This window comes from Callorhinchus milii, unplaced genomic scaffold, assembly GCF_018977255.1.
Source record: "Callorhinchus milii isolate IMCB2004 unplaced genomic scaffold, IMCB_Cmil_1.0 Scaffold1, whole genome shotgun sequence".
Taxonomy (NCBI): domain Eukaryota; kingdom Metazoa; phylum Chordata; class Chondrichthyes; order Chimaeriformes; family Callorhinchidae; genus Callorhinchus; species Callorhinchus milii.
The window spans coordinates 128930601-129074779 of NW_024704742.1; the positions used below are offsets into that span (position 1 = coordinate 128930601).

A 144179-nucleotide genomic window follows, 5' to 3' on the forward strand; every position below is an offset into this window, starting at 1 on the left:
CTCTCTCTCTCTCTCTCTCTCTGTCTGTCTCCAGTTTCACGTGTAACGAACTACTCCCAATGTAATGCAATGAATTGCTGTGGTTGCAGAGCGGATACATCGCCAGGTCTCTGCTGGGATATCTCTGACCAGAGCAAGGGAGGGGGGGGGGGGTGATTGGGGAAAAGGGGGTAGAATTGATGTGTTTCCCCCCCCCCCCACCCCCCCTCTTCCAGGAGGTTTATTAAACCAGATGTTGCCTATAAAGTTGTGCCACCCACACGTGTTGGGGACAGCACAGAGGTATCTGTGGCTCAAGCCAATGCAGAGAGGTTGTTGTTGTTGTTAGTGGGTCTATTTGCAAAAGTCCCTTCTAACAACTGAAGGATTTCCCCCCCACCCCCCACCCCCCCCCCAACCCCCCCACTCTTTTGTTAAAAAAATCTATTTTATAAAGGAGTGTTGAAAACCCATATGCAAAAGCAAAATAAAAAGTTTCTCCCTCCATCCCCCCACGCGTTTACTTCTTGTTGTGGCTGAAAACAATGATAAATTGGTCATTTTCAATCCACGACTGTTTGTGGGACATTGCTGTGCGCAATTGGCTGCCGCGTTCGCCCACAAATATACAGTCAATTCACTTTACAGTGTGTTCTGTGAAGCGCTTTGGGACGTCCTCCCGACGTGAAAAGCGCTATATCAAATGCAAGAATTATTATTATTATCTGTGTGTGTGTGTTCACAGAGGGATAGGGAGAGTGTTAGATTTTAGTGGTTTACTGTAACAAGCCATATAACCTGTGTTACTGGCTGCAACACACGTGGTCGACTTTTGTGATAAATAGGATGCAGAGAGGTTTAGTCTTGTCAATGTATAATGGACACTATGTCCTTTTAGGTTCACTAGAAAACTAACACATCTGGCCAAAACTGTGTCTTAAAAGAGAAAAAGCAACAAAAATCACTTTAGACCAATAAACCGATTGCAGGTTCAAGTGTTTTTGTGTTTTACTTCAAGGGTTATTTTAAGACTTCTACATTTCTTACTGAGTCGGGCAAGCGTGTGAGGGGTTTAGTACAATATCGGTATTTTTTTTAGACCCAGTGTTATTAAAGGTTGGTTTCTGAAATTGGCACTTTAGCTACTCTGAACAGAGAGCAATACTACTTTGGTGCAATTTGAAATAATAATAATCCTTGTCTTTGATATAACGCCTTATTACGTCGCTGAGATGTCTCAAAGCACTTCACAGACTACACTGTAAAGTGAATTGACTATATATTTTGTGGGTGAAATAGCTACTGAAATTGTGTGTGTGTGTGGTTGGGGAGGTGGGGAGGGGGGGTGCAGGGAAGAGAGAAATATTACTGTATTTCTTGAAATATTCCACTCCAATAAGTGGTCAAATGGTCAAATAACCAACAGAATCGTCAACAACACCACCACCAACAACTTAAAAAAATGCAATGCCAAGCTCGTGAGGGAACTTTTTTAATATATATCGGGTGACCAAAATGTCGTGATAATTACCCTATTATCTGAAAAGAATCATCATTTCTTTAAGATTTATTGGACATTGTAATGGTATCACGACTTTTTGGTCACCCTGTATAACGATCCAAAGCTTATTCTGTGTGTATGCGTGTGCCATTCAGCTTACACCCAAAAATGAAGGTGGATTCCAGTTTTGTGACTCACTTTGTCAACAATACAAATCCTCACTCTTCACAAAAGGAGCACGAGAAGCTCGATCCAGTGGCAGGTGAAATGGAAAATCATTTCTTTGCACATGTCCTCACTGCCCTCTAGGGGACAAAAAACCTCATCCGAGAATCAGAAGGAATATTTCTCGGAGTTCTCTGTGTCCCTCTTATTCACACCTGCTAGGTGCACGCTGGTGTTCTTTACATTGTGTTAGTGTATGTGTGTGTGTGTGGGAGGGTGGGGGCAGGTAATAATCCCACCCAGCTCCTATTAACTCTGCAAGCCAAAGTCCTAATGGATAGCTGGACAAGCTGTGGGAAAGCTTGCCGGACAACAGTATCAATGGCAAGCTATGTGGTTTTAGCTGGTTGTACTCAAACCTATACCCTGGGGACCCCAAGCCTTGGCTCTTGCCAACCGGTTCCTAATACTTTCCGGAATTAGGTAAGCAGGATGTGTCCCTCCAGGGAGAGAGTGCGCAATCCATTCCAACAATCTATTTCTGGGATTTCCTTATGTAGGAGGGGTACATGGAATTCTCAGCTTGGTTTGGAAACTCTTAAGTATGGTGATGGGATTCCGCATGTGTTAGACACCCGGCTGACCAAAAACAAAAGTGGGGAAAGAGATTACTATTGTATATAATTTAATCTGTGCTGTATTTGTGAATGCACAGTTTAGAAAGCACAGTATATACACTAAACTCCTGATAGCTCGTCACTCCAAGGGAAAATTGTGAGTTATACAGAGTGGTGAGTTAGGCATATGTATAGATACATAAATAAATGCGCTGGGATACTGACAGCGTGATGAGTTAAGTGGTAGTTAAGGCAGGGTTTAGTTATCAGGAGTTTATTGTAAATAATATGTCTTACATTTGATATAGCACCTTTCATGCTAGAAGGATGTCTCAGAGTGCCTCACAAGAATTACTGTAAACTTGCAGTAACTGTGTAATTTGTAAGGGATGATACAGTATTTTTATTATGTATATATATTATAATATATAGTATTTTATTATATATAGAATTTTAGCCCCAGTTGTTGATCCGTATTTGGTATTTGACACCTGTCAATTTCATGGCAACATTCCCATTCACGGTTCAAGTTAATTTCTACAGTTTTATTTTTGTGGCTGAATAAACCAGAGGAGAACATAAAACTGCATCTGTTAGAGATTACCTTCAGAGTGGTCACAGATGTTTCTGCTGGCAAAGACATTCATTTCAGTGGCTCACCCACCGTATGTTGCCACGGACATTTTCTCTCGCCCCCAATAATAATCTTTTTATTTTTATATTTGGTATATATAAAGAAAACTTTCCATGTTGTTTGTGGATTGTTTATTATCTTTGCAATTGTAATGCAAAACTTCAGCACCTTGCTCTGGTGAATAAGCCACCGTTTGCCTTAAACCATTCCATTTAAGTTAGAAATATTTTATGTGAATTTGAAATTTGCCAGATAAAAGTCCATGTATGGTTCAGGAAGATGATTCCAGTGGGAACAGTTTTAGTTAAACAACTAAAGCAACAATTTACATTTATATTGTGCCTTTTACATCTAGGATATCTCAAACCATTGACACAGAGGACTAAGAGCCTGAACTGGTGTGTGTGTGTTGGGGTAGAGGGGAAAGGGGGGTTAGATGTTGGCCACAATCGCATTCGAAAAGATAGATGTGTTAAGGCTTAAGAAGATTTATGAAAATTAGGACTGAGTGGGGGGCGGGGACTCTGAGATGGAGTTCCATAGAGAAATGGATAGAATGGATGAATTTTCATTGACCGATGGTGGGAGCATCAGGTCAAAACTGAATTCAGATTTGACTCTGTGGTTCTTAAAAGAAACTTACAAAAAAAACAGTTTTCAAATTACAGGCTGTATTTAAGAATTCGCCAAATTCTGGACACCCTGTTATTCTATGTTAAAAGAGCAAATCCAAACTCAGGTAGAAATCTACCCCAATCAGTTTCTCTTTTTATAAACTTTACGTTAACGTTTTCTTAAAATTAACAACATGTAATACCGAGCAAGGGAAATGCAAATGTATTGCTACTGGTTTTCATGTGCACGAGATACATTTTGTGACCAGTATTTGGTAAAAATACTGAAATACATTACTGATGCAACATTAAATATAGACTCCTTGCCAGCAAGCCGAAGGAGAACAGTCACTCTGTGTTAACATTAGGAGAGCCAGAAGCCTAAGCATCCGTTAATACTGGTGTCAGTCCAGCTCAGTTGGTAGCATTCTCACCTCTGAATCAGAAATTTGTGGATTCAAGTCTCATATAAGGACTTTAGCATCATAGTCTAGGCTGAACTCCATTATGGTGGTGGTGAAAAGTGCCATTCTTTGGATGATACATTAAACTGGGAACCCATCTTCCTTTTCAGATGGATTTTAAAGATCCTATACACTATTTGAAAAATGAAGAAAATTTCTCCTGGTGTCTTGGTCAACAATCCCCCAAGACAAAAGTGGCCGTTTACTTCATAGTTGTTTGCAAGACAATTGCCTGTTACGTCTGCATAAGAACAAATAGTCACTACATTTCACAGTAAAAACCTGTGAAGTGATTTGAAATGTTTTGACAACATAATAATAATCCTTGCATTTGATATAGCGCCTTATCAATTTTTGAGACGTCTCAAAGAGCTTTACAGGATATCCTGTAAAGTGGATTGATTTTTGATGCCGCTCCTCTTAAGACCTAATCTGCTTTTCATTAAATTCCTGACTGGCTAAAGAGTTAAAGAAACATCTCAGAGTGGCTTGTGTTCTTCCAAAGTATTTTCCTTCAATTTGTTAATAAAAATATCACCATTATAATTTAGTCCCATAAAATCATTAAATTAAATGGCGTAATAAATATCACATGTCAAACAAAAAAAACTATCAGACTTTTCCTCATTTAATACACTTAATGCCTATTAAGTAAATTGAACTGTCTAGCTGCAGGCCTACAATTCCAAGATATTCAATCACAAAATTACTTAATTCCGTCGGTATGTTAATTACGTAGGCATGTTTTTATTAATAAAACAAAATAGTGCATTTTAGGAAGCAAAGAGTCTGTTCTACATTTAGCGTCTGGTTTCCTTTAGGAAGTCTTGTTGGTTCAATAAACTGTGGATTAAGCTGCCTGATCAATCAGGGCTAAGGTTACAACCTCCGCTTCCAGATTTGTGGCAAGAAATATTTTTCATGTCTGTAAATATGTGGAAGAAAGGGCTTTTTTCCAAGAAGTTGTCTTTACACGGTATAAACAATGTATATCTGGCAAAATATCTGTTTTGGACATGGCCCGAAGTGACCTAAGATGTTAACGATAACCTTTGCATTTGATATAGCACTTTATCATGTCGAAGAGATGTCCCAAAGTACTTCACATTACTGTGAAGTGGAGTGATTGTGTATTTTGTGAGAGAACGTGGTAGCCAATTTGTGAACAGCAAGTTGAACAAACAGCCATTGAGTGAGTGACCGATTTTTGTTTGGGGGATTGTTGACCAGGGCAGTGGGAGAAACTGCTTCTCTTTTCGAACAGTGCCATGGGATTTTTGACTTCCACCTGAACAGGCAGACAGGACCTCAGTTCAATGTCTGAAGATGGCAACGGAAGATGTCAAACTGATTATGAACAAAATTAATTTGTTTTTGAGCCGTAACACCTTTGAATTTAAATTAAATTGTTCATTCCACACTTTACTAAATGACAAAGCATTATGAAATACTCACTTTCTCATACTTTTTTATTGGCATTAGTGTGATCCAATGTGAAATGGTCTCCCAAGGCAAGCAGTGGAAGTCACATTTTCAATAGAATAGAAGTAAATTATTTTCTGACTTAAAATTATAGATTCAAGATCTGGTCTTTGTTTTGGGCTCCTCTGTCTCTTTTCTATCTCCCCTCAAATTTCACTCATATTAAAGATTATTTTCTCCAATAGATAAATTATTACACAAAAAATAACTTATTCTATTGCCACAAATTTGCATGTTTGCTTCTGATTCTTCCAACCCTCCCTTATCAGTTCAGGCGCTGACAGTATGAATCTACATGGAGGCACACTCCACCTCAGAGCCAGTGCAGAACCTCAGTGTCTTGTTTGACTCTCAATTGTCCATTAAACCCCATATCCATGCCCAGAACCCTTCAGCTGTTCCCCCCACCTCTGCAATATTGCTCATTCCACCACTGCCTCGCCCCTCGTACTGCCAAAACCCTATCCACACTTTTGTCACATCCAGGCTAGACTACGCTAACTCTGCTCACAGGACAACCCAACTCTTCCCTCCACAGACCATCCCGAACTCTGCAGCTCATTTCCTTTCCCACACCAGGCTCTGCCAACTTATTACCCCCATCCTTGCCCAGCACTAATGGTTCCCGAGCCCCCCAGCAGATTGAGTTAAAAATCCTTGTCTTCGCTTTTAAATCTCTCCAGTATCTTGCCGCATTGCACCTTTGTGGCCTTCTTAAACCCTACAACCCGCCTGCTCCATCCATTCGGCAGTCATGCATTCAGCCTTTCTGTTCTCACTCTCTGGAGCTTGATCCAGGAGACCTTTTGCCTCGCCCCTTCCCTTCATCCTTCATGGTCCATCTCAACATCTTCCTGTTTCACCATCCATCTATCATCTTCCACTCCCACAGCCCTTTTGCTCACATTCCTCTCGAATTCAACCCCCACCTTGGGTACAAACCCTAAACTGTCCAGTGCCTTTGGATGTCCACACGACATGAAAGGTGCTATATAAATCTCATTTGTTGTTGTTGTTATTGATTCACTTTTCTTACTTCCCATCCTGCCCTGTTTTCTTTTTAACACACTCAAGGAGCCATTGGATCGATTGTTAAAGAGAAAGATGATGCTCTTGGCTCACTTTTCCCCTCTAACTTGTATCTTGATGAAACCAGCAAGGAATCTTACTCCTTCCTCCCAATCAGTTCTACCACTAACTTGAATTATGTTGAATTGTTTCAACATCTGTCAGCTCATGTTGATATTCTTCCTATTACCCTCAAGAAATATGTCAAGAAATACGCCATCATTCAAGGCACTAATGGTTGACCAGCTTGTCTTGATTGAATGAGTTAAGAAAATCAATTGGTCTGGTTAGGGCTGATGAAAGACTATAAAAGGACAGTGGTAAATGAGCACAGAATGAATTGTTACAGAGTAGTTTGGAGTAGTATTGATTTTGGTAAAGGCTTGAATAAACTCAATACCACACCTGTACTGAATGAGTACATATTACATTAAAAGTGGGTGAAAGACCGAATCGACAAGGCAAGATGTAAACTCTGAATTGTCTTGTCACAGATCTCTTCTTGAACTACCTGAGGTAGCCATGGTGTTCCAGGGTTGAAGGGGGCATGTCTCCTTGGAGTTGAACTGGCTCCAAGGAGAAGTAGTTGCTAAAGCAAAATACATCAATTAAAAGCATTGATGGTTAACCAGTCTATCAGGTTCATCAGTGAGACTTGGAAGCGTAGACTAGTCCTCAACCCTGCAAATGCAAAGGCATAACAGTTAATGTGGTAATAATTAGCTGGAAAATTAACATAATAATAATCCTTGCATTTCAGTATAGCGCCTTTCACATTGGGAGGTGCACAAGATCTATAGTAAAGTGTAGCGATAATTTATTCTTGTAGGTGAACACCAACAGCCAAATTTTACACAAATATCCCGCATGAAGTGAATGGTCAATTTTATCTGGGGGATTGTTGAGTGAGAGAAACTCCTTTTTCTTTTTAACTAGTGTCATGGGATCTTTTACTTCCACCTAAAGAGGCAGAATGAGATCTCCGGTTTAAAGTCTCACTGAAACGATGGTACTTCCAATAACACAGCAACCCCCAGCACTGAGTCAGACTGATAGCAAACATAGGTAGATTGTTTGGAATTTCAAAGACCGAGACCCTGTTAATGGATCTCGAGATATCTGGGATGATGATAAATGAGTCCTACCAAAGTCTCAAAGAGCAGAGGTGCGTATCCAAAAAAAAAACACGGACACCCCATGGATTAGGCTTCAACCTTCAAGATAATTTTAGAAATGTTGCAGTCTCCATGAGTTTAGAAAGTGTGCAAGTAAGAGCAATAAGGCAGTAGCTTAAAGGGTAGAAAGAGTGGGATGGTGCCGAGGAAAATTCCAAGAAAGTAAAGCTGTATTTTGGGCAGGAATGGAGGAAGGCAGTGAAGGACAAAGTCAAGTTCAGAGACATATTTCTTGAGGGTAATAGGAAGAATACCAACATGAGCTGACAGATGTTGAAACAATTCAACATAATTCAAGTTAGTGGTAGAACTGATTGGGAGGAAGGAGTAAGATTCCTTGCTGGTTTCATCAAGATGCGAGTTAGAGGGGAACAGTGAGCCAAGAGCATCATCTTTCTCTTTAGCAATCGATCCAATGGCTCGAAATCCATCTGGTCTTAGCCTTAAGACTGTTGTCTTAAAATAGATTGTGCAGAATTTTTGGAAAAGTCATAAATTCCGTCAAAATTTTGGAAAATGGTTTTATGCAGGTCTTATTAAGGAGTGGAAAACACGCTGCTTCCAAATTTAGACTGAATTTAAACGTTTTACAAAATTATGCACAACCTTATTTATGTTGGAATTGCAAATGGACATTTGTGGGTTTGCAGATGGAATACCGTGTTCAGTTTAGCCCCCTCCCCCCTCTCCCATTACATAAAGTATGTCATGGAGCTGAATGGGGAATGTGCAGCACATATTCACGAGGATGATAACGGGAAGGGAGACAATATACATTTGAAGCGAGCCTGGTTCAATTGATGTTTTATCCTTGCATTCCTTTGATATATTTATATATTTGATGTAGAGCCTTATCACATCATTGAGATGTCTCAAAGGGCTTCACATGATACACTGTAAAGTGGATTGACTGTCTATTTTGTGGGCTAAATGTGGAAACCAGTTGCACACAGCAATGTTCCACAAACAGCCATGGAGTGAGTGACCAATTTTATTTGGGGGGATTGTTAGCCAGGTCGACAAGAGGAATAGTGCCATGGGATCTTTAACATCCACCTGAACTAACAGATGGGATCTCGGTTTAACATATCATCTGAAGAATAGCACCTCTGACATTGCAACACATCCCAGCACTGCATTGGCATGTCAGTTTACACTGTGGTTCTAAGTCCTGGGATAGGGCTTGAACCCACAACCTTCTGACTAAGAAGTGAAGCAGCCTGTTGCAGTGGTAGCACTCTCAGCTTTGAGTCAGATACAGCCCGACACACATATCATAATGTTAATATTAGTGAATCTCTCCATCCCGATATAGTTTGCCTTGCGAAGGATAAAGCAATGCCTCAGTTATTTTGAAGTACTCTTGTTTTGCACCATTGAAGCTCCTGTCATGACTCACCGACACGCATGATTGTTTTCCACCCTTATGTGCTACAAGATATCTTGCACCGTTGAGTAATGTTCCATGGAGAACAGTCAGTAAAACAACTATGGTAAGATCTGCGGACATTGCAACTACTGTAGCCTCTTCATCAGCCTCTTGCAGTAGAAACGGTTCATTGTAACAATGCTACCAATATTTGAGGAATCCTTAAAAGAGAGAAGGAATTTTAGAAAAAGTCACTTTGTGGCCTCGCCAACAACTGCATGAAAACCAAAGAATAGTGGATAAATGATAGAGAAACATATGTGCAGATTTGAAAGCAGCCTGGAATTTGCACTTTAAATAGCATCAGAGTTTACATGCTCTTTGATGATTTATAATACCAACAACTAAGTCTACAAGAAAGAAAAAAACAATCTTGCATTTCTATAGGCTTATCACAATTTTTAGAGTCTGGATTTAGTTTACTACGGTGTATAAATTCCACTGGGCTCTAGATTGGCTACTGATTTAGCATTATGTAGAGCCTACAGATATTTGCAAATTATTAAAATGTTATCTTCATTTTAAAGCTGGGTTTCTGTAAGTTCTTTTAAGAGCTACACAAAGCCAACCTCAACGTCAAGACTGGATTCAACAATTTGCCAAATTCTAGGTATTCTGAAACGCTAAGTCAATGAAGGTTAATCTCAAGTGGAATTTTTACGTCCTGCACCCCTCTCCATATGCACTTCTACCTGCTCCAGCTGTGTTCTGAAACAGCTACCTGTACAATAAGCGCTGACTTCCAATTGATACTTTTTGTATACAATTGAAAACAACAACTTGCATTTATATAATGCCTTCACACAGGATAGCGTCTCGGTGCATTGTATTGTGGCATGGCTTGATGCCGAGCAAGGGAGATAGGGGAGATGATCATAGACACAGTCAAAGAAATGAGTCTTCAAGAAGGATTTAAAGGTAGATAAAAAAGGTGAGTTGGAGGGATCGAAGCAGAGAGTTCAAGAGATTAAGAATGTCGTGGCTGAAGGCACAGCCGTCAATTGGGGTGTGGAGGGGTTGGGATCAGATGAAATCGAACTCTCCAAATTGAATAATAGAAAATCGAGATAGCTGGCCCGCAATAGTTTTCATGTGAAGACAAAATATTAATAATCTATCAGGAGGTAATTTTTCAACCAAATTATGGTTCTTTAATTCTACAGTGGAGTCCTGTAGCTCAGTGGTTAGAGCACTCGCTTTGCAAGCGAGAGACCTGAGTTCAATTCCAGGCAGAGGGCGAAACCTTGGGCAAGTTTCCTTACTCCACACGCCTAATAATAATCCCTCCAAAAAACCAAAAACAATAATAAAAATTGGTCATTTTCAATCTACGACTGTTTGTGGGACATTGCTGTGCGCAATTGGCTGCTGAGTTCGCCCACAAATATACAGTCAATTCACTTTACAGTGTATTCTGTGAAGCGCTTTGGGGCATCCTCCCAACGTGAAAAGCGCTATATCAAATGCAAGGATTATTATTATTATTACAGAATAAATTGCAAGATTACTATACTATATACACTACCATCAAGAGTGTAAAGTATTAAAATAAAAGATAGTAATGTTATCAAAGGAATCAGACACAAGAGTTTATGAGGTATCTCGGAATACAGTTTCAGAATATCGCCATTTTAAAGTCTTCCGATTGACCGTCTCGCTTTCACTCCAGTAAGTAGATCACTCTCTCTTCAATGCAAACTTGCTTTCTCTCCAGCTATCATCTTATGTTATTCTTTTGACCTGATCTTTTTTCAACTAAAGCTTTGTACCGGATGTTTTTCACACAATACAATACGTATCAAGCATGATTCGCTGAAGCCCATTCAATTTGAAACGTGGGAACAGGAATTTTGATACATCCAAGGGAAATGGTTTGTTTACAGCAAATAGCTTAAACAGGAGTACCTCATCTGAATTTGGCCATGAATGAAACTTTGAGACCTCCCAAAGTCACACACGCGTTGAATGGTTTGCTGAATAGTCCCTCTTTTACTTTTAAGAAAATTGATAAATGAAAATGCTAAAATGGTCAAAAGTTGTCAAAACAACTCTCTGTACTTCATAAGCAAATGTTGTTAAGTGAAGTAACTATTTTACTTGTAGGCAGATGTACCAGCTATTTTGAGCACTGCAAAGCCCCCAAAACAGCGAATTAATTAGTTGACCAGGAAACTGTGACAGACGGCCTTTTATTTAGATCATATCAAAGGCTCCTCACGATGAGAGAAAATCTAATGCAAACACAGTGAGTAAGTCATCAAAATTTGGGGCAAGACTCCATAAAGTCTATCATTGTCAGAGTCAGTGCTGAAAAGTGTAGTGACTGTATTTGTAAGGAAATGTGGCAGCTAATTTTCACAAAGTAATGTTCCACAAACAGCCTCACAATAATAATAATAATCCTTGCATTTGATATAGCGCTTTATCACATCTTTGAGACGTCTCAAAGGGCTTCACAGAATATACTGTAAAGTGAATTGACTGTATATTTTGTGGGTGAAATGTGGCAGCCAATTGCACACAGTCATGGATTGAAGTGACCAATTTTTTTTTGAAGGAATTATTACCCTCGGGAAAAGTGATCTGCCAATTAACTAACAGGGTTCCTACTTACTGCTAGGAAAACAGAGGTGTGTGGAGTAAGGAAACCTGCCCAACATTTCACGCTGCCGCAGATCAAACCCAGGTCTCTCGCTTGTGAGGCGAGTGCTGTAACCAACGAGCTACAGGACTCCATGATGACAGTATCATAACAACTTGTGAGGCATTTCTTTGTTAAAGTTCGCTGCCGTATTGATATACAAATACATAATTATTTCAATTACAGCAATTACCTGTGAAGCATTTTGAAATGTTTGGACATTATGGGGCTATTATTAATAATGGATGGTTCATTCACGATATGTTTACATTCTCATTTTGCTTCCAAACCCTACAATAAACAGTGCAACATATAATAATTGCTGAGTGTTTGCCGAGAAAACAGTCGCTAGCCTTGAAAACAATGTAAAACACATTGATATGTCTCTATGTTAGACAGGGGTTATAAAAATGTGTCTTCAGATGTGGCATTAAATTGAGGTCCAGGCTGCCTGTTCAGGTTAAGGATGAAAGATCCCATGGCACTGTTCAAAAAAAGAAGGAACTTCTCTTTGTTGTTCGGGTCAACAATCCTCCATATAAAATTGGTCATTTGCAATCGGGACATTGCTGTGTTCACCTTCAGGTATAAATACAAAGTAACTACACTTTATGGTATATTCTGTGAAGCACTTTAAGATGGTGCGACAGCGTGATAAATCTTTATAGCAAATGCAAAGATTATTATTTTATTATGATCTATCACAAGATGTACAGTTAAAGGTAATTCCTCAGTCTGTACACTAGATGGTGCCATTCTGGGACATTGCCTAACAACAGTAATAATAACTATAATTTTAATAATCCTTGCCTTTGATATAGCTCTTTTTCACCTCTTCTCGACGTCTCAAAGCGCTTCACAAAATATGCTGTAAAGTGAATTGACTGTATATTTGTGGGCGAAACGCGACAGCCAATTGCGCACAGCAGTGTCCCACAAACAGTCATGGATTGAAAATGACCAATTTATTATTGTTTTGTTTTTTGGAGGGATTATTATTAGGCGTGTGGAGTAAGGAAACTTGCCCAAGGTTTCACCCTGCCTGGAATTGAACCCAGGTGTCTCGCTTGCAAAGCGAGTGCTCTAAGCACTGAGCTACAGGACTCCACTCTACTATACTAATCTATACTAATAAAGACGAATAATGATAATTATAATCTTTGCATTTGATATAGCAAATGAGACATCTCAAGACATCTCAAAGACATCTTGAGACATCTCAAAGCGCTTCACAGAATAGACTGTAAAGTGAATTGACCATATATTTGTAGGCAGAACACAGCAGCCAATTGTGCACAGCAGTGTCCCACAAACTGTCGTGGATTGAAAATGACTAATTTATTATTGTTTTATTTTGGAGGGATTATTATTAGGCATGTGGAGTAAGGAAACTTACCCAAGGTTTCGCCCTGCCTGGAATTGAACCCAGGTGTCTCGCTTGCAAGGTGAAGTGTCTGTGTGTGTGTCTGTGTTTCTGCCAATAACCAATTGACGTAAAGACATGATTTATACGTCATGGGAAAGGTATTGCATATGGGAGTTTCATGGGCATTTTTTTGGGGAGGTGGGGGGATCATTGATTTTAAAAAATGCTTTAATTGTGCTCCAAAATATGAGGTATGCATGGCATTCTGCAACAAGGTAGCAACAGAGGAAAGTATGCACCCTTCTAAAGTGATACATCTATACTAATATATTCTGCAAGAAATGAAGATGCAACAAACGTATGGCAGTTTTTTCGGGTTGTCATGGGAGCTAATGTCCTCCCAACAGAAGTCCTCCCAACCAGGAGTCCTCCCACTGAGTCCTACCAACAGGAGTCCTCCCAATGAGTCAAGCGCTCTGAGATGCTACCCTGCATGGAGGGTGCTGTTTAAGTACAAGTTGTTGTTGTTGTACCCACTCAGTCCTCCCAACAGAAATCCTCCCACAGGAGTCCTCCCAATAGCACATTTTCTTAATATTAAGGGAAGATGCCTAGGAAGCGAAGATCAAGCCTTTCGCAAGACAAAAGAGAGAAGGCCGATTAAATTAAACTGAAAGAACAAAGAACAGCACAGCTGGACTTCAAGCCGAAAGGACTGCAAGAGCAAGGCAAAATGAATTACCTGCTCAAAGAGCAGCATTGGCTGGACTTCGACGCAGAAAGAACATGGTAAAATGAATTGCACGCTCAAAGAACAGCACAGCTGGAATTGAATACTGCAACAACTACAACAACATGGCAAAATAAATTGCCCACTCAAAGAACAGCACAGCTGGACTTCAACACCGAAAGACATGCAAGAACACGGCAAAGTGAATTGCCCGCTCAAAGAACAGCCCAACAGGACGTGGACCCACAAAGGCATGCAAGAACACAACAGGAGTCCTCCCAGCCAAGTATAGATAAAGACGAAATGTGTCTGTCTGTGTGTCAATCTACATTCCATATTGGATTCTTTGGTTGCAAGCAAAGCTGTAATGGGTACAGCTAGTTAGGAAATAAAAACAGACTTGTTGGAAATCCACAGCAAGTCAATCATTATCTGTGAAATTCAGGTTGGTGTTTTGGCTATAATCCTTTACTAGAACTAATATCAGGGACTGAGAAACCCTGATATAGAATTGAGAAGGACACGTTGCATGGATTACAAAAGGACAATTCATTTGGTGGTCCTGTATAACCAAGTTTCTTCACCATTTATATGGGCAAATATCAATTTAATGGGAATTTAGTGTGCTAGCTCACCTTCAAAGTCATGTTTGCTCAAGACTGTTAACGGGACACTTCTGTGCGCAATTGGCTGCTGCATTTCACTCACAAAATACACAGTCACTCCACTTTACAGTATACTGTGTGAAGTGCTTTGAGATGTCCTGATGACATGATAAGGTGCAATATCAAATGCAAGGATTATTAGTAGTAAGACTGGCCAATTGACAAAAGCCACTATATTGTGAGCTGCATAATCCCACTGCCTGTGTTTTTTATTGCATCTTGTAATTCACCAACATGTGTCCATCTTCATCTGTCTGCAAATGTCAAGAGTCTTTTCATAGCTAGTATTTCATGATATTCTTCTTTCAAAGATATGTGAGTCTTTCTCCTGGCTTTTCCTTAGTAATATTCCCTTCCTAATCCAAATTTAGGTGTCAGCCTGGCTCATTTTATAGTTCCCTTATCTCCGAGTCAGAAGGTTGTGGGTTCAAGCACTACATCTAATACTGGGTCTATGAGATCATAGTCAGGGTGTTTCATCTGGTTCCCCTTCTTCCCTCCATTTCAGCTGGCCCACCCATTCTCTCCATACCCCACCAATGTTATGTTGTGTTTCTGGAAGTAAAACACAAAAATATTGCTAATGTGGCCCATGGACGTTTCTTAAGTAGGGCAACCACAGCAGCCAAAAGGTTGAATTTCCCAGGTCTCAGCTGACAATCCAATGGAGTGGTGAGGGATCGCGGCATTGTTGGAGTTGCTGTCCTTTGGATAAAGTGTCAAACTGAAGTGTGTGTCTGTTCAGGTGGATGGTAAAGATCCCATAGCACTGTTTGGAAAAAAAAGGCAGGTTTTCCCAATGTTCTGGCCAGCAATCACCAGATTGTGCATTCCCACCCCACCTTGTTCATTCTCCCTATTTGTGTGCCATTGCCTTGCACAGATGGCTGCTGTAATCTCTTCACAGGATCTACTGAAACTATAGTATACTTTGTAGGTGAATTTTGTAGATTGGAAAGAATTGTCCAAAAATTCTTTTATCCAGCCTTAGTTTGGAAGCTGCATTCCTGCCAAGTTTAAAAGCAACTGGCTTCCAAATTAAGAGTGGATTTAAGAATTTTCTTCAATTCTGCCCAATCTTATATTTTAAGACAAATGGTCTTAACAGTCTAAGACTGGGTGGGACTTCAAGCCATCAATCAGTACAATTTTTGCAACCCCAACATCTAACATGCCTGGTTTCCAGCATTTGTTTTATTCAAGCAACAATGCTACTTACTGTAAGTTTAAAACGTGTTTGGGGATACATAATTGTGAAGAAACACTGAAGGAAGTGAACCACAAGCCCAAACCACATAAACCCATAACCCCAAACCACCCTAATAGTGACTCATTTCTTTCCTATTCACACGGTTCGCAGTCTGCTATTAAATTGTTCATGATTTGAACTGATGTAATTTTCCAGGGCGAGCAACAGCAGTCCATCTCTATGGAAAACAGACTGAAAACTAATCGCCTTTTCCATTCTCTGCTGAAAAAGAATGCTTTGCACGAGAAAGGTAGAGAGATTTGATCCGAGTTAGAGAAGTCTGAAATAGAAATAACTGTAATCCAGGGTCTTATGTGGCATATTATAGGATTTATGAACATCACACAATTTTGAAAACATTTTGGATTTCATGCTTAGATGCTATTTCTTGATAATATTCTACTGAAATTCCTCCAGTGTTATTGCCAAGATCAGCAATCTTGACGTTTAGTAAATCCTCTGATTTGGCATCTATTTTTAACAAGTGCCTTGTATCATTAGGATGATACCATGGATGATTTTTGTTTCCGTCAGCTGGGTGTCTGACACATTCAGAAACCCATTGCCATGGTTAAAGAGTATTAAAACCAAACAATGAGTTCCACATGTGTATCCCACCTACGTATGGAAATTTCCCTGCGTTTGGAATGGAATGCACACTCACTCCTTGGAACAATAGATCCTGCTTACCTAATTTGTTGAGTTCAATCTAACTCAATGGATAGCACTCTCATCTCTGAGTCCGAAGGTTGTGGGTTCAAGCCCACGTTAGCCTGACTTGATACTCTAATGAAGTTCTGGGGTGAGTTGCATTGTTGGAAGTGCAAACAATGCAACAGATGAGGACTTAAACTGTGGTGCTGTCTGCCTGTTCAGGTGGACCTTACAAATCCCATAACACAATTCAAAAACAGAAGGCAGTTTCTCCCGATATCCCGGCCAGCAGTCCCTCAAAAATGGTCATTCACTTCATGGTTATTTGTGGGACAAAGCTGTGCACAAATAGACTTTAACATTCGCTTACAAATACACAGCCACAAGATGAAAGGTGCTACACCAAATGCAAGGATTATTATTATTTGCTATTAATTCTGAAGAACATTAGGTTAGCAAGAGCCAAGAGTAGGGACTCCAGAGGGTGCCTTAGTGTTTTACCAGGAACAGAAGTTAAAGCAGCTGGGGAAACAGCACATCCATGCTGGTCTGAATTACCTTCTACTGTGATTTGAAGCATTCTGGCTTAGTTGGTAGCAATTTTACCTTTGAACAGATGGTTGTAAGCCCAAGGCCCACACCAGGACTTTTATCTCAGTTTGATGCTTCAACAACAATAAAAACTTGCATTTATGTTATGTTCTTCGTGTGGTGTGGCTTAAGGGAGGCATGGCTCAATGTCAAGCTGGAAAGGAAGGAGAGGTGAAAGAAGACACAACAATAACTTCATAGCGCCCTTCATGCCAGGTAGTGTCTCAGAGTGCTTGGACGAAGAGGAATGTCTTCATGTATGATTTGAAAAGAGGCAAAGAGAGAACAAGACAGAGGGATAGAGACAAGGAGTGCCAGAGATTGTGGCTGAAAATACGGCCGCCAGTGATGGAGCAGAGGGGGCGAGGGACATGCAGCAAATCCAAGACAGCTGATCGTAGGTAGTAGATAGAGAAGTGGATATGGGAAGTAGAATTTTGAATCATTTGGTCCTTGTTAATAGTGGAGCTGGGGAAATGGGCTAACCGGCTAAAAGTAGGACATAACCTGACAGTGAATGTAGCCATTTAACCAAACAGATACAGCGACAGCTGGAGGTTAGACAGCGTAAATAGTAAAAGATTATTCCCACTGGTCAGTGAGTTATTAAACAAGAGAGCATGAATTTAAAATAATCACAAAAGCAATTAAGGGGATGGTTAAAAAATGTTCCTTGCACAACGGGTGGTTGGAACGTAAAATTCTCTGCCACAAACCATAACTGAGGTGGCAACCATAAATTTGTTGAAAAGTCCATGAAATGTTATGGGAAGAAATCGTGAGAATGGTATTAAATTAAGTGGTTTGCATGAAGAACCTGGATTTCCTAAGGCTTGATTCTACACTATAATATTCCATGACTACATGATTATTCTTCAAATAAGGACCTAACTAACGGGTCTGGCCTGAATCCAATTGTTAGGTAGAGGAAAACTAATTATTTCACAAATGCACTCCTGAGAATATAAAGTACAGTACAATATATACCACTAGCAAAGAAATGCATCACAGGTAAAATGGAAACAGTATTTATGATTTTTACATTTGATGTAGCACCTTATCACGTTGTTGAAACATCTCAAAATGCTTCAAGGGATTTTATTGTAAAGCATCATGACTATATAGTCAGCTATTTACAAATAGCAATGTCCCATAAATAGCTATAAGCATTTGTTGGCTGGGACACCTAAAGGAACGCCCTTCACTTTCTAAATAGTGTTATGGGATCTTTAATGTCCATTTAAACAGGCAGACGTCCTGAGATCTCAGTTTAATGCCTAATCTAAAGGACGACAATTCAGGTCTCTGATGCAATGCATTGGAGCGTCAAACTAGACTATGAGCTATGTGAAGCTGCCTAGCTCAGTGGTGGCACTTTTGTCACTGAGTCAGAAGGTTGTGGATTTAAGTCCCATGTCGGGATTTGGAATCACATAGTCTTAGCTGACAGTCCAATGCAGTGTTGGTGGTGTGTTGCCTTGTCAGAGGTGCGTTCCTTTGAATGAGACATTAAACAGGTCTGTCTGATGTTGAAAATCCGATGGCACTATTTGAAAAGAGAAAGGAGTTTCTCCCAGTGTCCTGGCCAACAAATCTCCCAAATAAATAAAATTGGTCATTCAATCCGTGGCTGTTTGTGTGGCATTGCTGTGCACAAACTGACTCTGCATTTTGTCAACAAAACATCAGGTTGCACCTGAAGACCTTCCTATTTGACCGTGCCTACGTTCCCACCACTCGGCATCATGCTTCGCCATTGTGGAGCACTATGGGTTGCTATGTAAATGAAAGTTTTGTTGTTGAATTAAGTAGACAGAGATGAAAAAGTAGACAATAAGGGAAGTAAATGGATAAATATAATAACAACAACAAAATTACATTTGTATAGCACCTTTCACGTCAGGAGGATGTCCCTGGGCACTGGACAGTCAGAGTTTCGGACCCGAACTGGAGGTTGGGATTGGGGAAGGTGGAGGGCGGGGTGGGGGGAAGCAGGGTGCTCAAAAGCACGGTTGAAGAGGAAGGCCTTGAGATCGGTTTTGAAGGAGGCAAGGAAGGGGCTGAGGTGGAAGGATTGCGGATGTAGTTCCAGAGGGTGGGGGCAGAGTGGCAGAAGGCTTGCCCTCCAATGGTGGGTTGGGCAAGGCAGAGGACGTGAAGCAGGCTGGAGCCCGCTGAATGGAGGGAGCGGGCAGGATGGTAAGGATTAAAGAGGTCGCAGAGGAGGGGGGAGCAAGACCATAGAGGGCTTTGAAGGTGAGGACCAGGATCTTGAACTGTATCCTCTGTGTGATGGGAAGTCAATGGAGTCGGGCGAAGATGGGCGTGATAGCATCACAGAGCCTGGTGCGGGAGAGGACACAGGCTGCAGAGTTCTGGATGATGTGCAGTCTATGGAGGGAGGAGTTGGGGAGGCCGACAAGCAAGGAGTTTGCATAGTCGAGCCTCGATGCAGTGAACGCGTGTATGAGGGTTTCGTCAGCCTGCAGTGTGAGACAGTGGAGGAGCCGGGTGATGTTGCAGAAGTGGGGGAAGGCAGAGTGGGTCATGGTACGGATGTGGGCTAGAAAGGATAGTTGAGGGTCAAACAAGATGCAAAGGCTCTGGACTGGCTTAGTTAGGTGGAGTGTGCATCCATGGATGGTGATGCTGTTAGCGCCTGAGGTGTGGAGGGCACTAGGCTCTGGAACTGCCTTCCTCACTCCCTTCACCTCGCTCCCTCCCTTCCTATTTTCAGGTCTCTGCTGAAGACCTTTCTTTTCGACCACGGCTTTGGTCACCTTCCTCCCGCTCCCTCTGGCTCAGTCCCAGGATCCGTTACTGTGAAGCGCTCTGAGACGCCGTCCAGCATGGAGGGCGCTATATCAATCCAAGTTGTTGTTGTTTATATATAGACTGTTGTCAGGAAAATATTAAAGGCAGACTGAAGTGGGAATAATAAAACACCTAGAAATGTATAGAATTATAAGAGATGCACATGACTTTAGGAAATGAAACATGTGACTATGTTTTAATCTATTAAAATTCTTTGACAAGATAATGGAAATTGTGGTTAAGGGGAAGTCAGTAGTCCTATATATTTAGATTTAGACAGAGTGCCATCCAGGAGATTGGTTCACAAGATTGGAAAAAATGGAATGGGATAGATTGGAAATTGGCTAGATCATAGGAAACAACGGGGAGTTAGACATGGAGCTATATTGGTACAGGAGGAGGTAATCAATGGATTCCTCAGGGATGGGTGCAATGATTGACAAATGATTTGGAAGTGAAGGCATAAACCAGGATATCTAAGTTCAATATGAACTGAGGCAGTTAGGAATAACAGGGATCTGATTGGCCAAACACAGTGAGATCTGGATAGATTAGTGATTTGGGCTAACAAGTGGAAAATGTTATTTAATATGGATAAAAGCATATTTGGGATTGGGGGATGAGAATAAACAGTAGGAATAGTAGCTGAATGATATTAATCTAGAAAACAACACAGGAAAAGGATTGGGGAGATGGGGATTGATATATTGACTGCTGAAATCATTGCCATTCTATGGCAAAGGTAAAGAGAGAAAACATTTGAGGAGAAGTTACACCTAGGTCTAGATTTATTCTATTTACGTTGCTTTTCAGAGCATAACTCCTAAAACAACTCACTGAAAAATGGTTAAAAAATAAGCCTTATTTAAAAATCGATACACTTTTGTGTCTTGCTTCCTTAAACGCAACACATTCTTGAAAGTTAAATAGAATTCCAAGAAAGAATGAACAGAAATGACAAACAACGTACTTGTTTCAGAAAGGACACTTGCCTGTTTGTATGATGTGTAATACATTAAAAGTTGTTAGTCGATCGGCAGATCGCTTTTCTGGAGGTAATAGTTCCTTCAATTTTTTTTAAAAAATTGGTCACTCAATCCACGACTGTTTGTGGGACACTGCTGTGTGCAATTGGCTACCGTGTTTCGCCCACAAAGTATACAGTCAATACACTTTACAGTATATCCTGTGAAGTTCTTTGAGATGTCTTGAAGACATGAAAAGGCGCTATATCAAATGCAAGGATTATTAGTATTCTTCTTCTTAAAGATTGCATTTAAGAGTTTTGAGCTTTGCTTTTGTTGGTGAGGAGGATTTGTTTAAAGTATACACACTTAACTCTGAACCTGATAAAGGTGCAGTGCAGTGTGGCAGAACATGGCCAGGATGGGAAGCATATGCTTTATTTTGTGAAATAGACAAAAGTTCAGGTTAATTGTGATGATCTCATTTGTCAAAATAGAAGTGTCCTTGCTTTTGCTGGAGCTTGTTGCTAAGCAACGATGCATTGAAAGAAAACAGTCAGAGCTCTGAAACGGGAAGTAATAATGCATAAAAGCGAGGAAGGACCCAGGCTCCATCCCTGGTCTGTGTTGAGTTAAGTGATCTCAGCCAGAGAATCAAAAGATGTGCGTTCCTCAGTGATCTGAACAAGCCAATATTGTACTTCCACTTGAGTTTGCTATCCAGTGACAACTAGTGCATAACTTGTGTGTTTTGCCCTCTCCCTTCAAGGCCTGTCCCAAGACCCTCCTCTTCGACCATGCCTTTGGTCACCCTTCTTCCGTCTTGCCCTCCACCCCTACTGATCCCAACCACCAGCTCAGCTGTCCATCGCCTTGGGACGTCCTCTTGAAGTGAAAGGCCCTATACAAATGTAATTTGTTGTTGCTGTTATGTGTGGGACTCTCAGAGGGCTCAATGTTTGTCTTTTTGTTGTATTTTTATAAATGTAATGTGTCCATTTATTTTTTCCAATTATTTCCCCACTGTTGTTTGCCTCTCTGCTCCTGGTCTGGTCTCCTCTTGCTACAGTGAGGTTCCATGACACTGGTTGCCCCCATGTATCCTGCCCAAGTTCATGTGTGAGCCTTGGCAGTGAGTAAAAGCAAGTCTCTCAACCCACCTGGGTGATACACACATGCACATCCAGTAGAGGGTGCTGTAGGGAGACCAGGAGCAGTCATTCCAGCTGGTTTTCTTCTCCCTATCCCAGTAAAGGGGCCAATTTAACCTCTCCACCCAGTTCTGACCAACACCAGCAAACTCAGCACAGACAAGCATTTGAACCAGCCCGCTTAGATATCTTGGTAATAATTGAGGAGAGAATAACAATGTTGGTGGTGGAAGAACAGATAACATTCCTGCCAGAAATGTGGAACATTCCTTGAAATGCACAGGACTTCTTCCAACTACTGAGATGCCTGCATGTAGATTAAGCCCTATAATTGTATTCCACATGTATAGAATATCAAAGTTTTACTCAATAGCCTACTGAAGACTACACAAACAACCTAGAAATAACCTCGCTGTTTCTCTGGAGATAAATTAGGAATGCTGAATTTTATCTGGTTCTTATTTCTCACATGTTTCTCATTTCATCTATGAGACACACAAGTGCCACGTAACTGTGATTTACAAGTTCTCTTAAGATGTTTTTTCATGGATTGTTGCTGGAGCCGGCTTTGCCATATTCTTGTGGCTTAACCACAACTATTCTCACATTTTGACTTCTGTAGAAATCAGAGGGTTTAGGTTAATTCAGGGTCATTCAGATCAGTGGCACCTCAAATCCAACAAGAATAATTCAGTTTGCTTGACATGGATTGAAAGACGCATTTGTGACTTTTCTTTTTGAACTTGTGATAAATTGGCCCCCAGACAGATTGGTTTGCCTGAAGCTTACCCAGCCTCTGTGGAAACCCTTCAAAGGGTCCCTCATGAAAATGTTTCACATTCTTTTTCTATGAACGACTCATAATTGTGGTGCTTGTGCTTTCTTACTGTTTTGGTCAGATCTTGTGCGTACGTGCTCCACATTTTAATTCCTTGCGCACTGAAGCTGAAAGAAATGCTTTGCTCTAAGCTTACACTATTGCCAACATTGACAAGGTGATGCAAATGATGTAATTGAAAAATGTTTCACTCCTGATGTAAAATATACCTATTTCTGAGTTGTTTTCAGAACTAGGCAGGCTCTAACAAAGCAAAAGTTAACTTCCACATCTGTCTGTCTGTTGTTACTATTCTGATTGGGTCTTCTTGTAGACAACTATACCAAATCGCTCTGACCTTCTTTCTAAGCTTTGATGTAGAATCATAGAATTTTTACAGCACAGAAAGAAGTAATTTGGCCCATCATACCTCTCCCAGCTCTCTGAAAAGCTATTAATTTATAATAATAACACTGTTTACATTTGGTTTAGCATTTTCACATCAATATGACCTCTCAAAGTGCTTCACAGGATATACTGTAAAGTGTAAGTGACTGTGTTTTGTGGGTGAATGCAGCAGACAATTTGTTTCTAGCAATGTCCCTCAAACAGCCATGAGGTCAATGACAAATTTTATTTGGGGGACGTTGAGAGAAACCATAGCCTCACTACCTGCCCTTTTGAATATATTTTTGAATATTTGCCTATTTCTCTTTTACTGTCTATTAAGGATTCTGGTTCAACTATTGTTTTCCATAAGCATTTCCCCAGATCCTTATAAAGCTCTGTGTGAAACAAAATCCCACTATCTCTAAGTTTATTTTTAATATGATGATCTCCATCCTTCAGATAAACCAAGGTCCAGTTTGCCTGTTCAGTTTGCACATTTCGATCTCATGACACTGTTTCAAAAAGAGAAGGAAGTTTACTCCAGTGCCTTGGCAAATAATCCTCCAACTAAAATTGTTCATTCACTTCATGGCTGTTTATGGTACATTCCATAAATTATCTGCCAGTGTCCAACTACACATACACAGTTACTGCAATTCATAATAAATCCTGTGAAGTTCTTTGAGATTTTTGATGACTTGACATATATATATCAAAAGGAAGGATTTTATTGTTTTTTAAGATGTTTATTCAATTCTCCTCATGATGCTTTAGAACCAGGAATGAGAAAGTGACAGGAGGCTGAGTGTAATGTTCCTTCCAGATGTTTTCCCTTGTTGGACTTGACACACTGTGCTGTAGGCTGTTACCCTGAGCTTGCAGCTTGTTGCTCCTACCAGCCACCCAAAAGCTTTGTGACCGATCTCAATGCAATTATTGCAGACAATCTGTTTCCTGACAATCTTGCCCTGCACTTCAGTTCTAAACTTCACCTGAGTGGTTTCCTCAGGTCTCAGAGGCCTTGGTCTAGATGACCCACTGGCCCCATCCCTGCAAGCCTATCAACCTCTGGTTGACATTCAGTGTGGTGCTCAGCTAAGTCACATCATTTGAGAGAGAGAATGCCTGCTTGTCATCCAACCAAATCCTCACAACCTCTAGTACAAGCACTTAATAATTGCTCTTGAATAATTATTCCATTAAGCTTCTTCTGTGAGTACCTGAAGACCATTGATCCAAAGGAAATACTATTATTTGCTTCCACATTTTTCTCTCGGAAAATTCTTCCCAGAGAATTTCTTAAGGCAGTGAGTATTCCCCAATGTGACTTTGGAATCAACAACAACTTGGATTTATATAGCGCCCTCCATGCCGGACAGCGTCTCAGAGCGCTTTACAGTTTCGGATCCCGGGGCTGAGCCAGGGGGAAGGGGGGGAAGGTGACCAAAGGCGCGGTCGAAAAGAAAGGTCTTCAGCAGAGACCTGAACATGGGAAGGGAGGGAGCGAGACGAAGGGAGTGAGGAAGGCTGTTCCAGAGCCTCGGGACATAGTGGCTGAAGGCACGGCCGCCGAGGGTGGAGCGGAGGACTCAGGGGTCAAGGAGGAGGCCAGACCCGGAGGAACGAAGGCAACAGGTGCAGTTTTGAGTAGAGAGGAGGTCAGAGAGGTAGGGGGGTGCAGAGGAGTGCAGGGACTTGAATACGAGGATGAGGATCTTGAAGTCGATCCTCTCTGGGATAGGCAGCCAGTGCAATCTAGCAAGGAGTGGGGTGATCTGGGAATCAAACTGAAACAGCATTCTCAACCAGCCCAAACTGTCCATCTCATCCTTGTTAATTAACAGGTATGACTAGAGAATGTAAATATACTATAGCTAGGGGTAAAACTAATAGGATGTGTTGGAGGAACTTATTCATACAGAGAATGGTGGATATCCATCTGTAGGTGGGATGAACGGAACTCTCAATCTGGTTTGAATACTCTTAAGTATGGTGATGGGTCCCTCATATATCAGACACCTTGCTGAACAAAAGAAAATGGTGAGATTGTGGAATTCACTGCACAAACTGTGGTTGAAACAAATAGCATCAATGTATTTAGGAGAAAACTTGATGTAACCATGAAGGAGTAGGAAGTGAAGTGGTATTTTCTTCGCCGTATCAATCTATGTAACCTTATGTAATACTATCAACGACCTTCCCATAGCTATTGGTACTCATCTTCGTGCCCATACTCCTCAAGCCCAGCCATTTCATTCCGTAAATCTTTTTGAGATACATGTCTATGCTATCCCTTTCATTATAATTTCGGATCATGCGCATATTCACAATCACATCTCGAGCAGTACCCGGAGTCGAAGCTGAGGCAAAATTTACCAAACCTGCAACATGCAATTGGACAATTCAAAATCACGTTGCTGTTCTTTCCATCTTTCCTCCACTGTCCATTGTCTTTCTTTGTCATCTTTGTCATCTTTCTTCTGCTGGACGTTTTCAATTTAAAGAACTCATTAAACCAGGTTTTGTCTGCCTGTTCAGATGGACATTAAAGATCCTGTGGCACTATTCAAAAAGACAAGTGAGTTTTCTCCCTGTGGCTTGGCCAACAATCCCCCAGATAAAATTGGTCATTCACTTGTGGCTGTTTGTAGGACATTGCTGTGCGCAAATTGGTTGCCACAGTGTTCAACCACAAATATACAGTCACTACACTCCACAGTAATTGCTGTGAAGTGCTTTGAGATGCCTTGATACAGTGATAAAATGCTATATCAAATGCAAGGATTATTATTATTAAACCAACCCAGAATTTCACCGAATACTGCATTCGACTTTCCATAGGGGAAAGTAAACATTGATTAACTTGAAAATGGCCAGCAGATGGCAGACTGTGTCTGAGAAAAAAAAGGACCCCGTGCCTCAAAGAAGAAAATAACAAGTTTAAGATTTTTCAAAATAACCTTCAATCGGGAATTCTCATGATTAGTTGTAAAATAAGCAGAGCATTTGAATACATTTGGGTATTATATAAAAAACACATCAAAATAGCTTGAAAGGGTTTGAAATAGTGAACTAATTTATCTTGCTTATATAATTCTAAATCATAGAATCATAGAATTATACAGCCCGTCGTGTCTGTGCCGGCTCTTTGAAAAGAGCTATTCCAATTCAATCCCACTCCCCCGCTATCTCCCCATAGCACTGCAAACTTGTCCTGCCCAAATAATTATCTACTCTCTTAAAAGTTGTTATTGAATCGGCTTCCACCACCCTTTCAGGCAATAATAATAATAATAATAATAATAATCCTTGCATTTGATATAGCGCTTTTCACGTCGGAAGGACGTCCCAAAGCGCTTCACAGAATACACTGTAAAGTGAATTGACTGTAAATTTGTGGGCGAACGCGGCAGCCAATTGCGCACAGCAATGTCCCACAAACAGTCGTAGATTGAAAATGCCAATTTTATTATTGTTTTTGGTTTTGGAGGGATTATTATTAGGCTCTGTGTGGAGTAAGGAAACTTGCCCAAGGTTTCGCCCTCTGCCTGGAATTGAACTCAGGTCTCTCGCTTGCAAAGCGAGTGCTCTAACCACTGAGCTACAGGACTCCACAATGCATTCCAGATTCGAATTAAGATGTTTCTTAAATAATCTTTCAAATGTGATGTTAAATCAGGGTCCCTTCTGCCTGTTCAGATGGATGTTAAGGATCCCCCAGCCCTATTCAAAAAGAGAACAGAGTTTCTCCCAATGGTCTGGCTACTAAAAAAGTGGTCATTGACTTTTTGGGTACATGTGCAAATTGACGGCTGCATTCCCCCACAAAATAAACAGTCATTACACTTCATATTAAATCCTGTGAAGAACTTTGAGAGGTTCTCCTGATGTGAAAACCCAAACGCTATGTCAAATGAAAACATTTAATTCAGAGATACAGGAACCAGACCTAATTATTTCTTACACTATGATACTGGAGTTTGATGCTACTAAATTGCAATATAATGATGGGGTTTGGCTGTTCAAATTGGAACTTTGACATATAATATACGCTCACTCTTCCTGGCAAGAAGCAGAACTTACATTGCATTACACTATACAGTTAATCCTATTGTTTTATTTAATATGGAAGCGATATTACATTAGTTAATTGGAAATCGTGGCCTGAGTTGGACATGTTCCCTGATGTTGCAAATTAATAACCAAATCATTGCTAATGTCTGTGCAAAATCGGTCACTGTTTTAACACATAAATGCAAATAAAGTATTATAAATGATCTACGGGCACAGATCTTCGCAAAGCAGTGCTGTAAAGATAACTACTATATCAACCCTTACCTGATACAGTTACTGTATGTATAATTCCATGCCTTTAATTCACACTTGTTTAAAGAGTGTAACAAACTGTTTTGCGATAAGCGATTTGATTCACTGCTTCAACAAGTGTGGCAGCTTTTTGATCAGGTTTGATTGATCGCAGTTGTAGCTGACATATTTTCTGCAGTCTCAAACCATCACAGATTTTTCTGTCTCTCTTTCTCTCTCTCCTGTTGTTCGCATTCAAGCACTTTCATAGCTTACTGCCATCAGTCACCAGAGAACCGAGTGAGATACAGTGTGTGACCCATGCAATTCTTTTATAACACATTTCAGGACTGTTTCAAGCTGAACGTTTCTATATATTTTATTTTAAAAATTCGCCGACTCTGTACTTATAATTTTTTTTATCTTAAAAAAATTGTTTCACACGAATTGAAAACTCTAGTAATTATGCCTTTTTTTTCCATATGGAGGGGTTGGTTTGGGTTGTGTGTGTGTAAGAGTGAGGGAGGAAAATGAATGCTGCAAGGAAATGAAAAACAATTGTGTGGGGCAGAGATTATACTGAATGTTTTATTATATAAATAATAAATTATATATTTTTCCTTTTTTATTCTTCTTTGATTTCACTCACTGAAATAATTCGTATTTATTAAATAAAATCTTTAGTATTTATTAAAGAAAAAGTTTAATAAAAATAGTTTAATTCTAAGCCAGTTTATTTAAATACATTTGTCACATCAGTTAAGGTCACAGAGAAGGAAGTAATGAATCTATTACAGATTGAGATTACCCATAGTGACTGTATCTAATCTTTGTTGTCCTGTTCCAGATGTTTGGGTTTTACGATGATCATGCTATTCATTTTTTCCATTCCTGTTGGACAGGTGGACTGTTCCTGTCCATTGCTTTTAAAGGGATCAAAGCAGAATCATGCTGATCTTTAAAGAATGTAAACAGGTGCCATTCTGCAAGCCCCAAGTTTCCAATCCATTAACAGTAATAGGCAGGCTTTTGTCCATCTTAAATCTATATATAAGTTTGCTAAAAGGGCAGGGTAGGAGCCTTCAGAAATTCAGTCTACTAACTGACCATCTGGTGTCCTGCCAAAAATAGTCTGTTGAGGCATTTTTGTCTCCTAAGGTTAGTGCATCGATATTGGGGAGGGGGAGGGGTAAAGTTCTATGCCTTTGAAATGATAATAAAATAATGATTTTTGCATTTGATACAGCGCCTTTCACGTCTAAAGGACATCTCAAAGCGCTACACACCTTTCACCTTGAAATGGAGTGACTGTGTAGTTTTTTTAGGCGGAAATGCCAACTGAGCTGGTTTGTTTGATGCTGTGTGACTGTTGTGCTTTTTTCCTCTTCTTTGATTTCACTCACTGGAAACACCAAAGGCTTAAAACAAGGCTGAACTTATTAAGGTGATCATTAAACACAGCCTCTAATCTGTAGAAAGGCTGCATTCTGTATATAAAACACACAGGGGATTGGTCTGCCAGTATCGGGGAGAGGGGAAGATCGATCTTAAATCCCACTTCCAGGTGGTTAGGAAATCCTTAACATTGTTACACAAGTATATTTTATGCTAATTACATTTATTATGCATTTTATTGTGAGTTCTCCCCTCCCTTCCAAAAAAAAAGTTATTTTTTTAAAAATACAGTTGGAATGGATTCCAGAAACATCAGACCTTCAATCTACCTGCATTTACCCAACTATACAAAGATAGACCCCCGAACTAACAAAGTGAGTCAATCAAATCAGCTAAACATTTCAAAAGTGTTTTTTGGGCGGAGTGTATCCAAGATTTCTGCTCACAGAATACACAATTTACTGTGCGGTATGTTCTGTGAAGCGCTTTGAGACGTCTCAACGACATAATAATACGAAAGGAAAGAAAAAAAGAAAGAAAGAAACACAATGCCACGATTAGGAGGCATCGTGGGTGGGTGGGTGGGTGGGTGGGGGGGGCAGAGGGGGAAAAAAAAGCACACACGATGCCTCCTAATATTGTTGGGAATATTTGTATTTGGTGAACGCCATGGGGTGCAGAGGCTGAACACAGTGAGTGTGAGAGCTGTGTCTGGTAGATGGCGCTTTAAGCCCTGGGTTTGGTGGGTGGTGGGAGGGTGGAGGGGGGGGTGTAAAAACACACACACACACACACACACGAGCGGCTGCCCTGACGCTGACGTGCTGCACTGGAGCAGAGGGAGGGGAGGACTATGGTAATAGTCAGTCAGGTGGGGTGGGTTTTTTTTTCGAGAGGATCGATGTGGTTTGGAGAGAGGGAGAGACAGACACAGGGGAAAGATGAATAGTCCGAGAGTCTGTCCACATCTCCTCCAGACAGAGACTCGCCGACCATAGGACAGACAGACAGACAGACAGACAGACAGACAGACACAGGATGAAGTGCGACTGAACCTCCAACCACTCCAATATTATGGAGGGAAAGACACGAGGGGGTCGTGTGTGCTGAGGGACAGCAATCCCGTAAGGCTGGTGGGTGGGGGGTGGTGACTGGTGGGTGGGGGGTGAGGGAAGAGGAAAAAAAAAGCAAAACAACAAAAAAACAGGGTTTTTTTTTATTGGGGGGGAGAGGGGTCGGAAAGAAGAAGAAGAAGGAGAAGAAGAAGAAGAAGAAGAAGGAGGAGGAGAAGAAGAAGGAGGAGGAGGAGGAGAAGAAGAAGAAGAAGAAAGTAAAAGAAGAGACACACACAGAGAGAGAGAGAGAGAGAGAGAGGAAAGAGAAAAAAAGAAAGAAAAAAACAGCCGAAAGGAGAGAGAGAAAGAAAAAAAAGAAAGAAAAAAAGAAAAGAAGGGGAAAAAAGAAAAGAAAAAAAAACAGAACATCATTTCCTTCAACTCAATTCCTCACTACTTTTGAGAGGGGGTCAATAGATAAGAAGCTCTTATATATCATTATAGTTTTTTTTTCCCCTTAGTTTGCAACCTTGATATCTTTCCTCTCTTTTTTCCCCCTTTTTTCCCCCCTCTCTCTCTTTATCACTGCCCCCCCCCCCCCCCCCCCCCTCTCTCTCTCTCTCTCTCACTTTACCACTCTCTCCCTCTCAGTCTCTCACTTTACCACTCTCTCCCCCTCTCCCTCTCTCCCTCTCCTATCCCTCTGGTCCTGGGGTTTTCCATGCAACCATGAAGCTGACCTGCCCCCGGAGTTCCTTCCCCTCCCTCCTCCTCCTCCTGCTCCTGCTCCTGCGCTCCTCTCTGGGCAGCCCGGGGGGGCGATGGCGGGGGTCGGGGTCCGGGAACACCAGCGTCAACATCGCCATCGTCCTGCCTCACAACAACACCGAGTACGCCTGGGCTTGGCCGAGGGTCGGACCGGCCATCCGACTGGCCATCGAGAAGATCAACGGCGACCGGAGCCTCCTGAGGGACCACCACCTGACCTACAAGTTCATGAGCAGCGAGCAGGACGGCAAGTGCGCCGATTTCCTGGCGCCCATCCACGCCGTGGACCTGAAGCTGGAGTACGACCCCGACGTGTTCGTGGGTCCCGGCTGCATCTACACCACCGCCCCCGTGGCCCGTCTCGCCACCCACTGGAAGGTGCCCCTGGTCACGGCCGGGGCTTCGGCTTACGGCTTCTCCAACAAGACGGGAGAGTTCAACACCACCATTAGGACCGGACCCGCTTATCCCAAACTGGGCGAGTTCATCAGCCACCTCCACTGGACCTTCAACTGGACTTCCAGGGCCGCCCTGATCTACCTGGACATCAAGAGGGACGACCGCCCTTTCTTCTTCATGACCGAGGGCATCTACACGTCCCTGGAGTACGAGTTCCCCAACATCACGGTGTTCAGCAACACCGAGGAGCAGTTGGACCACACCGAGATCCTGGCCATCGTGCACTTCATCAAACAGCACAGCCGGAGTGAGTGTGTGTGGGAGAGAGAGCGCCCATCGGCGCCTCTCCGGGAATAAAGGGCCTTGGAGGGAGGGAGAGAGAGTGATGGGGGGGGGGTTGGGGGAGAGAGAGAGACAAAAAAGGGTTTCTTATCTTTTTTTTTAGGAGGCAACTCGTTGAGAAATTATTTTGCTACATACGCACCTTATTCGCTGCAGATCAGAGCTGGGGAGGGGGTGGGGTGGTGGGGGGAGTGGGGGGTTGTGTATGTGTTGGGGTTGGTGAGGGGGGGGGTTGTGTATGTGTTGGGGTTGGTGGGGGGGGGGGGGGGTGGGGGGCTGTTAGTTAAATTATCTCACGTTTTGCTTTCTTTTTCTGTGTGTGGTTTTCAAGTCGTTGATTGTTTTATTCAGTTCCCGTTCAAAATGTACTTTTAAACCCAGCGGAAAAAAACCATCTCTTTCGTTACAACTATCTGTTGAACTGTGGCCCATATATACATCATTCAGACCCAAAGAGAGAGGGAGGAGAGAGAGAGAGAGAGAGAGAGAGAGAGAGCAATGACTGATATAAATTTTAGGTCGAAGTCTTGGAGATTGATTGGGGGGGAAATTACTGAAACCTTTGCACTTTTGATTCTGAACCCGTTTTTTTTTGGTGTGTGGTAAAAAAAAAAGATAAAACCAGGCACTGCGCTACACGCACCAAATACGAAACCCAGAACTACAACGCACGGTTTGGAAAAGTCGTGTGTAACTTATTCTCTTAAGTCTTAACACTCTGGCATTGCAAACTGGCGAGGAAGTTAGTTAATGAGTGTCGTCTTGAAAATTCCCTGTCGGATCTTGACACCACGTTTAACTGCTTTGGCGGTGTCAGCGCTAAATGAAGCTCCAATGAGAGAAATTAACAAAGAAATCGGAGCTCAATGCGCATGGGTTAAGACCCAGACTTTGCGTATATTATATCGCAAGAGATACGCCTGGTTGCAGAGTACATTAATTCCCCTTAACTTCTACACAATGACTTATCATTTCCTTGAGCTGATTTTGCAACTTGACATTTATTTCCAAGTCGTTGAACCAAAACGTTTTACTACTACTGGTTTTATTCCTTTTTTTATATATATTTTTTATTTTTAAAAAGGGGGGAAAAACAAGGGGACTTCCTGACTTCACGACGCTTTAGGAAACTTGTAGCACTTTCCTGGGGCAAACCGGGAAAAAAAAGAGCAAATGAACAGTCACTGCACTTTGACACCAATTGTTCGAGAAGCCCTTTGAGACCTTTCGATGTTTCAGGCGCTGATTTAATTAAACGCAAGAATTAATATAGTTCATGTAATAAGCAATGCATCACCTGAATCTGGGTAACAAAGTGACAGTCAGTCAGCCCCTAAATGACTATTCGATGCGCAATAATAATAATAATAATCCTTGCATTTGTTATAGTGCCTTATCTCGTTTTGAGACTTCTCAAAGCGTTTCACATAATTTACTGTAAAGTATTAGTGACTGTATATTTTGTGGGCGAATATATCCTTGCATTTGACATGGTACTTTTATTGTATACCTGTTTGGCACAAACGGTTTAATATTTGTAGTTAAAAGGGTTTGATTTTATTTGTTTTAAAAATAATAATTCAAAATTCAACCCTTTTATCTAAAGAGTGGATTTGCTCTATGTTTGAGAGAAAGAAATAGTCACCTTTTGGGTAAGAGTCAAGTGGGGAAGTGTGTGTGTTTGTGTGTGGGGGGGGTGGGGGGGTGGAGACGGGACGTAGAAAAGCATATTAATCTGAATTAAAGGTGTTGATTTCTGTACGAAGTGGCTTTTAATTTATCAAAATGTCTCTCCCTTCCCTCCTCTCCTCCCCCACCACCCCCAGTTGTGTATATATGTCTTCCCTTCGAAGGTTTACGCCAGATCATGTTGTACGCCCATAAAGAGGGACTGACGGGTGGGGACTATGTCTTTTTCTACGTGGATGTGTTTGGGGAAAGTCTCAGAGGGAATTCGCAATCGCCCGGAGGGTCCTACAGACTCTGGCAAACCAACGACAGCCATGAGGAGATCCTCAAGAAAGCTTTCGAAGTATGCACGTTTCTTTTTTTAACCCATCATTTTGTATGAATCCTCGCATCCCAACCAACAACCCTGGTGTTTTCTTGGCTTCGACGCATTGTGTGTTTGGTTGGAAACGCGTGTAAACAACTGGTGCAAATGCGCCTTGATCCAGAGTGAATATTATATCTCCCTTGTTTTATTTTTTGCCTTCAGTGTTATGTATTTTTCCTGCCAGGTGGAGGAGAGGGTGGGGTGGGGTGGGGGGGGGGGGTTGTGGGCGGTGAAATGTAATACAAAACGGTGGAACTTTGAGGTGAGATGGAAATTGAAATCCAAATGGTTGAAACCGACAAGCCATTCACTCTCATGTAGGTTTACAGTTGCCAACACACTCACAATTCCGTTGTAATCACAGGAAAAGGAATGAATGGGGGCACTTATCGCAAAGATAAGAGCGCATTGGGCACCTCACACAAATAAATACTGTCTCCACATTGATAGTCACTTGCAGGATCTTAACCCTCCAGTTTTGTTATTTTTGTGACGGTTTTTTTTTCGCCTTGCAATGGAATGAATGGCTTTTAAACGACATTTGTTGCAAAAGTACAAGCTGAGTGTGCGAACAGTGTTCAAAATCCACAACCCTGTCCCCTCCCCTCAAACTCCCCAGACCACCACTGCCATCGCCGAGACCTGGCGCTTTGCTCGGTTACTGATGTTAATGTTAATGATGATCTTGCTCAGTTGCTCTTTGTCCCCTCTTCCCCAACCCCGACCAGCAGCGAAGTGAGTTGCTCAGTGAATCACACATGCACACGCTCTAACTGAGATCATCTATGTTTTTTTTTGTCTCTCTCCCCCCCCTCCACCTTGCTCAGTCTGTTATGATCATTACCTATCGGCAGCCAGAGGACCCGACATATTTGACGTTTCAGGAAGATTTAAGGAGCAAAGCTAGACGTGAGACGGGCATAATTTTGAACAACACTCTGGTAAGGGTCCATGAAATACTGTACCAGCAAATTAAATGGCTTTAACCAACGCAAGTCACATGTGCTGTAATAATCCAGGTAGATGGATACTGTAGTTAGTTCATTTGCTTTGCATCCAAAGCAGTGAGTGAGCAAGTTTAAGTGTTTTTGGGAACTGGAAAATAGTTGACCAGGTTTTTTTTATTTTCTCTCTCTCTCTCTGTCACCTTTGTCGCAAAACTGGCGACTGAATTCTGCTGAGATATACAACAACAACAATTTGAACTTATATAGGGCCCTCCATGCAGGGTAGTGTCTCAGAATGCTTAACAGTGATGGACCCTGACTCCGAACTGGGAGGGAACGGGGGAGGTGGCCGTTAGAACAGTCGAAGTGGAAAGTTTTCAGGCGGGACCTGAAAGAGGCGAGAGAGAGATGGCAACGTGGAGGGATTGAGGGAAAATGGGCCATAGTTTTGTGGCGTAGTCGCTGAAAGCATGACCTCCGATGGTGGGGCGGAGGATGCGAGGGGGTAGAGAAGGGGGAGTTGAGTGAGCAGCAGCTGGGTGGGGAGGGGTTCGAGATAACAAGTGGTGAACTACATCCGGGTGGTTGTGGTTGAGAGGGAGTAGTCAGAAATGGGGACAAAGGAGTGTAAGGAGGGAGGAGTGGCAGGAGCCATGGTGGAGGGAGATGGCGGTGTGGATGGTCTGGGTGGGGTTGAAGGGTTCATGGAGGGAGGGTGATGCAGCCAAGCAGATGTTTTCAATGCAAATGTACTCAGTGGAAAGGTCCATTTCACATAAATACTGCACAGACCTCTTGTATTTCCACATACAGTACATTACTTGAGTTTTCTGTGACTCGTGTGACAAGCAGGAGTGGTGTTGCTTTTCAGTCATGATTTTGAATAACAGGGAAGCTTCCTTTAAGGTTAAAAATGTGCGTGTTAACTGTTTGATTGCAAATCATGCTAAAGGTGGTTTGGTCATTTTATTTCCCAATATTTATTTTTCATTTAAATGGAATGAATTGGAATACCACATGTATTATGCAATGTGCCATCTTGTGACCAAATGCATGCTAACAAATCCCAAAACATGCTTTGGTTATTTTGAACCTTAGCATTTGTGAGTCATGTGTAAAGGGTTCAACAGTGGTTTGAAACAGATGGAGAAGCATCTGACATTTTGTTTTAATGAGCACAGATCTCTGGACCTTTCTGAAATGGAGGATGTTGACTTCACTCCAGTCTCATGTATCACATATGGGTGTGAATAATAGTTTTCATGACATTTTTCATCTGTAAAGCACAGAATCTGTTCTGAAACATTATGCGTTTTACCCCAATAAGAGCTAAGGTGCTGTATTTTCTTTTATTCTCTTAATATTAAAACATTGTAGTCCTGTAAAACTATTCATTTGAAAAATGGCTCCTTATCCAAATAAGGCACTGGGCAGTAGCAGATATGACTATAAAGGTGACATTGTTAAAATAAAGGGTTGGTCAAACCGCATCAGGAGTACTGTGTGCAGTTCTGGTAATCTATTCATGGAAGTATATTCTCCCTAAGAAGCTATAGAGACAAGCAACCAAGATGATCCTGGGGATCAGGCAGGATATTAAATTAGGAGGAAAATCTCAAGAAGCTGGATCTGTTCTCGTTTGGTCTGCCATTTTCCATATTAAGAAGGAAATTTAACAATGTTGAGTCATGCAAGTTTTCCACTGTAGCAAAGGCTTCAAATACCATGGCACGGAGGTTACAAATGACAGGGTGAATTCTTAGGCATGTTTTCTTAATCGAGACGCCTCTGCTTACCTAGCAGTAAGTAGGAACCTGGTTCTTAGTAGATTGCGTGATCGCTTTCCAGGGGTAATCATCCCTTCAAAAAAAAATTGGTTGTTCAATCCACGACTGTTTGTGGGATACTGCTGTACACAATTGACTGTTGCATTTCGCCCACAAAATACACAGTCGATGCACTTTAAAATATATTCTGTGAAGCACTTTGAGACGTCCCAAAGACATGTTAAGGCCCTATATCAAATGCAAGGTTTATTTTTATTATTATCGTTATTATATTATAAAGTTAGGAGCGAGAATGGAAATCAAGCAAAACATACTCAGACACATGGTAATACATTTGTGGAATAAATTACTGCAGAAGACCATTGAAGCGGAAAGTAAAAATGGGCTCAGAGGCAAACTTGTCTAGAGACGAAGGATTCAGAACTAAAGTAGATCGGTAGGTTGAGATTTTTTAGTAACAGTTGGTAATAAGCTTGATTATAGACTTTTCGATTCTCAAACGTTGTTCTGTTATTATCTTTTATGTAATCTATGCTTCTACCTTTATCGTGTGGAGCATTGTCCATGGTGCAGTAGCAAATACAATAAGTAGTAAGAAGCACTTTGTGTAAATGTATCTGATAAATTAAAGGCAACAATTGAATCTCCAGCTTCTGACAATGTTGTTATCTGCTCAGCCTTCATGTTCGTGGTTTGCAATGTCTTCAGAACTCATCATTCTAACTGCTTTCTTGTATCCACTGCCAACCATCTGTTATGCTCCATTGAGCAGTATATAAAATGGTGAAGAGCTACTCAGTTGTAGTACCTCTGATGTGATGCTGTTATTTTCCAGACCAAACATTCCAATCAGCAAAGCCCATTTTTATGCCTAAAATGTCAATTTGTTTGCCCAAAAACATGAAATAATACCATTCATTTGGTAAAATAGGAACACTAGGAGTGAGATGAAACCTATAATTGAATCCAAGGGTTATAAATTACGCAATCATTCATCTCTCTGTTTGCTATGTTATTAGAGCCACTCAAATAGATTTCAGCCTTTGGACTCGCTCAGATATTCGTATTATTCTGCACCTCTTGTCACTGTCTAATTGAATCTTACACAAGCTCTAACAACTGCAGTCCCATGTTTGCCGCTGCGTATTGGCATAAACTGTAGCCAATGAGGTCATAGCATTAGTCATTGTGCAAATCCATGGTCCCTAGAGTTTAGCAGGTAAAACATGTGCTGTGAGCGCATGCATCACTCAATATCCAGCTGATGTCTATAGTTTGGTGTGTCCAGTGAAAGAATGTTCATTGTATCACACATTGATGGAATACACCAATTAGTGTTCCTACATTTTTAACCAGGAAGTGAGCAATATATGTAATTAAATATTGTGCTCTTTGTCTATTAATCTTTTGAATTGTTAGTCGTACCATTGTGAGCCTTGATAAAATACTAATTCAATTATATCTGGATAACACTACTCTTTTCCAACCTTCCTTCTTTTCCTCCTTCAATTTCACTGTTGTTACCTCTGGAATACAGTAATGTAATTGTTACATGTACCATTCTGCATAAGAGATTTAGATGTTACATGTACCATTCTCCATAAGAGATTTAGATGAGTCAATACTGGTGGCAGGGATTCTTCCCACTTAGCTCCTGTTAATCCTGCAAGCCAAAGTCCGAATGCGTAGGGTGGTGCTAGCTGGACAAGCAGTAGGAAGCTTGCCATTCAATGCTTTCGGTGGTAAGCTATGCGGTTTTAGTTAGTTAAACTCCAGCAGCACCCAAAGTACATTCCAAGCCCTATGGTCCAATACTCTGCAGAATTAGGTAAGCAGGGTGTGTCCCACCGGGGGGAGAGTGCTCATTCCATTCCAATACATGGGAATTTCTATATGTAGGTGGCATGGTTTGGATACTCTTAAGCATGGTGATGGATTTCTGCATGTTCAGACATCTGGATGATCAAAAACAATGAGTCCAGTCAGGACTACAAACATTTGAGGTCAAGCAGCATATATCTTTCTGTGGAGGGAAGAGTCTCTTTGAGGGTCAACTAGCTCTAAGCAGACATATCTTAGTGAAGCAAGGGACAACTGCAATAACTGCAACAACTGAATGTATTATTGATGGTTGCCCAGATTTTCCTTCTCATCAATGAAGCTTAGAGAAGTAGACATTTCTTCAGTCTTGCAGTGCTCGCAAATAGGCTGCAGAATTTGTGTACAGTCTACCCAGTAATTTTACTTTACAGTAAATCCCGTAAAGTGATTTGAAATGTTCTCCTAACATAGAACTACAGAGCCACAGAAAGTTATAGCACAGAAGATGACCATTCAACCTGTCATGTCTGTGGCCAGCTCCCTCAAAAGCAATGCTTTCAGTCCCATTTATAATAATAATATAATAATAATTATATCAGCCTTTATCAGCCCTTTCCCCATGCCCCTGTAGCTGACTCTTTTTAAGTTAGTTCCCTCTTGAAGGATTATTACTTTTTCAGTACTCTTGAGACGCTACTCCGTGTGAAGGGTGCTGTGTAAATGCAAGTGGTGTTATCAAGCTCCTACAACAACAACAATTTACATTTGTATAGTGACTTTCACATTGGGAGGAAGTCTCAAGGTGCTGGACAGTCAGGGATTTGGACTCGAGCAGGGTCCAAATCCTTATTTTGTACACGCATTTTCTACACACCAGAAAATACTATTAGCAACAAATTAAACATCAAACATACAAAAATAAAAGAGAGCGACTAGGGCAGCGTTGTTCAATATATTAGCCACATGTCACTAAATGGGAATCCATATATGGCTAAATTGCATTTTTGCAATGTTGCAATTTTACACAAAGATTTATCTTGAGAAATACCCAAAAGTTATAAACCCTGTTTGTGGAAAAGAACAAAATGTTTAAATCAGTGACAAAAATATAGTAATAAACTCATGGCCTTATGTGTAAAATCATAACATTGTTTTACGATGAATAATAGTTATTTTTTGTGGAGCTAAAAGCTTGCAACTCATCTGCTAATTATGTGCGCAGTCATGTCAGTTTGCCAAATGCAACTGAATGTGGTTGGTCTGGCAAAGGATTGTTGGACCGAGTGTTTATGTCAAATGCCACAAAATGTCACAATTAACTTGTTATTTTTAGTAATCCAGCAAAATCCAGTCCATGAGTGGTTAATGGGTAAACAGTGGTCAGTCACCACTGAAGCAAAATGCATTCATCAATGTACAGATTATTTATCTTCCATTTGATTTATTATTTGCTTATAAAAATAATCCTTGAATTTGATGTAGCACCTTATCGCGTCTTTGAGACGTCTCAAAGAGCTTCACAGAATATATTATAAAGTGAATTAAAATTATATTTTGTGGGTAAAATTTTGTGTTAAATAGAACAATATATGGAGCTTGCAATCTATCCTTGAGATACTTCAGTAACATTTGTTACTCTAAAATATGACAGCTGCATTCAGGGATTAGACGAAATGCAGGAAAGAATAGAAAAATAAAGAATAATAATCCTTGCATTTGATATAGTACTTACCAAGTTAAAACATCTCTAAGTGCTTCACAGGATTTTCTGTAAAGTATAATGTTGCAGTAACTGTAGGAGGCTAATGTGAACACAGCGATATACCACAAACAGTATTGAAGTAAATGAAAAATTCTTTATCTGGGGGATTATGAGACACCTGATAAAACTCTCTTCTCATTCCAAATAGTGTTATAGAATCTGTAACGTCCACCTGAAAAAATAGACTTGACTTTGGTTTAACATTTCATGCAAAGGATGGAAAATCTGAGAATGCAGCACTCCAGTCAGACTGCTTTCGTGTGTCAGCCCAGACTGATTTCCAAGTCCTGAAATGGGACTTGGACCCATAACCTTTGTGATTGAGAGGCAAGAGTGCTAGTAACTGAACCAGGCTGATATCAAGTATGGATATATCAATGAAAGCAGAGAAAGCCTTGCTACAACAACAACAACAAGATTTCATTTACAGAACGCCTTTCACGTCCGGAGGACATCCCAAGGCGCTGGACAGTTGGGTCAGGACCCGAGCAGGGGGGAAATGGTCAGGGTGAGCGGAAGGAAGGGAGGGAGCGAGGAGGGGGTAGAGAGTCGAGAGGGGAGCTGAAGGCACCCCTCTTGACTGCAACATTTTTGCTGATAAAAATAATAATATTATTAATAATAATAATGCCTTATCTCGTTGTTGATACATCTCAAAGCCCTTCAGAATATATGGTGAAGTGAATTGACTGTAAATTTTGGGGGTGAAAAAAAAAGGTTTATACTTGCATTTGATACACATATGTCAGATTGTATTTGAAATTGTAAGCACACACCACTTATCCTTCATATCTATGCCTTGAAATCCTGATTGACCCCTATCGTGGCGGGGGCTGTTCGTTTTCACAGAATCTATTTCTCCCCTGAGCTCACAATGCCACTAAGGGATTTTTCCACATTGTTTTACAGTAGACTTCTCCACACTTTTTAATACTATATTCATCAGGTGACTAACCTTCTGGAAAATTATGAATTCAGTGGAATTGAACATACTCCTCGAAAAACGTACTCCCTAATTATCGGGAGTGAATAGCATTGTGCTCGAAAGCAATTTGAGTTCTTACTTTTATGTCATTTTCTGTCTGCTGAGAGGGTAATTGTGTGGTAGTTTCCTACTCCCTGTTGACGTTACTTTTTAGATGTCCATTACAGTATGTGAGTGGCCCAAATGACATCCAGTTTTCTCCTGCTTTCTGTGGAGAATTGTCAGATGTTGCTGGTGCAACTTAAGTTTATTGGCTATCTACGCAATTCACTTCACTTCCAATTAATTTGATTCTGTCAAGCATTTTCTTGGAAACATTTCATTGATGTGAGACACTACACAAATGTAAGTCGTTGGTTTGAAGAGCCATTTGGTATTTCTCTGACTGGCATCTGGTGTTAAGAACATGGAGGAGGAAACTCCAAATGCAGATTCATTGCAACAATGAATTTTTAGTATAAAGAAAGCCAGTAATGTATGTCATAAGTCCTGTCTTTTTGATAGCTTAGTCGTTAGAGCACTCCCCTCAAAAGCGAGAGGACCTGGGTTTGATTCCTGGCAGAGCGAAATGTTGGTCAAGTTTCCTTACTCCACACGCCTATGTTTACCTAGCATTAAGTAGGAACCTGTTTGTCAGTTGATAGGTGGACCGCTTTTCCAGGAGTAATAATTCCTTCAAAATAAATAAAAATAATTTGGTTACTCAATCCACGACTGTGACACTGCTGTGCACAATTGGCTGCTGCGTTTCACCCTCAAAATATACAGTCAATTCACTTTACAGTATATTCTGTGAAGCACTTTGAGACGTCTTGAAGATATGATAAGGCGCTGTATCAACTGCAAGGATTATTATTATAATCATAGTTCTGAACCTTTATTACCAGATTTCTCACTACAACCCTCAATATCGTCTCTTTCCAGATACTCATTAGTTGCCATGTTAATCCATTTGTGCTACCTATTTCAATGGCCTGGCCTGGTCACTTGTTCCGATTGCCATTTGCACACTGTTCTGTGGTCCAGAGCATCAGTAATATGGCCAGACTCCGCTGACTCCCCATCACCGAACGGGTTGACTTCAAGATCCTCACACGTGTTCAAATTCCTTCATTCTCTGGCATCTCCCAACCTCTTCAACGTCCTCACTACCCAATCCACCATCTGGCGCCTCCGCTCGACTGGCACTGACCTCCTGCTCATCCCTCACACCCTCTGCTCCACCATTGGGGGTCGCGCATTCAGCTACTATGCGCCGAAAGTCTGGAACGCTCTCCCTCAGTCCCTTCGTCTTGCCCCCTCTCTCCCCTTTTTCAGGTCCTGCCATAAAACCTTCCTCTTCGACCGTGCTTACTCCCACCCGCCGGTTCAAAGTCAGGCTCCATCACTGTTAAGCACTCTGAGACGCTACCCTACGTGGAGCATGCTATATAAGTGCAAGTTGTTGGGGTTGTTGTAATATATTTTGTGTTACTGGGCTAGGTAAGTCACGCAGCTTGATTTTATCTTCATGTTTTGCACCAAATGAATGGAATCAAAGAGGCTTTGAAAAAAGTGTGATACAAAATGACTTACCACATTTTAATGTACCACATTAGAATTCAAAACTTTGACAACAAAAAACAATTGATTTATACAGCACATTTCACATCGGGAAGACATCCCAAGGTGCTAGGCAGTCAAGGGTTTGCCCCTGAGCTGCGGACTGGAATCAAGCGGGGTGGAGGACAAAGGTGGTAGTTGCGGGAAGATGACCAAAGACGCGGTCAAAAAGGAAGGTCTTGAGACAGATCAAAAGGAGGCAACGGAGGGGCTCAAGGTGGAGGGACTCCAGAATGGAACTCCAGAGGGTGGGAGCAGAAAGGCTAAAGGTCCGACCTCTGATAGTGGAGCGAGCAGGGCGGAGGCCGTGGAGCAGGCCAGTATTCACCGAGTAGAGGGAGAGGACATGTCGGTAGGGTGTTAGGAGGTCACAGAGATAGGGCAGAACAAGACCATGGAGGGCTTTAAAGGCAAGGACAAGGATTTTAAACTCAAATTTAGACTTGACTGCTCTTGCCTGTATTTATTTGCTTTTAAATCTCTGTAAAAGGACAGCCGACACGTTGATTTCATTGTAGACGAATTTGCAGAAGCAGGTTGTGAGTGAGTGGAGCTCGGAATGAAACCAACGCCCCCAAAATCCCATTGATTTAACAATAACTGTGTTAATATAGAATATGGCATTTATTTCAACACAATGAGGAAGGATGCAATAAATTTACATTATATAGCACATTAGATGGATGGATCGCCTGGTAGAAAGAAGAGAGGAAACTTAATTGCTGAGAATTACCAATGCTTTATGTGAAGAACTCAAATATTAGTTCAAATTATTTGAAGTTGTACAAGGTAAGGCCTGGGGAGCTGAATAAGAATTAATGCCATAATATTGTGCTTGGTGTTATTTAATGAGCACTAATTTGGTTGTGGAGTCCTGTAGCTCAGTGGTTAGAGCACTCGCTTTGCAAGTGAGAGACCTGAGTTCAATTCCAGGCAGAGGGCGAAACCTTGGGCAAGTTTCCTTACTCCACACGCCTAATAATAATCCCTCCAAAACCAAAAACAATAATTAAATTGGTCATTTTCAATCTACGACTGTTTGTGGGACATTGCTGTGCGCAATTGGCTGCCGCGTTCGCCCACAAATATACAGTCAATTCACTTTACAGTGTATTCTGTGAAGCGCTTTGGGACGTCCTCCTGACGTGAAAAGCGCTATATCAAATGCAAGGATTATTATTATTATTATTATTATTATTATCACCCTTTATGCTTATTATATGTGACAAATTGCAAATTTGAGGGTAGCTAAATGTGTTGATCACGGGTTAGCCCGTGGGCTATTGGCCCAACATGCAATTCACATTCTCCAATTGTAGTTATACGTATTGACTGCTTACCTGCACTGTTCTTTTGCAGATTAATTTTATTGCTGGCTGTTTCTATGATGGTATCACGCTGTATGCCATGGCTCTGAATGAGACACTCGCAGCAGGAGGAACCAAGAAAGATGGGCTGATTATCACCAGGAACATGCTGGACAGACAATTCCAAGGTAAATTTTGAGATTTAAATTTGTTTGTGCTGTTTGAGATTACTAGGCACAAAACTGATTTGTTTTACAATCTAAGGTACAATGAGGCACAAATGTACAAAATTGTTCAATGCACAACTGATTAGGAAGCTGGATTTCTGCAGGTCTTAAAAATAAATGGCTTCAAATTAAGTCTGAATTTAAGAATTTTCCACAATTCTGTGGGATCTAAATTTTGAGATTTAAAGCGTCTTTAACAATTTCAAACAAAATATTCTTCAACAATTTCAAAATTTGATGCTTGAAATTTAAGCAGGATAAAGAAAATATTGTCACCATTGGCAATTATCATCCAGAGATAAATTGCAGTCGAGAGTCTATAGTAACTGATTGCTTTGGATTACAAAAGGTCAGACTGGTATCTTGTGAAGCAGCTAATTAAATGTTTTCCGTGAAAAAATCTGAGAAAGTGGTAGAGAATGTGCAGCATTAAATATCTGACATCTGTATTTTTACTTGCTTAAAATAACCGGACAAATTAATGGTGTAAAGTGCAAACATCAGCACGGACCGAGGTGGAGGAAGGGAAGGTGGTCATAAGTGGGATGAAAAACACAAGTCAAGATGTGCCTTGGAGGCATAAAGAAAGGGAAAGACTGGAGGGATTCTGGGATGGAGTTCCAGAAAGTGAATTCAGAATGGCTGAACTCGCTGGCTTATGTGGAGAAAAAGCCTAGATATAATAGTAATCCTGGCATTCGATATAGCGCCTTGTCACATCTTCTAGACGCCTCAAAATGCTTCACAGAATACACTGTAAAGTGAAACAAAAACAGAAGTCGCTGGGCACACTTAGCAGGTCAGGCAGCATCTATGGAGAAAGGAAAGTGAGTCAACTTTTTGGGTCCGTGACCCTTCATCAGAACTGGGGCATGATGGGGGAGAGAGGGTTTTAAGGGCTAACAGAGAGGGCCCTGGGAGGCACGGCAAGGAAGACAAAGGAGAAAATTTTCAGGTGAGTTTTCAAGTGAGACAGCGATTTAGGTCCAAAACCACCAATGTAGTTTACTGCATTCACTGCTCACGATGTGGTCTCCTCTACATTGGGGATACCAAACTCAGATTGGGCGACCGATTTACCGAACACCTCCATTCTTGTTGGGATCTTGTTTGACCCTCAGCTATCCTTTCTACCCCACATCTGCGCCATGACCCGCTCTGCCTTCCCCCACCTCCGCAACGTCACCCGGTTCCGCCGCTGTCTCACACCGCAGGCCGCCGAAACCCTCATACATACCTTCATTACATCAAGGCTCAACTATGCAAACTCATTGCTTGTCGGCCTCCCCAACTCCTTCCTCCAAAGGCTGCAGATCATCCAGAACTCTCCAACCTGTGTCCTCTCCCGCACTAGGCTCCGTGACACTATCACTCCCATCCTTGCCCAACTCCACTGGCATCACACAAAGGATACAGTTCAAGATCCTGGTCCTCACTTTCAAAGCCCTCCACGGTCTTGCTCCCCCGTACCTCTCCAACCTCCTAACCCCCTACCACCCTGTTCGCTGCCTCCGTTCACCAGGCTCCGGCCAGCTTCACGTCCCCAACCTTGCTCGCCCCACTATTGGCGGGCGGGCCTTCCGCCACTCTGCCCCCACCCTCTGGAACTCCATCCCACAGTCCCTCCATCTCGCCCCCTCCCTCGCCACCTTCAAGACCCACCTCAAGACCCTCCTCTTCAACCATGCTTTCAATCTCCCTGCTTCCCGCCCCCTGCCCTCCACCCTCCCCCTCCCCGACCCTCAGCTCAGGTCCGTAACTCTCCTGTCCAGCGCCTTGGGATGTCCTCCTGACATGAAAGGTGCTATACAAATGTAAGCGCAACTCTGAACTTCTGATTTCTTGCCATTCAACTGTCCCGCCCACTCACACTCTGACCTCTCCATCCATGGTCTCCTACACTGAACCACAGCGCAAGCTCAAGGAACAGCACCTCATTTATCTGCTAGGGACCTTACAGCCCTCTGGCCTCAATATTGATTTCAACAATTGCAGGCCATAACAGCTCATCTTCCCCACCACCTTCTGAGATCAATACCACATCATCTGGGTCCCACATCTCTCTCTCTCAGGTCAACCTGTTTTGTTGCAATTTTCACCCCCCATTTATTTTTCATCATTAACACCTCTTTAACCCATCATCCCATGTCCTCTACCCCATTTTCTCCTTTGTTTTCGTTACCCTGCCTCCCACTTCTCTGTTAGGCCTTAAAAGCCTCTCCTTCCCAACATGCCCTGGTTCTGACGAAGGGTCGTGGACCCGAAACGTTGACTCACTTTCCTTTCTCCATAGATGCTGCCTGACCTGCTGAGTGTTCCCAGTGAATTCTGTTTTTGTTTCAGATTTCCAGCATCTGCATAATTTTGCGTTTTGTTTATACTGTAAAGTGAATTGACTGCGTGTTTTGTGGGCTAATGGTCTGTTTCTGTGTTGTAATATTTTGTGATTCTTTGAAAAGTGGGAAGTAGCAGAAAAGATAATGCACTTTCTTAAGGCCATTAACTGAAAAGCAATGATCTCCACTGTCTTCTTCCTCGCTAAGTACTTGTAGCAGGATTGTATGAAATGGAAGTAATTTATTTTTAAAAAATAGGTGAGGTCAGGCTGAAAACCGTTAAATATTACTTAAACATCTTAATTGGTTTTAATTAGCATGGAATAGGATACGGTTGCAGCCTATAAAATGTTAATGTGCCATCAGCCATGTATATCTTGCTCTATTTCTTAATGGGCTGAAGTAATGGCAGAGGGTAAATGCATTTTAAAATTCAGCTCCATAAATATTTAAAACTGTGATTCATTTGGTCATCTGCAGCAGAAAATGTGTGCCATACATATCTACCTCTCAGAAGGCTTGTTGCATTTATTGTGACAGCTGTACTCATTTCCTGTTTATGCACAGTGCCGCACCTATCCATAAGTCTGTCTTAGCCCTGGGGAGCTTAGAGACTGGGCTGAAAAAGTAATCTCAGATCACTACTTCAGGATGCATCAAGACAGTAGAACAAGAGGACATAGGTTTAGAGTTGTAAAGGGCAATTTCGGGACAGATTGCACAAAGTTTTTCTTTACTCAGAGGGTAATCAACGACTGGACCAAGTTGCCAGCAAGGATGGTAGAGGCAAGGACACTGGACTCATTAAAAAAAAAGCTTGATACTCTAATAGAAGTAGAGTAGGGTGGATCTTCTGGAAGGATGAGATCAGATGAGCCAAAGGAAGTTTCTTCATCCAAACCCCCAATCTTGTGTTGGGCTCCTCCAGATTTTCAGGGTTTTCTTTCTTTCACTCGACTTCCATAATCTGCAGACAAGCAATGACAAGTGATATGCATTAGTGTTATGGAGGGGTGGGGGTAAGAAAGTTAAAATAGCTTTGTTTGTTGATAATTATTGGATTGTTGATAGAATGTGGCCAACATGCCCAGTCGATAGCAAAGCTGATCTTGCAGTGTGACCCTTCCCCTCCTCTCCCCATCTGATGGGCAAAAAATACAGCATGAAATATGCACATGCTAACCCTTAGCCATTGGAATGTCAGTTAGCAGGATTGCGACTACTCAACAAAAAATAATCAGAGTTAAGATGTTATACGAACATAGGAACAGGAGTAGACCTCAGCCAGTCGATCCTGCTCCTCCATTTTATTAGATCACGGCCGATCTGGAACAACACTATTTCTTTGAACCTTCACATTATCTCTTAATACACCTGGTAATCACTTACTTCCCTTGTGTATACTCTTTGGCTCTCGTCAACAAATCAAATCCCACAGCTCTCACCTCCTCCACCTACCCAACCTCCGCCTAAAACTCTCCGAACCCGTACGCAACCTTGGCATCAGGTTCGACCCCCAATTGTCCTTCCTCCCCCATATCCGGTCCCTCACCAGCACCGCTTTCTTCCACCTCTGACGCATCGCCCGTCTCCGTAAATAACTCTCTCTGAAGGCCGCTGAAACCCTAGTCCATGCCTTTGTCACCCCTAGGCTGAACTACTCTAATGCCCTCCTCACCGGTCTCCCATCCACCACCATCCATAAAATCCAAATCATCCAAAACTCTGTTGCCCGCATTCTCACCCGCACCAAACTACATTCCCCGATTACCCCAGTCCTTGCCAGACTGCACCGGCTGCCTATCCCAGAGAGGATCGATTTCAAGATCCTCACCTTTGCATTCAAATCCCTTCACTCCTAACCACCCCCCTACCTCTCTGACCTCCTCTCTCCTCAAAATAGTACTCATTGCCTTTGTTCCTCCGGGTCTGGCTTCCTCCTCGTTCCCTGAGTTCACCGCTCCACTCTTGGTGCCGTGCCTTCAGCCACTATGCCCCAAGGCTCTGGAATTCCCTTAATCACTCCCTTCGCCTGTGGAGTCCTGTAGCTCAGTGGTTAGAGCACTCGCTTTGCAAGCGAGAGACCTGAGTTCAATTCCAGGCAGGGCGAAACCTTGGGCAAGTTTCCTTACTCCACACGCCTAATAATAATCCCTCCAAAAACAATAATTAAATTGGTCATTTTCAATCTATGACTGTTTGTGGGACATTGCTGTGCGCAATTGGCTGCCGCGTTCGCCCACAAATATACAGTCAACTCACTTTACAGTATATTCTGTGAAGCGCTTTGGGACGTCCTCCCGACGTGAAAAGCGCTATATCAAATGCAAGGATTATTATTATTATTATTATTCGCCTCGCCCCCTCTCTTTCTACTTTCAGGTCCCTACTGAAGACCTTTTTTTCGACCATGCCTTTGGTAATCTTTCTTCCCCTCCCCCTGGCTCGGCCCCGGGATTCGTTACTTTGAAGCGCTCTGGGACGCCGTCCGTAGTAGAGGGCGTTATATAAATCTAAGTTGTTGTTGTTGTTGTATTGCAAATCAGCTCACCAGATCTGCGATGTGGCAGATTCAGTGGCTGCTCAGGCCAGCTTTGGGACCGACCTTTGTGATAGTCCATGGAGGGTTGTCACACCCCTTCACCAATCTTGCTGTCACCTTGGTCTCATTGATCTTATTTATGAATACTTTGATAATTGTTTTCAATGTTAGTTTACATCACATGACACAATATTTCCCTGCGGAAATGAGCAGAAACGCTCCTTTCTTTGAAATGATTTGTTGCTTGAATTGTAACCCAGCCACTTGTTCCCAGGATCTTTGTGCATTTCTGAAGCTGGCCACTGGGAGTTGCAGGAGAGCAGCCCAAGGAGTTTATCTAATTTCTTTCACCCTGTGCGCAAGCTCCTCTCCTTCAATCAATATTAGCGATCAGCAATTTGACTTGAGACTGAGAATAATTGGAGTGGGGGCGTTAGGATGAAATCGTGGAGTCCTATAGCGTATTGGTTAGAGCGCTTGCCTCGCAAGTTTGATTTGATTCGTGGGTTGGGTGAAAACTTTCCTTTGTTTACCTGACAGTAAGCAGGAACCTGGTTGTAAGTCGATTGGCGGATCGCTGTCAGGGGATAATAATGCCCCCCCCAATAAAAATGTGGTCACTCAAACCACGACTGTTTGTGGGACACTGCTGTGCGCAATTTGCTGTCGCATTTTGCCTACAAAAATATACAATCAATTAATTTTACAGTATATTCTGTGAAGCACTTTGACATGTCTCACTTTGAGATGTGATAAGATGCCATGTCAAATGCAAGGATTATTATTATTATTATCATCACTCCAGTGTATACAGTGCAGCACAAAGAATGTTTAATTCATGGCATTCTGTGATGGAGCCAAACACTGTTAACTTTTACTGCAGTCATGAAAGTAAAAATGGGTCAGTGCTAGGAAATGAAACATTGTCAACATCACAGATTTCCAGGGCAGGTATTGAATCAGATAGACAAAGAATAAGATTTTCTGTGCACTGCTTGAACAATAGGTCTGAGCTATGACACTCACAACAGTGCTTGCTTCTGCTCTGCACCATCTTGCTTCCTTGTGGCCTCTCTTAGTAAAACTGTTCACTCAGCACTAAACGATGGCAGTGCTTTGCAGTAGAACATGCGCCTACCAAGGGATTGATGGACATTTCCCAAAGCCATTTAATTTAAGATGGTTGACAGTGATCAGAGAGGAGATTTTCATGCCATCTGTTTGAACTGGATTTGACCCTCATCCTGGACATGAAAGGAGATTGCTCTAAATCACTGTACCACCCAGTCCTTTAGGATCTTGTTAGATATTGATGCTGGCATGCTGCTGCACTGTTGTGTATTTTAGGGAACGTCATTTAGCTCTGAAATGTTATTGATTGCTCAAAAAGTAAACGGCAGTGTAAACAAACGGATGTTTATGCTGACTTGGAAATGTCTTAATATAGATTAAACACAAAATTTGAAAGAGTGTCTTTCGTGACGTGTTGCTGGCTTAAGCTGAATTTCATAGTTTTTGACTTTGCCAAATACTTCTGCAATTAAGAAGCATGAGGCAAATTCATACTGATTTATTCTGTATCCCACCATGCAGCGTACATCACAACCATCGTGCGGAGTCCGTAATCATAAATCGTTCCTCCAAGCTCTATTTAAGTGGATCAGTCAATTCCCCGCAGCCTGAGCGAGTTTTCATTTATCATAATAATAATAATTGACTGTTTGTGGGACACTGCTGTGCGCAATTGGCTGCCGCATTTCGCCCACAAATATAAGGTCAATTCACTTTACAGTCTATTCTGTGAAGCGCTTTGAGACGTTGATAAGACGTGCAAAGTGCTATATCAAATGCAAGGATTATTATTTTTATTATTATAATCCTTGCATTCAATATCCAATAACAACAACAAATTACATTTGTATATCGCCTTTTAAGGTCAGGAGAATGTCTCACAGCACTTCACAGGATTTAACCTAACTCGTATGGCTGTGTATTTCATAGGCGAACACTTTGATTGAGCAAAATAATAATAATGCTTACATTTGATGTAACACCTTCCCACTTCATACTTTTACTGTGAAGTTTAGGCGAAAATGGAAGCTAATTTGCTCACAACAATGCCTCCACAAACTGTCATTAAGTGAATAAGTAGTAAACTTTAATAAAAGATTAGCAATCTTTCACATATCAAAGATATAAGTTTTATCAAATCAAATTAATGCTTACGACGGATTAGTGATCAAATTAATGTTTACGACAGGTTAGTTAGGTTCACTACAATGAGCTGATTGGATCAATACAGTGGCTTTGATGGAGGAATCGACTTGTTAACGTGTGTTGATCCATGTTGATTGTAGTATATCTCTCTTTCCTCGAGATTGGTTATGGTTAGCTGCTCCATTCCCAAAACTCAGTCCTTTCTCTCACCCCAAAATCTTTGGTTCTTTGTACCTTTTTGGTCATGTATGTCAGTCTGTTCAGTTGTTGTTAAAAACACCAGATGCAAAACCAAGGACAAATTTTATCTTCCATTTGACCTTGCATCCATATATTTGCATCATATAGTTTTGCCCACAAAATATACAGTCAATTCACTTTGCAGATTATACTGTGAAGCGCTTTGAAACGTCTCAAAGTCGTGATAAAGTGCTATTTCAAATGTAAGGATGATTATTATAGTCAGCTTTTATGATGTAAACAAATCCATGAGTCTTTGCGATTTTCTTTGGTGAACTTAAGACACCCCAGAATTCCGGGATTGCTTACAGAATGGAACAGAGTAAAAAAAAATTAATTAAGGGAGTTATTTGTTGAAACCTAATAAATTGACTGACTGTGAAGTTTAACATTGGCTCATTCTCTCCAGCTGGTCAATAAATGTACGAGTTTAGCGTTGTGAGCTTAGAATGAGAAAACCCTATTGTAATGTCCCAGGACCAAGGTCAATAATGTACTAACCAGCAGAGAATGCAACACGTCACCCTCTTAAGTTCCCGAAAATTAGTTTCCGATTATTAATGCATTACTTTCTTTCTTGGGAGAATAAATTATTTTGTGACTCAGCTTTCCTGTGTGATTGTACTTTACAGCACAGCTCCATTGCATAAAAAACAGTGCATAAATCTAAAAAACATTGCATAAATGCCACTGGCATTTACAGCATTTCAGACACTGTATTAACAGTACCCCTGTCACTTCCTTATTCATGCGATGCAAATTAAATATGGAGCATAAATTGCAGAGGATTTGGATGTGACCCAATATTTGTGCTGTGTCAAAATGCCTTTGTTTCATGATATGCAGAGCAAGAACATTTCTGTTACAAAAGTAACATGAACAACATTTCAACTCTTCGGGTTCTGATCTACGTGCAAACAAGCATTTGAGATAGCAAAGCAGATCTGCAATAACTGATTATCGGTGTCTGCAGAGCATCTCTTCAGGCATTAAGCATCTCAGTTGTTCTAAATGTTGGGGGTCATAAAAGAGATTTAACTATTGAAGACTGACAATTGGTGGATATTATACATACATTGTTAAATGGAAATCATGCATCCAATTCTGCCTTGTTTCAAAACTGATGGTCAACCGACTGCAATCTATCCTCAATAGAAATAAATATTGTGTTCTGCATTCCGTACAGCAGGAATCGAAAGGCAACAATCATGATCACGAAAGTAAAGCACAAAACTTTCCACTGGCATCACGCTACTCTGTTGCACCAAGGGTGTGTGTAGGCGAGTTAATCTGTGTACTCCTGATCCAATCAGAAACTAGTGTCAGCCTGGCTCACTTAATTGTATTCTCGCTTCTGAGTCATAAAGTTGTGGGTTCAAGCCGCATATCAGGTTTTCCAGCCGATAGACTAGGTCAGGATGGTCCAACCTTTTGGCTGCTGAAGGCTGGATGCTCTTATTTGAGAAACTTCTGCTGGCAGCATGAGCAATATTTATGTGTTTCCCTTCCAGAAACCTAACAATTATGGGTTATGGAGGAAGCAGTTGGGCCAGGTGAAATGGAGGGAAGGGGAAGGGGGAATAAAATTGTTGGATCACCCTGGTAGGCAGACACTCCAGTGCAGTGCTGAGATTGTGCTGCTTTATGGCTGTTTGTAAGACATTACTGAATTCAAATTGGCTGTTGTGCTTGCCTACAAATCCACAATTACAATAACCTTACAATAATATCCAATGAAGCACTTCGGACATCTCAATGATGTGATAAGGCAAAATCTGTGTAGAAAGCAATTCCTTCAGGTGTTTTGTGACAGCAAGTTCTACAAACTTTTGAATGCTGTGAGGGACAATAAATGCTCAAAAAGATGAAGAATTTTAAAAAATGACATGACTGCAAACACATTGTCAAGTTGTGCATGGCGTTCCAATAAAAAAATATCGTGACCATTTAATTTTGTAGGGGCTAACTTTATTGCATTTGAAAAGCTTAATGTGTTGACTACGATGATAATGATCTCCAGACATTGGAACCATTGCCCATGAGCTTGCCTCTCATTCAGTAGCCCACTGACTTCAATAGCTTTACTGAAATGTCTGGACCTCATGAACATCTCAAAGTGCTTCACAGCATATTCTGTAAAATGAATTGACTATACATTTTGTGGATGAGTGGGTAAGTGCTCATTCTAGGTTTCCATAATCTGAAAATTAGAGATTGCTGCTGTTCTGGCTAAGTTGTCTATCGGACATTAAATCCTGTATGTGTCTTGACTTCCTTCATCTGAAAGTTAATAAAACTGAAACCATGGACAGTGCCTTTTCACCTCTGCTTCCATCAACCTTCTTGACCCTTCAATTCTCTCTTCCTCCTCCTTGCTTGGTCCTCCCAATTATAGTTGTCCAGTTCTTCAAGATGTTTATACTTTAGGATATCAATCCTACCATCTTCCTATTACAGCATCAAGCTATTTCTTGAATGAGTCCAGTGTTCTGGCTTCAACTATCCTTTCTTATTTGTCCATTCCAGATGTTGATTGCTCTCTACACAAAGAAATACTTCCTGGCATTCAAAATCCTGAGCCTGTGTCCCATTGTCCTGCTAGCTTGACATATTGTTCAAAAGTGGCTTTACTTTCTCTCTGTCCTGTTAATTGGTAGACTTGATGCTCAGCTTTGTCCCCAGGCTTTGTTTTGTGTACCAAGACAGTCATGTGTACCTCTGTGACTATCACAATCTCATATTTGTCTGTCAGGAGCTACTGCTTCAGAGAAATGGTTCCTGAACTTTGATTATTCGCACACATTTTTCTTCCTATTGGCTATGTTGTCCTGAGCAGAAAATTATGAACCACATGAATAGTGGGAATTCTAAACCGTAGTTAAGACAACCTTACTCATAAAAGTGACAGCATCAGTCAAGATCTGTGCCAATGGCGGCTTTAAGAGTTTATCAGATAATATTACTGGCAAGTCATTCTGGCGTGCAAAACTAAGCAGCAGGCCACAATTGCTTTGGTGGAAAAGAATACAGATGTTTTCTTGAAGTCCTGAATACAGATGTTTTTTCTGGCAGAAAAGAGGAAATAACACTTTTTGAAGGTAGCTCCAGCAGTATAGCAATAAAGGAAATTCCATTTGAGATCAGAAAATCATAGAAAAGGTGAGATCATTGATATAAGATTTTAGGTTTTCACAAGCCTAAACAGCATGTCTTTGGGGAATTGAAAGAAATAAGATTGTAATTGTCCCATTGAGCTTATGGATAAGAACAGGCAGATGGGATCTTGATTCAGTATCTTACCTGTAATAGGAAGTTATGTGTACTCAATGCAGGTATTCTGGACAATGCTGATGAATGTAGAACAGAATTATCAGCAAACGAATGAAAAGACTCCTGCCCATTAATATGATGATCAATACAATGTGTTCAGAAAACACATCTAAATTGAGATTTCAAACAAGTTTCTTTTTGATCTCATGTAAAATGTTTTCCAAAATCTTAACCAAATTAATTCAATTCAATTACACTTTTAATTTATTATTAGGCAAGTTTAATAGCACATCCTTATGATGTGTAATTTATTGGGAGTGTTCCCTGAATTTTTATTTGTATAAGGTTTAGCCGAATTTAAAGGGTTTTTATTTTCTTGCAGGTGTAACTGGGCTAGTGAGCATCGATGAAAATGGTGATCGAGACATTGACTTTAGTCTCTGGGACATGGTCAACACAGAAACGGGGGAATACGAGGTCAGTATTTTTCTATGTTCCATGTGAATACTGGTTTGTAAAGAGATTAGATGACCACAGAGCATGAATTGAGTCTTAGACTGCCGACAGCTATTGATTAAACTAAGAGCTTAAAACAAAACATGTAGATGATAATTAGCACTTTTATCACATTACCAGCCATGTTTTCACCTTAAATTAAATTAAAAATGAAATTAAAAATTTAAAATACTTATGTCAGTGACTCGAGAAGAAATAGAAGTCCAGTGGAATCCGTTTTAGGCGGACGCCAGGTAAATCAAACAAAAAGCCCAATTCATTTGTATTCTTACTTGTTTAGAATTTGCCTGTTAATTCAGACAAAAATCTGGTTAGTCCGGGTAAAATGCTGAATATATTTGCTCGGGCCTTCTGTGTCTCCAGGATGTAGATGAGAGGAGTCTATGATTAACTGACAGTGGACTCCAGCCATTTACAAGTTTCTGGAGTTGGGCTGTCAATCAGTGGGGGGGGGGGGGGGGGGGGTGTGCGGAGGAACGGGGAAGAACAAGGGAGGGAATATTGAAATCAATTGACAGCTGAGCCACTTGTGATTGGGTGGAGTTCCCATCCATTCACAGGGGGCCGAAAGTTGTCAAATCACCTCAGCGCCGCTGCTAACTGAACCCCTTCTCATCCAATGGGATTGGCAATGGGAGGGAGGAAGCAGCACAATGGTTATTTGTGATTGTATAAGAAGCAAATGATTCCAGAAATACAGAAAGATTTGGAATCGCAGTTGAATAACAATAGGATTTGAGGTATTTTACTGATGAACATGCCATGTTGGTTAAGGTGAAAACTTTACTGATTTAATGGGTTTAATTCTTGTTGTGCAGGTTGTTGCTCACTACCTTGGAATAAAGAAACAGATCTTCTGGATTCCCAACCTAGAGATTCATTGGCCATTGGGTTTTCCTCCCGTAGACAATCCTCCTTGTGTGTTTGATACTGAAAACCCTTCCTGCAAGCAAGGTATTCCTGTTAAGTTATATTACAAAAGATTCTGATTTCCTTTTGCCATTTTATAAAATATGCATTGAAGTTAAAAGATAAATTGCAGGATTATGAGAGATTTGAATGAAGAAGGCTCTTTGGCTGAATTGATCTCATGCTTCTAGAATAACCCTACCAACTTCCCTTTAATGATATTAAATCAGAACCATTGCACTTAGCAGGTCAAATAATTATATTATGGGACATTCTACTTCTAAGATGTACCAGTTAATAATTACTGATTTATCTCAATTTTAAAGTTGGAGGCCCCTGGGATAATTATCACAACACATATCACATTTTAACCTCTATGTTGGTAGATTTTAAACGGAAAATACCACAAATATAGTCACCTTGCCCAAATACTTTGATCTGTATTAATCTTTTTGCTGAACACCTCCATGGATATATTAGGGAATGACTCTGAATAAATTGTATTACATAACAATTTTAGAAAATAATTTTATAAAAGTATCTGATCATCAATTTCTACAAATGTTTGGAAAACATTCAGTATGGGAGTGTTCCCAGGTCTTTGATACCTCTGACACAGCTAACAAAACCAAAGAATATATAGATGATTAATCTGTAATTTTTAAGATTTAGATAAATTAATTTTCTTTGCCAATTCCCACTCCCCCTTTTGTTTTCTCCTTTCTTGGAAGACCTTTGTGGCTTGAAATTACACCTAGTTTCAAGCCTGCAAGACGATTTTAAGATCACACAAATTTGGGAAAATTCTTAGATTCTGTTAATTCGAAAGCCAGTTTATTTTAAGGCCTGTGGATATCAGGTCAATTCACACTGAATTGACTTTTCCACCTTTCTGCTCAATCTTAAATGTTAAAATAGCTTGATATTGACAAGCAAAAACTAGGTGGAGTCAAAATCGTTTTTCTTCAATAATTGCACACAAAGTCCAGTTGTCCTCTTTAATACCTCAACCAAATGGCCATGATTGATATGCGACCACAACATTCCCCAAATACAACTGGTCATCCACTCTATGGCTGTTTGTGGGACATTGCTGTGCAGAAATTGGCTACTGGATTTGCTCCTAAAACATACAGTCACTTCATTATCACATCCTGTGAAATGCTTTGGGACGTTCTCCTGACTTGAAAGGTCAAATGTACGAATTACTGTTATTGTTCCAATGGATTTCTGAATATTAATTGAGGGTGGATGGCAGAATTCCCAAGCACTCTCAGCTGTCTTTGCAAAAACACACCCATTGAAATGGAAAAGGAAAACATGTTTATGTCATCACACTGTTTGTTTGAATAATCTACTGCCATAATGTATAACCTTGCCCGAGCACATTTCTGCCCGATCTTAGATTTCCCTGCACTAAGCTCTGTAAACCAATCACCTTCATCCTTGCCTGGCTTCACTGGTGCCACATCGCCTACAGGATCAAGTTTAAAATCCTTGACCTCACCATTAAAGTCCTCCACGGTCTTGCTCTGCCCTACCTCTGAGACCTCCTAAAATGCTACCAAGCTGTCCTCTCCCTCCACTCGGCAGGTACTGGTCTGCTCCATGTCTCCCGCCTTGCCCACTACACTATCAGAGGTCGGGCCTTTAGCATTTCTGCACCACCCTCTGCAACTCCATCCCAGAGCCCTTCAGCCTTGCCCCTCCCTTGCCTCCTTCAAGGCCCATCACAACACCTTTCTTTTTGACCACTCCTTCGATCATCTTCCCACCGTCATCCTTCTTGTACCCCACCCCTCTCGACTCCAAGCAGCAGCTTGGATGCAATCCCTTGACTGTCCAGTGCCTTGGGACATCCTCCCTAACTGAAAGGCGCTATATGAATACAATTTGTTGTTTTTGTTAAATAACGTGGCTGTGGAAAGGTTCCACATTAGGGCAGTACATTATTCAAGCAAATAGTATGGTGATGATATAAGCATGTTTTCCCTTTCCATTTGAATGGGTGTGTTTTTACAGATACAGCTGAGTGGTTGGCAATTCTGCCGCCCACCCTCAATTAATATGTTCTACTCTCAGGACTGTAAAGAACGTACCATGAGCTTGTGCACATATTGCACAAACGGCCTTGCCCAGTGGAGGGCAAAACACACCACGGAAAATTGGGAAGTAACGTTAACCGAGCGGATAGCGAAAGATCTGGCCCCGTACAGCAAATGTTTATTGCGCTGAAGGCAAAATGTGATTTATGCTTCATTATGTGGAAATCTTGAGTGCACTGATATAACGGAAGAAGAGGAAGAGCAATTCATCTCAACTTAATGTCAGTGTATTTGTACGAGAAGCATGTGCTGCTTGTTGTGTGGAATATCCAAAGTGTTTTCCAGGCAAAGTGCCAGATGCTGTTCATAGTCAGAGTCATAAAGGGGAAGTTTGAAAACACCAGGGTTTTGAGTCTTCTGACATAAACCTTCTCTGTTTTTGTTTCCCAAGTTACCTTGCCACTTCTCGGAATCGTTGCCCTGGGAGCGGGTCTTACGCTGGCTATTTTTGGAATATCCAGCTTTCTTGTTTACAGGTACTTGCAGAATGTGACCATTTAATCTGCGTTCACCAGGACGGTTTTTGGCATGCTTGGAATGCTTGATTGTGTGATTCAATATTATTTAGTTTTTAGCAACGCTTATGTTTTTCTCATGTGGAAGGCAGATGAAAATTTGTTCAAATCTCCCTGTATATTCAGTGATGGTTATGCTTGTCAATCCCACTGCACTAAAGCACTTAATCCTCCATGGCTCCATCCTACATCCGCAACCTCTTTCAAATCTACCGACCTGTCTGCTCCCCTCGCTCAGTGAACACTAGCTGGTAATGTCCCTCATCCTATACAGCCCACCATCGTTGGGTGGGCTTTTGAGCATTCTGCCCCCACTCTCTGGAACTCCATCTGGGAATCCCTCTGACTCCTCCTTCCCTCACCACATTCAAGGGAAGTCTCAAGGCATAACTCTATGATTGTGTTTTTTGGTCACCTTTCCCCTCCGCACCTCATCAGCTCCCATCCCCAGCTGGATGCCCAGCCAGCAGCTAATGGGACGTTGAAAAAGGATGCTGATATTGCAGTGAAGGATTTTAAAGTCACTGTTTAACATGATCTTTGAATAGGAAACTAAAGCTGGAGAAGGAGCTAGCCAGGATGATGTGGAGAATCCGCTGGGAAGAACTTCAATTGGGAAACTGTGACAAATACCGGAAGGGTGCTGGCAGCAGACTCACCTTGTCATTGGTAAGTGACGTAATAATAATAGGCTTCTTCGATCACCCTACTACCTTTACGCTCCCTGCACTCCACCCCTCCCGATTCCAATCCGCAGGCTTGGGTCCAAATGCCTGACTATCTAGTGCCTTGGGGCATTCTCCCAACGTGAAAGACACTATACAAATGTAATTTGTTGTTGTTGTGACCACTTGAACTTTTCTTGGGGAAAATATTTTAAGCCAAGTGCCTTGGTTTTCACAGACTTGGCAATACGAAGAAACTTTTTTTTTTTTAGCTTTATATGAGTTGATGGTTTATTTCTCTGTGGCCGGTTAGGTTTTGGAAATCTGGGCTTGCTGTAGGCCACATTTTTTCCCTTTTGCCAGCTTCCAGAGTTGGCACCAGTCAGACAATACCCAGTACACAGTAGAGCCCAGTGACAGGAAAGCTCTCTCTTTACAGTGTGCTGTCAACACACTTGACAGTATTCTGTGTGAAATGCTTTGCAATATTTCAACATTTTAGGCACAATATTAAACGTAAGGATTATTGTTCTTATTTTATTATGTGTGTATGTCAGTCGCACAGTCAAGTAAAAACCCATGTGAACTATTCTTCCTTTGCAGAAAACCCATCCTTATAGTCATATTGCCATATCTGTAAGAACATGAGAAAAAGCCATTTGGCTCATCAAGCTCACTCTTTACAGAGCCACCCAAACCTCCCCCATTGCAGAACCTAGCCCACCACACCATCTCCAGGGGGAAAGTACTCCCTAGAAATTTTTAGAACCCAAAGGTAATGTAGCAACAACAACAACAAAATTACATTTATAGAGCGCCTTTCACGTCGGGAGGACGTCCCAAAGCACTGAATTGAATATTCATCCAATAGAGCAAAAGCTCTATTGAATATGCATCCAAACTATGTTGCCACATCTCAACAGTTTGGCATCCTCCACCCTTCTCATATCCCCTCCACTAGACATTCCCACAGAAATTATTACACAAATGAAGTAGAAAACAAATACTACCAATTTGACATGTTGTTTGCAATAGATGACTGGAAACTTGCAGCATATATTTGCCTACAAAATACAATGTCATTACATTTTATAGTGTGAAGCGACATGACATGCTGACATGTCCTCCTGATGTGAAAAGCCCTATATTAAATGTAAGGATTATTAAAATTATTATGCAGTAATAATGCTGTTTGTGCATTGAACCATCAACTCCGGATTGCAAAGTGAAATTTCACACTTGCATAAAACTGAGGTGATTGGTTCATTTTTAGCACTAGTAAAGAGACGAGAGTCTGCCCATTATTTACTAATTCTAAGAACCTCACAACTCGTTTATTTGATATATTGTAACTTGCCCTTCCCAGGTCAATAAATAGGTATCACATTGTCTCCTAAACATGATCTTCTTGGGATTGAATTGGCTCCAGTGATAAGACACACCTGACAGCTCTGCGCTAAAACAAGGCATCGTTGCCCAACATTGAAGTGACATGTACCTAATCTTGTAGGTGAATGTGGAGTGGTCCTAGATGGGGCAGATTGCAAACCAGTGCTTTGTACTGGGAAGCTGCATTGTTATAAATTCTAAGTCTGGAATGTGTTTAATCATAAACATTCATAATGGGATTGTTAATCGGTGGCAAAGGCTGCTGATGAACAGACTCTCATAGTAGTTTCCATCGTTCCGCTGATAAAACATTCTCCCTTGGATTAGTGAAAAGTCTTGCACATGTCTCCAGATTAATTATTGATTGTTGCTGCTTCCTTCCTGCCTTAATCTCTGTAAACATATGAAACAGCGTTGCATTTCTGCTCAATGTGAAGGACCCATTTTACATGTCAACTGGGTATCACAAAGACCTAATAATGGTATCTCCTGTAATTATCAGGATAACATTCTTTCCCTGACCACAGTAGAGTCTGGAAAGTGTTTAAACATTATTTATTTGTTTGTTTGTTTATTTATTTTTGATAATTTCAGTCAGAGAAAAGTGACACACTGTTTTGATTCTTTCCCCACCAAGAAAAGCAGCACCCACCCCCGAAACCCAAGATAGACACACAAAAGCTGTCTGACAGTCACGGCAATATGACTTCCACAGGCTTCTGGCAGCTATGTCTGCGCAGAATAACATAGTTATTGTTCCACAGGCTCTGTGCCAAGGAGCAGCACAATGTGAACTTGTGCCTGTGATTCAGCGCAGGAGCGTAGCCTCTAACTTCAATCCGTTGGGACATTTACCAAGTGGTTGGAAAGGCAGTCCAATATGCCTCTTCCCCAAGGCAGGGAACAAGCGAATATTGGAGGATCAACTATCCTCATATGGATCCCACCACTGACAATATCAGATGGCCTGGCAGCCCTACCAGGCTGGACAATCGGGTACAGCACAAGGAATAAATAAATGGGGCTAAAAGAAAACAGCATCAATGGTGTGCAATGGCTAGATTTACAGAATTCATAACCAGGATCTGTTCAGGGAAATAAACACAATAAATAATACTTTATCAAGGTACCTGAGCTTCTATCAGGATCGTTGGAACAAAACTCTTGGGAGTTCTATGAAGTTGGTGCTACAGATTTGCATAAGTGAAGGAATCATAAGTAAGAGGAATGGTATTATAATAATAATTCTTGCATTTGATATAATAATAGTAATAATCCTTGAATTTGATATAGCGCCTTACCATGTTTTTAAGACATCTCAGGGTACTTCACAGAATATATTGTAAGTGAATTGATTGTATATTTTGTGGGTGAAATGCAGCAGCCAATTGCGCACAGCAGGCTCCCACAAACAGTTGTGGATTAAGTGACCAAATTATTATTATTATTAATTTGAAGGGATTATTACCCCGGAAAAGTAATCTGCCAATCAACTAACAAGTGGGTTCCTACTTACTACTAGGTAAACAAAGGCGTGTGGAGTAAGGAAACTTGCCCAGCGTTTTGCACTGTGTGGGAATCAAACCCAGGTCCTTATTGTGCTTATAATATCAAAATATCTCAAAGTGCTTCACAAGTAACTTCTGTAAAGAGTAGGGACATTGTGTTTTGTGGACAAAAGTGGCATAGAGTTTGCGCAAAGAAATATTCTACAAACAGCCATGAAGTGGATTAACAATTTATGTGGGGGACTGTTGGCCAGGATACAGAGAGATGTGATTCATACATGGAGAACGCTTTGAGACATTCATCACACTTACTAAAAACAAAGCTTTTCCGCTGGTACCACCATCGTAATAGTGGATATAAAAAAAATTAATTGCATATAATCTGCTTTCCCACAGTAGACAAAATAGATTGTTGGGCACCAAACCGATGGTTTGTGAAAAATGAGCTAACTACACAAATCATAATCTAAAAGTAGATTGCAGCCAAAAGACCTTGATGTTGCAACATGGTCTTTCAACATAGCTTGAGTAGAAAATAGGGAGCAGGAGTTGAAAGCCTGCTATTGATTTCTATCATTGCTTTGGTTCAAATGAGGCACTTTGCCTTCTTTGTTAGTCAGTGCTAGGTACCTGCAAAAAAGCAGCGTGGTGTAGCAGTGGTCCACCCACCTTCATGTACATTTTTGTATGGTCTCAGAATAATTTCAGTATTATCAACCTGCTGGAAACTACCTATCAGTGAGCGTCCTCCTACTACAGTATAAACAAGGTGATGCTTCACAAAGCGTACCATGTCATTTGGAGCGGTTTACTAGCACACTAAATGCAGAGGAGCAACTGACTCTTAGAGTATTTCTGTTCAACAATGTAAACAATACTTACAGAGACAACAAATTAAAATAGTGTATTTCACTTTCTTGTTCTTTACTGGTTATTTTTCCTGTCTTTCACAACAACAACAAGGTTACATTTGTTTAGCGCCTTTTATGTCAGGAGGACATCCCAAGGCGCTGGACAGACAGAGTTATGGACCTGAGCTGGGGGTCGGGGTGGAGGGCAGGGGGGAAGCAGGGAGATCAAAAGCACGTTCGAAGAGGAGGGTTTTGAGGTGGTTCTTGACGGTGGTGAGGGAGGGGGCGAGACAGAGGGACTGCGGGATGGAGTTCCAGAAGATGGGTGCAGAGAGGTGGAAGGCCCACCCACCAATAATGGGGCAAGCAAGATGGGTGACATGAAGCAGGCCGGAGCCCACTGAGCGGAGGGAGCGAACAGGATGGTAGGGGTTAGGAGGCCGGAGAGGTAAGGGGGAGCAAGACCGTGGAGGTCTTTGAAGGTGCATCTTGAACTGTATCCTCTGTGTGATGGGAAGCTAGTGGAGTTGGGCGAGGATGGGGATGATAGGGTCGTGGAGCCTAGTACGTCCCTCTTCACATCCCACACTCATTCCTTCTCCCATCCCCATATTACAAGCTCTTAATCTCTCCCCTCTCGTGCTAAGCAATATTCCCAACTGAGATTCAGGCAGCCAACAAGGTTCCAATTCCTGCCAATAATCTTTGGTATCCAATGCAGGAGGTGTAAACAGGAGCAGCCAGGGTAACAGTCCTTAGATCTTCTCCAGCATTTCCCCCATGGGTGAAGAGGCCTATATCAGAAATCTTTGGTCTGAGTAATCAAGTCACCAATGTCTGTTGTATAATTAAGAGCCAAGGGAAATATTGTCCAGTGGGCAACAGGCCAAGGGTTTAAAAGTGGAGATATAGTGACGGTTGAATGTTCTGGAGTAGTTTGCATGTTTGTTTTATTCATTATTTTAGGGTGTCATAGGAGATAGAAGACTTAGAGAGGAGTCTGATGAGTGAGTTTTGCCTGTTCCAGTTGATAGGCCAAATTATCTTTTCTCAATTAACTCTTTCTTCTACACAACCCAATTAGCTCACTGTAATTTCTGCAACTGTGCTTTGGGGATGATGGGGAGAGTGGGAGGAGAGAGCAGAAGAATTAAGCGTATGAATTTACTGAAAGCATTACTTTTGAGTTGCATCGCATTGCTGCTCAACTTGCCTTTCTTGTCTATTTCACCTACAGCGAGGATCCAGTTATTGTTCCTTAATGACCACCCAAGGAAAATATCAGCTCTTTGCAAAGACTGGCTACTTTAAGGTAATGACCGCAGGACTATCAGCAGTGGTTCTGCTTGCTCATTGGCTGGTGATGTTTAAACTATCAAGGGAACAAGCACAGAGCAAAATACAGCAGAAATGTCGATAATATACCAGGCAGATGTCATGACTATACCTGCCGACTCTATACCTCATTCACTGAAGTGCAAATTGAGGATTTATATTGTTGGCATTGGCTTCATAACTCCCTCCTAACCAGCAAAGCCCACGAAGAGGCAGTGGGATAGATGATCTGAGGGGGAGGAAGGTGATGGTAAAAGATTTTCAAGATAGCCATTGAACTCCCCAGTCTTTCCACTGTAGTTAACAGTGGATTGGGGGTAAAAAAAGATCAATTTCAGCTGTAATTCTGTCTATGGTTTAATGATAATAATATTTCTTACATTTGATATATTGCATTTCAAATTTGGAGTGGGGGGGTTATAGGGCTTCACACAATTTTACTGTAAAGCATAGTGTCTGTGAACTTGGTAGGCAAACAGGTTAGCCAATCTGCATACAACAAACAGCGATAGAGTGAATGCTACCTCCCACTCCCTCTTCCCCTTATACTCCCTCTCCCTCTCCCCCTGGCTCCTGCCCCCTACCTCTCCCCCTGGCTTGGGGTCAGACTCAGCCACTATCAAGTGCTCCAGGATGCTACCCCACGTGAAGGGCACTATATAAATGCAAATTCATGTTGTTGAATGATCAAATTTATTGTGAGGGATTGTTGACCAGGACATCAGGAGAAACTGCCTTGTCTTTTCAAACCATGCAATGGGATTTTTAAAGTTTACCTGAACTGCAGACGCCACTCTGTTTAACATCTCATCCGAAGGGTGACACCTCCAGCAATGCAGCATATCCTCAGTGCTGTATTGGATTCTGAATTCAAAGTCCTGATGTGAGGCTTGAACCCACAACTTTCTGGCTCAGAGCCGAGAGTACCACCAAGTGAGCCAGGCTGACAATATTCAGTGTGTTGGATGAGGTATGACAGAGTGTGAGGCCAGGAAGAAGGAAAATTTGGGGTGAATATTATGAAATATGATTTTGATAATTATCACTGATAATGATTATCACATTGTTGTAAATTATTAATAATTATTGACTTGTCTGGTTCTCAGCACACATTTTAATACTTTTCAGAGAATATTTATTCCACAACAACTTGCATTTATATAGCGTCCTTCACACAGGGTAGCGTCCTAGAGCCTTTATTCTTACGTCCTTGATTTTTTTTGTGTTAAACTGACGCATTTATCTTTTTGTTTAGGGTAATTTAATCGCAATCAAACATGTAAATAAGAAGCGGATTGAGCTTACCAGACAAGTACTATTCGAACTGAAGCACGTAAGTGAGCGATTTCCTGTTCTCTCTTCACATGAGAGCGTTTCTTCATTTATGTCCAAGTACCCAGACAGAGACTTGACCTCTCTTTCTGCCTCTGTCTTCCAGATGAGAGATGTGCAGTTCAACCATTTAACAAGGTTCATTGGAGCGTGCATTGATGCGCCAAATATCTGTATTGTAACAGAATATTGCCCTAGAGGAAGTCTTCAGGTAAAGATGTGCAAAATGTACAAGGAATAAAAACTAAGTGCACAAGATATCTGGTTTTCTTTCTGGAATAGAGTCATACAGGGACTGATCAGCTCCAACCCCGCTTCAAGTAAACCACATTTGTCCCAACGCACCCATTTTTCCTATACATTCATCATCTCCATCATTCAGTTTAGCACCTAACCCGCTGAATAAAGGTTGTGTGAAGCTTTTTTCTAAGGTAAATCAAGACAACCCTTGCAGCAATCTCACTCTAGAATTAAACTTGGTGGAAATAAATTTAGATTGCATCAGATGATACCAACGATACTTTTTTCATTTTTTTTAATCAATTCCACATCTCCCCCACCCCAACAACAATTTTTGGACACAAAACAGAGGTAAGAATAAGTCAAAGAGACCCAGGCCTCCTCTGTTGCCACAGTAAAAGGGAATGTTTTAGAGAGTGACTTGGTGAGTCACTCTCACTACAGGCATGTGATTGATTGCAGGCATCGCCTCCTAGTCCCTTGCTCACCTTTGCCCTCCACCTACATCCATCCCACTGCACATCATTTCTAGGGCTCCAATCTTGTTTTAATTTCATTTTTTTTCTCCTCAATTCTTCACCTTCTGGAATTGTAAAAAAAGTTATTGCTGAAGAGTTATTTATGTTCGATTGCTGAAGAACAGCAAATACTGATGTTCAGTGTTTTATATCGAATTCAGGCAAGTTGACTGATATCCCACACTGGGATTTGCCATACTCATAAAATGGCAGATTAATTCCGTGCCGTAATGCCACCTCACAGAAACATAAGCTTATGTGAAATCCAATTTATATTATCTTTTCAGGATATCCTGGAAAATGAAAGCATTAACCTTGACTGGGTATTCCGCTATTCACTGATCAACGACATTGTGAAGGTAAGAGCAATGAGGGCAGGAGTGGGGAATACAGAAGAGAATATAACTTTAACTTGCTCAGAATATAAATACCTTGATTTCTGTGAAATGTATTCTGTGATCTTTTAGTTTTTGAAAGCGACTGGAAGATTCAGTTCAATACAACCAATTATTTTTCTCTCCCCTTCCTCTCTCTCTTGAAAATATTGACTTCATATTCCTTCTATTTGAGTCCGGCTTCAAACGAGCTGGTTACCCTTCACTATCAGGAAAGATATATTGGCCCTGGAGGGGTTGCAGCGTAAGTTCACCAGAATGTTACCAGGCCTAAAAGGGTTAAGTTACTAGGAAAGGCTGCATAAACTTGGATTGTACTCCCTTGAGTTTAGAAGGTTGAGGGGTGATTTGAATGAGGTTCTTAAGATGATAAAAGCATTTGTTCGGGTAGATACAGAGCTATTTCCTCTGGTTGGGGAATTGAAAACAAGGGGGCATAGAACCAGTTAAAGTTAGAGCCAGGCCATTTAACCCAGGCTTTTGTTCTCTACCACATCCCGACTCCTCCGTCCCCCCCGCCACCCTGTGCAGGTCATCTCCTCCAACCTTCACTGCGAGGAGATGCTGGATTTCCTTGAATCCAAAATTAAGGGAATCCGCTCCACGGTCACTCACCCTCCAACTTCCACCCACCCGCCATCCCTTCCCTCTCACACTCCGACCCCTACCCATCCTCCCCTACACACCTTCGAACCTGTTTCCCCACCCTCTGTCACCAACCTCATCCTGTCCCTGAAACCCACCACCTGCTCCTTTGACCCCATCCCCACTCCACTCCTTATCTCCCAGCTCCACCTCCTTGCCCCACTTCTCACAGACATCATCAACCTGTCCCTCTCCTCTAGCTGTTCCCATTCCCCTAAAAACTGCCTCCATCACTCCCACTTTGAAAAAACCCTCCCTTGATGCGTCGCAGCTATCAAGCTCCCGGCCCATCTCCAACCTCCCCTTCCTGTCCAAGGTCCTTGAAAGAGTTGTCGCCTCCCAGCTGCGCTCTTTCCTCTCCACCCATTCATTATTCGAACCCCTTCAGTCGGGTTTCCGTGCTGCCCATAGCACAGAAACCGCCCTGGTCAAGGTCACCAATGACATCTTGACCATCTGTGACCAGGGCTCCCTCTGCCTCCTCGTCCTATCGGCCGCATTCGATATGGTCGACCACGCTATCCTCCTCCACCGCTTGTCCTCCCACCTCAACCTTCAAGGCCCTGTCCTTGAGTGGTTTAGGTCGTACCTCTCCCACCGTCTTCATTTTGTTTCCACAAACGGCTTTTCCTCCGGCCCCCGCACTGTCTCGTGCGGTGTCCTTCAAGGCTCTGTCCTCGGTCCCCTCCTCTTCACCCTCTATATGCTCCCCCTCGGTGACATCATCCGCAGACATGGGGTTAACTTCCACATGTGTGCAGACGACACCCAACTCTACCTTTCCTCCTCTACCCTCAACTCCACGACCCCCGATGTCCTGACAGCCTGCCTGTCCGACATCGAGTCCTGGCCGAGAAACAACTTTCTTCAGCTCAACGTGCGCAAAACTGAGGCCCTCCTGATTCGCTCACGTCAGAGTGTCCGCACCTCAGGTGGTGACAGTATCAGCATCCAAGGCTGCACTCTCCACCTCTCAAAGCCAATCAGGAACCTCGGTGTTCTGTTCGACCCTGAGCTGTCCTTTCTTCCTCATATTCGCGCCACAACTGGCACCGCCTTCCATCACCTCCGGAATATCGCCAGACTACGGCACTACCTCACCCGTCACGCTGCTGAAACACTGGTCCACGCCTTTATCACCTCAAGGCTGGACTATGGGAACTCTCTCTTCGCCGGCCTTCCCGCCACCTCCCTCCACAAGCTGCAGGTCATTCAGAACTCTGCAGCTCGTGTACTGTCCCGCACCAGGCTTCGGGACCACATCACTCCCACCTTCGTTCGCCTCCACTGGCTCCCCATCCCCCAGAGGATCGAATTCATGATCCTCATCCCCACCTACAAGGCCATTCACGGCCTTGCTCCCTCCTAACTCTCCAACCTACTATCCCTCTAACTTACCTGCCCGTACCCTCCGTTCCTCTGGCTCCGGTCTGCTCCACATCCCCCGCCCCAACCGCCCTACCATCGGTGGCCGGGCCTTCAGCTCTGGAACTCCATCCTCCAGTGCCTTCGCCGCTTTCTCCCTTTCCTCCTTCAAGGCCGGTCTCAAGACCTTTCTCTTCGACCGTGCCTTCAGTTCCCCTCTCGACTCTCTACCCCCTCCTCGCTCCCTCCCTTCCCTCCCCTCACCCTGACCATTTCCCCCCTACTCGGGTCCCGACCCAACTGTCCAGCGCCTTGGAACGTCCTCCCGACGTGAAAGGTGCTCTATAAATGAAATCTTGTTGTTGTTGTTAAGAGTGAAACCAGGAAGCATCTCCAAATTCCTTAAACAGAATTCTCACTCTGTTCCACCTCACTCAGTTTCCCCCTCACGCTTCTGGGCTCTCTGCTTAAGTGAGGCTCTCGCAAGTCTTCTCCTTTTACAGGAGTTCTACATTGTGTGAGATGCCATCGTTTGGATGAGATGTTAAATCAAAGTCCTGCCTTTGCCTATTCACGTACACTTTATAGATCCCATGTCAATACTTGAAATGAGATGGGAGTTTCTCCCAGTGTCTTAGCCAACAATCCCTCAAATAAATGTGGGAGGTTGCCCTGCCCCAGTGACTGGTCTGCCCTTCCAGTTCCTGATGATGAGCCAGGCTGGCTGTGCTGTGGCTCAGACTACTGAGCCCGCCAATGGTCATTCTTTTCATGGCTTTATGTGGGAACTGCTCTGCAAATTTGCTGCTGTGTTTGCTTACAAATGCACAGTCACTAAACTTCACAATAAAAATCCTGTGAACGCGCTTTGATGGTGGGATTAATTTTAGAATCTCAGAGGACCATTGAATTTTTATTTTAATGCAAATCCTGACATTGATTTCCGGGAAGGTAGTTCTCCATCTATTAGAATATAGCTGATACAATAGTATTACCATTACCACCATTTGAATTGGAGTGCTCTAGACTTTGATTAGCCATTCATTGATGAGCCGGACAGGCTGGATAGAATCAGTGATGGCTTGAATTACTGTCGACATGTCTGGGATGGTTTATTAACTATCCCTTGTGGATGTTGTGGGGGGTGGGGGAGAGAGAGTAAATGGGATGCTAAGATAGTTAGCAAATAAGCAAATGGGGAGGTTAGCAGAATTTTTTNCACATACAGAATAGTTAGAATTTGGAATGCCCTGTTGGGAATGATGGTTGAGGCAGAATTCATATTGGTCTTCAAAAGGGAGTTAGGTACATATCTGAAAAGGAGTAAACTGCAGAGGTATGGGGAAAGGGCAGGGAAATGGGACTGAAAGGATTGCTCTTAAGAGTCAGCACAGACACGATGGGCTGAATGGCTTTCTTCCATGCTGTAAATTCCCACGGTTCTTTAGGGCTGAGCTGGCTCCAAGGTGACCTGCCTGGCAATGGAAAACCAGAATGGAGTTGATGCTCTATAGCCGGTGGTTTCAGTTGTCTAGTTCCTGAGCCAGTTGGGGTCTGCAGTACCTCGGTCTATGGCAGACCAACCAGCCTGGCTCATGGGCAGGGATTAAAAATACTTCCTGGAATTAGGTAAGCAGAGCAGTGCGTCTCTCCAGGGAACGAGTTTGCACTCCAGAGTTCCAGAGGTATGTAGAGGCTGAAAGCACTGCCACCAATGGTAGCATGGAGGGTTCAGGGGACATGCAACAGGGAAGTGTTAGCTGAGCGAAGAGGGTGGGCAGAGGAGGGCAGAGCCAAGACAGACACCCAAGTGGGGTAGCAAGTCAGGGATCATAATCACTGAAGAGTCGGAGATTGTTAATCAAAGATCAAGCTCCATCAATATCGTATGCTTTTTGAACATATCAGGATGACCTGAGAACGGTTTTACCAACCTCTTCTGTTTCTTTTACAGGGAATGGCATTTATACACAACAGTATTATTAGCTCACATGGGAATCTTAAATCATCCAACTGTGTGGTGGACAGTCGCTTTGTGCTAAAAATCACAGATTATGGTTTGGCAAGTTTCCGCTTAACGTGTGACAATGAAGATTCATACGCTCTCTATGCAAGTGAGTTTCAGCCTGTATCTGTCTGGCTGTCCTATAATCTTGTTAAGGGTTGAGCACTTGGGAAAATTCAAGCTCTTGACTGACTGCCCAAGATTCAGCTAGTTTGGGGTCTGAGTAAAGCTGTCTAGTGGAGACAAACATGCAAAGGAAGGAAAAGCAAATGTGGGAAGGGGATATCCCTACAACAGACTGATGCCATTATAATTCAGCACTTAGGGTCAATAAAATGCTCCTTGTGTTATATAACAAGTCAAAATGTAGTGAGGCTGCTCACCAATTGCCAGGGTTGTCTCTGACTTTATAATAATAATGAACCTTGTGTTTGAAATAGCACCTTATCACGTCTTTGAGACGATTCAAAGCACTTCATAGAATATACTGTAAAGTGAATTGACTCTATGCTTTGTGGGTGACTCAGTCAAAAAGCAAAATTGTTGAAACAAAAACAAGTAAATATGAAGAAAATTATGATGGTTGGCAGAAACTGAAGCTTATTAAACTATCAACAAACAAGAACAGAAGTCGCTGGGAACACTCAGCAGGTCAGGCAGCATCTATGGAGAAAGGAAAGTGAGTCAACGTTTCGGTTCCACGACCCTTCGGCAGAACGGGCACATCAGATGTTCTGATGTTAAGGCTGAATTAAAACATTTACCATTTTCTTGCAGGTTCTTAAATTGTAAACCCATACCAACACTGCTGTTCATTTCGCTCAGCAGGCACTGCCCTGCTTCACATCGTCTGCCCTAACATCAGAACTTATTAAACTATCTGTCATCCTCTTTTACAATGTTGTATGGGAATTGAAAGCATTGTGATAATAGGAAAAAACAACAGTATTTGTTTTATAATAAATGTGGCCAATCTCTTTATATTTTGTGTGTGTTCCTAATACTGTTTTCTCCCCATATCATATACCATTCCCTATTCCAAAAGGTAAGGTAATAATGACTCAGAGGCTTTTAGCATTCCAGGCAATCATTAGGAGGGGGTGAGAGTAGATCTGCAACTACAACAACTTGCATTTATATAGTGCCCTTCATGCGGGATAGCATCCCAGAGCTCTTCATAGTGGTGGAGGCTGGCAAACAGCCATAGGGAGAAGGAGGGGCGGGGAGGTGACCATAAGCATGATCAAAAAGCATTGTGCTTACAGGATAGATCATGGGTAGGTCTAAGCCTAGGTACTAGGTCAATCTGTTGCCTGTAGTATAACTGAGGCATTAAAACTTTCATGTGGTGTCATCAAGCCACTGACTTCTTGATACTGATGCAGGTTTGTCATGGTTCAGCATGTTGCCTCGTCTTCTTTGCAGCTGTAGCATTTCTTTCAGTTGTTTTCTTGCCGCCATTTTGTTCCACATTTTGCTAACTTGGGATTTGTGATTCGCTATTCTGCAAATCCTGAGTCAGTAAATCCTGCAATATAACATTCCGGAGCCAGAAGTCACATTTCATAATTTAAATCCAGTTTACTAATATTTCATGTAGTCGTGTGTATGTTATATGGGAGCTATGCACTGTGTGTGAGTATGTGTTATGGGAATTCCTATGAGTCAGGAACTCCGGAGTTCCAGAAAGTGGGGGCAGATAGGCTGAATGCACATCCACTGATGGTGAGGTGGGTAGGGCAAGAGATGTGAAACAGGGCGGTGCCGCTGAGTAAAATGAGCGGCCGGGTTGGTATGGGTTTACAATATAAGAACCTGCAAGAAAATGGAAAATGTTTCAATTCAGCCTTCACATTTTTAAGGTTAAGATTGAATTGAAGAGTTCTCCCAAATTCCTCATAAGCTTAACATTTTAAGACAATGGGCTAAGAGCGTGAGAAATGTTGCAGTCTCCTGATGCATGCATCTGCAAGGTGAGACCAATGAATATTGGTTCTTTCAGCACTGCTTGCCTTGGGGCGCCACATTACCAACTGCACAGCATTCACCTACAGTGAGCACTTGGATCGGTAGAGCTCCAGAGAGGAGAGCAACAGGGTGTTTTTAATCGGTTCTATCCTGTACATTTTCTCTGATAACTGTAAAGAGATGATTGCTTTTAACCATTCACTCTTTCTTTGCAACAGAAAAACTTTGGACAGCACCAGAGTTAGTAAGATGGGGGCGAGCACCTCCTCAAGGTACCCAGAAAGGAGACATATACAGTTTCGGCATTATTCTTCAAGAAATTGCCTTGAGAAATGGCCCATTTTACATAGAAGGAATGGATCTCAGTCCAAAAGGTATATTTCACCTTTCAAGTATTTTTCGCCCACTGTTACATCCAGGAAAGTAATCAAAGCCCATCTTGATGAAGTGCTGTATCAATTTCATGCACTGTACAAGAACAATCATTGTTTCCAGAATATAGGTGAAAGAGTGATGACTGGAGGTTAGGTGGAACTTTGGTTTTCAGTCATATCCCTTTGGTAATTCCATCTATATAAATCATGGAGTGTCAGGCAGAAATGTAAGACATAACAGCATAAAATTCCAACTTATGTTTGATGGCTACAAGCGAGATTTGTTTGGAAATGTAATATATCTTGCAAGAAACTTACAAATCCTTCATTTCCAATGCCGAGTGGATATTAAGATAGCAGAATGTTTTGACTAACTTAGAACTGGCCCAAATGTTCTCAATGGTTGCTCTTGACGTTTATTTCCTCTGTCTGTTGCTGCCAATGGCTGGACGGCAGCTGCAAGAGTATTTTCAGCCAGGGATCCCAAGCTGAAATTCCAGTCTTGGCTCATGACCTTCCCCGGAAGTTACATAGGCTATTCAGTCCCTTGAGGCTGTTACACCATTCTATTAGATCATGGTGGATCTTTACCTCAATTCCAAATACCTGCCTTTGCCCCTTGATACCCTGACCTAACAAAAACCTATCCACCTCAGTCTTGGAAATTTGAATGGATCCAGCATCCACAGCCTTTTGGGGGAGAGAATTCCAGATTTTCACTACTCCTGATTTCACTCCTAAATGGCCTAGCTCTGATTTTAAGATTATGCCCCTTTGTTCTGGATTCTCCTACCAGAGGAAATAGTTTCTCTGTAGCTATCCTATCGAATCCCTTAATCATTTTAAGCACCTCAATCAGATTATCCCTTTACCTTCTAAACTCAAGGGAATACAAGCAAAGTTTATGCAACCTGTCCCCATAATTTAACCCTTTAAGACCTGGTATCAGTTGCTGGTATTTACTGAGTTGTCTGCTGAGCGATAATAATTTGGGGGTTATTTCTTAAAGCATTTCTAAATTAAGTTATTTATGGATTTCTTAATTAATAAACTGAGTGAGACATTCTTCTCATAATTTTTTTTGTTAGTTGGGTGCCTTACAAATATGGAATTTTTAATCTTTCAGTATCGTCCTGTCTGTGCAGGATGAATAAAGCGGAGTTTGTTTTAATCTTAGAGAGAACACAACTTCATCCCATGTCAAGTTAGGGCTATTTAATCTTTTGATGTCTCTTTAGAATTCCATCTCAGTGATAAGAAAGTGGTGTCTGAGATTAATGCAATTGGTTATGTGCTGATTATCTCTTGCCCTGAGTTGCTGAATAGAATAGAGCAGACTGTGCTTTGAGACAATGAGATAACAAAAATACCATTTTGGCTATGAGTTCAAGATTCTGGATAAAATAGCGCCAGTACAGGAAACAAACCCATGTAATCTAAGCCACTGGTATTCAACTAAAAATAAAATGTGGTAACTGGCATCACGCCTCTGCTTGCTTTCTCCTTCCTCTTTGTCCTGTCGGACTTATTACGAAGTTTCCATACTGCAATTGTTTTTGATACCACTACATTTATGAGCTTTATCCACTGCTTCAAAGGTTGACAGCATATTTGACCTTCACCATATTATAAAGGACTTTGTATTAACCAGGCATTTCACTACAAACCTTATTCGTTTCAGAAATTGTTCAGAAGGTCAGAAATGGTCAAAAGCCTTACTTCAGGCCCAGCACAGACATCAATCGCCACAGTGAAGAATTGGGCCACTTCATGGCCAGGTGCTGGGCAGAGGACCCTGCTGAGAGGCCTGATTTTAGCCAAATCAAGATCCTGATCAGAAGATTCAACAAGTAAGCCCAAGAAACATTTCAGTAGGATGATAATGACTGTATTGTTCTGGTACGAAGCTTGCTTTTAATTTGGTGCAAAAAAACCTCAATTTTTTTCCAATAGTTTTTTGTGGAGTCCTGTTGCGTATTCATTCGGGCACTTGTCTCGCAAGCAGAGACCAGGGTTCAATTCCCAGCTGGGTGAAAAGTTGGGCAAGTTTTCTTATTCCTCAGGCCTCTGTTTACCTAGTAGTAAGTAGGAACCCGGTTGTGAGCCGATTGGCGGATCGCTTTTCCGGGGGTAATAATTCCTTAGAAAATATAATAATTGAACACTCAATCCATGGCTGTTTATGGGATACTGCTGGGTGCAATTGGCCTACATGTTTCGCCCACAAAATATAGAGTCAATTCACTTTACAGTATATTCTGTGAAGTGCTTTGAGACGTCTTGAAGATATGAAAAGGCTCTGTATCAAATGCAAGGATTATTATTATATAATGACTATTATTATGTCTGCTGAGGGTATGATTTCTATTCTGGCTTTAACTTGGTGATTTCAGCGTTCTGAGATGCTACCCAGTGTAAAGGACAATATGTAAATGCAAGTTTTGTTGTTGCTGTTGTTGTTAATGATCTGATTGTCAATGTCCATCTGATTGTCCAGGCAAGTACAGAACAGAGGGAAAAGCTAGCACTAAAATAAACGTTTGCGAATCAATGAATGGCGGAAGTCAGGATTGGCTGTGAATCTTTTGTGGTCAAAATTTAAGATTGGGCCAAATTTTAGAAAATGGTTAATCTGGACTGGATCTGCGTTTTCTACAGTTCTTTTAAAGAGAGGAAATGGGAATGGAACAGATAGCTCCTGTGGGAAAGGCCAGCACCAGCACCAGACAGAATGATTCAAATCACCGCCTTATATGTTTTCATGTTATTGATTTTGAAAGAGTGAAGTAGATCCACTGGGATTCAAAGCCAGAATCAATCTGCTGATTCAAAGTCCAAAGCAACAACTGACTGGGAGACAAGGGATCAGCTGGCATATTGAATGGAATAGGATTAATGGCCCACTCTGGACTATACTTATGTACTGGTGGCTCCCCTCACTGCTGTAAACTTGATATCAATTTTTCCACTTCATGTGTCTGTAAGAACAAAAAAAAACTAGAAGGATTTGTGGTATCAGAGTGGTGTGAAAGGGAGGTTAGGTTACAGCTGCTGGAGGAAAACCCAAGATTCTTCCCTTAGGGAGAAGTTTGAACATTCCAACCTCTACCAGATAGCTTTTGCACTACTTAATGGAACAAAGTACAGTATATAACATTGTAAATGGGATTGAAAAATTAAAGCCAGAACATTTTAGGATGTATAAAGACAGAAGAACAAGAGAGACGTAGGTTTAGAGTTTCAAAGGTCAATTTCAGATCAGACAGCAGGAAGCTTTCTTTATCCAGAGGGTAATTAATAACTTGAACTGGTTGCCAGTAAGGGTGACTGGAGTCAGGATACTAGACTCGTTTAAAAAACAGGTTGAATGATCCTGGATGGGAGGATGGCAGGTGAGTGTTCAGGAAAGAGATCAGATGGACTGACAGGTCTTCTTCTTCCTCCGAACTGATCTGGTGAAGCAGTCAGGAATAGATTAATAGATTGTATCTGAGAAAAAGTTATCCCTCTCTCCCCCACCCTCCCCAAATCTGACTTATTGACTTAAGGAGTCATAAACCTCACGACAATTTAGCAAGAAGAGAAAACTACTGGGTGAAAACCATCCCTATCATTATAATAATAATCTTTGCATTTGGTATAGTGCCTTTCACGTTGTCCCAAAGTGCTTCACAGGATTTATTGGGAAGTCACTGTATATTTGTGGCAGCCCAATTTGCGCACATCAATGAAGGGGCAGCGCTCACTCCAGAAAAAAATCATGAAAATTAGAGTGTTGAAAGGATATGGGGATAGGGAAGGGCAGTGGGATTGAATGGCCATCTTACTCTGTGAGATGGGCTTAATGCATATAGATTTCTACGATTCTATGAAAACAAAAGGGCTGTTTGACCGTTTGGAAGTTCTTTGAACTTCCTGTTGCAAAGTCCAAATAAAACTGGTTAGGTTAGCTTTAACCTAAACCAACCTGGCAAATAATAAATACAGTGCTGAAAAAAAAATAGTTTCACAATTTGCTTGCATTTTTCCCACATCGAGTTGCTATTTCGTTGATTTTATTGAAACATCTTAAGCTAGACACCTCTTATTTGTATTCGATAACCACCATGCAGAATTTTCCCCCTCCTCCCAGGACTCCACTGAGGTGAATTGTTCAGGCTATTGAGGTTGCTGACACTTGACTGAGCTCCACTCCCCATTAGCAATCTCACTGAAGCATTTCTATGTGGGAGAGAGATTCTGTAAAGTGCCAGTTCCCAGCGTGCCTTTGACACAGCAGTTTTAAACTTATAGCATATTAATAAGAAAGAACTCAAAAATCAGTGAGGGCTCAGAAAGTTTATCTCTCTTTATAACTATTAACCCCTGAAGTGCCATCGACAATTTTTCTTCTCTTGGGACATTATTGGGTTGCCAGGGTAGCACTTCTGTGGCAGAGTCCTGTAGTTCAGTGGTTAGAGCACTCGCTTTGCAAGCAAGAGACCTGGGTTCAATTCCCGGCAGGGTGAAACCTTGGGCAAATTTCCTTACTCCACCTGCCTGATAATAATCTCTCAAAAAAAAATTGATTACTTCAATCCACGACTGTTTGTGGGTCGCTGCTGTGCGCAATTGGCTGCCGCATTTTGCCCACAAATGTACAGTCAATTCACTTTACAGTCTATTCTGTGAATCGCTTTTGAGACATCTAGAAGACATGTGGAGTCCTGTAGCTCAGTGGTTAGAGCACTCGCTTTGCAAGTGAGAGACCTGAGTTCAATTCCAGGCAGAGGGCGAAACCTTGGGCAAATTTCCTTACTCCACATGCCTAATAATAATCCCTCCAAAAAACCAAAAACAATAATATATTGGTCATTTTCAATCCACGACTGTTTGTGGGACATTGCTGTGCGCAATTGGCTGCCGCGTTCGCCCACAAATATACAGTCAATTCACTTTACAGTGTGTTCTGTGAAGCGCTTTGGGATGTCTTCCTGACGTGAAAAGCGCTATATCAAAATGCAAGGATTATTATTTAAAGCACTATATCGAATGCAAGGATTATTATTATTATTATGGATTAATTTCTGATTTGAGTTCAACTGGTAAGGCCTGTGATGTGATCAGATCAATTGGGTTTAGTCAGCCGAGTGTCTAAGACATGCGGAAACCCAGCACCATTTGGATTAAGAGTATCTGAACATACTGAAAGTTCAGCATATGTATGCCACCTACGCGTGGACATTTTCCTGTGTCTGGAATGCACGCACCCTGCTTACCTAATTCAGAAAGTATTAGGTGTAGGTTGACAAGAGCCAAGGGTTGGGGACCCCAGAGTGTGTGTTGGGGCACTGCTGAAGTTTAAGCTGCTTAAATCAAAGCTTGCCATTGAGAGCACTGCCTGGCAAGCTTCCCGCTGCCTGTCCAGCTAAAACAATCCTTACAGGTTTAACAAGAGCCGAGTGGGAAGAATCCCTGCCCCCAATGTAGACTGGATCCACACTGCATCACAAAGACACCTTTGTTTTCATGCTTGAAGCAATAGACAATCACTACACTTGAAGGCAATTTCTTGTAAAAATGTTTTGAGATGTGTTGACATTGCAGTTAACTGGGTTTCCACTCTGAAGCCTGCCAATGATTCATGCTGGCTGGTATGTCACCAGCAATGCCCCAAAGTACTGTATACTTGTCTGGCCTAGAAACTGGTCAATTCCACATGCCTGACTCCAGGATTGGCTGAAAAACAGTCAGGTCACCTGGGGTAGAAACCTAAATTAATCCATGTTTCTCCAAAAATTGTGATTGATCGTAAAGTATAGGCCTGCTCCAGTTCACTTTTTAATAATAATCATCTTTACATTTGGTATATCATTGCTCACGTGTGGAAGACATGTCAAAGCACTTCAGAGGATATACTGTAAAGTATAATGAGTGAACGTGCCAGCCAATTTGCACACAGCAATATCTCACAAACAGCAATGAAATGATTGACCAATTTTATCCAGGTGGGGGGAATGTTGACCAGGATTGTTAACCTCACCTAGTAGAAATATATACTCCCACTGAACAAAATGTTTAATTTACACAAGTTCAAATTTGTCACCTACGTGGTGGACTGATGGAAATAAATTGACTTTTGCATTTGTGCTGGCGGGAACGTGCCTCACCATTTACTTGTATCCTTGTATTTTCTGTTTCAGAGAGGGCAGAAGCAGTATCCTGGACAACCTGCTCTCACGGATGGAGCAGTATGCCAATAACCTGGAGAAGTTGGTAGAAGAGAGGACACAGGCCTACCTTGAGGAGAAGAGGAAAGCAGAAAATCTGCTCTATCAAATATTACCTCAGTAAGATCCCCCTGCATCGCAAAGAGCTCTTTAATTTTGCTTTTATTTTCATGTTTGACACTTTGCTGTGCGCAAATTGGCTGCTGCTTTCGCCCATAAAATACAGTTACACCACTTTACAGTATATCCTGTGAAACGCTTGGAAGCATTTTGACGATGAGATAAGATGCAATATCAAATGCAAGGGTCATTATTATAATAGCCAAGCCTTACACTTGCCATCATTTTCCTTTGATATGGGTTGATGTTATAAGTGCTAAATCAATTGTAAGGATTATTAGAATTATTATCATTTTATTATTTTGCTCTTCTTCATACATGACAGTAAACATTAAACAGTAGCACTTTTGCCTCCGGTACAGAAAATTGGGAGTTCAAGCCCCACTTTGAAACTTTGAGACACACAGTCTAATACAGTGCTGGGTTATATAATATCCCGGTAATTAACAAAAACTCTTCTGTCCTGTGTTTTATGATCGATTCTGAATGTACTCCCTCTAGATATTGGTTCATAAGCCAAGGGAAACTATTGCGTCTCCTTCTTTACTTTGATAAAAAGCATCCAGAATATTAGTCAGTGGGTTAAGATCCTTTGGTGCTGATTATTTATTTAATATTTTTTTTAGCTCTAACACAGAGCTTGATGGGGAGTGTTACCTTTAGCTCTGTGTCTACCTTACCCAATAATGTACCCAACAAAATACTGAAAGAAATAGTCTGAGACTGCTGGTTACCATAGTGCTTTCTATGAGCTTTAATCTTAAGGAGCTACACACTCCAACACAGCTTGAATCAATGATGATTTCTAACAGCTATTAAAGGTCACAAGTAAAATGAGTTTCAGTCTGCGACTCAAGACAAGAACTAAAAATTACGTGTTGCTGGCTAGAGTTAAACCTCAGCTTGTCAGCTCTGATGATTTCACATTATCAACTGGAAAGGTCCAATAGATCAGGCTTGTTAAGGCAGGGTAATGGGACACCCATGCTCAACATTTAGAACTGCCAAGCCAGATCATATGGAACTGTTTGATACAGAGTTAGCTCTGCTTTGCCCAACAATGTGAGTCATACCCAATCTCACTACCCCTGATATAAAATATTCTGTTTCCTTCGCCAGGCTTCCTTTTAGTCTCTGTTACCAATTTTATACACAATTAATCACTTGATGCTATGCATCGATGCTGTCTTGGAACTTATTTCAGGTAGCATATTTTTATTCCATCAGTGAAGGCCTCTCTCAAAACTAAGGCCCGATATGAAAAGACCTATATGCTATCATCCTGAGCCAAGTATTTCAAAATGGTGTGATCAAACACTACAACAACAACAAAATTACATTTGTATAGCGCCTTTCACGTCGGGAGGATGTCCCAAAGGCGCTGGACAGACAGACAGTTACAGACCCGAGCTGTGGATCGAGATGGGGTAGGGCAGGGGGGAAAGCAGGGATATCGAAAGCACGGTTGAAGAGGAGGGTCTTGAAGTGGGTCTTGAAGCTGGCGAGGGAGGGGGCAAGACAGAGGGACTGTGGAATGGAATTCTAGAGGGTGGGTGCAGGGTGGCGGAAGGCCCGCTCGCCGATAGTGAGGTGAGCAAGGCGGGGGACGTGAAGTAGGCCGGAGCCCGCTAAGCGGAGGGAGCGAAGAGGGTGGTAGGGTGTTAGGAAGTCGGAGAGAGAGGGGGGAGCAAACCATGGAGGGCTTTAAAGGTGAGGACCAGGATCTTGAACTGTATCCTGTGTGATGGGAAGCCAGTGGAGTTGGCCAAGAATGGGGGTGATAGGGTCACAGAGCCTAGTGCAGGAGAGGACACGGGCTGCAGAGTTCTGGATGATCTGCAGCCTGTGGAGGGAGGAGTTGGGGAGGCAGACAAGGAGTGAGTTTGCATAGTCGAGCCTCGATGTAATGAAGGCGTGTATTAGGGTTTTGGCGGCCTGCGGTGTGAGACAGTGGCAGAGCTGGGCGACGTTGCGGAGGTGGGGGAAGGCGGAGCAGGTCATGGCACAGATGTGGGGTAGAAAGGATGGTTGGGGTCAAACAAGCCCCCATTTGAGAAGATAAAGTGCAGGCGGTGTGAGAGGTATGATCAGAACCAATCAAGGACAGAGCCATGAAGGTTGAGGTGAGAGGAGAGGCGGTGGATGAGGATAGAATGGTCGACAGTATTGAAAGCAGCAGAGAGGTCAAGGAGGATGAGGAGGCAGAGGGAGCCCTGGTTGCAGATGGACAGAATGTCATTTGTCACTTTGTGTTGAGGGGTTCGAGAAGGGAGTGGCGGGAGAGGAAGGAGTGAAGCTGAGAATCAACAACTCGTTCCAGTACCTTGGAGAGGAACAGGAGGTTGGCGATGCGACAGTAGTTAGGGAACAGAGAAGAGTCCAGGGAGGGTTTTTAAGGATAGGAGTGATGATAGCGGTTTTTAAAGGGGTGGGAACAGTACCAGAGGACAGGGAGAGGTTAACTATGTCAGTGAGTAGAGGGGCAAGGAGGTGGGGCTGGGAGGTAAGGAGGGGGATAGGGATGGGGTCGAGGGAGCAGGTGGTGGATTTCATACGGGTTATGGTGGTGATGAGAGGAGGGGGCGACAGGTTCAAAGGTGTGGAGGGAGGGGTGGGTAGGGGCTGGGGTGGAAGGAGTAGATGGGAAGGATGTTGCAGTGGCAGAGGCAGCTGAGCAGATTCCCTCAACTTTGGATTTGAGGAAGCCCAGCATCGCCTCGCAGTTGGCATTTGAGGTGAGGATGGGTGAGGCGTGAGAGGGTGGGCGGAGGAGTCAGTTCGTGATGGAGAAAAGGAACCTGGGGTTGTCCTCCATCTCCAAGATTATCCAAGAATAGGCAATAGAATACAGATATATCTACAACTATGCGATATATGTGAAAAGTTCAACAATACTTCCACTTTTAAACATCCGAGTACTACTAGAAGCATGTTGACTTTGTAGTTTGATAGCTCCTAGTTATTATCATGTACATATTCTGAAAAAAACCTAAAAACTCATTAAGAGCGAGAAAAAGGAGTTTGAGGGTAAGCTAACTAGAAACATTAAGTCAGATTGTAAAAGTTTTTACAAATACATTAAGAGTAATAGGCTAGTGAGGGTAAATGTAGGTCCACTTCAGTCAGAGACTAGAGAAGTTGTAATGGGGATAAAGACATGGCAGAGTCCCTAAATGGGTACTTTGCATCTGTCTTCACCCTAGAAAACACAAGTCTGCCAACAATAGAGATGCACCAAGGGGTTAAGGACAGGGAGCAACGTAGGGAAATTTTCATTAGTAGAGAATTGGTGCTAGGATGACTGTTAGGACTCAAAAGTGACAAATCCCCTGGTCCGGATGGCTTGCACCCCAGGCGTTTAAAAGAGGTAGCTTATGAGATAGTGGAGGCCTTGTGTCTGATCTTCCAAAATTCCTTGGATTCTGGAACAGTCTCCATGGATTGGAAGATTGCAAATGTCACACCATTATTTAAAAAAGGTGGAAAGGAAAAGATGGGGAACTATAGGCCAGTTAGTCTCACATCAGTGATAGGAAAAATTTTAGAATCATTGATTAAGGATGTGGTAGTGCGGTATTTAGAGGAGCACAATATAATTAGGCCAAGTCAACATAGCTTTACAAAAAGGAAGTCATGTTTGACAAATCTCATAGAATTTTTTGAGGATATTTCGAGTAAACTAGATAAGGGTGATGTGGTCTATTTGGACTTCCAGAAGGCATTCGATAAGGTGCCGCATAAAAGGTTAGTCCAAAAGATAGGGGCCCATGGAATTGGGGGGAGCATATTAACGTGGATTGGGGAATGGTTAACGGGTAGGAAACAAAGAGTAGGGATAAACGGGTCCTTTTCAGATTGGTGGGATGTGACTAGTGGAGTGCCACAAGGATCGGTCCTTGGGCCTCAGCTATTTACCATCTACATCAATGATCTAGCTGAGGACATCGAAGTTAATATATCTAAATTCGCAGATGACAGAAAACTAGGAGGAAGTGTCAAGACAGAGGATGACATTAAAAAAATGCAGCGCGACATAGATAGGTTAGGTGATTGGGCAGGTAGGTGGCAGATGAAGTATAATGTAGGGAAGTGCAAAGTCATCCACCTAGGTAGCAAAAACAGTAGAGCGGGTTATTTTTTAGAAGGGGAGAGATTGGAATGTGTTAGTGTCCAGAGGGACTTGGGTGTCTTGTACACCAATCACAGAAAGTTAGTCTGCAGATGCAGCAGCAATTAGGAAGTTGAACAGTATGTTAGCATTCATTATGAAAGGATTAGAGTATAGGAGTAGGGAAGTCTTGCTGCAACTGTATGGACCACACCTGGAATACCGTGTGCAGTTTTGGTCTCCTTATTTAAGGAAGGATGTACTTGCCTTGGAGGGGGTGCAGCATAGATTTACTAGGTTAGTACCAGGGCTGAAGGGGATGAGTTACGAGGATAGGCTGACCAATTTGGGCCTACACTCTTGAGAATATAGAAGAATTAGAGGGGATCTTATAGAAACCTATAAGATCATCAAAGGGCATGATAGAGTAGATAGTGGGAGATTATTTCCCCTGGTTGGAGAAACTAAAACCAGGGGTCACAACCTTAAAATCAGAGGCCAGCCCTTTCGCACTGAGTTGAGGAAGAACTTCTTCACTCAAAGGGTGGTGAAAGTATGGAGCTCACTACCCCAAAGGACTGTTGACGCTCAGTCCTTGAACATATTCAAGACTGAGATAGATATGTTTCTTTTTGCAAAAGGGATTAAGGGATATGGGGAAAGGCAGGGTTATAGTATTAGCTGAAGTTAGATTAGAAGATCAGCCATGATTGAATAGCGCGGCAGGCTCAAAGGGCCGAATGGCCTACTCCTACATGTTATGTTATGTTACGTTAATTGCCAACCTAGCAAGATTACTACTAGTGCAGTGTAAATGCTATGATTCCCCCCAAAATGCAAGGCTCTATCAGATACAATATGATCCTTGAGTTGATTATTATGGACTGAGCAGTAACTGTGTGGCCTGCAAATATTTTGCTTTCACTTCAGGCAAAATTGCTGTAATGTTAAACAGTTTTGGTCAAAGTAAATCGGACATTAATACAGTCTACTCTATCACAATTAAAGGGGTGTATGTGAAAAATCTTATAAGAAATAGGAAAAAGCTTTTTATAAAGTCATTGCCTTTTTAAAAAGATAATACTTTTGACTTAAACATATCAGGGAATCAATGGCATTTCAGCAGTGTGCATTTTGAAGATTTACTGTACAGGGATACAGTTAAAATGGTTTAAGGATTAATAAAGCACTCAGTGAAGCTGCAATGCCTTTGTGTCGCATTTGTAGCTTAATTGAAAATATTTTTCTTTTCGCCATCAATACATGTTCTGCGGATCCTAATACCATCAATGACTATGTAAGACTTAAACCATTAACATCCCATTTATTATTCGGGAAAGTTATGTTATCTTACTCACACCAGGCTGCACAAGCCTGTCACCCCATCCTCGCCCAATTCCATTGGCTCCCCATTTCCCAGGCGATCAAGTTCAAGATCCTAACGTTAAATCCTTACATGGTCTTTCCCCGTTCTACATCTGCTACATTTGTGACCTACTAACCCAACCAACCCAGCCAATCCCTCCCTTCAGTGGGCACTGACCTGCTTGACATCCCCTGGCACACCATTGGTTTTCAAGCTTTCAGCATTTCTGCCTCCCACTCTCTGAATGTTTATCCCAGAGTCCCTTCAAATCACTCCTTCCCTCACATCCTTTATGGTCTGCCTCAAGATCTTCCTCTTTGAGCCTGCTTTCTACCATCTTCAAATACAGAGAAGATATGGTTTCAAGCAGGATTGTAATATGTGGTGTCCTGTAGCTCAGTGGTTAGAGCATTTGCTTTGCAAGAGAGAGACCTGGGTTAAATTCTCGGCAGGGCAAAACCTTGTGTAAGTTTCCTTACTCCACAAGCCTGATGATAATCCCTCAAAAAAAAATAATAAATTGGTCATTTCAATCCACGATTATTTGTGGGACACTGCTGTGCACAATTGGCTGCCTCATTTTGCCCACAAATATATAGTCAATTCACTTTACAGTCTATTCTGTGAAGCGCTTAGAGACGTCGAGAAGACATGCGAGGATTATTATTATTATACTGCATGTTGATTTGATGTTCTGAGATACATTTAGATTGATGAAGACGCAAATGCCTAATCATCCATGTTCTGTATATCGGATTTTATGATGTAAAGTGTTTGTGACTTGCACTCAGTTAAAACTTCATCACTCTTTGTTACAGCTCTGTGGCGGAACAGCTGAAGTGGGGCGAGACAGTACAAGCAGAGGCATTTGACAGTGTCACAATTTATTTCAGTGATATCATCGGCTTCACTTCCATGTCTGCGGAGAGCACGCCTCTGCAGGTACAGCCTCAACAAAAGAGCACTCAGTATTGGCACCAACACAAATTTCACTTCAGAAAGAATAAATATTTTTACAACTTTCTGTAATTCAGCGTAAATCAGAACCCAAGTATGTACCTTACATTTTGTATGTGTGTATGTACCTTACATTTTAAGCCAAGGTCTAGACCCAGTGGAATTTAGCATTAAATGTGTTAATGTCACATTTCAGAGCTTCTTTAATAAAGTCTTTAATTTTGAAGTAGTTTTGCTTTTAAGTTACAATAATTTGATATAGTGCCTTTTATATCAGGAGGCCATCTCAAAGTGCTTCACAGAATATACTGTGAAGTGTGTAGTGACCTTGTGTTGTGTAGAAAAACACAAATTCAACATATTTATCAGTTTCGACCCAATAGTGCCTTTCATAACAGATGAATGTTTCAAAAATGTGTGTCTTTAGAACTATAGAAATTGATAGCACGGAAGAAGGTCATTTGGCCCACTGTGCCTGTGCTGGCTCTTTTAAAAGCAATCATTTCAGTCCTCATACCCCTACTATTCTAATAATCCTAATAATCTAAAAATACACAGTCAATCTACTTTACAATATATTCTGTGAAGCGTTTTGAAATATCTCAGCGCTATATCAAATGCAACGCTAATTACTTTTCATTTCTTCACCATTTCTTATTTCTACCGAGTATTGCTTAATTCGGTTTCAAGATAGTTCTTTTGTTTTTGCAGGTGGTGACCTTACTGAATGACCTTTACACCTGTTTTGATGCTATTATTGACAACTTTGATGTCTATAAGGTGTGTATGTACCTTACATTTTAAACAGCGGCAGAATGTTTAAAACTTATATGTAATAATGCTTGCATTTGATAAAATACTTTGAAACCTTTGAGATCTTGAAACATTTCAAAGTACTTCATACAATAAATTGGATTCACCTGAAGTGATTGCTCTCCTGTGGGGAGATGCACAGCTAAACGTTCCCACCAGCATCAAACAAATAACAATAAGATTTCCTATGAGCAAATTGGCTGCTGCATTTGCTTAAAATGGACACATTCATTACATGGTACAGTAAATCTCGACCACTGATCGTGGAGCAGGTGGAATGGAGGACATGAAGCAGGCTGGTGCCCGCTGAGCTGAGGGGAACATTGCTCTAGTTACTGCTGGTTAATCAGAGCAGCTCCATTTATACGACTGTTCCCTATGCTCTTATGACTCCAGTTGGTGGGTTTCACTCATACAGATCGAAGTATAAATAATGTGATTAACTCAAAAAATCTGACAACTGAAATTCCACATGGTCCGATGGCTCAGGATTGTGGGGAATTCTTAAATTTGGTTGTTTTTCCAGAAGTCCTTAAAAAGAACCGGCTTCCAAATTAAGACTGAATTTAAGATTTTCCATCATTCCACGCATTATCTTAAATTTTAAGACAAAATGGTCTTACTGACTTGGACTAAGTGCAATTTAGGAGCTGAAGTGAGGAAATTCTTTGCAATGTCTTCCCCACACATCTCCTTATTTGTCTGTGTGTACAGCCTTGTGTGTGTACATAGAAATGCCTTATTTTACTGAACTGGAGGAGCTTCCATCTTTAACAGTAACGTGAATTTATATAATATCCTTCACGGGTCTCAGAACATTGCACAACGGTGGAGTTGGACACTGAGCGAGGGAGAGGTGGCTACAGGCGCGGTCAAAGACAAGTGGAGACAAATTAAAGACAAATTAACACATTTATTTTCTTATCAGGTGGAAACCATTGGAGATGCCTACATGGTTGTCTCAGGCCTTCCTGTAAGGAATGGTAAACTCCATGCCCGGGAATCTGCCCGAATGTCCTTAGCGTTGCTTGAAGCAGTCAGATCATTTAAAATACAGCACAGACCCAATGACCAGCTGAAGCTACGAATAGGAATGCACACTGGTAAGTTTTAGGTGTTGGCCTGGTTGAGCAGCACTCCTATCTCTGAGTTAGAAGTTCAAGATCCTCGTCCTCACTTTTAAAGCTCTCCATGGTCTTGCTCCTGCCTGTCTCTGCGACCAACTAAATTATTACTGATCTGTCCGCTCCCTCCACTTGGCAAGCCCTGGTCTGCTCTGTGTCCCCTGTGCTGCCCGTTCAACCATCAGTGGTTGGGCCTTCAGCCTTTCTAACCCAGCCTCTGGAACTCCATCCCAGAACCTCTCCACCTCACGTCCTCCCTTGCCTTCTTGAAGATGCAGCACAGGACCTTTCTCTTTGACCGTACCTTCGGTCACCCTCCTACCTCGAGTCCCCCTTGCCCTCTACACCTCTTGACACTAACTCCTAGCTCAGGTGCAAACCCTTCACTGTCCAGCACCTAGGGATGTGCTCCTGATATGAAAGGCGCTATATAAATGGAATTTGTTGTTGTTGTTGCTGGATGTGTCTAGGCTGACACTCGAATACAGTGCTGCGGAACACTGCACTGTTATAGGAGGTATTCAGAAGGACTGGTCAGTTGGGGGGGAGAAGGTGACCAGGTCCAAAAGATAGGTCTTGAGGTGGATTTTGAGGCAGGCAGGGAGGGAGCAAGTCGGATTGAATTCCAGAAGGAGAAGGAGGCAGAATGGCAGAGTTAAAACTCACTGACCAGCAGTGCAGTGGATGGGCAGAGGACTTGAAGCAAGCAAAACAAACATTGGTTTCATTTATCTCACTTACTAAATCCCCCAATAAGTTTAAAAATGTCTTTTCTTTTTCCTCAGGTCCAGTGTGCGCGGGGGTTGTTGGCTTAAAAATGCCTCGCTATTGTTTATTTGGAGACACGGTTAATACAGCATCTCGTATGGAATCTACTGGAGAGGGTAGGTGGTGCCGTTAAGAAAGTGGTTAATTAACAAGCAGATCTACAAGCGAGATCTTCAGGAGGAACTTCTTTCCATAATGGGCAGTGAGAATGTGGAACTTAGTGCCAGATTAAATTTAAGAGGAAATTCAATCCATTCATGAATGGAGAGGGAATAGAGGGGTACAGGAAAGGGTATCAAGATGAGTGGCGGCTCATGTGAAGTGAAAACACCAGCTTTTGCTTGTTGAGCTGAATGTCTTGTTTCAGTGCTGTAATAGTTTATAGTAATTCTATATAATTAAGCTATTAAAAAGAACAGAGTGAGAAGAACCCCTTTTTTACCAAATGAAATGCTTTGGATCACTACAATAAAACGGCAAGATACTTCTCAATGTTGTCACACAAGGAGGTTCAATCTGTTATCAACTGTCTTTGGTCATTCGCTTCACAGCTATTTGTGGGATATTGCTGAGCATTAATTGGCTTCCGTGTGAAGCGTGTTGCATCTGCATCTATTACTCTCTGAAATTAGGTAAGCAGAGTGCATCCCTCCGAAGAGAGAGTGTACATCCCTTTCCAGATACAGGGAATCTTCCATGCATAGTTGGCATACATATTAGAACTTTCAAAAGGCAAAATACTGCAGATGCAGGAAATCTGAAACAAAAACAAGTCGCTGGGATCACTCAGCGTGGCAGGCAGCATCTATGGAGAGACAAAATTGAGTTGTATTCCTCTCTCCATAGATGCTGCCTGACCTGCTGAGTGTTTCCAGCGAATTCTGTTTTTATTGTGGAATTCTCAGTCTGGTTTGGACAAAGCAAGGTTTCTGCAGGTATCAGACACCCGGTTGATCAAGAAAGAAATTTTAACATTCACAGCTCCTTAGAAAGAATTAATTATTTCCAATGCTGCTTCATCTTTGTGTGGCCTGTGTTTTTGAATGCGTGTCACAGCTTGAAGTATTCTATTCAGGGTCACAAGCTCGCTTTTTGTGCAGCAAAAATAAATTAAATTGCTTGTAGGAAAGAGTAACGAAAACAAAACTGGACTGTTTTGAGAAGAGCCACTTGCACCCAATTCTTCACTGTTTATCCTGAAGAATAAAGCATTTTGGTCCAAAGTTCTGTACTTAAATTGGGATCTTTTATGTCCCCCGATGGAATTTGACCACAAAAAATCTCTCCAAAGTATGTTGTAATTCAAACATATAAGAATGTTTTACAATCACTTCATGGTAAGCTGCCACAATCGAGCCTTGCATTGTATTTTTATTTACAAACCCCTGCTTCCTTGAAAGCTGACCTATGGCACAGATTAATAGTATTTTGCAACCTCTCCTTGCAAATAAATTGCGAAAGGCTGCAAAAAAATGACTCCAGTAGGCCAGAATTTGGAAGAATTGTTTGCTGTTCTGATGTTAGATTTGGAGGACGTTCCTAAAATATTATATATGCAAAAAATCTCAACACAAAACAAAGCACTGGAGCTAAGAAACCTGCCAATTGATGTTAGTTCACATGATACCAGTTTATCTCCCTTTTTGTTTACTCTGCCGTATATAAAATGCAATCAATGACAAGCCATGTGGTTTTAGTTGGTTAGACAATGTACACTATGAGGTCCCAAACCTTCACTCTTGCCAACCTGTTCCTAGTGCTTTCTATAATTAGCTAAGCAGGATGTGTCCCTCCAGGGAGAGTGCACATTCTATTCCAACAATCTGTATCTGGGATTTCCATGTGTAGGTGGAATATATGGAAATTTCAACTTGGTCTGGATACCCTTAAGTATTGTGATGGGTTTCCACATGGATCAAACACTATTAATATTGTTGATTGTCCTACCTTGTCTGTACTGATTGCCCACATTTTCTCTCCCTTCCTTTTTTTTGTAGCCTTGAAAATCCACGTATCCTCGGCAACCAAAAGCGTTCTGGATGAGTTTGGAAGTTTTGAACTGGATCTCCGTGGAGATGTGGAAATGAAGGTACAATTTATAGTCGGTTTGGTTCCCAGCAACATTTTTATTGGAACTTTTATTGAGCCAAGCAGTTGTTTGCATCACCAGTGGGAAGACATCCATCATGACTAATTTTAAAGCATTATTCATTTCTTTTATCTTTGATGTGCGAAATGCTTAAATATTTTAAATGGAACCACTTGCTTTTAATTCGTAAACAAGAAAATTGGTCTTTAACAACCCACACCACTGATTAATTAATGTGCGAAAGATTGAATCCTTGTGGAATTAATTAAATATACAATCTCTACATAATATATAGTCCCCTTCACACGGGAAACGTCTTGGGGTGCTTAACAGTGGTGTGACACTGAGCTGGAAAGAGTGGGAAAGCATGGTTGAAGAGGGAGGTCTTCAGGTGTGAGTTGAAGATGGGCAAAGAGCGGGCAAGATGGAAATATTGAGGCAGGGATTTCCAGAGATTCGGGGCACATTGGCTGAAACTACAACCACACAATCGTCACATTCACATACACACACGTTCCTGAATGTGTCAGTCGGCATATGAATCACTTAAAATGTCCAGGTTGCATTCCAATCCCTGCTGTGTGAGTTAGTGCTAGGCAGGGAAGCAATGGGGCTACTACAACTAGCTTCAGCACCCGAAGCAAAACAAACCAAAGGAAGATTTTGGTCAGAGTGATATCCTTGGACTCCTGCTGGCATACAAATGTGTGCACTGGCACCTTCCATTGGCTTCAGGAGTGGAAGGGAAAGAAGAAGTTGTGGAAGGAACAAAAACATTCAGCTCATCAAAGCAACTTGTTTTATAGAGTTTGCACAGTATGTCAAATCCTGTTGGGTTGGGTAGCATTATGAATCAGGGCTTTTTCCCTTAGATGCTTGTGTTTTGTGCAGGCTAGATTGGTGAGATGAAAAGTTCCTCTCTCTGCTGTCTGAGGAGTTCTCCCATGTAAAGTCTTCCAACAATCTCAACCCAATTCCAAACGGCCCACATTGCTAATCTGGCTGCACTTCAGGTCATGACGATCGACATTCGAGAAGCTATAAGGATGGCTATTGTGAGAAATGAAATTAAAACTGTGCTGGTGCAATAGCAATGCTCTTTGGAGGATTTGCTCACATTTTGGAATAAACCAGAGGGAGGAAGCTTTGTTCTTTGTCTGTCTGCTTTAAGGGATTAGAGGAACTAGACTTATTTTAATTGGAACAGAGAAGGTTGAGGGGTGATTTGAAAGAGGCCCTTAAAATTAAGAAGCGTTTTGATGGAGTAGAATGTGAGAGATTATTTCCATTATTTCAGTCAGTGACTAGGGGCATCTATTTAAGATCGTTAGCAAGGTAGCAAAAGAGGGAGGTTAGGAGCAATATTTTTACATGGAGAGTTGTCAGGGTGTGGAATGTTCTGCCAAGTGCAGGATTCGAGGCAGAAAACATATTAGCTTTCAAGAGAGAACTAGATAGATAACTAATGTCAAGCGCTCTGAGACTCTACCCTGACGCCTTCATCTGTGCTGTAAAATGTCTGTGTTTCTAAGGATGACCTGGATGAGCCTGATGCTGACCTTGAGTGTCCAAAACATTAACTTTCTCAGCTTAATGACTAACCCGCCCTCATAAAACATATTTAGAGGGATTAATCAGTAATACTGCTCACTTGGGACATGAGGTCTTGATCTGAAAGTTTTCCAATGGTCTCAGTGGATTTTATTTAGCTCTGCTTTGGGCCCATGACCAGGAAGGAAGTGAAGACAATGTCAACCCTTATATGATTATTTCTTCTCAGCTGTTGCTTGTCAACTGAGCGAATCAATGTGAATGCAGACGAGGAGTGCAATTGAATTACGCAGACTTTAATTCTGTTGTTTAGTTCAGCTTTAGTGTTTTTTGTTCAGAGTGCAATTAATAGCTGGAACAGGTTGCCAGGAAGGGGGAATGGGGTTGAAGCCGGGACACCAGACTCAATTAAAAAGCAGCTTGATGCTGTGATGGGAGGAAGGTGGGTATTCTGGAGGGATGAAACCAGATGGACCGAAGGAACTTCTTCATCCAAAGCAATCTTGTTAGGTCTAATTATTGACTGGCATAAACCAAATTCCTCATGTTGATTGCCACTCCTCTGCCCCCCAACCCCTCGCTGTTGAAACTGACCTGCTGCGCATCCCCTGACCCCTCTGCACTACCATCAGACCGATCTTGTAAGGTCTAATTATTGATTGTCAATGAAGCATTTGCTTTTAACTTGTAAACAAGAAAAATGATCATTAGCACCCACACCACTAATTAGTTAATGTGCAAAAGATTGAATCTTGGTGGATTTCATTAAAAATTACAACCTCTACATGATATATAGCGGTCAACGAGGTAAGTCAAAGACGGGATTTGGGGGAATGTGAAATAAAAACAGGAAATGCACAGGAAGCCAATTTGTCAGAGTCAGAATCGTAGCTCGTACAGCACAGATAGAGGCTATCAGAGATATATGAGTTAACAACTCAAGCATGACCTTTCACCAGTGAAGTGAGTGACCTTTGCTCTGTTTTCTTTTGAAGGGTAAAGGCAAAATGAGGACATATTGGCTGCTCGGCGAGAGAAAACATGTTCTCGACATCTGAAGGAAAAATCAGTATGTGAGTTGCCTGCACAGTATTATACTGCAGAGCAGTGATTGTTAAAGCTACAGTTTTATTTGTTCCAAAAATAAACTTTGGCTATGTTGATTTCTGGAGAACAGATCTTATGCAAAATATCAGTAGCATAGAAGTATTCCGGGTATGTTTTATACCTGAGCAAAGCTGCAAAATATGTCATTTTTATTAAGATCTTTTTCTTCTAAGTGAATACTTTTCAACAATAAACCCTTATTTTTTGTGCTTTCTATATTAAGATTTATATAATGTGTTTGAGAAGATATGTAAATATATTTTCCCCTTCTACAAGCTGTATATACTGTGTATCAAGATATTGCTAAATATTTTGTTCAAATAAACCCAATAAAAACCTGCCTGATCATCATTTCATTTAAGTGCTAGGTATACCTATATGCAAAACACAGTCAATCCACTCTACAATATATTCTGTGAGGCACTTTGAGACGTCTCAATGACACGATAATAATAATAATAATAATAATCCTTGCATTTGATATAGCGCTTTTCACGTCGGGAGGACGTCCCAAAGCGCTTCACAGAACACACTGTAAAGTGAATTGACTGTATATTTGTGGGCGAACGCGGCAGCCAATTGTGCACAGCAATGTCCCATAAACAGTCGTAGATTGAAAATGACCAATTTATTATTGTTTTTGGTTTTGGAGGGATTATTATTATCTTTTTAGACAAAGTATTTTAGACAAAGTATAACTACACTTTGTCTAAAATACTCTGAATTATAGCTAAAGTGAACATGTTTTGGCAATAGAGTAGGTCAGATATGGTTAACAGCTAACACTATGAAGCCATGAAAATAGTACAAAGTACACCATGTTCTAAAATCTAGTGATTGTCCCCCTTGGGGGGGAAATGGGAGTTTTGGAACTAAAATGGCTCCAAAGGTGACATATTTAGCAACAGAATGTGGGATTTGAGTTAACTCTTTGTGGTGGTCTTGGTCAGCGGGTTCCTGAGCCAGACAGTTCTGGCGTACTCAGAGGACACTGCTGATGATGGACCAGCCAGTCTGGCTCATTGGTAGGACTTCAATGGACAGACCAGTCACTGGGAGCAGGAATGCTTCCCATTCAGCTCCTGTTAATCTTGCAAGCCAAAGCCCTAATCAAACTTTTTCATGAAATGTAAATGAAAACTCTGAATGTTGGAAATCTGAAATCAAGAAGAGGAAATGCTGGATATACCCCGGTTCGATCCGATAGTGGAAAATAAAAGATTAGGTTAACATCTTTAGTTCTAAACATGAACCTGTCGGTGTATTTCAGAAGAAACCTCACAAACCAATTCTCTTATACAACACACAAACATAGACACATAGGAATGTACAGCAGCACTAAAGATCATTGGCAAGACTCCAATTTAGATACAACAAATAATAAGTTATTCCTTCACAATTTCATCTCCCATACTGATTTATTTGACAAATATTTCTCTACTTTCTATTTGACCTATTGACACGGTCTGCCTCTCTGTTTCCATTCATTCGTTATTCCACATTTTCGCTCCTTGCTGGGAACACATTGAGTTATTCCTACAAGCTCATATTGTGCTGGTGATAATGGAAGGAACGGTAAGGAAAGTGCACTTAAAGCCTTTCCTTCTTTATCCTTGCAATGACAAATTTGTATCATAAAACACACAAACACATTCTCTCCCAGACTTCAGGACAATGGTTATTTCCTCAGCTTTCTCACAATCAATTTGGCCACCATGTTTTTCTTCTATTTTATGCTAAAGATAATTATTTTAAAATTTGGGATCAGACGTCCCTTAATAATAACAACAATAATACACTTGCATTTAATATAGCACGCTTCACATTGGGAGGATAGTTCAAAGTTTCACAAGATTTTAGGGCAAAGTGTAGTGACAGTGCACAATATGTATTTTGTAGGTGAACACTGATTCCTTTCATAAGTAGAATTGCAATCTGTCTAGATTGTTTTTCCGTTACATCTAGTGTCCATTTAATAAAATTGGAACAGGAGGAGGCCATTCAAACCATCAAACCTATTCCACTAGTTTATTCGGTGTATTACAAGTCTTCCCTGCCTATTCTCTTGTCCAGTATTGCAGCAGTTTTGTTCCTGGTTTTGTTCCTGTACAGATAAATTATTAAAAGTGGAATGAATGTCAATGCATTATTATGCATCAGAATCATAGAATTGTACAGCACAAAAAGAGGCCATTGGGCCCATCGAGTCTGTGCCGGCTCTTTGAATAGAGCAATTAATGTCAATCCCACTCTCCAGCCCTTTCCCCATAACCCTGCAAACCTGTCCTCAAATACCCGTCCACTGCGTTTTTAAAAGTAGTTATCGAATCGGCCTCCACCACCCTTTCAGGCAATGCGTTCCAGATTCGAACAACTCGCTGCGTGAAAAAATTTCTTCTCACCTCCCCTCTGCTTCTTTTAGATACTATTTTGAATCTGTGACTTCAAGTCATCGACACACCCACCAGTGGAAACAGCTTTTCCCTTTCTAACCTATCAAATTCCCTCATGATTTTGAAGACCTCTATTAGGTCTCCTCGTAACCTTCTCTGCTCCAATGAGAATAATCCTAACCTCTCTAACCTTTCCTCATAATCAAGGTCCCTCATTCCTGGTACCATCCTCGTAAATCTCCTCTGCGCCCTTTCCAATGCCTCTACATCCTTCCTATAGTGTGGTGCCCAGAACTGGGTGCAGTATTCTACCTGAGGCCTCACCAGTGTTTTATATAGGTTAATCATAACCTCCTGACTCTTGTACTCTATGCCCCTACTTATAAAGCCTAGAATCCCATTTGCCCTTTTTACAGCCTTATGTACCTGTCCTGCCACCTTCAAGGATTCATTTACCTGCACTCCTAGGTCTCTCTGTTCTTTTACCCCCCTTAAGATTGTAAGGGATAATGCCATCCACCTGACCGCTCCCGGTCCCCGGGTGCGCACTATGGCTGCCGCTTTAACCCGAGCCCCCTCACCCCCTCCCTCCCTCCCCCCTCCTCTCTCCCCCCAAACCCTCCCCCTCTGCATCTCTCCCACTCTCTCCTCCTCTCTCTCCGTCCCTCTCGTCTTCTATCCCCACTTGACCCTCCCACAACCTCCCTCTGTTCCAGGCTGGGAATCCTCCGCCGGACTCACTGTGGCACTCGGCGTTGGCTGTCCAGCAGCAGCCACACCGACTGCCCCATTCCCCACCACACTCGCCAGCCACCCCGGACACAGACCCGGGGAGTCAACCTCTCCTCCCTCATCCCCATTCCCCCCACCCCTGCCTCACAACCTGGACCCCCTCCCCTCCCACACACCCTTCTGTCAACCGCTCCCTCCACATCGGACTGCAAAATGTCCGCTCCCTCTGCAACAAGGCCCTGGTCATCAACGATCTCATCCTTGATGAGAACGTTGATATCATGGCCTTAACGGAAACCTGGCTCACCCCAGGCGACACCTTCCCCCTCACGGAGGCCACGCCACCCGGCTACACCTCCCACCACATCCCCCGCCCCAACCGCCGTGGCGGTGGTGTTGCCCTTATCTCAAGGACACCACTTGCCCTATCCCCCTACTCCACTGGCTCTTTCCCCTCCTTTGAACATCTCACCCTCTCCCACCCCTCATTCCTCTCCCTTAAAATCCTCCTCCTCTACCGGCCCCCTAAAACCTCCCCCACCTTCATCTCTGACATTTCAACACTTTAACCTACACTTCACCCCCTCCTGCTCCATCTCCACAGACTTCTCTTCCCTGCTCTCCTCACTCAACCTCTCCTTACACATAAACTCCCCCACTCACAGTCACGGCCACCCACTCGATTTGGTGATCACCCGGGGCCTCAGTGTCTCGGATGTCACTATTACCGACAAGGCCATCTCTGACCACTACTTCATCTCCTTCACCACCTCCACCCCCCTCCCCACCTCCACCAGACCCACCACCATCTTCTACCGCCCTTGGAAGAAGTTACCCCCACAATCCCTAACCGATGCCTTGGAGTCCTCTGAACTCCTCTCCCTCTGGCCTTCAACCCTCACCGACCCCTCTTCTCCTCTCTCCCTCCTCCACAATACCCTCTCCTCCACACTCGATACTCTTGCCCCCATCACTTCCCGCACTGTCTCCTACTCCCGCTCCTCCCCCTGGTACACCACCCACCTCCGCTCACTGAAAAGCCAGGTGCGGGCTGCTGAACGCACCTGTGTCAAATCTGGCCTAACGGTCCACCGACAAATCTGGCTGGACCTCCTCAAAATTTACCGCTCCACTCTAGCCTCGGCCAAGTCGTCCTTCTACTCCAGGATAATCCTGGAGGCGAAGAACAACCCCAGGCTACTGTTTTCCACCACAACCCGACTCCTCCGTCCCCCCCGCCACCCCGCGCAGGTCATCTCCTCCAACCTTCACTGCGAGGAGATGCTGGATTTCCTTGAATCCAAGATCAAGGGAATCCGCTCCGCGGTCACTTCCCCTCCAACTTCCACCCACCCCTTCCCTCCCACACTCCGACTCCTACCCATCCTCCCCTACACACCTTCGTACCCGTTTCCCCACCCTCTGTCACTGAACTCATCCTATCCCTAAAACCAACCACCTGCTCCCTTGACCCCATCCCCACTCCACTCCTTATCTCCCAGCTCCACTTTCTTGCCCCACATATCACTGACATCATCAACCTGTCCCTCTCCTCTGGCTCTGTCCCCATTCCATTAAAAACTGCCATCATCACGCCCACCCTGAAAAAACCCTCCCTTGATGCGTCGCAGCTATCAAGCTACCGGCCCATCTCCAACCTCCCCTTTCTCTCCAAGGTCTTGGAAAGAGTTGTCGCCTCCCAACTGCGCTCTTTCCCTTCCACCCATTCTCTTTTCGAACCCCTTCAGTCAGGTTTCCGTGCTGCCCATAGCACAGAAACTGCCCTGGTCAAGGTCACCAATGATATCCTGACCATCTGTGACCAGGGCTCCCTCTGTCTCCTCGTCCTCCTCGACCTATCGGCAGCATTCGATACGGTCGACCACGCTATCCTACTCCACCGCTTGTCCTCCCACCTCAACCTTCAAGGCACTGTCCTTGAATGGTTTAGGTCGTACCTTTCTCACCGTCTTCACTTTGTCTCGACGAATGGCTTCTCCTCCACCCCCCGTACTGTCTCATGTGGTGTCCCTCAGGGCTCTGTCCTCGGTCCCCTCCTCTTCACCCTCTATATGCTCCCCCTCGGTGACATCATCCGCAGACATGGAGTTAACTTCCACATGTATGCGGATGACACCCAACTCTACCTCCTCTACTCTCAACTCCACCTCTACTCTCCTCCTCTACTCTCAACTCCACGACCACCGATGTCCTGACAGCCTGCCTGTCCGACATCGAGTCCTGGACGAGAGACAACTTTCTTCAGCTCAACGTGCGAAAAACCGAGGCCCTCCTGATTGGCTCACGTCAGCGCCTCCGCACCTCAGGCGCTGACACCATCAGCATCCAAGGCTGCACTCTCCACCTCTCAAAGCCAGTCAGGAACCTCGGCGTTTTGTTCGACCCTGAGCTGTCCTTTCTCCCTCACATCCGCACCACAACTGGCACCGCCTTCCATCACCTCCGGAACATCGCCAGACTACGGCACTACCTCACCCCTCACGCTGCTGAAACCCTGGTCCACGCCTTTGTCACCTCAAGGCTGGACTATGGGAACTCTCTCCTCGCCGGCCTTCCCGCCACCTCCCTCCACAAGCTGCAGGTCATTCAGAACTCTGCAGCTCGTGTACTGTCCCGCACCAGGCTTCGGGACCACATCACTCCCACCCTCGCTCGCCTCCACTGGCTCCCCATCCCCCAGAGGATTGATTTCAAGATCCTCATCCTCACCTACAAGGCCATTCACGGCCTTGCTCCCTCCTACCTCTCCAACCTACTATCCCCCTACCTACCTGCCCGTACCCTCCGTTCCTCTGGCTCTGGTCTGCTCCACGTCCATCGGTGGTCGGGCCTTCAGCCTCTCAGCCCCAGGCTCTGGAACTCCATCCCCAGTGCCTTCGCCTTGCTTCCTCCCTTTCCTCCTTCAAGGCCGGTCTCAAAACCTTTCTCTTTGACCGTGCCTTCAGCTCCCCTCTCGACTCTCTTCCCCTCCTCGCTCCCTCCCTTCCCTCCCCTCACCCTGACCATTTCCCCCCTCCTTGCTCCCTCCCTTCCCTCCCCTCACCCTGACCATTTCCCCCCTGCTCGGGTCATGACCCAACTGTGCAGCGCCTTGGGACGTCCTCCTGACGTGAAAGGCGCTTTATAAATGGAATCTTGTTGTTGTTGTTGTTGTTGTTGTTATATTACGTAGTCTGTATTGCCTTCCCTCATTCTTTCTGCCAAAATGCATTACTTCGCATTTCTCTACATTGAAACTCATCTGCCATGTGTCTGCCCACTTTACCATTCTGTCTATGTCTTCCTGCAGTTGGCTCCTATCCTTCTCACTGTTTACCACCTAACCTAACTTCCGCAAACTTGGAAATGGTGCTTGCTATACCCAAGTCCAGATCATTTATGTATATTAAGAAGAGCAGTGGTCCTAATATTGATCCCTGGGGGACACCACTGTACACTTCCCTCCAGTCAGAAAAGCAGCCGTTCACCACAACTCTGCTTTCTGTCTCCCAGCCAGTTCTGGATCCATGCTGCCACTCTCCCTTTTATACCATGGACTTCTATCTCTCTTACAAGTCTTTCATGTGGCACTTTGTCAAATGCCTTTTGAAAGTCCATATAAACTACATCAACTGCACTACCTTTATCCACCCTCTCCGTTACCTCATCGAAAAATTCCATTAGATTTGTTGGACAAGATTTGCCTTTAACAAGTTCGTGCTGGCTGTCCCTAATTAACCCATATTCTTCTAAGTGAAGATTTATTCTGTCCCGGATTATAGTCTCCAGGAGTTTCCCCACTACTGATGTTAGGCTGACTGGCCTGTAATAATAATCCTTGCATTTGATATAGCGCTTTTCACGTCGGGAGGACGTCCCAAAGCGCTTCACAGAATATACTGTAAAGTGAGTTGACTGTATATTTGTGGGCGAACGCGGCAGCCAATTGCGCACAGCAATGTCCCACAAACAGTCATAGATTGAAAATGACCAATTTAATTATTGTTTTTGGTTTTTTTGGAGGGATTATTATTAGGTGTGTGGAGTAAGGAAACTTGCCCAAGGTTTCGCCCTGCCTGGATTTGAACTCAGGTCTCTCGCTTGCAAAGCGAGTGCTCTAACCACTGAGCTACAGGACTCCTGTAGTTCCCAGGTTTGTCCTTCTGTCCCTTTTTGTACAGGGGAGTCACATTGGCCACTCTCCAGTCCTGTGGCACCACTCCTGTGTCCAACGAAGATTGAAAAATTGTAGCCAAAGCCTCCGCTATTGTACCCGTGCCTCCCATAGTAACCTTGGTTGCATTCCGTCCGGACCGGGCAACTTATCTAACTTCAACGCAGTCAACCTTTTCAGTACTTCCTCTTTGTTTATACTTATCCTATTCATTTCCTTTACCCTCTCCTCCGATACTGCAGCATTTGGTGCATCCACTTATTTTGTGAGACAGATGCAAAGTATTCATTCAGTACATCAGCCATGCCCTCTGCCTCCACAATAAGATTTCCCCCTTGGTCCTTAATTGGCCCCACCCTACCTTTGACTAGCCTTTTTTCCTTGATATGTTTGTAAAATATTTCAGAATTTCCTTTAATGTTACCCGCTAACCTTTTTTCGTATAATCTTTTTGCCTCTCTTATTTTCTTTTTCAAACCTCTTCTGCACTTCCTATATTCGATTTGGTTGTCTTCTGTATGTTGGGTTTGACATTTGTCATGCGCCTCCTTTTTCTGCTTCATTTTAGATACAATTACCTTCGTCATCCACAGAGATTTTGAAGCCTTAATGTAAAGATCACATACTTTGTGATAGACAAGCTGAAGGTCTGTTGCTCCTTATATTTTCATATGATGATCAGTTAGATGGTTCCCCTCATATCAGTGATAGCAGAGAGACCCGGAAGTTAGACTGATCATCATTAACTGGTATCTCTGGTAAGAAGTTTAAACACAGAATTCATAGGTTCGACAATAAAGTGAGAGGTTAGGCTATTTTTGACTAACTCCAGTATCAAAGGATTTTCTTCCTCTTTGTATTAAGATCGAGCTCCACTGGCCAGTATCCATAGAACTCTGTGTGCTGTCCATTAGCTCAGTGATTTATTTGGCTTCAATCATCCTGCAGTTGAATTTCAAATTCACTTCTTCCAGCAATTAGCTCTTAGCAAGAATTGAAAAAGAACAAAGGAGAAAATAACCCATTAGCAGTCAAGTCTGCAAATGGATGTTTGAAACAGATAAATGGTATGATGCAACGAAAACGTGTATTTATACAGCACCCTTCACACGTGTAGCATCTCAGAACGATAAATTGATCCTCCTGAAAAGTGCATTCGGAATAAAGTTGGATTTGGTCCGTACCTTGAATTTTATTGTGCTCTGTAAAAGTCACATGTCCATGCTTCTATAGCATTTGAAATCCACTCATTTTGTAGGATCTACAAATTTTCCTTTTACATCTGCAATGGCCCATTGGACCAATTCACAGCATCAAAAGAAATGCAGTCATGCCCAGTATCATAGTGCGGTGAGTTAGGAGTCAATGGCCACTATCCTCTGTACTCATAAACTTGTCAATCTCACCACCAAGCAGAAGCGTCTCCACAAAGAGGGAGAACTACCATTAGTCTGTTCTTGTGCATCCCTTTAAGAAGCTAGCCCATGAGAAGTATTGGATGAGGTCTGAGAGAGGTGATACGGCCATATAAAAGGAAACAATATTGGGACCATACACACAAATGGTAATTTTATTTTTAGTTTAGTGAAATAAGGCATAAATGTTGCAACATTTCATAACTTATTCCTTGTGTTAATTATCACAAGAAGCACACTGGGAAGGAGCAGGTAACTGGTATTAAATAACACTAGTTATTCTTGATAGGTTGAATGTTTCCTACTAGTGTATGATGTAATTCCAAATAATAGAGAGAAATAAAATGCCATGGAGCAAAATACTAATATTTCTAATGAATTTTCAATCGGGTCAGTGATTTAAGACAAAGAAACAAGTAATCCTAATCACTTCCAGATGGAAAATTGTTTGCCAATTCTGCTAATGTATTGATGACATATGTTCATGTTAAGTATTATTTGGATTTTCCTGAACAACAGCCTTGAACATGATGAGAATGAAACAAATCTAAAGTTTGATTGAGTGAGAAAGAATAGGATGGAAAATCTCTTGAAACCATGAATGCATGGCTGGAGAATTGGTGTAGAAAATAGGGCTTCAGGTTCCTGAATCATTGGGACAAGTTCTGGGGCAGGTGGGACCTGTACAAGGTGGATGGGTTACACCTGAATAGGGCTAGGACCAATGTCCTCGCAGGGAGGTTAACTAGTGCTGAGGGGAAGAGTTTAAACCAATTTCGAGGGGGGAAGGGAATCATGACGTAGCACTAGAGAGGATAAACAAGTTACATAGAGGGCTGCGAGAGACGAATAGCAATGTAATCAGAAGTAGTCCAGAAAAAGGAGGGATTAGACGTGGGAGAAATGCAGAACAGACTAAGTCGGTCTTGGAGTGCATGTGCGTAAATGCATGAAGTGTGACAAATTGGTGAGCTGCAGGCTCAAGTTGCCACATGTACTTATGATGTAGTGGCAATAACGAAGACTTGGGTAATAAAAGAGCAGGAGTAGGAACTTAATATTCTTAACTACAATGTATTCAGGAGGGATAGGGAAGAAAGGAAAGGAGGGGTTTGGCAATATTGATTAAATACGCGGTTACGGCCCTGGAAAGGGACGATGTGCTCAAGGGTTCAAAAACAGAATCTATTTGATTAGAGTTAAGGAGCACAAAAGGAGCTGTTACGCTGTTAGGTGTGTACTATAGACCACTATTAGTGGGAAGGAGATAGATGAGCAAATCTGCAAACAGATTTCAGAAAGATGCAAAACCAATAGAGTAGTAATAATGGTGGACTTCAATTATCCTAATATAGACTGGCAAAATAATAATGTAAAGGGCAAGGAGGGGGAAGGATTCCTGAAATGTGTGCAGGATAACTTTCTGGATCAGTATGTTTTCCGTCCAATGTGAAAGGAAGCAGTGCTGGAACTAGTACTGGGGAATGAAGTCAGCCAAGTGGGGCAGGTATCAGTAGGAGAGAATCTGGACAACAGAGATCACAACATCATTACAGCAACAACAAAATTACATTTGTATAGCGCCTTTTAAGTCGGGAGAACGTCCCAAGGTGCTGGACAATCAATGCTTCAGACCCAAGCTGGGGGTCAGAATTGAGAAGGGCAGGGGGGGAGGAATGTGACCCAAGTTACGGTCGAAGAGGAGAGTCTTGAAATGGGTCTTGAAGGAGGCAAGAGAGGGGGCGAGGCAGAGCAACTGCGGGATGGAGTTCCAGAGGGCGGGGGCAGAGTGGCAGAAGACCTGCCCATCAATTAGGTTAGAGTGCTTATGGTAAGGGAGAAGGAACAATCAAAGGTGAAGATACTCAACTGGAGGAGAGCTAATTTCGGTAAGTTAAAACGGGACCCAGCCAAGGTGGACTGGAAAGAAAGACTGGCTGATAAAACAGCTAACGGGCAATTACGGAGGAGATAGTCCAGGGCATCCACACCTCCCTGCATGCCTAGAGAATTGGGAATAAAATAAAACAGAAAAAGGAGGCTTATGATAAATGAGAGTCCTGTAGCTCAGTGGTTAGAGCGCTCGCCTTGCAAGCAAGAGACCTGGGTTCAATTCCAGGCAGAGCGAAACTTTGGGCAAGTTTCATTACTCCACACTCCTGATAATAATCCCTCCAAAACAAAACAATAATAAATTGGTCATTTTCAATCCACAACTGTTTGTGGGACACTGCTGTGAGCAATTGGCTGCCGTGTTTTGCCCACAAATATACAGTCAATTCACTTTACAGCATGTTCTGTGAAGACTTTGAAACGTCTAGAAGACGTGAAAAGTGCTATATCAAATGCAAGGATTATTATAAATGTCAGGTCCAAAAAACAAGATAATCAAATGGAATATGAAAGTACAGAGAAAACTGAAAAAGAAACAAGAGGGGCAAACAGATTGTATGAGAAAAGATTAACGGGTAATATAAAAGGGAACCCTAAGGTATATTATAAGCACATAAAGAATAAAAGGTTAGTCAAAGGTAAGGTGGATCCAATTAGGGACCAAAGAGGAAATCTTCTTGTGGAGGCAGAAGGCATGGCTGATGTACTGAATGAGTACTTTGCACCTGTCTTCACAAAAACAGAGGATGCAGCCAATGCCACAGTGTTGGAGGGTAGAGAAATTGGATAAGATAAGAATAAACCGAGAGGAGGTACTGAAAAGGTTGTCGGTGCTCAAGATAGATAAGTCACCTGGTTTGGACGAAATGCATCCTAGGTTACTGAGAGAAGTAAGGTGGAAATAACGAAGGCTCTGGCCACAATCCTTCAATCCTCCTTGGACACCAGGGTGGTGCCAGAGGACTGGAGGGTTGCAAATCTTATTCCCCTGTACAAAAAGAGGCAGAAGGGAAACCCGGGAACTGCAGGCCAGTCAGCCTAATGACAATAGTGGGGAAACTTCTAGAGACTATAATACAGGACAAAATTAAATTTTCACTTAGAAAAATATGGGTTAATAAAGGACAGCCAACACAGATTTGTTAAAGGCAAATCATGTCTAACAAACCTAATAGAGTTTTTTGATGAAGTAACGGAGAGGTTGGATGAAGGTAGTGCAGTTGATGTAGTTTATATGGATTTTCAAAAGGGGTTTGATAAAGTGCTAAATAAGGGGCTTGTAAGAAAAATAGAAGCCCATAGTATTAAAGGGACAGTGGCAGCATGGATACAGAACTGGCTGGGAGACAGAAAGCAGGGAGTGGTGATAAACGGTTGTTTTTCTGACTGGAGGGAAGAGTACATCTGTGTCCCCCAGGGTTCAGTATTGGGATTGCTGCTGTTATTGATCTATATAAATGATCTGGACTTGGGTATAGGGAGTACAATTTCCAAGTTTGCAGATGATAATGAGCTAGGAAAAGTAGTAAACAGTGAGGAGGATAGTAGCAGACTGTAAATGGACATAGACAGACTGGTAAAAGGGGCAGACACATGGCAGATGAAGTTTAATGTGGAGAAATGCAACTTGATACATTTTGGAAGGAAGAATGAGGAGAGGCAATATAAGCTGATGGTACAATTTTAAAATGGGTGAAGGAACAGAGAGACCTGGGGGTTCATATAAGTAAATCTTTGAAGGTGGCAGGACAGGTAGATAAAGCTGTTTAAAAAAAGCATACGAGATACTAGGCTTTATAAATAGGGGCATAGAATACAAAAGTCAGAAAGTTATGATGAACCTTTATAAAACACTGGTTAGGCCTCAGCGAGAGACTGTGTTCAGTTCTGGACACCATGCTTTATGAAGGTTGTCAAGGCATTGGAGAGGGTGCAAAGGAGGATGATATCAGGAATGAGGGACTTCAGTTATCAGGAGAGGCTAGAGAAGCTAGGATTATTCTCCTTGGAGCAGGGAATGTTAAGAGGAGACTTAATGGAAGTTTTCAGAATTATGAGGGGATTCGATAGTGAACAAGGAGAAACTATTTCCACTGGCGGGTGGGTCGGTAACCCGAGGACACCGATTTAAAATAGTTGTTAAAAGAAACAGAGGGGAATAAAGGAGAATTTTTTTCACACAGCGAGTTGTTCGGATCTGAAATGCATTGCCTGAAAGGGTGATGGACGCTGATTCGATAACAACTTTCAAGAGATAAGTAGATAATTATTTGGGGAGGACAAGTTTGCAGGGCTACGGGGAGAGAGCGGGAGAGTGAGACTGATTTGCATAGCTCTTTTCAAAGAGCTGGCACAAACACAATGGACCGAATGGCCTCCTTCTGTGCTGTATAATTCTATGATTCTATGATAATTTAGAAAGACAGAAGTGCATCATGCTGACTTGTGGGAATGCTACTCTACCTCAATCTATTTTGCGAGCAGGATACCCATGAATAATATTGACATGCCGGTTTTGCTTCTAGTTGAGAAGGGGCAGACCAGTTGCTGGCAGAATGTCAAAGTGATGAATGACATTCTGTCCATCTGCAACCAGGACTCGCTCTGCCTCCTCGTTCTCTTGACCTCTCTGCTGCCTTAGAAATTGTCGACCACTCTATCCTCATCAACCGTCTCTCCTCTCAGCTCAACCTCCATGGTTCTGTCCTTGACTGCACTTTACAATATATCCTTTGGAGTGCTAGGGATGTCCTCCTGATGTGAAAGCCAGTATACCAAATGTGAAGACTATTATGATTATTATTATTTTTGTAGTTGAGTGTGGCAGCCAATTTGCACACAGCAATTTTTCACAATCAGTCATTAAGTGAATAACCAATTTTGTATTGGGGATTGTTGGGCAAGCCACTAGGAGAAACTCCCTTTCCTTTTCAAATAGTGCAGTCTTCCAAAAAATTCACTCACAGCAGATCAGTCATCATCTGAAAGAGACATATAAGCAAATGGATGTACGGTATATATCAATGAGGTTGTGATCTTTTATCAAAAGCATTTGCTGTTATAGAAGACCATTCTTCAATGTTATGAAAAGGTATAAAAGGCGATACAATCGGCAAGCTATCTGGACACAGTGGTAAATCTTCAAATTGCTTGCCAAATTGCAAGATATACCCATCACTTGTGTCTGATGCAAATATTAATCAATCATCCAAAGTGAGTGCATGTGTTGCTTACTGAATATTCCTTGATGCTATCACAAAACCTCCAGACTCGTCCAAAAGTTTCCAACAAATATTACTTTTCAGCAATTTTCTCATCAGAATGATTGATGGAACAGCATTTGTAGATTGGAAAGTTGAATATCCTGGACAGTAACAGACTTCTGGGGCCAAAATAATAAATAGCCATAGATAACAACACCAATATAGCGATCTTCATGTCCAGTAAAATCTCAGAGCGCATCACAAGGACGGGGTTGGATATTGATCATGGGAGAGTGGGGAGTGGGGCCAATGGCTCAGTCAAGAAGCAGGATTTCAGGCAGAAAGAGAAGACAGAATGGTAAAGGGAGGGAGTTCCAGAGGACGATTGGACGAGGGATTGGACGAGGGATGCACAACAAGTTCAATTTAGCTGAACAGAGGAGGCAAGCAGAGGAGTAGGGGAGGAGATCAGAGAGATAAGGGAGTGCCAAGGAGGTACTTACATTTTGTGTTAAAATTCAAGTATGTGCAAAATTGTTGAAAAAGTGTCTAATTCAGCCTAATTCAAGTAAAAATCTGTGCTGAGTTAGCTATATTAGCTATAATTGACCTCAGTATCACAGGGCTAGGGAATGATGAGTCAGCCAGGGGCACCCATCCCTGGGTTCCATTTGGTGACTTGGAAGTGTATGGATAGAGGATCAGATTGAGTTCATGTTTGATGCCCTCCCACTCACCTCCCTAGTGATTAGACTGCCAGCATTCACTGAGGACTATCGTATCATGAAACAATTTTTGCAAATTTTAGAACATGCTACATTTTTTATAAGGACCTTGTCACATCAAAACATGTCAAAGTGTGTTCTTGCCAACGCAGTGTCTGCTTTTGCAGGTGAAATATTCTTGTGAATATAATTGGATTCTTTTAAAATCATTTTGAATATAAACTAGATAACGTCTGACAACTGATTGCACGTCAAGTGCATCAGCTTTATGTACACTGCAAACAACAGAGTGAGACTCATATCTTACCATTCTAGAAAACCATTAGCGGTGACTGGAAATGATAGCAATAAAATCTTAGGACAGCCTGGCTCAGTGGTAGCACTCTCGCCTCTGAATCAGAAGGTTGTGAGTTCAAGTCCTATGTCGGTACTTGGAATCATATAGTCTAAGCTGATACTGCAGTGCATTGCTTGGGGAGATGACATCCTTCGGATGAAACATTATACAGAGTTCCCGTCTGCCCGTTCAGGTGAACGTTGAACATCCCATGGCACTGTTCAAAAAGAGAAGGGAGTTTTCTGCCCAACAAATCCCCCAAATAAAAAAAATTGTCACTATTTGTGAGACATTCTTGTGTGCAAATGGCTGTTGCATTTCACCCCAAAAATACAGTCAATCCACTTTACAGTGTATCCTGTGAAACGCTTTGAGATGCCTCAACAACTTGCTAAGTCAAATACATGTATTATTATTAAAGTAAACAAGACAGTCCAGGATCATTTCAGTGGAAGGTCGAGGCACTTTCTGAGGCGATATTGTCAACACGCAGGTATTGATCATTCGCAAATCACATTGATCTGTTGGTTGGAGGTGGAACTGCGGTTGAGGTAGGATCATATTAGCATCATAAAAAGGTATGGGGAAAAGGCAGGAAAATAGGACTAGATTGATAGCTCTTTCAGAGATTCCAGCACACGTATGATGGGCCAAATGGCCTCCATTTGTCCTGTAAATTTCTTTGGTTATATGTTCTGCATCCCTCCTTTGCTCCTTGCCCTGGTTTACTGTAACTGCAGGATGCAAGTGAGTTATATGAAACAGCAGTGTCCTTCCTGATTTAAAATTATAGCATAATGCACAATGAATGATGCAATAATCACTGATACCTTTTTAAAAAATAGAATAACATGTATAAATATATGATATTTATCATAACATTTAGCATTGAGTCTTCCATTGTCTGTATTTTTTTTATCTCTGAGTGCTTAACAGTTCACTCAACCTTATCATTGTAGGTGGGATTTTAGAGATTTTACTGAGTGCATTATAGATTGGTGGACTATCAGAGTACCTTCCACAGTGTGGGAAACAGTGTATGTGATGTGGATAATGAAGGGCGTTTCTCTCGGTGTCCTGATCAACAATCCCCCAAACAAAATAAAATAAAATTGGTCATTCGTTTATGGCTGTTTATGGGACATTGCCTTGTGCAATTGGGCTGAGGCATTCGCCTACAAATACACAGTTACTGCACTACGTAGCAAATCCTGTGGAGCTCTTTGGGAAGTCCTCCTGAAGTGAAAAGCACTGCACTGTAGCATTGTAAGGATTATTTATTATTATTATTATTATTATAATGGGGTCTATTACTTGACAAATTCTAATTTGATTTATTTGCCAACGAAAGTGAAAGATCATTATGTTTAACTCCAGGAAGATATTCTCTGACACTGCCTATTTATGAAGCAGGAGTTCTCATGAGTCAGTGTAAGATACTATAAATTTCCCTTTACCTTATCCATTCATATGAATGCAATTGTTATTGTTATTGTTTTATTAACTTGTCCTATGCCCAATGATTTGAATTTATACCCGTCCTCATATTCCATTCCCAGCACAGCCTCGACCCACTCTCAAATTACTCAAATAATTATATGGAACCTGGTGGTTAGTCGATTGGCAGTTTGCTTCTCCAGGGGTAATTATCCCTTAAAACATATGCAAATAAATAATTTGGTCACTCAATCCACGACTATTTGTGAAACTTTTGCTAATTGCTGTGCGTAATTGGCTGCCGCGTTTCGCCCAAAAATATGCAATCAATTTACTTTATAGTATATTCTGTAAAGCGCTCAAGACGTAATAATGCACAAGATCAAAATGGCAGGATTATTATTATGCTGTTTTATCATGATTCGTGTGTCTGCATATAATCATTTTATCGCATCATGTTAATGTGTTTCAATCAGGTTCTAAAATAGAATTTTTCTATGATTCCTTCACGTAAAATGTTTTACTTCAGGAGTGCTAACAATATTCTCCTAATCCCTGCCTCCTCATCAAATCCCTATGCAATCTCTAATGAAAGTGACAACCTTTAGATAAGCTTCTCCTTTGCGATATTACGATATATTTCTCTGTACCTGATCTCGTTGAGTGGAGGGACAATGTTTTATTCATAACTTGTATAACCATTTGCCAGCAAAATATACACAGCCACATCACTCCATGATAATAATAATCATTACATTTGATGTAGCGCCTTATTACATCTTCAAGACATCTCAGAGCGCTTCACAGAACATACTGTAAAGTGGATTGACTGTGTATTTTGTATTTTATGGGAGAAACGAACTAGCCACAGCAGTGCACAGCACAATTGCGCACAGCAGTGCCCCACAAATAGTCATGGATTGAGTACAGTAAATCCTGCAAATCGCTTTAAGATTTGACAAAGTGATAAGGTGCCATATCGAATTCTCAAATTATTATTTAATTGCAGAGGGAATAACCAACAAAGATTAATAGAAGTGGATGTTCTTTTGCTAGACTGTTTTGAATGCAAATGCTGAGGATTATAATTGGTAGCTCCAGTGGTAGAAATAGCACCAGCACAGATGAAATGGAGCTCTGTATGCTAAGCCGCTTCTGCTCTTTCCCCATATTCATGTAATAACATTTTCCCCCTCAAGTAGTTTTCTAATTCCTTTTCAAATGCCATGATGCACTCAGCTTCAAAGCCATTTGTGCTAAGGTGTTCCACATTCCAAGAATCAAAAAAAGTCTTCTTTTCTTCCGAAGTAAATTTATTCTTATTAGTTATCACACAATAAAAGTAAAATAACTGGAAGAGTGAGATTTGGGGAAAACATTCACTAACGAGATTCAAGTCTGCGAATATTTTTCTTGCGTCTTGCACCTTCAGATATTTTTTTTTCTTGAATGTTCCTCTGCGCAAATCATTGTCACATTGGAATTAAACATACATATTGCCCCTTTGGTGAAGCCTTGTAAAAAGGCACTTTGACTGGAACAGAAATCCATTGTTCCTGTCTAGAGGAAAGGGTGGGATAATTACTAATAATCTCAATTATTTTGTTAGGTTGATGATAATGCAGACACATCCATGCACCCCAGATCAGAAGCAAACGAGAAGATACATGCTAAGTTTCTTTTGTTACTTCCTCAATAGCCTAGTGGTTAAACACACCACAGCATTAAGCCACGTAGTTTATAAAGTCACAGGTTCAAATCCTGTGACTGTAACGTAATACTGAGATAGTTGATGTTTCTATGAATTGACCTCAATGCTTCTAGTTGATGGAAGGAAACACACAATGGGGATTCCCATCCCTGACCACTGTCCAGAGGACCCTACAAGTAAGAGGCGTGTGTGTTGCTGACGGAGCATGTGGACAGAGCTGGGCTTGGCTGTGTTGCCCATTTTCTCCCCAGTTGAATAGCAAGGCAACACTCACTGCCAATGACCACTGCACTGCAGTGAACTGCCCCTGGCTCCTGTAGAAAGCAAAAAGGAGCCAAATATTTTCAGGAGAAAAGGAAAAACATTGGAGGAGACAATTGGCAAGGATAAGGGAAAGAGGATGACTATTTTCATTGTTTTTTTATGACGTTCTTTTCCATTGGTGTCAAATTAGATTCACAAATGATCTCACCTCTGGTGGTGAATTACATGTGTTATGATATGGGTATGGATAACTAATGTGTACGTACAGAGATATGAGTTATGAGTATTAATTTTCCTTCACTCAGGAACCATTGAAACATGTGTGAGTGCTTGGTGTAGTTAATGTTACTCCAATGTGCAACATAAAACAAATGGGAAACAAATGTACCATGTGTTTTAGGTCAATTTTATTCGAGTTATTTAATATGCAATTAGTCAAAATATTCAATGTAAAATAAGTTACAGTCTGTAAGAGATCTAAACAAAATAATAATCTCTGCATTTGAGATAGCGCCTTGTCACATAAAAATTTCTCGAAGCGCTCCATAGAGTTTTCTGGAACGTATAGCGATTGGGTATTTTGTAGGTGAATACAATAGCTCATTTCCGCAGAGCAAAATTTCACAAACAGCCAGAAGTGAAAGACCTTTTTTTAAATCTGGGGGATTGCTTGTCAGGGCACTGCCATTGGCAGTGAGTGTTGCCTTGCTATTCAAAGAGTGTCATGCAATAATAATAATCCTTGCATTTGATATAGTGCTTTTCACGTCGGGAGGACGTCCCAAAGCGCTTCACAGAGCACACTGTAAAGTGAATTGACTGTATATTTGTGGGCAAACGCGACAGCCAATTGCGCACAGCAGTGTCCCACAAACAGTCGTAGATTGAAAATGACCAATTTATTATTGTTTTTGGTTTTGGAGGGATTATTATTAGGCTCTGTGTGGAGTAAGGAAACTTGCCCAAGGTTTCACCCTCTGCCTGGAATTGAACTCAGGTCTCTCACTTGCAAAGCGAGTGCTCTAACCACTGAGCTACAGGACTCCACAAATCTTTAGTACCCACCTGAATAGGCAGACAGGCAGTTTCCAAAATGAGCTGAATAACTTCAGATGCATGTGCCTGAGTAAAAGAGGGCGCTGGCTGGATTATTCATTACATTTGTTATCATTACAATCCAATCCAATTTATATAGGACCTTTCACGTCCTAAGGATGTCTCAGAGCGCTTAATAATTATTACTGTTACTATTAGACCCACTCACATTTGACCATTTGTGTAATGTACAAGGATGGCCAGAACTAAATCTATCCCATCCTTCCAAGAGTGCTTTGCATGAACACAAGAACTTGGGCATTTAAGATACACTTGGATGAACCTCTGGATTACTGCTGTGCTCCAACCTGCTGAATGTTTTGGTGGAATCTACGTAATTGTATAGGAAAAAAATAAGAGAGAATAATGAACAGATTCTAATGGTTTAAAATTGTATTTACTTTATTGGTAAATACTGAAACTGGTTACCTTCAAATAACGCACCAAAACTAAAATGAATGCAAAATATTCTAATATACAAAGCTCATACTATCATAAAGTATTCATGAGTCCCACACCAAAACCATAGTTAAACCTCTAAGTTTGCTATAATGAAAACCCACACCAAACAACAGTGCTCTCCCATGTTAATGTTCTGCAAAGCTAAGCTTGAAGTGTGTTCACTTATACCCAGTTTTCACAGGCAGTCAGGTTCTTCGTTAAGGCATTGGTGAAGCCATGTTGCTACATTTATGGAACTTTCTCTTTGGAATTCTGGAATGAATACTGAGGATGAATTTGTCCTTCCCAGGAAATGAACGTTTGCGTGTACAATCATTACATTATTCTGTATTATGTAGATGCTATTGGTTCTGATTCAAACCGCTGCACGTTTATTATTGAATTCACTAAAGCATGTCAGGAGGACGTCTCAAGATGCTTCATAGAATCAGCTCGGAGGCCACACTGGGGTTGAGGGGGAGGAGCAGAGGAAGGTATGGGTGTGGGGGGAGAGAGGTGACAAAAAGCACAATCAAAAAGATATTAAGATGGGTTTTAAAGATGAATGCAAAAATTGACACTTTTTTCATTGCTTTAACAGAGGGAAATTCCCATTATAAGCAAGTAACAAAAAGTTGCTACTTTTAGTGGTTGGCGAGTGATAGAGCCCATTAACCTGGCAAGTGATTGATAGGTATTCAAACACACTGAATATAAAGAGTGTTGTACTGCGAATCCATCCAGGATGCCAAAAATTGGCATAATAGTTTCTGTCATCGGATATTTCATGGGGGTTGGTATAGCCAGTGACTCTGGTTCTTAAATCGCCAGCAACATAATCACTAGATAGAATTGTGTCTAACTCTTTGCGGATTTTTACTTAGTCCCATAAACTGATCTGAAAGGAATGTGATAAACAAAAAGAACAATCAACCAAATATCAGCTAACAAGGAGCAAGTCGTATAGAATTATACAATATTCTCTCATTTCTGCAGTTAGGATCCAGGTCATTTTCCATGGTTTACGGTCGTTAGGAATCCATGAGTTCTTCTATTGGTGTAGTAAACAAACTGTGCTTCTTAAATGGACTATTGTCGATCTTTATTTCAGTGACCCCCTGTTGTGGAAGAAAGCAAATAGTTATTGGGATGTACAAAGGGAAGCTTTCCCTTTGGGTGGGGACGTTAAACCGAGGTCCTATCTGCCTGCTTAAGGGGACGTTAAAGGCATGACTCTATTCAAAAAAAATGGTGTCCTGGGCAAGAATCTTTCAGATAAAATTGTTTTACTCATTTCCTTCCTGGCTGTGGGACATTTCTGTGTGAAAGTTAGCTGCTGTGTTTATCTACAAAATACAACATGAGAAACTCCCTTCCCTTTCAAATAAAAAATAACAAAATTGGTCACTCAATCCACGACTGTCTGTGGTACACTGCTGTGTGCAATTGGCTGCTGCGTTTCGCCCACAAAATATACAGTGAATTCACTTTACAGTATATTCTGTGAAACGCCCTGTGACAATCTCAAAGACTATAGTAAATGCAAGGATTATTATTATCTTTGGCGTCTTTAACAGCCTGAAGAGGCAGATGGGATCTCAGTTTTACATTTTGATCCAAAGGACAGCATTTTCAACACTGAGGCACTGCCCAGCACTGCATTGTTGGGTCAGTGTAAGCTGTGAGTTGAAAGTCCTGAACATGGGGCTTGAACCTACAACCTGCTGACTCAGAGTGCAGTTAACTCAGCCAAGCTGACATCTTCACTACTTATCTAATATATTTATAGATACCCTTGTGGGAGTGTAGTAGCTGAATAAAGAGTGCATAAAGAACTTAATAACCAAACAGCACATCACATTTATTTACATTTGATTTAATAACATTTACATTATTTTTAAATATAGTTCTTTATGACCTTTTAATTCAGCTGCTATCATCTTTGCTTTTGCTCGTGTTCCCCTTTTTCTCCAAGGAATTTCTAAACAGTAAACCTAGTGGAGTTGAACCTCACATGTAGGTATAGAGGACACCTTATTATTTAGGTCATGTTTTCAGTGTTTTTTTAATTTGAAACTGATGGTGACCAAAATGCCAAACTCACTAATGAGGACACCACACTAGAAAGGGTAAGACGGCAGTAACCATTTGCTGATCCAGTCTTGAGTATGTCAATTCCATAACAGAAACGGGTCCTTTCTTTGGGTAGTTTTGCAAAATGTTCGATCTTACTGGATTAAGCCAGTTAAAGCAGAAAGTACACTGTTGAAATAACCTTTTAAGATGAACTGATTCCATTACAGTCTTAGCAAGCATCAAGAATCTGTCAGTCGTCCTGCTCCTTGTAAATCTACAGCTGTCAGTGAACCGTCTAATTATATGCAGCTCCTAGTTTTAGATGTAACCGTGTGTGCTCAACTGCAGGGGGATGTAAGAGAAGCTAGTCTGGGCAAGATTTCGGAAATAACTGGTCTCACTACAAGAAGCTTTTAATGTAAATTCATGTAAGGACAATTAAAAAGATTTGTTTTCTCTTTATATTAATCGTAGAATATTTTTTTCAATATTGAAATGACTTATTCTGTGCTCAAAATATATTTTTTTAATTGCCAAGTCAAACATATATTAGGAATTAATGGCTTTTTACCTTATTACTAAATTTTGCTTGAAAATGAAACATTTTCCCCCGGTTTTTGTGTTCAATAATAAAAAAAACTCCTTGGATTTGATGCAGCAACTTTTACAGGATCACAGGATTTATTGTAAAGGGTAATGACAAACCCCTGCATCTCATTTCCAAGATTAATCGAAATGTGTGAAAACAGATGTGCATATATAGGTTATAGCAAATGGGTCACAAGACTGCCTATTACATTTATATTGGACATGAAGCATGGTTGTCTGTTTTCAACCAAACATTAATGAAATGCAACGAGAGATAAGCAGACAATTGCCATGTTTAAAAAAAGCACCAAAGTTAGGAGGGAATACAGTTATGCAGTAGGAATGCAGAACATACATACGTATGCTGGAAAGTTAAAGATGTCAAGAACAAATTAGATAGATTTCTGCTAGAAAATAATATCTCGGTTTACAGTTTATAGTTTGAGACACGACATGTCACACGACTGCCAGGCTGGTGGAAGGTGAATTAGATCTACCTTGGTCTTCTTTCGCTTAGCAAATTCTTATGTTCTTAGAAGTGCTTTTTATTTTAACGAGGATGGCCAATAGCGCTAATAAAGCTGTACATTAATAATAATCCCTACATTTGGCATTGGGCTTTTCACATCAGGAGGATGTCGCAAAGCGCTTCACAGATTATACTGTAAAATAGAATGACTGCATTTTGTGGGCAATGATAGCAATAATATTAAAAGCAAAATTATCAATATGAAAATAGTAGGATTCACAAACTGCAACACATGGCATGAAAAGGGAGCAGATATATAACAGCAAGGACTTTGCATGAGGCAAACCTACAGCTGCTCGGTTCAAAGGCAAAAGCAGGTACAAAGGATACAGAGGGCAATGGGTGGCAGACCCCTGATTTGAAGAGGCTCAGCCACAGGAGATTTGTTCGGGGGGGGAAAGAGAGGTTGGAAGGGATGGGAATGCCTTTATTTAACCAGAAATAATAATTAAATTATATTAGTAAAGAATCATACCTTTTAATAACTGCAAGATATTAAAGCAAAGTTTAGTTTCACTCAACACTTCCCTTAGGTCTTAGAATATTATTGCCGTTCATGTTGTTGGAATTAAACAGTCACTTTTTAATTTGCTGTATCACCTGAGTAATGATACAAGAGTCCAGCAGCTTTATAAGCTAAATTGGCCTTTTGTTTCTCTTTTCACTAAACATTTAGAGCCGCTTCTTAGAGGTATGGTACTAAAGAACAATCATGTTTTTTGTGTTAGTATTATATCCCAACCTCTTGGCCCTGTCGACCCATATTTACATTTTACCTAAAACTGGCAAAAACAGAAATACGGTCATATTAACTAGGACCCAAACTCTTAAAGGGGATGTGCTCCACATTTAATAGTGTTGTAACTCGTTTACCTGTATTTTCTTGGCGTGGTCACTCCAGAATGTAATAGGTTGTTCAGTTTTGTAATTATGTTTCTGCAAATAAATAACACGGATTAAAAACACAATAAACAGGATATGCATGACAAGCGCATAACGGAAATAAGACAACAATGTATGTACGGGAAGTGGGTAAGTGGGGTCTCTTTGGAACGAAACTGGATGAAGGTGACATGTTTGGTAACTGAATGTAAGAATCGAGCCAAGCCTCTATGGGAGTCATCCCACTCAGCTCCTGTTAACCTGGCTCCAAGGTGACATGCTTGGCAATGGAATATTGGAACTGAGTCTCGGTAGACCGGTTCCTAAGCAAGGCAAGTCTGGGGTTAGGGCAGACCAGTCAATGGGGGCAGGGATTTTTTCCACTCATCTCCCGTTAACCCTGTAAGCCAAACCCTAATGGGTAGAGTGGTTGAAGCTAGACAAACAGCAGGAAGCTTGCCAGACAGTGCTTTCAATGGCAAGCTATACATTTTAGGCTGGTTAAATCTCCAGTAGTACCCCAACACACATTCCGGGGTCGCTAAGGCTTGTCTCCTGACAATCTATAGTATTCTCTTGAATTTGGTAAACTGGATGAGTCCCTTCAGGGAGAGAGTGTACATTCGATTCCAAACACAAGAATTTCCATGTGTAGGTGGCATGCAAGGAACTCTCAGTTTGCTTTGAAAACTCTTAAGCATGGTGATGGGTTTCCGTAAGTGTTCAACACCCAGCTGCTTTAAAAAAAAGCAGAACAGTAAATACTTTGCAAGTAGCACTGCCTTCAGGATTAGGTAGTGACTTAGTAAACATTTGCTTCCATCCAGTTTTCAAGAATTGAATTTGACAGTAATTTGTATTACATCAGAATGCAGGAATGCAGAGATCCATCTGGCGGATCCCAAAGTAACTTTTGTTTCTTTTTTAAAAAATAAACAATTCTGCATTACCCCATCTATAATACCCTCAAAATGAATTATTTGCCAATTCTTCTTGAATTCTTCTTTGAATTTGTTCACACACGTTACCGCCCTAGTGAATCCAGAAAACATGCTCACTATTTTCTGTATGAAATAATATCATTTTAACTGTCTGTTCACTTTGCTTCTGTTGAGCTATGATTCTATATCCCTTGTTCTGGGATTTTTGACCATGTTAAACATATTACCTGAGCTCAATTTATCTATGCCTTTTGAGATTTGGATATTTCAATAAGATATTGCAGCTTTCTCTTTAGTGTGAAATTTCCAGCTTCTAGAACCTCTCCTCATAATACATTGCCCAAAGTCCAGCTATCCATCTTTTTGCCCTTCACTGTAACTTCCCAAAGCCAAGATTCCCTTATAATGTAAGCACTAGCATTATATGAAGTGCTTCAGATATTGAGGTTATTGAGTGGAGTCCTGTAGCTCAGTAGTTAGAGCACCTGCCTCACAAGCGAGCAATTGGCAAATAATTCATTATGAGGGTATTATAGATGGAGTGCAAAACACTGGGCAAGTTTTCTTACTCCACATACCTTTATTTACCTAGCAGTAAGTAGGAACCCGATTTTTAGTCGATTGACAGATTGCTTTTCCAGAGGTAATAATTCATTCAAAAATAATAATAATAATAAATTGGTCACTCAATCCAGGTCTGTTTGTGAGACACTGCTATGCGCAATTGGCTGTCGCATCTAGCCCACAAAATATGCACAATTCACTTCACAATACATTTTGTGAAGCGTTTTGAGACGTCTTGAAACGTGATAAGGCGCTATATCAAATGCAAGGATTATCATTATTATTGTTAAATCAGCTCCAGCAAGAAAGACAATGTAAGGTGGTACATTGTAGACCTGAACTGGCTCCAAGGTGCCATACTTGGCAACAGAATGTTGGAATTGAGTCAATCAGCTGGGGTAGTCTTTGTAGTCCAGTTCCTCAGCGAGGCAGGTTCACAGTACTCCACAACACTGCTGATGACAGACCAGCCAACCTGGCTCAACAGCAGGAAATAGTGGTCAGAACAATTAGTGGGTATTCTTCCCACTCAGCTGGTGTTAACACTGCAAGTCAAAGCTCTAATGGTCGTCCTAGCTGGATGCTTGTCAGAAAGTCCTTTCAATTGTAAATTATGTGGTTTTAGCTGTTTAAACGCCAGCATAATTCCCAAAGCACACCTTGGGGTCTCCAAGTTTTGGCTCTTGCCAATCTGGGCTTTATTACGCTGCTGATTTAGATAAACAACAACAAGATTACATTTGTATAGCACCGTTCAGGTATACCTCAGGGAGAGAATGTGCATTTCATTCCAGGCATCCATTGAACTCTCAGTCTGGTTTAAATATTTTTCTGCATTGTGTCAGACACCCGACTGACCATAAAATTAGAATGACACACATGCCACACAAGTACACTTGGGGACCCCAAGTGTGCTTTGGGAGTTATGCTGGTATTCAACCAGCTAAAACCACATGGCTTGCCATTGAAAGGACTTTCTGACAAGCTTCCTGCTGCTTGTCCAGCTAGGACGATATATTATAAAGTAAAAAAGCACGTTTTCTATTTCTGTAAGTTAAGTAACAACTTTTTTCTGAAAAGTATCAAATTCATCAAATATTTTGAACGAAGTTAGCTGAGATGGGGAGGATACATTCTATGTACTGCACGATGAAATATTCTTGTGAATGTTCATACAGTTTCTTGTTACTGTTTCTTGACCTGAAATCTCACCTGGTTTGGGCTGAATTTTGCATTAAAAAAATCTTAATATCATCTTTGATGTTGAAGCCAGTTTTATGCTAATCATTAAACAAATACTGTGGAAAATCAACTTCAGAATTAAGAATGAATCTAAGGATTTTCCAGAATTCCGCATGATCTGAACTTTTAGGAGAATAACCTTGAGGTTAACAACAGGTGGAATTTCAGGTGCTAGGAATGAATTGGGACTGAGCAAAGGGTGTGACAAATAACCTGCAGTTCCCTTGGTTATCAAATACTGTAACTAGGGTTACAAAAAAAAATTATTGCAGAAGCCAGGATTCATTAAAATAGCTTTACTTTCCATTCCAAGCAGCTTTTACTGAGTTTTCCACGTGACATGTTTACTGTCAGTAAAGTGTCAGTGAAGTATAAACTGATATTTCCCTCCTGCCTACTTTTTGGAAAAACATTGCTTGATATCTGCTCCCCGCCCCCCACACAATGCGTGCACATTACACACATGCATTTATAAAGTGTGAGTGTGCCAAATGCCTGGACCTTTCTACCTTTTCCATGTCTTGATGACTGGGCTCCGCAGTTTATTTGTACCGTGTGCTCAGGCGTGAAGCTAAATAATCGGTGACTTGTGCTCGCTCGGGTTGCCTACCTTAGTAGGCTGAGGCGGGGTGGATGTAAAGCCTTTGATTCTGAAGTCTCGTCCTGTTACTGACGACTGTTCCATTGGTTCCATTGCAGGGCCGGAGTTAAACTCTTTGAACACATCCTTGCTAAGATGGGAAAGTAAGATTGAGGATGAGGAAGATATCAGCGAAGGACACTGCTAGATCTTATGTCTAGCATTGACCTGCATGCCTTTGCCTCCTCCCCCACTTCCAGCATCTGCCACCAGTGCTGCAAGAAAAACACAGGCTACTGAAGCCGCTCAAATTCTTGCATTCCACATATGGTGCACATGTGGTAACACAAACTAGAAGGAACAAAACAGCTGGCCTCAGTTCTGCCTGTTTTATTTTCAGGCAAAAAAGGCAAGTTCCATAATACGCTGAGGAAATGTAGTTCAATTAAAACATCCAAAGTGCAAAGCACTATTAGTTATTTGTGTCAGAGGAAGGAAAACATAAAAAGGGCTTTAACAAAAGCAGATGTGCGTAATGGCTAATGTTTCCGAAGTAGCTTTTGAAAGCAGTTTCACTCACCTACAGAATATGGTGTTATAGTAATAAAAACCTAACTAAACTTTCACTGTTATTCCAACCAACACAAAGACGTCTTTCAATCTTCGCTCTTTGCTACCTAATCTCAGATAGGTTGGTAATGAGCGGCCAGTCAGAGGGATTTGCATGGGAGGCCACCAGCAAGTAATTTACTCGTACACAAAGGTTGAAGGAAAAACCGAGCTGCAGGAGAGAGAAAAATACGCCAGTTCAAAAGGAGCGTGGGATCGTTTTCCAATTTTAACAGTGTTTGAAGCGGACGGACCATGAAAATTATTTCCAGAAAAGGAATGCTGATACTTTAACTCTGGAAAGAAAATGAAGGAGAAGAAAAAATAGATACGCATTTCACATTTCTCTACTGAACGTGGGCTTGTACCAATGCACTCAATGGCACTCCGCACTCAGATTTGTAATCGGACAGAAAAGTTGCTTTTATTCATAATCTGCTTAGTTATTCAACGGTAATATTGTAAAGCCAAACAAGTGTAAAGTATTTGAGGGCACCGCAGTTCACACTCCAGCCAGTGAGCCTCATTGGAAGCATTTTGAGGGAGCGGAATTCTTCCCACTTGGGTACCCTGCTAACCTCCTTTAGCCCTGCAATCCAAACCCTTATCGGGTAGGGTGGTCCTGGCTGGACAAGATGCGGGAAGATTGTCAGACGGTGCCAAGCTATACATTTTTATCTTGTTGAACTCCAATGGTAACCCCAGCACACTCTCTGGGATTGCTAAGCCTTTTCTCCTGCCGACCTGAACCCAATTACTCTCCAGAATTAAGTAAACATGGTGCGAACCTCCAGGGAGAGAGTAGAAATTTCGCTCACAGGGAAATTTCCATGTGTGGGTGGCATACATACTTATGTGAAGCTTTTATTCTGGTTTGGACACACATAAGCATGGTGATAGTTTCTGCATGTGTCAGATAAAAAAAAACAATGGTAATAAGCTTTGATATTACATTTCCCCAATGTCAAAACCATTCCAAAGCATTTCTTACAATGAGTTATGTTGAAGTATGTAGCCAATGCAGCAGCTAATCTGTGCCAAAATATCCCACAAGCAGCAATAATATGAATTATGAAATTGATCAATTTAAATTTTGGATGAATGAGATATATTGATAGAACTCTGTTGCCTTTCTCTGAAAGAGTTCCGTGTGGCCTTTAACAGCAAAACAAGTAATCAGGAGCCAATTTCAACCCTTGTTGAATAACGTCTCCAACAATTCAGTATCCCTTAGAACTGTACTAGATCATCAGCCCATCTGAAGAGCTCAAGCTCAAGGCCATAATCTTCTGATCCAGAGGTAACACTATAATCTTACATTATTTCCTAAAATGTTTCCAAGTGCGCTAACAACCTAATACAGTTGATAATTGTGCTGATTTATCTTTGAACCAGCAACAACAGTATAATCAAAAGATCTCAAAGCCCTTCACAAGCAATTACTGTCATGTACAGTGACTGTGTGGTTATAGGCAAACTCAGTAGCCAATGTGCCGATAGCAAGTTTTTGGAGATTGTCAGACGTTTTCACTGTAGCAGTGAACAAAAGTACAAATATTACAATAATAAAGTTACTCAAACATATAATGCAATATTAGCCCTAACCATCAAATGTAAAACATTCTTTAGAAGCATTACCAGTGCTCGTCCTCTGATCCCTTTTTCTGTTCTGCTCTCTTGTCTTTACCTATCCTCTTCTTCGCTTATCCTTACTCTCCCTTTTTCTGTCTCAATCTATCTGATTAGTATGTGCTATGTGCACTGCAGATTACATATTGTGCACTACCCTCACTCAACAAGTCAGTCTTTCCCATACAAAATGTATTGTACACAAGGATATAAGACAAAATTGAAATCAGGCATCTTAATGAGAATATTGAAACCCAATAAATAAGGATAAAAAGTGTGTTGAAATTAGATGAAGAACATATGTTCAGTTATTTTGATGACTAAATATGATCCGAGACATGTAACAGATCAGTGTTTAGTGCAAGTTGGACAGAACTGTCTGTTTCCTCTTATGACTCACCTTATGTTTTGACTCACACACTTTTCAATGGTCCGTTCCTTTATTCCTGTAAGAGGAACATAAGGAAGTTACTTTGCAGATAAGAAATGGCAATGGGTCTACTCTTAATGCTACAAAAGAAAACTAGTGGGGTGGTTATTCTGAAGATGAGGTAAAATGAGCCAAGATGTTTTTTCAGCCATAGTTCTCTTGTAATTTTGTTTTTTTTAAAATCTTAAGTGGCTTAAACTGGCTATAACCTTTCGCCCACAAAATATACAGTCAATTCACTTTACAATATATTCTGTGAAGCACTTTGAGACATCTCAAAGACGTGATAAGACACTATATTAAATGCAATGATTATTATTATTACTATTATAACTATAAAACTCTCCTATCTCCACATGTGCAGTAGACCATCCTTGCCAGGCTCCATTGGTTCCCTAACCTCAAATGAAGGTTAACCCCTAACCTCAACATTAAGATCTTTATCCTAACGTTCAAATACCTCCACAGCTTTACTCCACTTTAACTCCGTGATTTCTTCTGGTCCTATTCGACCTTCAACACACTCTACTCAACTAACTCTAGCCTGCTTCATGCCCCGCCCCCCCGTAGCCTTTTAGCTAAAATTAAGGGACATGATGGCGTTGACGACAAGATTGTGTCATGGATAGGAAATTGGTTAGGAGATTGGAGGCGGAGAGTTGGTATAAAAAGGATGTTCTCTGATTTGCAAGTGTCAAGTGTTGTCCACTTGGGATTTGTGCTGGGCCTCAGTTTTTCACCCTGCATACCAATGACCTAGATACAAGAATAGAGGGACTATTTCTAAGTTTGTGGATATCACTAAAATAATAAGAGTTGTACACTCTGAAGAGGACGGTGAAAATTTCAGAGACATAGACAGATTAAGCAAATAGGGAGAACTATGGCAAATAGAGTTTAATTTGCAAAGTGTAAGACAGTACACTTCAGGTACTACAATAATAGTTGGAAGCATGTTCCAAACGGGGAAGCACCAGGAAGAGTAGACAAGCAAAGAAATCTTGGGATTCAAATCCATGTCATTAAAATCTGGTTCACAGGTGCAGAAAGCAGTCAATAAGACAAATGTGATGTCTTTTATTACAAGAGGTCTGGAATACAATAGAAAGGAGGTGCTGTTCCAGTTATACTGGAGTCCCATGAAGGAGATTGCAGTAGAATGCAGGAAGACATAAACATTGCTAGTAGAATGAGCATATAAATGGCAGCTGAAGAATAATGTTAGGAACTAATTCACTCTGGTAGGGAAAATAAAGAGGCCAGCTATAGGCTAGATCCTTCCCGTGAGGGAGAGGGGAATAGAAGGCAGGGAGGAAGGAATGGATGAAGACTCACGTGGAGTCTTTGGCAGGGAGGGACTGGTTGGACTGAGTGGCCTGTTTCCATGCCGTACATTCTTTGCAATCTTCTTTGTAGTTAGAACAGAGATCGAGAAGTACTTCTTCACACAGAGTGGTTCGGTTCAATCCTCAGTTCTCCTTCCTTCCACAGATTTGGTCCCTGACCAAGACCGCTTTTCTTCATCCTTGCCACATTGCCCCACTCTGTCTCTATGTCACACCAAATGCCACCAAAATCTTCAGTCGTGCATTTGATACCTCCTGACTCGACTGTTCAAATTCATTCTGAGTTCTCCCTGCATGAAAGGCACTATATATAGCTTTATATATATAGCTTTACCTACTGCAGCTTTGCTTGCAACCAAAGTATTCAATATGGAATGTAGTTTGACACACAGAAAGACATTTTGTCTTTATCTATACTCAGCTAGGAGGTCTCCTTTTGGGAGGACACAGTGGGAGGTCTCCTGTAACATATTTTCTCTCAGTCTCTCACAGTCTCAGTCTCTCACAGTCTCTCTCTCTCTGTCTCTCTCTCTCTCAATCTCTCCCTCAGTCTCTTTCTCAGTCTCTCTCTCTGTGTCTCTCACTCTCCTTCAGTCTCTCTCTCTCTGTCTCTCTCACAAAACATAGTCACTACACTTCATATATTCTCTCTCAGTCGCTCTGTCTCTCTCCCAGACTCTCTATCTCAGTCTGTCTCTGTCTGTCTCTCTCTGTCTGTCTCTGTCTCTCGCTCTGTCTCTCGCTCTCTGTCTCTCACTCTCTCTGACTATCTCAGTCTCTCTCTCTCTCTCAGTCTGTCTCTCTCAGTCTCTCTATCTCTCTCAGTTTCTTTCTGTCTGTCTGTCCCACAGGAGAGGACTGTAGCTCACATGAGAATATAGATGTATCTCTCTGAATGGTGTGTGCTTTCCTCTGTCACTACATAGTTGCAGAATACGATGCATACCTCATTTTGAGGGCATAATTAAAGCTTTTTTTTAAATATAGCTCATCAATGATAGGAGATTCCCCCAAAAAATATGCCTATGACACTGCCAGTTGCAAGACCTTTCCAATGAGGTAGCAAGTCATGTCTCTACGTCCATCGGTTATAGCATGATTAATGGTTACACTGACAAACAGCCAGACACACAGACACATAGACATTTCATCTTTATCAGTATAGATTTATAAGGAGTCTGTGGTTGTTTTTGTTGATGTTCTTTGGAACGTTTCCTTACCTTTTGTATGTAAAATATGTCCACAGCAAGGACGAAAATCGTTCCGATATGTCGTAACGTCAGACATTTTGGATTCTAAATCAACGGTGAGCAAACCTTTATGTCCATGATTGAACAACTTGAAGTAAGGCACACCCTCCACAGGTTTGTCGATGTCCTTGACAGCTCTCTGGAAAAGAGTTGTAAAAAATAGTTCTTTGACATCAAATTCCATCACACTCATGCTTATTACATTTTTGAACACTTCAAGGTCACTTACTCATATTTCTTTACAATTAATAATAACACTTGCATTTAATATATTATCATATCATCGAGAAGTCTCAAAGAGCTGCATAGGACTGAAGTCAATTGTAGTAATTATATGTTGTAGATGAATGCAGCATGTCAATTTGCACACAGCACCTCGGAATAATGTCCGAAGATATTAATATCCGAAGGACAAGCAGATATGCTTAAGAATATCCAAAGTCATATCCTTAATATCTGTAATTCCCAATTATTCTCTTTTAAACGTCCCTATTGATTCTACTTCAACAGCTTTCTGGGGCAAAGCCTCCCACATCTTCACAATCATCAGTGAGAAGAAATGTTTTATGATTTCCCTACTTCGGGAGTGAAAAAGGAATAAAGTAAAAAACAACTTTCCTAACTCTTACAATTCTATTTGATTGTCTTACAAATAGGCTAATTATAGTGATTCAGTAACGTATTAACTACAAAGGGTGTTGATTGGAAGGCAACAGTCCTGTAATTCTTGATTATTTCATTGAGTGCATAACGATCAGGTGTAATTGTTTTTCCTGAATTGTAAAATGAATTTGGCAACAAAGGGAGATATTTATTTTCAAATAATTGTCCCCATTGTTTTGCCATGAGAAGCTCAACAATTAGTGTAGAGGGTTACCTGTTGGGGTGGTTAGCCTCTGTTGAGTATTCTTTGGAAGCCAACACTCTGAAACTAAACCAAATAAATGGACTTTGGGAACGTTAGATTCAAAAGATGATTTACTCCCAAGTCCATTATCTTAGCGTTTATCAGTTTTGTTTATTCACAAGGTACACCATCAACAACTTGCATTTGTATAGCGCGCTTCACACAGGGAGCATCTCCGAGCACTTAACAGTGGCGGAGCCTGACATCCTATCCTCCCTGCCCTCCAGCCCTCCTGATCCCAACCATCTGCTCGGGTCCAAATCCCTGACTATCCACCGAAGTGAAAGGCACTATACACATGTTATTTGTTGTACCTGTTGAAGAGGAAGGTCTTCAGGCATGATCTGAATACAGGGAAGGAGGAAGCAAGGAGGGGGGATTTAGGGAGAGAGTTCCAAAATTTTGCAGTGTGGTGGCTGAAAGCACGGCGGCCGATGATGGGAGGGAACAAGGGACAAGCAGGAGGATAGAGCCAGCTGAGCTCAGGCGACGAGTGGTGGAGGGGGGAAGTAAGCAGGTCGGAGAGGTAGCGATGTGCCAGGGCATGAAGAGATTTGTGAGAGGATCTTTAAGTAAGGTACACGCTTATCAATCCAGTTTCTACTCATCCAATTTCCCTCCCTTCCTTCAATATATCTACAGGTATCCCTTAATCTAAAAACCTCTGACATCCAGTATCAGCATCAAGCAATCCCAGGGCAGGTACAGCACAACAATGAGGAGTTAAAGCTTCTTTTAATTTGCTCGACAATGCACCACCTTATGTGATTGTCTACTCCAGAACCATCGCTGCTCACAAGTGAATACACAGAGAACAAGGGCAAACATGTTGCATCCTCTGAATCCTCTGATATTATGGTGTTTGTTTCCAATTGATCTGAGGTGTGCAGATAGTCCAGTGAAAATGAAAAACACAATATTGGTTAGGACTGTTATCACCAGTGATAATTATTACTGGCGATAGTAATCAAAGGCATTTATTATAAAAAAAACGCAAGATACTGCAGATGCTGGAAATTTGAAACAAAAACAGAAGTCACTGGGAACACTCAGCAGCTCAGGCAGTATCTATGGGGAAAGGAAAGTGAGTCAACGTTTTGGGTCCACAACCCTTCGTCAGAAACGTGGACTCATTTTCTTTTCTCCATAGATGCTGCCTGATCTGCATTTATTATTACATCATCAAGCTTTCTAGAACCTTAGCATTGAAATCTCAGTGGGGTGATTTGCTGTGTCACAAGCGGCTATGGGCCCAATAATTTACATTAAGTCAGGCAATTCTCAAATGGGACATCACAAGAACAACAACAACCAATGACATTGTACAGCGCCTTTCACATTGGAAGGATGTCTCACGGCGCTCGACAGTCAGGGATATGGACCCAAGCTGGGGACTTGGATCAGGAGGGTTGGAGGGCAGGGGGATAGGGGTAGAAGGGTGACCGAAGGTGCTGTGGAAAAGGAGGGTGTTGAGATGTGCCTTCAAGGAAGCAAGGGAGGGGGGACCGAGGCGAAGGCACCAGAATGTTTACAATGTGATAACGGTAAATCTCATATTTTTCACCCCAGTGTTTGAAATGGAAGCCTGAAGAGACGTTATCCTAAGTGATGTGCTTTGAGATGCATTAATCAACTGATCAGTTGCTATAACAATACAAGGGTTATTATTATCCGTCTTTCGAATGATATGTTAAACCGAGGACCCATCTGCCTGTTCAGGGGGACATTAAAGATCTTATGGCACTATTTGAAATTTGAGTTTCTCCCAATGTCCTGGCCAGCAATCCCCCAAATAAAATCTGGTCACGTTTCATGGCTGTTTGTGGGACATTACTGTGCACAATTGTGCTGCTAAGTCGCCTACAGTCACTCCATTTCACAGTAAATTCTGTGAAGTGCATTGAGACGTCCTTCTGACCTGATAACATAAGAATTAGGAGCAGGAGTAGGCCATTCGGCCCCTCGAGCCTGCCCCGCCATTCGATAAGATCATGGCTGATCTTCAGACCTAACTCTAATTACCTGCCCTATCCCCATAGCCCCTAATCCCTCTGTTTTTTAAAAATCTATCAGTCTCAGCCTTGAAAATGTTCAAAGACTGAGCATCTACAGCCTTCTGAAATAACTTCACACTTCCCCACATTAAATTCCATCTGCCACCGACTCGCCCACTCCCCGAGCCTATCTATATCCCGCTGCAATCTTTTTGCATCATCCTCAGAGCTTACTCTCCCACCTCGGTTAGTGTCTTCCGCGAATTTAGATACGTTACATTCAATGTCCTCGTCTCGATCGTTGATGTAAGTTGTAAATAGCTGAGGCCCAAACGCGCTACACCAAATGAAACTATTATTATTATTAATAAATGAAAACTATTGTGGAGCTTTGGGAATCCACCAGCCTCGGGAGTCAATAAAAGAAGGGCTCAATACCTCTTCCTGCCAATTGCCCTGCAGACATTTGCTTTTGATGCGAAGTTGCTCTGCCTCATCATGGTCCTCCTTGGGCTCTGCTGAATCCTTTTCCTCCTCACGTACCACAGGCTCGTCCTCTGCACTTTCCTGCACATTCTCAGGACAGGTGCATCCCTCATCCCCCTCCTGTCCCTCTCCTCCACCTTCTTCTTCTACTCTTCGCTCCTTCTCCTTCCTCTTCATCTCCAGTGCCTCCTGCAGTGCCTTGGGGTCACGGGTCTCGACCTTCTGACCGGCACAGATGCTCCTGCCGATGTGCTGCAGGTTCTGCACGAAGCGTTTCTCCAGCTCTTCCTTCTGCTGCTCCGCCGGACTCTGCTCCTCGTCCCGGCTGCCACTTTGCTGGGCGAGGAGCGTAGAGGGATCGCACACAGAGCGGTCCAGCCCTGCCTGTCCCTCCATAGCTGCCTGTCCCTCCTGCCCTGCCTGCCCCCCCTGCCCCCCCAGCGCTGCCTGTCTCCCCAGCCCGGCCAGCCCCCCCAGCCCTGCATCTCTCCCCAGCCCTGCCTGCCCCTCCATAGCTGCCTACCGCCCCTGCCCTGTCAGCCCTGCCTGGCCCCTGCCCTGCCTGCCCTGCCTGTCCCCCTGCCCTGCCTGTCCCCCTGCCCTGCCTGCCTCCCCTGCCCTGCCTGTCCCCCTGCCCTGCCTGCCTGCCCTGCCTTTCCCCCTGCCCTGCCTGTCCCCCTGCCCTGCCTGCCCTGCCTGTCCCCCTGTCCCACTGCCCTGTCAGCCCTGCCTGCCCTGCCCCCCCTGCCCTGCCTGTCCCCTGCCCTGTCCCCCTGCCCTGCCTGTCCCCCCTGCCTCCCCTGCCTGTCCCCTGCCCTGCCTGTCCCCTGCCCTGCCTGCCTGCCCTGCCTGCCTGCCCTGTCAGCCCTGCCTCCCCTGCCCTGCCTGCCCCCCCTGCCCTGCCTGTCCCCCTGTCCCACTACCCTGTCAGCCCTGCCCTGCCCCCCCCTGCCCTGTCAGCCCTGCCCTGCCCCCCCTGCCCCCTGCCCTGTCAGCCCCCCCTGTCTCCTGCCGCCGGAGGGGATACTTTGTTGCAACTTTTCAGCTGTTCCAGTTACCAGGGCTCCCACCGCGCAGGCGCCGGACAGGAAATAACCATAGCAACAATAAACAAACAGCAACTCCCCCCCACACCCCCACACACACCCATACACACCACCACACACCCCCCCATACCCCCCCACAACCCCCCCCCCCACACCCCCACCACCACCACACACACACCCCCACAACCCCCCCCCCCACACCCCCCACCACCACCACACACACCCCCCCATACCCCCCCACAACCCCCCCCCCACCCCCACCACCACCCCCCCCCACACACACACCCCCACCACCACACACACCCCCACACCCCCCCCACACCCCACACACACACACCCACCCACACACACACCCCCACACCCCCACCACCACCACCCCACACACACCCCACACCCCCACACCACCAACACACACACCCCACACACACACACACCCCCACACACACACACCCCCACACCCCCCCCACCACACCCCCCCACCCCCCCACACACACCCCCCACCACCACCCCCCCCCACACACACACACACCCCCCACCACCCCCCCCACACACACCCCCCACACACACCCCCCACCACCCCCCCACACACACCCCCACACACACCCCCCACCCCCCCCCCACACACACACACACACCCACCACCACCCCCCCCACACACACACCCCACCACACACACACACCCCACACACACCCCCACACACACACACCCACCACACGCACACACCCACACACACCCCCCACCACCACCCCCCCACACACACACACCCACCACACACACACACCCCACACACACCCCCACACACACACCCCCACACACACACACCCACCACACACACACACCCCACACACACCCCCACACACACCCCCACACACACACCCACCACACACACACACCCCACACACCCCCACACACACACACCCACCACACACACACCCCCACACACACACCCCCCACAACCCCCCCCCACACCCCACCACCACCAACACACCCACACACACACCCCCCACAACCCCCCCCCCACACCCCACACACACACACCCCCACACCCCCACACACCCCCACACCCCCACACCACCACACCACCACACACACACACCCACACACCCCCCCACACCCCACACACACACACCCACACACACACACCCCCACACCCCCCACAACCCCCCACACCCCCACCACCACCACACACACACACCCACACCACCACCACACACACACACCCACCCACCCACACACACTCCCACACCCCCCCACAACCCCCCCCCACACCCCCACCACCACCACACACACACACACCCACACCACCACCACACACACACACCCACCCACACACACACACTCCCACACCCCCACCACCACCCCCCCACACACACACCCCCCACACACACCACCCCCCACACACACACACCCCACACACACACACCCACACACCCCCCCCACACCCCCACACCACCACACACACCCCCACAACCCCCCCCCCACACCCCCACCACCAAACACACACACACACACACACCCACACACACACACTGCCCCCACACCCCCACAACTCCCCCCCACACCCCACCACCACCAACACACACACACACCCCCACACACACACACTCCCACACCCCCCACAACCCCCCCCCACACCCCACCACACACACACCCCCACACCCCCCCACAACCCCCCCCACACCCCCACCACCACCACCCCACACACACCCCCCACCACCACCCCCCCCCCACACACACACACACACCCCCACCACCACCCCCCCCACACACACACACCCCACACACACCCCCACACCCCCCCCACACCCCCACCACACACACACCCACACACACACACACACCCCACCCCCACACCCCCACACACACCCACACACACACACCCACACCCCCCCACACACCCCCCCCCACACACACACCCACACACACACCCCCACACACACACCCCCACCACCACACACCCCCCCCACACCCCCACACACACCCCCACACACACACCCACACACACCCCACACCCCCCCCACCACACACACACCCCCACACACACACCCACACACACACACCCACACCCCCCCACCACACACACCCCCCACACCACCACCCCCCCCACACCCCCACCACCACCACCCACACACACCCCCACCACCACCCCACACACACCCCCACCACCACCACCCCACACACACACACACCCCCAGGGACAGAGTGGCAGAAGGCCCACCCACTAATAGTGGGGTGAGCGAGACGGGGGACGTGAAGTAGACCCGAGCCCCGCTGAGCGGAGGGAGCGAGCAGGATGGTAGGGGGGTAGGAAGTCACAGAGATAGGGAGGAGCAACACCATGGAGGGCTTTGAAGGTGAGGACCTTGAACTGTATTCAACAACAGGAACAACAACAAATTGCATTCATAAAATTTTTATGCAGTTTTCATATTTTTTTATATCACTTTTTATGTAATTTTTTATAAATTATACAGGTCGTGCTTCGCCACTGTCAAGCACTCTGGGACGCTGAAGGGCGCTATATAAATTCAAGTTGTTATGAATCAAAAGTCCTTACACATAGATCTGTATGAGATGTTCAAACTGCAGACCATGAAGATGTTTACACATACTGTATCAACTCATTAAGGCACTATAACCTTTATGAGCACAATGAAAGATATTTCCTGTAATAGCTGCAGACTCTCCACAAATGTTGTCTTTTAATAAATGATTAAAAACTCTGAATATTCTGATTCACCCTCTTTCGTAATAATAATAATAATCCTTCTATTTGATATAGCGCCTTATTGTGGTTGTTGGTACGTCTCAAAGGGCTTCACAGGGTTTACTGTGAAGTGGTTTTTGACTGCATTTTGTGGATGAAATGCAGCAGACCAGTTGCGCACAGCAGTTGACCCAGAAATGGCCATGGAGTGAGCGATCAATTTAATTTGGGGGATTGTTGGCCAGGACCCTGGGAGAAACTCACCTTTCTTTTTAGTGCCATGACATCCACCTGAACAGGCAGGCGGGCTTGGTTTCACGTCTCATCTGAAGGATGGATGAAGTGCCTTTCACGTCAGGAGGATGTCCTAAGGCACTGGACAATGAAGGGTTTGCACCCGGCCTGCAGCTTGGGATCAGAAAAGGGTGGGGTTCAAGGGGGTGAAGGAGGGAAGATGACCGAAGGCACGGTTGGAAAGGAAGATCTTGAGACGGGCTTTGAAGCAGGCATGGGAGGGGGTGAGGGGGAGGGGCTCCAGAGTGGAAATGAAATTAGATCGATTTTTTTCAGAAAATAATATTTTCAGGATGCAGTAAATGAGTGAATTAATTGATTAATTAATTAATTAGCAGGGCTGGATTATCCCATAAACCAACTAAACTATGGCATAAGGCCCCAAAGTTTGAGGGGTCTCCGGATATGGCACCTTTACCTCGTGCTCCACCACTGTTCCCATCACTCTCCATTCTGCCTCATGCTTCATACAACTTTAGGAGAGGCAACGTGATAAGCAAAGGGTAGAGAAGTGGAGCAGGAGGTATGAGACAGTGGGGAGATGCAACGGGAAGAAAGTCTTTTAAAAAGGTGTTGTTGCATATTTTCCATGCATAGTACAAAGGGCCATCTAACGTAATCTGTTTTAGAGCCCTCAGATACCTTAATCTGGCGTTGCTCCATTTCCAGAGCCAACCAGCCCCTGCCTTCTTTATTTTTAAATGAGGGTGTTTTGAATTATAGAATTTAGGCTCGAGAGTGATTTCCACATTTAGTTGTTTCCACAGTTGATCTGCTGAGGAGGGATGAAACCCATGCTCTCCCAGGCCAAAACATACTGATCAGTTTACGGGAATACTGTCCTTGGAACTGTGAGCAATTGCTTTAAAAGTTAATTTCATCACATTAACTTCCTATTTCTTTCCAACTGTTGGCTTCATTTGACTCATGGAGAAATGTTTACTTTAACATAATTGTGTCATGGACTTTTATACTCTGCTGTGCTTCTGTGCCAAATTGGCGGTTGGTAGCACTCTTGCCTCTGAGTCAGAGGTGGTGGGTTCAAGCCTCACGCCAGGATTTGAATTTATAGTCTAGATTCACAGTCCAATGCAGTGCTGAGCGTGTGCTGTATTGTTGGAGATGCCGTCCTTCAGATGAGACGTTAAAAAATGATTTCTCATCTGTCTGTTCAGGCAGATATTAAAGATCCCATGGAACTATTCGAACAAGGGAAGTTTCTCACGGCGTCCTGGCCAACAATCTCCCAAATAAATTGCCCATGGCTGCTTTTGGATATTGCTGTGTGTAAATTGGCTGCTGTGATTCATCTGCAACATCCACAGTTACTACACTTTACAGGAATCCTGCAAAGCACTTTGAGATGTCCTCCTGGTGTGAAAGGCATTATATCAATTGCAAGGCTTATTATTATGCGTAAACTAATAATAATCCTTGCATTTGATATAGCGCCTTATCACATCTTCGAGATGTCTCAATGTCGTGGATTGAGAGACAATTTTTTTTTTTTTGGAAGGGATTATTACCTCCGAAAAAACGATCCGCCAATCAACTAACAGCTGAGTTCCTATTTACAACTAGGTAAACAGAAGCGTTGAAGTACAGAAACTTGCCCAGTGTTTCATCCTGCCGGGAATCGAACTCAGATCCTCTCGCTTGCTAAGCTACAGGTCTCCACAACATATGAAAGAGAGACTGAGAAAGAAAGAGAGTGTCTGGATGTTAGTACACAAGTGTGTGCATTTTTAGAGAGAGAAATAACAAAGATATAATAATAAATAATAAAAAAAACTTGCATTTACATAGGGCTCTTGATATAATGATAAATGCCTCATAGGGCTCTGCAAAATATAATTGAATAAAAATGAAGTGAATGCTATTGTATGAGTAAACACAGCAGTAAATTTGCACCAGCTATGTCCCATAAAGATGATTAAGTAGATACAGAATGGGAACAAGAAAGTGACCCAGACAAATAGACTTGAACATTTTAAAGAGAGGGACACTGGGGATGGAGACAAAATTGTGGTAGCAAGAAGTTCTCAATAAAACCTGAAATATTGTAAATGCATTGTGAGAGCATCAAGTATTTGTCACCGAATTAACTATTATTGCTACATAGTAACCTTTAGTGGGGCTTCATGTACACAGAGTACATGTGGCCTTAAATACTTTCCATGCTCATGAGCCCATACAGCCCAGTTTTACTCACTTTGACGGTATGTGAATTCCATTTAAGGTATTACCTTTCATGAAAATTGAATTAAATGAGAAATGGTATTCTGAACTCAGATAATCTCATTTAATTGAAGTGCTGGCAGGAAAAGGAGATTTAGTTCCAAATGTTTGTGCCCTGTCCAGTGCAGAAAATGAGTTGACTAAACATCCACAAGGAATAACAAACAGCCGTTGTCCGAGAACCATTATTCCTAACATACAATATGAAGAGATGTTTTCACAGGGACCGGTTTGGTGTCTTTAAACACAGAAATTGTTGATAGCTTAGCACTATAATACAAGACTTGAAAATAAACAGGCATTGATATTGCTTGTTAATAATATACACACTCCATCTTCTGAAGCTAAGGGTGTGTCCAGTTCCTGTGTTGAAATAAGATATCTGTCCTGGCCAATCAGGCAATATGATTCATATTTCCATGAGTGAGGTTGGCAAATGTTCCCTAATTCAGTTTCCTAAAGCTTCATGTAAACGCAACCTGGGTCATACTAACCAACAAAACAACTTGCATCAATATAACGCTGTTCACACCGGGTAGAGTCCCAGAGTGCTTGGTAGTGGCAGAGTCTGACAACGAGCCAGGGGGAGAGGGAGGGGGATGTGACAGTAAGCATGATTAGAAGGGAAGGCCTTTAGGCGGGTTGTGAAGGTGGAGAGGGAGGGGGCAAGGTGGAAGGATTCAGGGAGAGGGTTCCAGAGTTTCGGGGCATAGTGGCTGAAGGCACAGTCACCAATGGTGGAGCAGAGGAGGCCAGAGCCAGCCAAGCAGAGGCAGCAGGTGGGGAAGTGGGGGGTAAGCAGGTTGGATAGGTAGGGAGGTGCGAGGGCATGAAGGGATTTGAAAACGAGTGAGAGGATCTTGAAATCGATCTGTTCTGTAATTGGGAGCCAGTGGGACCTGCCAAAGACTGGTGTGATGGGGATACGGAAGTTTGAATTAATTGGATTTTGTGTATGGTGGAGCTGGTGAGACCAGTGAGGAGGGCATTGGAATAGTCCAGCCAGGAAGTGATGGTAGTCGCATGCACAAATGTCTCAAACTATCTATGTACTATATCCCATAATGTTATTTCCTAAAATAAAACTATCTAATCCGTGTTTGAAGGAATTAGTTAGATAATCAGTTAGGAGTTAGATAATGATAATGAGTAAGCATGATAGCAGAGCTTTTGAATTATTTTTATTTTTCAAGTTTTTGCTATTGACCATTGATATATCTCAAGGTAAGTAAATCAATAACTAAGGGGATCCATCAATAATTTTGGGGGAAATAGTGATTGCTAAGAAAATGCAATATTCTAATATTCAAAAGGTACTACAACAACAACAAGATTCCATTTATAGAGCGCCTTTCATGTCGGGAGGACGTCCCAAGGCGCTGTACAGTTGGGTCAGGAGCAGTGAGGAAATGGTCAGGGTGAGGGGAGGGAAGGGAGGGAGCGAGGAGGGGGTAGAGTCGAGAGGGGAGCTGAAGGCACGGTCAAAGAGAAAGGTCTTGAGACCGGCCTTGAAGGAGGAAAGGGAGGAAGCGGCGAAGGCACTGGGGGATAGAGTTCCAGAGCCTAGGGGCTGAGAGGCTGAAGGACCAGATGGGATGTTTCCATAAGTGCGGAGAGAAGTATGAACAAAATGTCATCACAATGTTTCAAGACGAATATGGTATGAAGCGAGTAGAAGCAGTAATTGTGAATCTGATCTTTAGATGAACATTTTTTATTAGCTGGCCATAAACAGTGAGGAAAACCATGGAGTCCTTTATAAAGGGAATAATGCCAGACCACCCAGCAACAACGACAATAATTCAAACCAGCATGGCTTTATGACTAAGAAATTGACTGAGACTGTAGCAAAGCAGTTGGATGAACAAAAGCCATATGCTTTATTTCTTCACTTTCGGACAGCACCGCTCAGTTTTCTAACAGGCGGTTAAATGGGCTTGTTCAACACACGATACAGTTATAAATGGAAATTTAATTCATTAGATTAATAGGAAGCAGAAAATATAATAAAGATCTTGTATTTGCTTTCATGCCATTCATGTTGGGAGGAAGTGTCAAAGATGTTCACAGGATATATTAGAAAGTGTAGTCACTGTGTGTTTTGTGGGTGAATACAATCGAAAATTTGCCTCCAACAATGTCTCAGAAACAGCCATGATGTGAATAACCAGTTTTATCTGGGGTAGAGTTGGCCAAGACACCAGGAAAAACTCCCTTTTCTTTCCGAATAGTGTAAAGTCCACCTGAACAGGCAGATGAGACCTCAGTTGAACATTTCATCTGAAAGATATAACCTCCAACAATGCAACACACCGCAGCACTGCATTGCAATGTTAGCCTGGAATTGTGAGTTCAAACCCTCAATGTGGGGATTGAATCCACAACCTTCTGACTCAGAGGAAAAAAAATATTCTCAGCCTGATTTAGTTGGTAGCAATCTTGCTTCTGGGTCGAAAGATTGTGGGTTCATTGCACTTTCAAAGCATTTCGCCCACAAAATATACAGTCATTTCACTTTTCAGAGTATTCCATGAAGCATTTTGAGACATCTCAAAGATGTAATAAGGCGCTATATCAAATGCAATAATTATTATTATTGTCTGGGATGACACTCTATTGCTGGAAATGCTGTCTTTCAGATCAGATACTAATTGAAGAGGGTGCCAACTGCTCCCACATTTTAGTGTTAAGTATGTATTGCAGTCTGTCTTGTTCAAGTCATTTTCCTTTGCTATTGGAACATTGTAGAATGAGGAAATTTTTCCACTGCTGATATGAATAGAGATAATAAATCTGAGAGATGGTATGACTGACACAAACAAAATACGAATATATGAAAATGATCTTACGTTGGATCAGAATAAGAGATACAACCTTTCAAATCCATTACATTTGGACCTGTATAATTCCCTCAGGAAGTAAAAATCATTGGAAAGTGCTGGTCTCCATTGTCGCTCAGTCTCTGAATTCATAATGAGGTCTAATCATGTTCTGTCAAAAACAAGCCGAGTGGCAGGTGGATACAAAGCTTTTAAAGCTTTTAATGTGGCCCTTGTATTAATAGCTATATTTCTCTGTCAGAAAAAAATCAATGTACGTGATGTAACAAAATGCAGATTTTTTTTAAAAAAGAGAAAGTGCAAAACTTTTTTTCCAGCAGTGAAAATTGAGAGTTTGTTCTAGTGTTCGAGAGCTGAAATTCCACCTGGCCTGTAAGCATCTGAACTGAGGCAACTGGTAGCTGGTGAAAATATAGATACCAGAGTAAACCAACCACTTAAAGTTAATATCATGCAGAATCAAAGACAATTCTTATATTCAGTCTGAAATTGGAAGCGTTATAAGTTTTCCCTCTTAGTTGCCAACATCAAAATCTAATGTTATTTTCTGATGTGACCATAGATTCCTGGCAGATCAAACATTTCCAATGAGCAAAATACCTGGAATCCAGAATATAGGACCATAAAAATTCACAGCACAGAAGTAGGCCAGTCATTCAGTCCATTGCACCTATGCTGGCTCTTTGAAAGAGCTATCCTTTCAGTCCCATTTACCTGCCTTCAAGTGCCCGGGGACCTACTCTGTGTGAGGGGTGCTGTGTAAATACACGTTGATGTTGTTGTTGTTGCCTTTTATTCCACACACCTGCAAATAACTCCTTTATAGATATCTGCCTGGCTCCCTCTCAAAAGATAATACGGATTCTACCTTGACCACAAGACCCAACAGGGCATTCCACATCCTAACAACGCTGTGTAAAAAGGAATCCTCCTAATTTTCTCCCTTGTTCCTTTCCTAATATATTTTTGTAGTTGTTTATTAAGGAATGAAGTCCCCTTATTTGTTAGCAGGAGATGAACCTGCATAGTACCCATTGCTTTCACTCCATGTTCTTCTCAAATAACAATAGCAATAATAATCCTTGCATTTGATATAGCGCCTTATCACTTTGTTGAGATTTCTCAAAGCAAAAAATATACTGTAAAGTGAATTTACTTTATATTTTGTGGACGAAACGTGGCAGCCAGTTGCGCACAGCAGTGTCCCACTAACAGTGGATTGAATGATCAAATTATTATTATTTAGTCACTTACTGCTTTCTGAATAGATTATTATCCCCAGAAAGCGATTTGACAATTGACTAACAACCGGGTTTCTACTTACTGCTGGGTAAATAGAGGCACGTGGATTAACGAAACTTGCATAAGGTTTCGCCCTGCCCTGGAATCGAACCCGGGACCTCTTTCTTGCGAGGCGAGTGCTCTAATGTTACAGGCCTCCAATGCAAAATAAATAATGGCATGATTCAGGTACTTGTGTAAATATGGATCAAGATTAAGTATCAAATACTGAACTGAGAGAAGCAGTAGCTGGTGAAAATACAGAGATTGAAGCAAACCAACCACTGTAAATAATTGGAGAAATGGTCGACAAATAATTATGATGTTATCAGCAAACCTACCTTAGCAACCACAGTTACTTGTCGTTGTATAGTCGAGATATGGAAGGTTATAACAAAACTCTATTCTGTTCACTGGCCTTGAAAATCTTTCAGATACTGATAGGTTTAAGGAGTATTGGGCTGTGCTATGACTCATACTATTATATTACTGGTTCCAATGGTGGAGTGATATATAACAATAATAATCCTTGCATTTGATATAGCGCCTTATCACGTCTTTGAGACATTTCAAAGTGCTTCACAGCATATACTGTAAAGTGAATTGAGTGTATATTTTGTGAGCATAACGCGGCAGCCAATTGCACACAGCGGTGTCCCACAAACAGTCGTGGATTGAGTGACCAAATTATTATCATTATTATACTTATTTATTTTTGAAAAGATTATTATTCCTGGAAATGTGATCCGCCAATCGACTAACAAGCGGTTTCCTACTTACTGCTAGGTAAACAGAGGTGTGTGAGTAAGAACCTTGCCCAAATCGAAGCGAGTGACTAATTTTATTTGGGGATTGTTGGTCAGGACACCGAGAGAGAGAAACTTCCTTCTCTTTTCAAGTATCTTCAACATCCATCTGAACAGGCAGACGGGACCTCAGTTTAATGTCTCATCTGAAGTATGGCATAATAATATAATAATAATAATTAATTAGTAATAATCTTTGCATTTGATACAGTGCTTTTCATGTCTTCTCAACGTCTCAAAGCTCTTCACAGAATATGCTATGACATAATATAGTCACTTGGCATTGAGTCGGGTCACGAGACACAATAATCACAAATGTAGTAAAGAAACTCTGGCTTTGTATTGATTCTGGCTGGGCACTTTAGTTTGAATATCAAGCAAGGTTCCACTCAACTCAACCTTTTCTATTTGAATAGCTATGAGAATATGAGTCTCATTCGGAATCACCTTCTAATGGTAAGATGCAAATCTGCAAGCCAACTTGTGGAATTCTCTAATCCAGAAGGCTGTGGATCCTCAGTCTTTGAACATTTTCAAGACTGAGGTTGATAGATTTCGCCCACAAATATACAGTCAATTCACTATACAGTATATTCTGTGAAGGGCTTTGAGACATCTATAAGACGTGAAAGGCGCTATATCAAATGCAAGGATTATTATTATTATAAAGGATAGAGGGATTAAGGGATATGGGGATAGAGTGGGTAAATAATAATAATAATCCTTGCATTTGATATAGCGCTTTTCATGTCGGGAGGACGTCCCAAAGCGCTTCACAGAACACACTGTAAGGTGAATTGACTGTATATTTGTGGGCGAACGCGGCAGCCAATTGCGCACAGCAATGTCCCACAAACAGTCGTAGATTGAAAATGACCAATTTATTATTGTTTTGGGTTTTGGAGGGATTATTATTAGGCGTGTGGAGTAAGGAAACTTGCCCAAGGTTTCGCCCTGCCTGGGATTAATACCTAAATGGAATTAGGTTAGAAGATCAGCCATGATCTTATTAAATGGCAGGGCAGGCTCGAGGGGCCAAATGGCCTACTCCTGCTCCAATGTCTTATGGTCTTATGGTCTTAAACCTGATTTTGTTTCCAGAGAAGTAAACACAACCAGAACCCTAGGCACCATTTCTCTTTGACGTTTGTGGTTGCTTGAATTTGTATCAATTATTTCTGGCTTGATCTATCATCACATTTTTGCTATTATAGAAATAATAAAATGGATTCTTAACATATTTGAAAAGGAACTGGATAAATATTTGAAGATAATTTTTTGTGTGTCAGCTGACACATGTGGAAACTCATCACAATCCTTAAGAGTATCCAAATCAAACAGAGAGAAACAAATTTGAAGAGAAACAATACTAAACAGTATGCTGAAAGAGTGGAGAATATGGATTAGAGAATAAATAAATAATTATTGGTTTAACCTCTGACAATGCAGTGCTCCCCCAGCACTGCACTATAGATTCAGCCAAGACTGTGAACTCAAAGTCCTGATAGGAAGGGGAGGCAGGGGGGATTTAACTCCAGAAGAGAAGCCAGCGGTAGCCGTACGGACCTAATCAGCTCCTTGTACAATACCAATTTCTATAACAAAATCAGCTTGCATTTATATAGTGCCCTTCACCCGGAAGGCGTCTCAGAGTGCTTAACAGTGGCGCAGCCTGATGCTGAGCCAGGGGGAGGGTGGAGGTGACCATAGGTACTGTCGAAGAGGAAGGTCTTCAAGTGCGACCTGAAAATAGGGAGAGAGGGGACAAGGCGAAGGGATTGATGGAGAGAGTTCCACAGCTTCGGGGCACTGATGGTGAGGTGGAGGGTCCAAGGAGGAGACAGGGCATTATTTTATTACGTTGTTCATGTATAAAGCTTCCCAAAATAAAATCGTTGATTATGCTAAGAGAATTCTTCTGTGCTTCATGGCTTGGAGGCTGATATTAACTGTTGAGTCTGGAAAGGTAATTGTTGATCCATTTCCAATTTATATAGTGTTCTTTTTAATAGAAGTTACGCTTCATAAAATGTGACTAAAAACAGGCACAGCGTCAAATGCAATAAACATTTTATAATGTATTCAGGCTGTTTTAAGGTCATTTGGGCATTGTACCATATGGTGACATAATCTCTTTCATAGGTAGAGTAGAAGGCTCGACATTTCTTTCACAAGCAGTAAGTGCACATCCGTGTGTAAAGTCACAGACAATTGCAGACATTCAGGAATTTGTCATTTTGCACATGGTTGCAATAAAGTTGTTAATCATAATTAAAAGGCTGTTATGTGTGCTTGTCTTCCGAGCACTCCTCGCGTGAAGAGCGCTAAATAAATGCAAGTTGTTGATGTTGTCCTGGTTTGTGCCCATTTCGGTGTCCTCTTTACTTAATCTTCGCGGACTTGCCCTTGCCTGGCTCAACTATGCAAATGCCCTGCTTGTCGGCCTTCCCAACTCCTCCCTCCACAGGCTGCAGATAATCCAGAACTCTGCAGCCCGTGTCCTCTCCCGCACCAAACTCTGTGACCCCATCTCCCCTATTCTCGCCTGACTCCATTGGCTCCCTATCCTTCAGAGGATCCAGTTCAAGATCCTGGTTCTCACCAACAAAGCCTTCCATGCCCTCGCCCCACCCTATTCCTGTGACCTCCTAACCCCCTACCAACCCGCCCGCTCCCTCCGTTCAGCCGGCTCTGCCCTGCTCCACATTCCCTGACCCACCCGCCCCACCATTGGCGGGAGAGCCTTCAGCCACTCTGCCCCCAACCTCTGGAATTCTATCCCCAAATCACTTCGCCTCACCCCCTCCTTAGTCTTCTTCAAAACCCTCCAATTCGACCATGCCATCAGCCACCCCCCTTCTCCTCCCTTCCCTTCTCTCGTCCTACCCCCAGCTTGGGTCTGAAATGCTGTACACTTGGGACGTCCTCCCGACATGAAAAGCACTATACAAATGTAATCTTTTTGTTGTTGTTGTTGTTAGTCAAGTGAGACATGGTGGCAGGACTGGCAAGTCACAGTATACCTTTGTTTCTGTATGTCGTTTGCTGGCTGTTGGACTCCTATCCTAATAGAAATTAAAGTTTGGAAGAAAGGAAAGTTGTTTTCTAAGTGTGCAAAGTTTAGACTTGAGTTCAAGATACAAGCTGATTACCCCATGCCTTGGAGCACATAAGCTTGAAACTATGAAATTTGTCCAAATCTACCTTTAAGCTTGCATCTGTAGAACATGCCGTTTGCACAGAGGCAAATAGCATTGATCTTCTCAGATCAAAACCACGACCACCAACTTGAACTTATATAGAGTTCTTCACATGGGGTAAAGCCTTGGAGAGCTTAACAGAGGCAAAGCTTAACACTAAGCTGGAAGAGAGGATAGGTGACCGTAGACACGATCAAAGAGGAAGGTCTTCAGATGCAATCTTAAGTTAAGAAAGGAGGGGGGTGAGGCAGAGGGTTTCAGCCAGTCTCGGAGCATTGTGGCTGAATGTACGGCCTCTGATGGTGGAGTGGAGGGGACGAGTGACATGTAGAAGGCCGGAGCTCACTGAATGAAAGGGGTAGCAAAGGTGTGATGTGCGAACAAGCTTTGGGAATTCAAAGAAAAATGATGCTCTGAGGGTGTTATTCTTGGACTGTTAGTAACTTAACTGACATTAGTTATATTGGCTATCTGCTCCTTCATTGGTGAGCGGGCTTTCAGCCATACTGCTCCTACTCTCTG

The 144179-nt window shown here is 42.4% G+C and overlaps 2 protein-coding genes across 2 annotated transcripts; one reads left to right on the forward strand and one right to left on the reverse strand.

Annotated features, from left to right (window-relative positions):
• Window positions 1–30645: 30645 nt before the first annotated feature.
• On the forward strand, window positions 30646–93709 carry LOC103181010 (atrial natriuretic peptide receptor 2). The gene is made up of 22 exons (XM_007897193.2): window positions 30646–31390; window positions 33252–33457; window positions 34309–34422; window positions 43745–43880; window positions 54907–55001; window positions 55859–55994; window positions 58446–58530; window positions 59118–59238; window positions 64220–64294; window positions 65573–65650; window positions 65756–65860; window positions 66695–66766; window positions 70767–70926; window positions 73004–73159; window positions 74841–75009; window positions 79342–79488; window positions 85781–85904; window positions 86631–86699; window positions 87661–87835; window positions 88642–88740; window positions 90622–90713; window positions 93260–93709. The coding sequence occupies exons 1-22, from the start codon at window positions 30646–30648 to the stop codon at window positions 93320–93322; spliced, it is 3222 nt and encodes a 1073-aa protein (XP_007895384.2). The 3' UTR covers window positions 93323–93709.
• A 19425-nt stretch (window positions 93710–113134) lies between these two features.
• spag8 (sperm associated antigen 8) lies at window positions 113135–129666 on the reverse strand. The gene is made up of 6 exons (XM_007897192.2): window positions 129197–129666; window positions 125828–125996; window positions 123232–123277; window positions 120624–120744; window positions 117258–117320; window positions 113135–114309 (listed from the first exon to the last, which is right to left on the reverse strand). The coding sequence occupies exons 1-6, from the start codon at window positions 129638–129640 to the stop codon at window positions 114223–114225; spliced, it is 930 nt and encodes a 309-aa protein (XP_007895383.2). The 5' UTR covers window positions 129641–129666; the 3' UTR covers window positions 113135–114222.
• Window positions 129667–144179: the final 14513 nt, after the last annotated feature.

Bases quoted from the DNA above. Each gene is read 5' to 3' on its own strand.
- LOC103181010 (XM_007897193.2), top strand. From the start codon at position 30,646: ATGAAGCTGACCTGCCCCCGGAGTTCCTTCCCCTCCCTCCTCCTCCTC. The intron at 55,002-55,858 runs GTCAGTATTTTT...CTTGTTGTGCAG, and splicing joins CAGAAACGGGGGAATACGAG to GTTGTTGCTCACTACCTTGG. The intron at 64,295-65,572 runs GTAATGACCGCA...CTTTTTGTTTAG, and splicing joins CAAAGACTGGCTACTTTAAG to GGTAATTTAATCGCAATCAA.
- spag8 (XM_007897192.2), bottom strand. From the start codon at position 129,640: ATGGAGGGACAGGCAGGGCTGGACCGCTCTGTGTGCGATCCCTCTACG. The intron at 123,278-125,827 runs GTAAGGAAACGT...TTCCTCTTACAG, and splicing joins ACATATTTTACATACAAAAG to GAATAAAGGAACGGACCATT. The intron at 117,321-120,623 runs GTAGGCAACCCG...ATTTATTTGCAG, and splicing joins CCCCGCCTCAGCCTACTAAG to AAACATAATTACAAAACTGA.